Raw genomic sequence first — 144,179 nt, forward strand, 5'->3', positions numbered from 1 at the left:
CATCTGCAGTCACTCGTCCGGAACCTTCACCCAACCCCTGCCTGGTGGTCAGCGGCTGCCAAACCATTATTGGATTTACCACTGCACCCCCAACAACTCGTCCACGCCGCCCACTCTGTTTCCTGGATTATTCAGCATCACTCTTGAATCTGTTTAATAAACACTCACCTTCGTTCAACGTACCTTGTCCTGGTCTGCTTCTGGGTTCTGGCTTTGTAATCCGTGACACTAAGTTAATATTATATGCATTTCAAGCATTGAGAAATAGCTACTATATGCCCATTTAACGGACTTCAGTGCAGTAGCTCTCAAAATCCCTTCTCCGTATGTAGGGTTTTCAGCCATTACATTCGTCCACATTTGGCTCTGTGTAAACTACAATTCCTATGCTCTGTTTTAACATTGAGAAACGTCAATACTCATCACTTTCACAAACATACAGTGAGGGAAAAAAGTATTTGATCCCCTGCTGATTTTGTACGTTTGCCCACTGACAAAGAAATGATCCGTCTAATTTTAATGGTAGGTTTATTTGAACAGTGAGAGACAGAATAACAAAATAAATCCAGAAAAACGCATGTCAAAAATGTTATAAATTGGGAAATAAGTATTTGACCCCCTCTCAATCAGAAAGACTTCTGGCTCCCAGGTGTCTTTTATACAGGTAACGAGCTGAGATTAGGAGCACACTCTTAAAGGGAGTGCTCCTAATCTCAGCTTGTTACCTTTATAAAAGACACCTGTCCACAGAAGCAATCAATCAATCAGATTCCAAACTCTCCACCATGGCCAAGACCAGAGAGCTCCCCAAGGATGTCAGGGACAATATTGTAGACCTACACGAGGCGGAATGCCCACCCGGCCCCTACCCTCTTGTGTTTGTGTGGCGGAGGAGAACTGGGTGAAAGTGTTGTGGTCAGATGAGACCAAAATGGAGCTCTTTGGCATCAACTCAACTCGCCGTGTTTGGAGGAGGAGGAATGCTGCCTATGACCCCAAGAACACCATCCCCACCGTCAAACATGGAGGTGGAAACATTATGCTTTGGGGGTGTTTTTCTGCTAAGGGGACAGGACAACTTCACTGCATCAAAGGGATGATGGACGGGGCCATGTACCGTCAAATCTTGGGTGAGAACCTCCTTCCCTCAGCCAGGGCATTGAAAATGGGTCGTGGCTGGGTATTCCAGCATGGATGAAGGTCATGCTTAGGCTAATAAGCTATAAAGGGAAATAAATTGCTCCAATTTACACTTTTAGAGTTATTTCATGAAATGTTGTTTTTAGAAAAGGGCAGTTTTTTAAGTTGCGGGGTAACTGCAGGCGAATATATTGATCAAAGTCACCTTGTCCTAGAGAGATTTACATTGTTATCAAAACGTTACGCCAGGGTAAGCCTATCTACCACCCTATGTAAAGCTGGGATATATGAGATACCCCATAAGGGAGACACTCTAAAATGTGAAGTTTTGTCACACAACACAATGCCCAGTGGTGTAAAGTACTTAAGTAAAAATACTTTAAAGTACTACTTAAGTCGTTTTTTGGGGTATCTGTACTTTACTATTTATATTTTTGACAACTTTTACTCGACTACATTACAGCCTGGTTAGCACTGTTTATTGTGGGATCTTGTTCCGTAAGGTTTGTTTTGGTGTATAACCTAGGACTTCACGTATCGTTTGGTTTGTTGTTTTGTTCGTGTGTGTTAAGTACATTAATTAATAAAGATGTACGCTTACCACGCTGCGCCTTGGTCCGCTTCTCATAACGATCGTGACAGCTATCCAAAAATACAATTTAAAATAAAAAATGGTATCGTCTGGTTTACTTAATAAGGAATTTGAAATGATTAATACGTTTACTTTTACTTTTGATAGTGAAGTATATTTTAACAATTACATTTACTTTTGATAATTAAGTATATTTAAAACCAAATACTTGTAGAATTTTACTCAAGTAGTATTTTACTGGGTGACTTCCAGTTTTACTTGAGTCATTTTCTATTAAGGTATCTTTACTTTTACTCAAGTATGACAATTGGGTGCGTTTTCTACCACTGACAATGCCACAGATGTCTCAAGTTTTGAGGGAGCATGCAACTGGCATGCTGACTGCAGGAATGTCCACCAGAGCTGTTGCCAGATAATTTAATGGTAATTTCTATACCATAAGCCACCTCCAACTTTGTTTTAGTGAATTTGGCAGTATGCCCAACCACCCTCACAACTGCAGACCAAGTGTATGGTGGTGTGTGGGCGTGTGGTTTGCTGATGTCAATGTCATGAACACAGTACCCCATGTTAGTGTCAGGGTTATGGTATGGGCAGGCATAAGCTACAGAGAAGGAACAAAATTGCATTTTATCAATGGCAAATTTAATGCACAGAGATACCATGACAAGATCCTGAGGCCCATTGTCCTGCCGACATCACGTCATGTTTCAGCATGATAATGCAGGGCCCAATGTCGCAAGGATCTGTACACAATTCCAGGAAGCTGAAAATGTCCCAGTTCTTCCATGTCCTGCATACTCACAAGACATGTCAACCATTGAGCATGTTTGGGAGGGCTGGATCGACGTGTACCACAGCTTGTTCAAGTTCCCACCAATATACAGCAACTTCGCACAGCCACTGAAGAGGAATGGGACAACATTCCACAGGCCACAATCAACAGATTGATCAAATCTATGCAAAGTAGAAGTGTCCCGGAGGAGGAGGAGGCAGCGGCAGATACCCCGTTCTCATGTAATGGGGTAGGGCCCAGTGATGCCAACTTAGCAATTTTGTTGCTAGATTTAGCAACTTTTCAGACTACCCTGGCAACTTTTTTTTCAAACAGCACCTAGCAACAAATGTAGCTACTTTTAAAAACTTATTTGGAACTTTTAGCAACTTTTAAAAAGTGACTCAAACACTAAAATGCACACATTTTACCTCTAAATGACACTAAAACTATTTTATCTGTCACACACTCAGTCACAACACACATGGCTGGCTGCAAAAGTGCATTGTGAGTGACGTCAGCAGCAGGCGCTCAGCTCGTGCACAGGCAGCAGCAGGCCAGCCAAGCAGCACAACATCCTGGAGAGAGCTGGAGAGAGATGCCTAGCGCACACATCATTATTTGAGTTAAGTTGCTTGTTCAATAAGATAGCATATATACCTTGTTATTAGCTTGTACCTATAATTGTTGATCAGTTAGGTAGCATGTTTACTAACTACCAATACACTACTAGTTAATAAGAATATAAATCAAATGTAATTGTTCAAAAATGTGTAATTGTTCAATAATTCAATGTGTTGTGTTTATAAATAAAAATATCTGATCATATAAATGTTATGTGTTTATATTACTTTTACAAATACAAATATGTGATAATAAACAAAAAATCTAAACTAACAAATGTCAAATCATATTTGTCGCCGAGATGGCCAGTCAATTTGATTAACATTATTGTGCATTCTATGTAATGATGCAGTTTTACGTTATTACGTAATGACTTCATCACGCAAAGACATCACAACGTTATTGAGCAACTTTTAGCAACAAATCGACCTGCCTCTAGCAACTTCCCCTGAAAATGAGTTGGCAACACTGGTAGGGCCGTCCCAAGGATTCCGAAATGCACCGACCGTTGCACAGTAGTAGTGGGGGAACAGGAAGTTCCGGCAGGCGCGCCCATCCCACGTTCTTCACAATAAAGAAAGCGCCAGAACTGTGCAGTCAAGAAGATAACCTTTGTGTCCGTTTCTATTTATTACTACAGGTATGTAATAGCACGTTTAAACTTTCTAATGTCGAAAGAACATGTCATACCATGTTAGGTAACACATCCGTTAAGGTATTATCACGTTTGGTAAAGGTTTGGTGTGTTATTTTTGTGTCAAACCGAATAAGTGAAAGAACGTGATAAAAACTATTTTACAAGTCACATAGCTAGAGATTTTGGGTTTGTCTGAGTGAATGTACATAATTTTCTAATTTTAGTTTAATAAATAATCAATTTATTTGATATTTCTGAGTTCGTTTAGCATATTATTGCTTTTGTGTAAAATGCCCATGCTGGTAAAATGGCGGCGCCATCTCGGTCAGCGTCAACGGACTTCAGTGAGGACAGTGCGGGTGCATCAGATAGAGACAATTTCACGGTCGCACTACTGTTTTGAAGCTGAATGTAATGATTATCCGTTTTCTACATGTGTACTAATATTCAGACACATTCACTAGTTTCAGTCTTTATCAATAAATGTTGCTATGGTGTGAACAGGAAATACAATTGTTTTTTGATTGAAGTAATACAGTGAAGACAAGGTTATTCAGGAAATTAGCACACAGTGCTGTCTAAAACAAACTGTAACCTTGTACTAAATGGATTTTGAGTCATGTATGTATTTATCTACTACAGGTTAGGTATTAGCTCAAAAGTATTGTGGAGCTCCTGCACCTTAATATAAACAGTACCGGCACCCAAAATGAGTATTGGCACCTATTTCAGTCCAAGTAAAGCACTGAATTAGATAATTGAACGAGAACATTTTTATATTTTTAGAGAATAAAGATATTGCCAGAACTGTCAACACTAACTTTTGTGTCTGTGCTCTCTTTATTAATACTAGCAGATTCAGATAAGTCCAAACATACAGTCACTGGGTCCTGATTGTGACAGTGGAGCCCAGTTTGCATCGCAATATCCAGAGATGGCATCAGTGAAGCTGGAAGATTGCAGTCAAACACTGGAGCTTAATGTCAACATTAAAGATGAAGAAGAGGAGGAGAAGATTGGGAAATCTGTTTCTCAGGGTAAGAGCAGATTATATCCAATTAAGTTTGTTGGACATGATTTGGAAAGGCACACACCTGTCTAGTGCATTCGGAAAGTATTCAGACCCCTTGACTTTTTTGAGATTTTGTTACGTTACAGCCTTATTGTAAAATAGATTAAATTGTTTTTTTCCCTCATCAATCTACTCACAATACCCCATAATGATAAAGCCAAAACTGTTTTTTGTTCAATTGTTGCAAAAACAACATCTGAACGATCACATTTACAAAATGTCTTTCTACTCTGCGAGTGTCTAAACCAGGGCTCTTCAATTCTGGTCCTGGAGGGCCGAAACACCTCTGTTTTTCATCCTCTCCTTCTAATCAGGGGCTAATTAAGACCTTGGACACCAGGTGAGTGCAATTAACTACCAAGTAGAAATAAAAAACAGAAGTGTTTCGACCCTCCAGGACCGGAATTGAAGAACCCTGGTCTAAACCATGATCACCTTGATCTCATTCATCTCAGTCTCATTGCAAAAGGTGTTTATTATAATACTCATGTAAATAATATATTTTTGTAGTTTTTAATACATATGCAAAAATGTCTAAGAACTTCTTTTCACTTTTTCAGTATGGGGTATTGTGTGTAGATTGATGAGGAATTGTTTTATTTAATTCATTTTAGAAGAAAGCTGTAACGTAACAATTTGTGGAAAAATAATCAAGGGGTCTGAGTACTTTCCTAATGCACTGTACATATCCAAAAGTGGACCTAGAAGTTTGTCCTTAAATATCTATTGGGAGCCCATCTGGACCTTCCGCTTAACCTCCCTTCATATCGAAAATAGCATCAGATATTTCAACACCATCCAATTCCTTTTCCGGATCCAATTTAGTGTCTTCTGAAGTAGAGGGAAAATCAAGACCTGACTAGTTCAGTTCTCAGGAGATTCAGAGTTGTAAAGTGTGTTGTAGTGGGAAGCAAATGTTTGGTTCATTTCTACAGGATCCATTGATAATTGTCCTTGTAAATTATGAATTGCATTAAAGGCTGAATTTGACTTCTTAATGTGCCAGGCCAGCAATTTACCAGGTTTTTCACCTTGATCATAGGACTGTTTCAGCCTAGTTAAGCTGTTTTCAGCCTTAGAGTTGGGAAGTTCTTCATGCTGAGCTTTAAGACCAAATCATTCCTTGTTTACTTCGACTGAGTTATCCAAAAAAGCTTCTCTCCAATTCTCTGATTTTGCTGTCCATCGCTCTCATTTTCGGATTTATTTGATTTTAAACTGGTAAAACGTATAATTTGCCCCCAAATATGTGCTTTGAAAGCCTCCCATCTGGTATTCGCTGACGTTTGGTCAGTGTTCAATGTCAAATGAACATCTATATGCACTCCAACGTAATGTAAGAATAATAATAAATAATAATATGCCATTTAGCAGACGCTTTTATCCAAAGCGACTTACAGTCATGTGCGCATAAATTTTTACGTATGGGTGGTCCCGGGGATCGAACCCACTACCCTGGCGTTACAAGCGCCATCCTCTACCAATTGAGCTACAGAGGACCATTGAGGTCATTAAGCTGTATACTATCCTGTTTGTAATGAGTCACGCCAGTATGTCTTACAGACAAAGAAGTCTGGGTCCTGTAACCATCTGGGATGCAAACGCCTTCTAGAGGATCCTTTTACTAGTTCTGTATCCCTATAGAATAATCACACAAGGGAATGGTCATTCAAAACAATAGTATCATATCGACTTCCTGCTACATTGGGAAGTAATAAGCTAAAAAGTCGTCTACATGAGAATATTATTAAAATGTTGACGAGTAACATGAATACTCCCTTTTACTTGGGTTCTGAGTCCTCCAAGGTTCACATAGATTTAAGTCCTTAATGAAATGCTGTAATTTCTTTCTACTCTGCGAGTAGTGTCTAAACCATAGGAGCTATCTAGATGAGGATCAAGAGTACAATTAAAGTCCGCTGCCATTAGGACTTTACCAGGAATGGAGGCTATCAATGGAAAATACATTCTCAAAGAATTTGGGATTATCATCATTAGGACCATAAACATTAACCAGATTAATATGCTCATTTAAGAGAGTTCCCTGTATCAAAATGTATCTACCAGCTGTATCAGTTATAATAGTATCCACTTGAAACGGAACAGATTAGTGAATTAAAACCATAACACCATGAGAATGAGAGGAGAAACAGGATGCTACTACTTGCCCTTGCCATCTCCTGCATACTTTAAGTAGCTCATCCTTCAACAAGTGAGTTTCTTGTAGGAACACAATAGATTAATGAAGTTGTTTAAGCCTAGTAATAACCTGTTTTAAGCTTGGATAGTTTACAAACTCCACAGACATTCCACAAAGTACATTTAAGTTTAGCATTTGAAGTAATTTAACCAAAGATGTAAACATGGAATAAGCTATAGCATAAAGGCATATCTAAAATCAGTTTAGTAACCACAAGGACCGCAGGAATATTTTGTAGTGAGGAAAATATGTAAAGATCTGTTGAAAATAACATAGATATTTCCTAACAGTAAAACACTGAACTCCATTCCACTGTCTCCCTAACCGAGACAACCAACGCTTCCTCTCCCACCTCCCCCTAATCGTAGAGTGTAGCCTGGTGGACGACTGATCCATTAAAGGGAGCAGTCTAACCTAAGTGACGCTAAACAAAACAAAGTGTCTCCTGCCTTCTCTCGGCCATTACTTCTCACAAACAAAACAAAATACATATCTTGCAAGATGATATGTGAAATATCACAACAAAAGGCCTCTCTAGCAAGATGATATGTGAAATATCACGTAGTATTTGTTTGAAAAGTAGCAAAGAATAGCTCCACCTAAAACAGTAACGCTAGTTAGTGAAGCCTGAGACTAACGTTAACGTTACAGTATGGACCGTCCAAAATAGTGGTAGATGATCCACAACACAGGGTCTGCTGCTAGTAGCTACCATTTATTCACTACTAAATGTAAGCCTATGTGAGAAAAAATAAAAAGAGATCATTGAATATGTGCTACGTTACCCAAAGGCCCTTTGCACATGATGTTAGGCCTGCACCTGAGTGTCAATCATTTTAGTCCAAGGATATGATCAAAAGGCCTCCATCATTCTTAAATGGAAGAAGTTTGGAACCACCAATACTTTTTCTAGATCTGGCCGCCCGGACAAACTAAGCAATCCGGAGAGAAGGGCCTTGGTCAGGGAGGTCACCGAGAATCCGGTGGTCACTCTGACAGAGCTCCAGAGTTCCTCTGGAGATGGGAGAAACTTCCAGAAGGGCAGCCATCTCTGCAGCACTCCACCAATCAGGCCTTTATGGTAGAGTGGCCAGACGGAAGCCACTCCTCATGAAAAGGCACATGACTGCCCGCTGGGAGTTTGCCAAAAGACACCTAAAGGACTCTCAGACCATGAGAAACAAGATTCTCTGGTCTGATGAAACCAAAATGGAACTCTTTGGCCTGAATGCCAAGCGTCACGTCTGGAGGAATCCTGGCACCATCCCAACGGTGAAGCATGGTGGTGGCAGCATCATGCTGTGGGGATGTTTTTCAGTGGCAGGGACTGGGAGACTAGTCAGGATCGAGGGAAAGATGAACGGAGCAAAGTACAGAGAGAACTGAAAATAGCTGTGCGGCGACACTACCCATCTTACCTGACAAGCTTGAGAGGATCTGCAGAGAAACTCCCCAAATACAGGTATGCCAAGCTTGTAAAGTCATACCTAAGAAGACTCAAGGCTGTAATCACTGCCAAAGGAGCTTCAACAAAGTACTGAGTAAAGTCTGAATACAGTTTTTATTTATTATTTTTGCAAAAATGGTGTCATAACATCTAGCGGTCAAACAGGGAAATGGTTCCAATCATTTTTCCTTTTTATTCATTTTAGAAACACTTAAAATAATGGCTGTGTTTCGTGTAGGCTTACCCTGGCGTGACTTTTAGCAACATTCGGCTCCATTTCCTCTCAGATTATAAAAATCTAATTATCATCAAAGTAGACATCATGCAAAACAACAAATCACTGCAAGCTCCTGCACGTCATCTCTAGCTGTAACCTTTGATAACAGGTATTGTGTCAATTTAAACCGAATTAACTGTGGTGGCAGGTGCAGTGATGACCGCTGAGAAGGAGCTGAGTGTATAGGGAAGCAGTGTGGTGAGGGAGGTTATCGTCTAGTGTATAAAGAGGGATACGTCCTCCAGTAGCTCAGAGATGGAACCTGGTGAGAGTGAGGATGAATTACCTGCGGTGAGGAACTCCGAGTTCGGGCCTCGTTCCAAGGATGATAAGGATGATTCTGGCCCAGTGGGAGTGAGATTTGTAGAGAGAATGGATACATATGTGGTGTCAGGTTAGGTGGAGAAGATAACTGAGTGGACTCGTGATGATTTTTTGTTTCTCCTCTGTCCAGATTGAGTGGGCGCTGCGGATTACGTGATTAGAGACAGGAATTGTGACTTGAATTGCTCTCCGGAACAGGGTGGCATTGAAAGGAGTGATAATGGGGTTAGGTTTAAGTGTTGAGGATGTGCAGTTGAAATGGAAGATTCCAGGTGTCTGTGACACCCTCCGTTTGGTGAGACGTAGATCCGGTGTAGAGCGTGGGGAAACAGAGAATACATTATCTGTCATGCTGGATTTTGATGCATAGTCTCTGCCAGATAAGATCAAGGTAGGAAGTGTCAGTTATCCCGTGAGTGATTTTGTTCCGTAAATATTACAGTGTTTTAGGTGTGAAGTTTATGGGCCTGTTGCAGCAGTGTTTAGGTGTGAGATGCCTAGATGTGACAAGTGTGCAGGAGGGCATGAGATGAAGAAATGTGTGGTATCGGTGGAGAAAGTTCTGTGTGTTAGTTATGGGGGTGCTAACGGGCTGGAGATCTGAGGTGTCAGGTGAGAGAAAGGCAGATTGTGGTCCTCTATAGCTCAACTGTAGCTCAATTGGTAGAGCATGGCATTTGTAACGGGTAGTGGGTTCGATCCCCGGGACCACCCATACGTAAAAATGTATGCGCACATGACTGTAAGTCACTTTGGATAAAAGTGTCTGCTAAATGGCTTATTATTATTATTATTATTATTATTATTAGATTGAGGTTGCCAGGGTTACAGTAGTACAGAAAGTGTTATAGCAGAAGCAGTGAAGGGAGTGGTAGAGGAAGATGGGTACAGGGTGAGGGGTCTTGAGAGGATTCCTGTGAGTAGGCAGAGACCAAGAGAGAGCAATGGGAAGAATATGTGCTTCAGTAAGGTGGGCTTTTTTAGCATTTATAACAATGGTTTTCAATTGTACTACAGAAATGGATCAAAAAGTCCCAGAAAATAGAGGCTGTGGTGGTAGCGGCAGAGAAGTACTTGGGATTGCGAGGATTTACTGCAGCACAACTGCAGGGAGTGTTGAGTGGTAGTGGTCTGGCGTAGGACTAGATGGTGTTAAATAGTGGAATGGGGTGGTGGGTTTTTGTCGTGGAAAATCGCCACGAAGGGACTCGAAGTCAAACTTAAATGAATAATATTTTTTTATCAGCAAGCTGGAGAGGTTCCAACAAACTTAAAAGCACCATAGTACACGTCGGTCGGGAGCTCTGCCGGGGCAGTCCCGTTAGTTGTCCTATATACTGCTTACACAGACAAGTTATATTTGCATGATTTTAGCTTTATTCATAATTAATTCATCGTTAACATTTGGTTCCTGCATGTGACCGACCAATACCTCACAAGGATTCTTCTCTCCAAGCTGAGACCTTGAAACTGAGATATCCCTTTTGGATCCCAGAACAATGTTCTGGGCGTACTGCCAATTGGTCTGAGGAGGTCAGTCATCTGCACGAACCAAGAACATTTACCCTCACATTTTTTAGAGCAGGCTAATACTGCAATTTTGTATTAATTACCGTATCAATGAATTTAATGTATATAGGCTGTGAATGGCCTCGCACACCAGTACAGTAGGTGGCGGTGTATTCACCTAAAAGTTGAATGCGCTCCGCCAACCAAATCCCGAAGAAGAAGGATGGAGAATGTGAAAAAGGAGCAGCCTTCATCTTTATTATTGATGTTTGATGAAGACTATCTACCACCCTATGTAAAGCTGGGATATATAATATACCCCATAAGAGAGTTTGTGTAAAACCTGATGCAATGCAATAGATGTAAAAAGTTTGGCCACATGTCAAGTGTTTGCAGATGGAAGGAATATGTTATTGAAGAGCATGTTAATGTAAAATGTTGTAACTGTGGTGGGGGTCATATTCCTGAATTCCCAGAGTGCCCTGTTAGGGTGAAAGAGGTTGAGGTGTCAAGGATCAGGGCTTTACAGCAAATCTCCTATGTGGAGGCGGTGAAGAGAGTTATAGTAGCAAGAGGCCACAGTTCTGAAGAAGATATGGCGGTGGATGCACTGCAACCAGTTGCAAATGTTGTACGTCAATCAAGTGATCTGGATACACTTATTTTGAAGGTGGATTTTTTAGTATTTACAGCCACAGTTATTAATTTTACTGCACAAGAAGTCCAAGAAGCTAGACATAATTATATCTGCAGCTGAGAAGTTTTTGGGCCTCCAAGACTTCACGGCAGAAGCCCTGCAAGGTCTACTGTAGCCAGAAAATGTTCTGCCCTCACAGGATCCTTCTGAGCCTGTGTAGGGACCTGATTAGAACAGAAAAGCAGGCTGATTTAGTTCAATTTAAATTTTGTTATTGGTAGCTTGTTTGATTTTTTTTTTGAAATACTGTATACACTGAACAACCATATAAACGCAAAATGTCAAGTGAGGTGAATTAAAAGATCCCAGAAATGTTCCAGACAGAAACTTATTTCTAAAATGTTGTGCACAAATTTGTTTACATCCCAGTTAGTGAGCATTTCTCCTTTGCCAAGATAATCCATCCACCTGACAGGTGTGGCATATCAAGAATGCATGATCATCATTACACAGGTGCACCTTGTGCTGGGGACAAGAGTAGCTGAGTAGGTGCTTGGCAGCATCTAATGGGAATCCCTAACAAATACAAAAATGCCACTCTATTGGTAGTTTGTTGTAACCATGTATTGGTGCTAAACCGTATGTTATTGGATGCTAGCATGCTAGTTAGCTATGGCGTCATATGATACGGTGTCCTGGGCGGTTTTCACGGAAGAATACTGTACCAAGGTAGCTGAATAAACTAATTTAGTCTATTCCTGGAAACATTGAACCACTGTAGTTTACAACAATTATAATTTCTAAAGTGGAAGCTGGAAGAGTTATATTTGAGTGTTTCAGTGAAAGGTTAGTGAGGGAGGCCCCGCTCTCTCGCTTCCCCAGATGTTTAGTTAATCTCATTCCGATCTCCTTTGCATTATTGTAGCCTTTTCTGTAGCCTGTCAACTATGTATCTGTCTATCCCTGTTCTCTCCTCTCTGCACAGGCCATACAAACGCTTCACACCGCGTGGCTGCTGCCACTCTAATTTGGTGGTCCCTGCGCGCACAACCCACGTGGAGTTCCAGGTCTCCGGCAGCCTCTAGAACTGCCGTTCTGCGGCCAACAAGGCAGAGTTCATCTCAGCCTATGCTACCCTCCAGTCCCTCGACTTCTTGGCGCTGACGGAAATATGGATTACCACAGAAAACACTGCTACTCCTACTGCTCTTTCTTCGTCTGATCATGTGTTCTCGCATACCCCGAAAGCATCTGGTCAGCACGGCGGTGGCACAGGAATCCTCATCTTTCCCAAGTGGACATTCTCTCTTTTTCCCTTGACCCATCTATCTCCTCATTTGAATTACATGCTGTCACAGTCACTAGCCAATTCAAGCTTAACATCCTTATCATGTATCGCCCTCCAGGTTCCCTTGGAGAGTTCATCAATGAGCTTGACTCCTTGATAAGTTCCTTTCCTGAGGATGGCTCACCCCTCACAGTTCTGGGTGACTTTAACCTCCCTATGTCTACCTTTGACTAATTTCTCTCTGCCTCCTTCTTTCCACTCCTCTCCTCTTTTGACCTCACCCTCTCACCGTCCCCCCCTACTCACAAGGCAGGCAATACGCTTGACCTTATCTTTACTAGATGCTGTTCTTCTACTAATCTCACTGCAACTCCCCTCCAAGTCTCCGACCACTACTTTGTATCCTTTTCTCTCTCGCTCTCCTCCAACACTACTCACTCTGCCCCTAATCAGATGGTAATGCGCCGTCGCGACCTTCGCTCTCTCTCTCCCGCTACTCTCTCCTCTTCCATCCTATCATCTCTTCCCTCTGCTCAATCCTACTCCCTCCAATCTCCTGATTCTGCATCCTCAACCCTCCTCTCCTCCCTTTCTGCATCTTTTGACTCTCTATGTCCCCTATCCTCCCGGCCAGCTCGGTCCTCCCCTCCTGCTCCGAGGCTTGACAACTCATTGCGAGCTCACAGAACAGGGCTCCGGGCAGCCGAGCGGAAATGGAGGAAAACTAGACTCCCTGCCGACCTGTCATCTTTTCACTCCCTCCTCTCTACATTTTCTTCCTCTGTTTCTGCTGCTAAAGCCACTTTCTACCACTCTAAATGTCAAGCCTCTGCCTCTAACCCTAGGAAGCTCTTTGCCAACATTAACCAATTCTTAGAATATCATGCACGTTTTCACATTACGTTTTTTTAGGGGGCATGACAATTACAGAGCAATCGAAATGTCATTACTCTGATTGCTTTTATTATGATTTTTATAATGTAAACAGTGGGAATAATTTTTCTTGCTACAAGAGGGAGGCTACCTGATCCTGGCAAATGCGTTCCGGAACGAAAGACTACAAAACTGAGAGGTACCGGAGGATCCAGCTCAAATTAAGCGCCGCCCTTCTCATATAATGGGGTAGGGCCATTCCAAGGATCCCTGAACGCACGGACGGTTGCACCAAATATTTCTTATAACTAAACCAAGATAGACCACAGCTGGTCGTTTCCAATGGGAACAGATTAGTCATAGTGGGCAGAGCCAAGCACGAGCTAGCGAGATCCTATTGGTGTGTTCTAGCACACATCTGCATATTTCTGTTAGGGAACGCCGCCTCTGTGAAGCGCTCGTGTTCAATAACTCAATTCGCCTTTGTGTTCCTTCTAAATAACGTGATTTAAAAAAAAATATTTGCAAGAGGTAAGTCCACAAAACTTTGTCCACTCTGTGCATAACATATTTTAATTTTGGGAACAGAACTGTATTAAGATCAGATGTTTCACCGATTAGAACGTTTGCAGAATGTCGGCCAAAATCCATCTCGTTCCATCTTCTTCCACTGCCGGCCAGTGGGCTTCCTCTCACTACCATATTTGGTAGTGAGTGGAAACGCCAACCGGATGCTTCACAATTATACATCCAGTGAAATATCTGTCTCATTGTTCTATCTGTGGCTGCACTGTGGTAGTAGGGGAACAGGAAGTTCCGGGCAGGCACGCACCATTCTTTAGTATAAAGAAAGCTCCAGAACTGTGATGTCAAGAAGATAACCTTTGTGTCAGTTTCTATTCAGTACTAGAGGTATGTGTTATGACGAGTTTCTCTGGCATCAAGTAATTCAGTATGCAAGAGAATAGTTAAACACTTAGATGGAGAGTTGGTTCAAAGTATTTAATATTACAGTACCAGATTCACATGACAAGCGGTACGGGCGTAGCCTATTGTCATCTGAATTACTTACATAGAAAACTTCTTAATTTATATAATGCTTTTCCGAGCTAGTACCATCCAACAGTTGCCAACCATTATTGAGTGTCACTCCTCGCCACATATAGGATCACATTTACATTACATTTACGCCATTTAGCAGACGCTCTTATCCAGAGCGACTTACAAATTGGTGCATTCACCCTATAGCCAGTGGGATAACCACTTCACACATTTTTTTTTGGGGGGGGGGGTAGAAGGATTACTTTATCCTATCCCAGGTATTCCTTAAAGAGGTGGGGTTTCAAATGTCTCTGGAAGGTGGTGAGTGACTCCGCTGTCCTGGCGTCGTGAGGGAGCTTGTTCCACCATTGGGGTGCCAGAGCAGCGAACAGTTTTGACTGGGCTGAGCGGGAACTATGCTTCCGCAGAGGAAGGGGAGCCAGCAGGCCAGAGGTGGATGAACGCAATGCCCTCGTTTGGGTATAGGGACTGATCAGAGCCTGAAGGTACGGAGGTGCTGTTCTCCTCACAGCTCCATAGGCAAGCACCATGGTCTTGTAACAGATGCAAGCTTCAACTGGAAGCCAGTGGAGTGTGCGGAGGAGCGGGGTGACGTAAGAGAACTTGGGAAGGTTGAACACCAGACGGGCTGCGGCATTCTGGATGAGTTGTAGGGGTTTAATGGCACAGGCAGGGAGCCCAGCCAACAGCGAGATGCAGTAATCCAGACGGGAGATGACAAGTGCCTGGATTAGGACCTGTGCCGCTTCCTGTGTAAGGCAGGGTCGTACTCTCCAAATGTTGTAGAGCATGAACCTGCAGGATCGGGTCACCGCCTTGATGTTAGCGGAGAACGACAGGGTGTTGTCCAGGGTCACGCCAAGGCTCTTCGCACTCTGGGAGGAGGACACCAACGGAGTTGTCAACCGTGATGGCGAGATCATGGAACGGGCAGTCCTTCCCCGGGAGGAAGAGCAGCTCCGTCTTGCCAAGGTTCAGCTTGAGGTGGTGATCCGTCATCCATACTGATATGTCTGCCAGACATGCAGAGATGCGATTCACCACCTGGTTATCAGAAGGGGGAAAGGAGAAGATTAGTTGTGTATCGTCAGCGTAGCAATGATAGGAGAGGCCATGTGAGGATATGACAGAGCCAAGTGACTTGGTGTATAGGGAGAATAGGAGAGGGCCTAGAACTGAGCCCTGGGGGACACCAGTGGTGAGAGCACGTGGTGCGGAGACAGCTTCTCGCCACGCCACTTGGTAGGAGCGACCGGTCAGGTAGGACGCAATCCAGGAGTGAGCCGCGCCGGAGATGCCCAGCTCGGAGAGGGTGGAGAGGAGGATCTGATGGTTCACAGTATCAAAGGCAGCAGACAGGTCTAGAAGGACAAGAGCAGAGGAGAGAGAGTTAGCTTTATCAGTGCGGAGAGCCTCCGTGACACAGAGAAGAGCAGTCTCAGTTGAATGACCAGTCCTGAAACCTGACTGGTTTGGATCAAGAAGGTCATTCTGAGAGAGATAGCAAGAGAGTTGGCTAAAGACGGCACGCTCAATAGTTTTGGAAAGAAAAGAAAGAAGGGATACTGGTCTGTAGTTGTTGACATCAGTGGGATCGAGTGTTGGTTTTTTGAGAAGGGGTGCAACTCTCGCTCTCTTGAAGACGGAAGGGACATGGCCAGCGGTCAAGGATGAGTTGATCAGCGAGGTGAGGTAGGGGAGAAGGTCACCGGAGATGGTCTGGAGAAGAGAGGAGGGGATGGGGTCAAGCGGGCAGGTTGTTGGGTGGCCTGCAGTCACAAGTCGCAAGATTTTATCTGGAGAGAGAGGGGAGAAAGAAGTCAAAGCATAGGGTAGGGCTGTGTGAGCAGGATCAGCAGTGTCATTAGACTTTGCCACATTAGACTCCACAGAGAGGGAGGAGGAGGGGGGGGGGGGATTCAGCAGGGAGGAGAATGTGGCAAAGAGCTTCCTAGGGTTAGAGGCAGATGCTTGGAATTTAGAGTGGTAGAAAGTGGCCTTAGCAGCAGAAACAGATGAAGAAAATGTAGAGAGGAGGGAGTGAAAAGATGCCAGGTCGGCAGGGAGTTTAGTTTTCTTCCATTTCCGCTCCGCTGCCCGGAACTCTGTTCTGTGAGCTCGCAATGAGTCATCAAGCCACGGAGCTGGAGGGGAGGACCGAGCCGGCCGGGAGGATAGGGGACACAGAGAGTCAAAGGATGCAGAAAGGGAGGAGAGGAGGGTTGAGGAGGCAGAATCAGGAGATTGGAGGGAGAAGGATTGAGCAGAGGGAAGAGATGATAGGATGGAAGAGGAGAGAGTAGTGGGAGAGAGAGCGAAGGTTGCGGCGGCGCATTACCATCTGTGTAGGGGCAGAGTGAGTAGTGTTGGAGGAGAGCGAGAGAGAAAAGGATACAAAGTAGTGGTCGGAGACATGGAGGGGAGTTGCAGTGAGATTAGTAGAAGAGCAGCATCTAGTATAGATGAGGTCAAGCGTATTGCCTGCCTTGTGAGTAGGTGGGGACGGTGAGAGGGTGAGGTCAAAAGAGGAGAGGAGTGGAAAGAAGGAGGCAAAGAGAAATGAGTCAAATGTAGACGTAGGGAGGTTGAAATCCCCCAAAACTGTGAGGGATGAGCCATCCTCAGGAAAGGAGCTTATCAAGGCGTCAAGCTCATTGATGAACTCTCCAAGGGAACCTGGAGGGCGATAGATGACAAGGATATTAAGCTTAAATGGGTTAGTGACTGTGACAGCATGGAATTCAAATGAGGAGATAGACAGTTGGGTTAGGGGGAAAATTGAGAATGTCCACTTGGGAGATATGAGGATTCCTGTGCCACCACCCCGCTGACCAGATGCTCTCGGGGTATGTGAGAACACATGGTCAGACGAGGAGAGAGCAGTAGGAGTAGCAGTGTTTTCAGTGGTAATCCATGTTTCCGTCAGCGCCAAGAAGTTGAGGGATTGGAGGGTAGCATAGGCTGGGATGAAGTCTGCCTTGTTGGCAGCAGAACGGCAGTTCCAGAGGCTGCCTGAGACCTGGAACTCCAGGTGAGTGGTGCGTGCAGGGACCACCAGGTTAGAGATGCAGCAGCCACACGGTGTGAGGCGTTTGTGTAGCCTGTGCGGAGAGGAGAGAACAGGGATAAGCAGAGGCATAGTTGACAGGCTGCAGCAAATGGCTACAATAATGCAGAGGAGATCGGAATGAAATGAACTAAACATCTGGGAAAGGAGAGAGCGGGCCTCCCTCACCACAACTCCCAAATATAACTCAACCAACTTCCCCCTCAGAAACTATAATTGTTGTAAACTACAGCGGTTCAATGTTTCTATGAATAGACTAACTCAGCTAGCTAACGAGGCGCAGCACGAACGGCACGAACACACAGAGAGAGCCAAACTAACGTTAACTAGTCACCCATGTCCCGAATTCCCTGAACGACTCGGGCCATCAATATGTAAAAAACAAAACACAAATCTAGGTTATGACTTACCCCTAGCAGCTACTGTTAGCTAGCCAAGTGCAAAGCTAGCCACTGAATTGACTCAGACAGTTCGCGTCTGTTCGCTAGGTCGTTCCAGCTATTGTTTACTAGTAGCTATCCAGGTAGTAACAAGCTAGCAAAATTTAAAGCACAGTAGCCACTTGCTACCGAACGTTAACGGTTCAGACATGAGGTTAGAAAACAGCTGAATGATAGGCAATGATTGTATGTAATCATTGTAGGCAGCCAGCTGGCGTAACCACAGGCACTCCCAGGCGTGAAATAAATATACCGTTGCTAATTGCTACTCGCCAGCTAGTCCAGGTGGAGGGTTAGCCAGCTAGCTTCGTGCTACGCCCGGCGCCGCCGGTATCGTGTTGCAACCTTGTCAGGATATTCCATCACATACTCCTTCTAAGATTAGCACCAGTGGCCCCCCAGCTATCTTGGCCCGCATACCTTCTGGCACCCACCAGTGACAGAAATAAATACATGGAATGTATGTCATCCTCCAAATCCTTATGCAGCTCTCAATATTCCAAACATGAACTAATACTTTATAAAATACGTAATATCAGTATGTAATAGCACGTTTAAACTTTCTAATATCTAAAGAACATGTCAAACAATGCTAGGTAACAAATCCGTTAAGGTATTATCACGTTTGGTAAAGGTTTGATGTTTTATTTTTATGTCAAACTGAGTAAACCTGGTAACTATTTTACAAGTCACATAGCTAGATACTTTGGATTTGTCTGAATGGATATACATCATTTCCTCAAGGTGATTTCATAAAGAATCCATTTATGTTAGATTTCCGAGTTTGTTTTGGTTTTGTGTAAAATTAACATGCTGGTAAAATGGTGCCGCCCACTCGGTCAGCGTCGGCGGACTTCAGTGCAGCAGAGAGAGAATTTCACGGTTGCACTACTGTTTTGAAGCTGAATGTAATGATAATATATGTTTTCGACATGTGTAGTAATATTCAGACACATTCAGTTGTTTCTGTATTTATTGATAAGTGTTACTATGGTGTGAATGGAAAATACAATTGGTTTTTGATTGAAATAATACAGTGAAGACACGGTTATTCAGGAAAATAGTACATAGTGCTGCCTAAAACAAACAGTGACCTTGTACTAAATGGCTTTTTTCATTTATGCATTTACAGTACCAGTCAAAAGTTTGGACACACCTACTCATTCAAGGGTTTTTCTTAATTTTTACTATTTTCTACATTGTAGAATAATAGCGAAGAATCTAAACTATGAAATAACACATATGGAATCATGTAGTAACCAAAAAAGTGTTAAACAAATCAAATATATTTTAGATTCTTCAAAGTAGCCACTCTTTGCCTTGATGACAGCTTTGTAGAATCTTTGTAATCTACAATGTAGAAAATAGTAAAAATAAAGAAAAATCCTGGAAAGAGTAGGTGTTCTAAACCTTTGACTGGTACTGTATGTGAATTTGGGAAAAATCGGATATAGGTTAAGTACCGGCACCTCAAATATCTAGTGCTTGAGCTCCTGTTCCTCTTATAGAATGTTAGCTCAACAGTATTGTGGAGCTCCTGCACCTAAATATAAACAGTACCGGCACCCAAAATGAGTATTGGCACCTATTTCAGTCCAAGTCAAGCACTGAATTAGATGATTTAACAAGATTAGTATATTTTTTGAGAATAAAGAAAGTGCCAGAACTGTCAAGACAATAACTTTTTCTCTGTTTCTCATTATTACTACAGGACGACTAGAATTAAATCTGAGGCCAGTAACATCAATAGTGAGGACAAACCCAGCCAGCCTCTCTCCTTCCACACTGAGTCCAAACCTACATTCACTGGGTCCTGATTGTGACAGTGGTGCCCAGTTTGCGCTGCAGGATCCAGAGATGGCATCAGTGAAGCTGGAAGACTGCAGTCAAACACTGGAGCTGAATGTCAACACTAAAGATGAAGAAGAGGAGGAGAAGATTGGGAAATCTGTTTCTCATGGTAAGAGTAGATTCTATCTAATTAAGTTTGTGTTATTCATTCCAATTTCCCAATGTGAATGAAAAGTTGCAGTAGAACTGTTTCACGATGAACTGTTTCAATGAGAAGGTAGATATTATTTCATGCCACTGGTTTGACACCAGTATTGCCAGCATTTGTTTATTCACTGTGCTATCTGGAGTGCTCAGAGAGTAGACTAAAGAAGTGAAGTAGACAATCTTCATAAAATATATTTGATTGACATGTATAATCCACCAACTCACTGGTTCTTCTGATGTTGTTCACACAGGAGACCATGTTGAGACATTCTCTACATCCAGCGAGCAACAGCAGGAAGATCACAGAGCTAAGAGGTTTCACCACTGCCCACATTGTGAGAAGAGTTTCTCAATTCTATCAAAGTTAAAAATACACCTACAAATACACACGAGAGAATCTGTATTCCTGTACTGACTGTGGGAAGAATTTCACAACATCAAAGGCTCTGACAGTTCATCAGAGAGTGCACACAGGAGAGAAGCCTTACTCCTGCTCTGACTGTGTAAAGTGCTTAAAAACATCATTTGACCTTAAAGTTAATCAGAGATCACACACAGCAGAGAAGCCTTTCTCCTGCTCTGACTGTGGGAATAATTTCTCTCGTCTAGGCCACTTTAAAATACATGAACGTATACATACAGGAGAGAAGCCTTACTCCTGCTCTGAATGTGGGGCAAGTTTCTCTCAACTGTGCCACTTAAAAACACATGAACGTATACATACAGGAGAGAAGCCTTACTCCTGCTCTGAATGTGGGGCAAGTTTCTCTCAACTGAGCAACTTAAAAAAACATGAACGTATACATACAGGAGAGAAGCCTTTCTCCTGCTCTGACTGTGTAAGATGCTTCACAACATCAACTGAGCTAAAAGTTCACCAGAGAACACACACAGGAGAGAAGCCTTACTCCTGCTCTGACTGTATAAAGTGCTTCAAAACATCATTTGAGCTAAAAGTTCATCAGAGAACACACACAGGAGAGAAGCCTTACTCCTGCTCTGACGGTGGGAAAAGTTTCTCTTGACTGGGCCAATTTAATATACATGAACGTATACATACAGGAGAGAAGCCTTACTCCTGCACTGACTGTGTAAAGTGCTTAAAAACATCATATGAGCTAAAAGTTCACCAGAGAACACACACAGGAGAGAAGCCTTACTCCTGCTCTGACTGTATAAAGTGCTTCAAAACATCATTTGAGCTAAAAGTTCACCAGAGGACACACACAGGAGAGAAGCCTTACTCCTGCTCTGACTGTGGGAAAAGTTTCTCTCAACCTGGCAACTTAAAACAACATCAACGTATACATACAGGAGAGAAGCCGTTTTCCTGCTCTGACTCTGGAAAGATTTTCTCTCAAATTGGCCATTTAAAAAGACATCAAGGTAAAGATAAATGAGAGAAGCCTTACCACTGATCTAAAAATAACATCTGAGCTGCAAGGTCATCAGAGAACACACACAGGAGAGAAGCCTTGCTTCTGCTCTTAATATGGCAAGAGTTTCTCTTGATTGGCCAACGTAAAAACACACCAACGGTTACACACTGGAGAAAAGACCTATCACTGCACTGACTGAGACGAGATTCTACAGATTGGGCAAATTAAAAAGACACCAACGTATACATAAGAAGTGGTAGTGGATTGGATCAAATGAAGAAAGCATAGAACACTATTGTAATCCTACTGTTTCTCACTGTGAGAGAACTGTGCAGAGGAAAGGAAGCGTTCTAGAATGTTAGCATCTCTTTACTTTACTGATCAGTGTGCACCTTGTCAGTTTAGGTGTGCTTAGATAGCTTGGTAGGGAGGACTAGGGTATGGAGGAAACCACAAGTACATGCATCCATGCTGTGTGTCAGCATTGCAGGATGGTGGTGGTGGTGTGGGGTGTGTTTTCATGGCACACATTGGGCCCCTTGATAAAAGTGGAGCAATGTTTGAATGCCACAGGATATCTAAACATCATTGCCAATCAGGTGTATCCCTTCATGGTAGCAGTTATCCATCTGCAAATAGATTTTATGCCCCATGCCACAAGGCTTGTCCAGGAATGGTTCCACGAACATGACAGTGAATTCAGGTTACTGCAGTGGCCTTCCGAGGCACCAGATCTCAATCCAATTGTGCATATGTTGTAGGAGATGGAACGAGCTATTCAGAGTAGAAATACACTACCAGTCAACTTGACACAACTGTGGGAAGCATTGCAGTCAACATGGGCCAGCATCCCAGTGGAACGCTTACGACACCTTGTAGAGTCCATGCCCCGACGAATTAAGGCTGTTCTGATGACAAAGACTATCAGCTGTTCAGAAATGACAGGTCCAGAGAGGGGATGTGAGGAGGGGGCGTGGCTATGTATGTGAATCACAGTATGCAGGCAAAGAGAAGAATAACTGACCTAGAGAAAGAAGAGTTTGAGTGTCTTCAGCTCTGTCCTAAACAACACCCCAGCCCAGTTTCATCTCTGGTAGTGGAGTGCTCTAACATCCACCATGGGCACATGACAAAACACTGCAGCAGAACACTGTGGATTATCTCATAATCACTGTCTATGTGATCAGGATGTCCTCTCCCCAAATGGGTCTCATCCTGTGTGGAGACTTAAATCACCTGCCCATCAAGATGCTGACAAACTCCCATCCAGACATGAAACAAGTGGCCAAAGACAAGACCACAGAGGGGACTCCATCCTAGATCTGATCAACACAACCCACTGTACTTGCTCCTCTCGGATCCAGTGATCACAAATGTCTGCTGTTCTCTCCAAACACAACATCAGGAGGGAGAAGTGAGGTGCAGTGGAAAAAAGGACATCTGGTAACCCAGAACAGAAGGGAGACATTTGCACGATGTAAGGCCAGTACTGACTGTTCTGGTATATATGAGGTGGAGAGCATTGATGCAAAGGTGGAGACGTTCAACTCCTGCATTCAAACTGCACTTGATTTATGCATGCCAATAAGAAATGAGAAAACAACAACACTGGACAAGAACTGGATGACTGAAAGAATAAAGGCTGCCATCAGGAAAATACAGAATATTTTCAACAGATGGGGAGAAACAATGACATGGAGAAAATACAGAAACACAGTGCAAATGCTTATCAAGGAAGCAAAGACAAGCTACTACAAAACTGAAATCTAGGACCTAAAGAAGAAAAACCCTAAGGAATGGTGGGACTTTATTAACAATGAACTGGGACCAAAGAAAACATCAGGAGGGAGAATACAGGTTGAGGGAATTGAAGACGACAACGTGGCTGATGTTTTGAATGGCTTCTTTGCTGAGGCATGGACAAGCACCACACCTCTTGCCATCTTCCCCCTGCCCATGTCTACAAGACAGGTTGAGCTGTGCAGCATTGGCCAGTTAAAGCAATCTCTGACCAGACTCAGCCCACGTAAAGCATGTGGGCCTGATGGCATTCCAGCCTGGCTACTAAAAGAGCATGCAGAAGATCTAGCCCCTGTCATCAAACACATTGTTAACACCTCCTACTGGCAGGGGACAGTTTTATCTGAGTACATGAATCAGTATGACTACCTCCCAAAGTCCAGCACTACTACCGCCCTTGTGAAAGCCACACACTCCTGGCTGACAGCTACAGACTCCATAAACCCAACAATGGTGAGGGTGTTACTTGCTGATGTGTCCAAAGCCTTTGATCGAGTAGATCACGCATAGTTCCTGCAACATCTGTCTGACATTGAACTGTGTTCAAGGTTACTAGCCTGGCTCCACAGCTACACCACCGAAAGAAGGCAGAGGGTGATGGCAACTGGCACATTTAGCCCTTGGTCAGAGGACCATCCACAACCTGCACCACTAATCCTAGGAGGACAGGAAGTACCAGTGGTAACAACAACCAAGTATCTTGATTTTAATCTAGACTCTAACCTCATTGGTGACATGTGGAGCAGCCAGTGAGAAAGGCCTCGAAACGCCTTTTTGACTGTTCTGGAATACGGTGGAGTGCTGTTAGTTGGATGCAGTAAAAAGCAGCAGGCCCAACTAGACAGGGTGCAGAGGAGGGCCTTGAGGATCATCTCCAGAGGTGGAGCAGTCCAACCACAGCTCCCGTCACTGCAGAGCAGGTGAGAACAGGCTGCAGTGCACCTGGTGAAGGACATGCACACTCTTGACCATCCACTGAATGACCTGCTCCCTCCAAGAAGAGGTAACTGCACCACCAGGCTCCTGAGAAACAGCCACAAACTGTCCTGTATAACTGCCTGTACAAACCGCCCGTGAAACGCCACTCTACCCACTGCTATCAGACTGCATAACAACTCCAGCTCTTAAATGGTTTTCCCAAAAACTCTTTTTTTCCCCCAATAACATTTTAATATTTCAATTTCCATCATGAAAAATGTCCTGTAATGTTCCAAGTGTTCTGTATTCTACTTATGTCACGTATTGTGTTATGTATTTAATAGGTAGCCTAGTGGTTAAGAGTGTTGGGGCAGTAACTGAAAGGTCGCTGGTTTGAATCCCGAGCCAACTAGGTCAAAAATCTGTCATTGTGGCCTTGAGCAAGGCAATTAACCCCAATTGGTCCTATAAGTCGCTCTAGATAAGAGCATCTGCTAAATTACAAATATGTAATGAAAAATCATGTTTGTACATGAATTTGTGCTGGGCAACCTCTTCTCTTGCGCATAAATATAACAAACTGTTTAAAGTGAAATAGTCAGTGTCTATACAGTGCATTCTGAAAGTATTTAGACCCCTTGACTTTTTCAACAAAAAAATACTTTACACCCTTATTGTAAAATTGATTTTATTTTTATTTTGTATCCCTCAATCTACACACAATACCCCATAATGACAAATCGAAAACAGGTTTAGACATTTTTGCAAATGTATTAGAAATAACCAACAGATGCCGTATTTACATAAGTATTCCAGACCCTTTGCTATAAATCTCGAAACAAGATTCTCTGGTCTGATGTTACCAAGATTGAACTCTTTGGCCTGAATGCCAAGCGTCACGTCTGGAGGAAACCTGGCATCATGCCTACGGTGAAGCATGGTCGTGGCAGTATCATGCTGTGCGGATGTTTTTCAGAGGCAGGGAGACTAGTCAGGATCGAGGGAATAATGAACGGAGGAAAGTACAGAGAGATCTTTGATGAAAACCTGCTCCAGAGCACTCAGGACTTCAGACTGGGGTGAAGGTTCACCTGGCCCAGCCAGAGCCCAGACTTGAACCCGATTGAACATCTCTGGAGAGACCAAAAAATAGCTGTGCAGCAATGCTCCCCATCCAACCTGACAGATCTTGAGAGGATTTGCATAGAAGAATTGAAGAAACTCCCCAAATACAGGTGTTCCAAGCTTGTAGCGTCATACCCAAGACGACTCGATGCTGTAATCGCTGCCAAAGGTGCTTGATGAGGGTGAAAAAACAATTTAATCAGGAAACGTATGATCTCTGAAATTACAAACAAAGGTTTCTGTACCAAATATTAAGTTCTGCTTTTCTGATGTATCAAATACTTATTTCATGCAATAAAATGCAAATGAATTACTTAAAAATCATACAATGTGATTTTCTGGATTTTTGTTTTAGATTCTGTCTCTCACAGTTGAAGTGTACCTATGATAAAAATTACAGACCTCTACATGCTTTGTAAGTAGGAAAACCTGCAAAATCGGCAGTGTATCAAATACTTGTTCTCCCCACTGTATCTGGCCAAGCTATCATTGACAAGGTATTGGCACCCCATGTATATAGCCAAGCTACCATTGACTAGGTATTGGCACCCCATGTATATAGCCAAGCTACCATTGGTCATCGTGTATTGATTCCTCATGTTAGTCTTTTTTCGTATTATTATAATTTATGTTCTCCATTGTTGGTCAACATTTCACTGTTAGTCTACACCTGTTGTTTACCAAGCATGTGACAATTAAAATGAAATGACTATGTATTTGTGTAAAATGTGTTCTAAAGCTATACTGAAAACAAATATAAACTTGACATGTAACGTGTTGGTCCCATGTTTCATGAGCTGAAATAAAAGATCCCAGAAATGTTCCATACGCACAAAAAGCTTATTTCTCTCAAATTTGGTGCACAAATTTGTTTCCATCTCTGTTAGTGAGCATTTCTCCTTTGCCAAGATAATCAATCCACCTGACAGGTGTGGCATATCAAGAAGCTGATTAAACAGCATGATCATTACACAGGTGCACCTTGTGCTGGGTACAATAAAAGGCCTCTCTGAAATGTGCAGTTTTGTCACACAACACAATGCCACAGACGTCTACATGTTGAGGGAGTGCGCAATTGGCATGCTGACTGCAGGAATGTTCACCAGAGCTGTTGCCAGAGAATTGAATGTACATTTCTCTACTGAGAATTTGGCAGAACGTCCAACTGGCTTCACAGCCACAGACCACGTGTAACCATGCAAGCCCAGGACCTCCACATCTGGCTTCTTCACCTGCAGGATCATCTGAGATCAGCCACCCGGACAGCTGATGAAACTGAGGAGTATTTCTATCTGTAATAAAGCCCTTTAGTGGGGGAAATCATTCTTATTGGCTGATGGGTGGGCCTGGCTCCCAAATGGGTGGGCCCATGCCTTCCCAGGCCCACCCATGGCTACGCCCCTGCCCAGTCAGGTGAAATCCATAGATTAGGGCCTAATGAATGTATTTCAATTGACTGATTTCCTTATATGAACTTTACCCTAGTAAAAGTGTTGAATGTTGTGTTTATATTTTTGTTCAGTTAGTTAAAATCTTACAAAAAAACTGATGATGAATATGTTTGGAAAACTGCATTGATCTGCCAATGAAAAAATAACTTTTGTACATGAATTTGTACTGGTCAAACTCTCCTTCTCTTTTGTAATCAGTTCTTCCATATTAAATCTGACAGTATGAATGGTTCTTATGGTTGTATTCAGTTCTTCCATATTAGATCTGACAGTATGAATGGTTCTTATGGTTGTATTCAGTTCTTCCATATTAGATCTGACAGTATGAATGGTTCTTATGGTTGTATTCAGTTCTTCCATATTAGATCTGACAGTATGAATGGTTCTTATGGTTGTATTCAGTTCTTCCATATTAGATCTGACAGTATGAATGGTTCTTATGGTTGTATTCAATTCAGTTCTTCCATATTAGATCTGACAGTATGAATGATTCTTATGGTTGTATTCAGTTCTTCATGCCAATTGCGCACTCCCTCAATATGTAGACATCTGTGGCATTGTGTTGTGTGACAAAACTGCACAATGATTGTAAATAATGAATGTAAATAATGATTGATTGTAAAGAAATAAATAATCAGTACAACAATATGACATCATCTATCAATATGGTGGATGTCTGTTGTTCTCCAAACACTGAGGAAGGCCACCTCCATTTGTTTTGACCTCTGCTGCTAAAAAAGAAGACATTAAAACTGAAAGAATATTCCACAGAGTGTGGTTTTCATTTCTTCCAATCTGGTTTTAGACCTGGACATATCATTTTCAGCGGCTACACTAGATGAGGTGCTATATTGTTTACCAGGGGTGTCAAACTCATTCCATGGAGGGCCTTGTATCAGCAGGTTTTTGGTTTTTCCTTACAATTAAAACCTAGACAACTAGGTTTGGGAGTTCCTTACGAATTAGTGACCTTAATTGATCAATCAAGTACAAGGGAGGAGCGAAAACCCGCAGCCACTCGGTCCTCCGTGGAATGAGTTTGACACCTGTGGTTTAGACCATCAAAATCATTGCGCTGCTTTATTTATTGACCTGTCGAAGCCATTTGATACGGTTAATAATTTCTTACTTTTTGTAAGGTTGTCTGAAATAAGCCTAGATCAGGCATCTTGCAATTGGCTCAAGAACTATTATCGTATCTGAAGATTATGCCTTTGTTAAATGTTTTTCATGACGAAATGGAATGTTGGTTGTTCAGGCCAAAGGGGGGATGTTTTATGATGTTATTTGAAATGTGCCGCTTGGAGGGTGACGCCCGAGGGGAGACTGGTGATTGGCCAGAAGAAGGGAGTAGCCCCTCCCTTTGCATTGTTTATAAATAGGGGGTAAACGATTAGACGGCAGAACGACCATATCAATCTGGGGAGTCGTTCTCCAGGCAACGCGTGTCTGTAATTTATGCTGTAACCTCGTGGTATGAATAAAAACTTCTGACACGATGCAGCATAACGGACTTTTTGTTGACAGCGATAATGGCCACCATTCATCATATACGACATAATGGCGCCCAACGTGGGGCTGGTTTGCGTCTCCTCTGTGTTTCAGTCAATCGCCGGGCTAACTCTCTCTGAGGGAAAAAGGGTGAGTGTTCTTACCGCTTCGGAGGTTGTTAGATTGGATATGACTTGTGTACATTGAGGAGATGTTCCATTATAACCTGGCCTCAGGTGGCGTTATGGCTGTTAACTGGGAGTCTGAACGAAAATATTCTAAATTTGGTTGATGTGTAAACGCTGTTTACAACAATGGATTGTACCAATGGATTGGTAGAGAATAATGTTGGGAGATATCTGCATAATTAGGGCACCGGGGAATCTGGAAAAGCCCTCGAATCGAGGCGATTCATAGGAATGGGCCATAAAATCCTTGCAACGCGTTATGTGGTGTATGGTTAATTCAGGGAATTATTAAGCTGGACGGATTATATGTATGTTATATACTCATCGTATGGTTGACGAACTATAATGCTTGGGGTAACCTCTCTATGATTATCCAGAACTTACGGCAACACAAAGTTAGAAGGAGATATTATTGATAATCATGGAAAATGATTGGGCCACGGTGCGGGGTGTTCATTGGTATAGCTAGTAGGCCACAGTTGGCTAGAGGCTGAAGCTAAGGCTGGATTGTTTCAGGCCACGTGGTACATCGTTGCTCAGGCTAATCTTTGTAAGGCTAAAGTGTGAATCATGCTATGGTGTACCTTAGGCTAAGCTAAAGGCTAAGGCTACAGGCTAATTGTGTTGCGTGCTACATGCTAACGGATATCCTTAGAGATTCCATTGCGATGGATTAAAGTCTCTTAAATTTGTCACTGTCTGTAAGTCAGGTTGTATGTTTTGTGAGCGCTGTTAAATGTTGTTTGATTATAAGGGGGAAATGGGGAATTACAGCTGGACTGTTATTATGTTTGGGGAGAGAGAGTAGAGAATCTTCCTTCCACGGTGAAATTGTATTGAGGAATGGGTTTGCGCATGCGTTTAATTTTGCGACACTACACTACAGAAAGGGGGAGTTTATGACACGAGATTAGGACACGTTTTGGTTTACGGCACTAAATCTACGACATGCGGTCGACGAAACAAAATGGTGGCGTTAGTAAATGTATGGGGATGCGTTTAATTTTAAAATGATATTTGCGCATGCGTGGGATTCTGCAAAACAACACATTGGTTAAACTGCAGGGAGAGGAACACAGACGACGGAACAAATAGGCACAGGGAGAGTTTAACACGAATATTGGTTAAAGATGAAACTTGTTTTGTAGCCTATTGAATTTATAAATTAAATATAGGATAACGGATTATAATAGATTGAATTAAATAATTAAATGACGGATTGAAAGCAAAAGGTTTTTGGGCGATCTATAATTAGTCCTGAGTTAAAGTCTTACAGTGAATCATGTAGAACAAACGAATATTGAATGGTTGGAAATACTCAGTGACTGCATTAACGACTAAAATGTTATGTTGTGTCTTTGTTCTAATGTCATATGAGAGGAACGCTAAGCGAGAGGAGCGAGGAGATACAGGAAGTGATCACGTCACGTGGTAGAGGATCAAGTCAAAAAGGTTTTGGTACTGATTATGGTTACAAAATCTTTCCCTAACAGGATATGTGATGTTATGACGATTTTACAAGGGGCTTGGCAAATACTATTTCATTAAAAATTGCATTTTGGAGGCTATGTGTATCACTGGGGTTTAATTACAGATGTGTTGGGAATCCAGGATGGATTGAGGATTCTTCTGTAAATTTATGATAATTAGGGGTTAGAGCAAGGGGTTATAGGCTTTGTTTATGGGTATTGTAGTATGAAGTTTACTAACTGCATTTATTTGCATTTGATGGGTTGTGGTAAGATAGCCAACACTAATTGATATTGGTGACATAGGAATAGGAATTGGGGTTAATTATTCAGGATGGTTAATGGATTTGTTTAGGTTATATTAAGAATTTTAGGGGGGAAGTCTATATAACTTATATAAGTCTAAAATAGGATAGTTCACAATAAAGGAATATAAAGGGCTTGATATAGGGGAAAATTGATTAAAATAGTCATTTTTTAATCAAAGTAGGGTTAGAGTAGTGTTAGGAGAGACTAATGGCAGAAGTTAGTACACCTTTCTCACATATGGATTCAGCAGAAAGACACCCACCTTACGAGAAGGAAGCTTTCAGTGATTATCTAGCATGGTGATTATGGCATCAGAGATGAAGACGAATACGAGCAGAAACAACGATGAAGATGAATCCAGAAGATGGAAGAAAACCGAGATGTCTGGGAACTTAAGGAGAAGAGGATGATGATGATGAGAGGTCATGCATGGGAGATGACTCTGTGATCAGAAGGAAGTGGCAAGAGAGGAAAGAAGGATACTGGAGACTTGATCTCTGATGAAAGTTGAACGCAGAAGGAGACAAGATATTCGAGTTCTGATGAAGAAAAGTAAGAAGATGATGGAAGATGATATTTCAAGAACAGAACTTAGAAGATAACCTTTTGAAGAATACTGATAGGTCCACAACGAGAAGAAACGGACGAAGAAAACTCTATCAAATACAACTTATAACTGGTGGTGGAGAAGACGAAAAGAAGTGTTGGTTATGAAGAATCAGAGTGAATCAAATCAACAATCACTGTTACAGCTTTAACTGAACAATATCAAAGGCAATTGTACCCGCCAAGGGGGGACCAGATGTTCCATATCGACTGTCAGTTTCTGGACAGACACAGAATTGGAGAAGAAGAAACAGAGGAAGATCAACGAGCAAGTGAAGATCACCGGTGCTTCAGGTGAACACTAAATATTCTAGAGTGCCGAGAATATCCGGAAGGGGTGCATTGCTGAGAGCCTTGATTAGAGAAGAAGAGAAAATAGCTAACAGTTGAAACCACCGGCCATTAGAAGTGATAGTGAATAGGGGAAAACTTATGTGTTCAGCCTAAAGAGGTTAAACATCTCACTAATTGATAACGAATTAGGATAGGGATTTGAGGTAGTAAAACGGTTAATTACTCTTAAAGTACTAATATTAGAAGATACTGTTATTGTAGTGTTGGGAAGAGAATTGAATTGTACAATAAGATGTCCACTAGACGACTGTCAGACAGTCTGTCTGAAAAAACTTAATAGGGGTGACTGTTATGTTGGGTTACATTCTTACACTAAGAGATTTGAGGTTAGGCTAAAAGGTGTTTAGTCGGTTTTGCCAAGTCTGTGTGTAATGAGTCAGAAGCAGGTGGGGAACTTTCCCAATCACATATTCCAAACATTTGGTGGTAAGAGATTTTGTCAATAGATCAGGGGAAAAGGTTTTAAATGTTATGAGAGAAAAGATTAGATTAAAATAAGTTAGGGGTAGGCTAGGTTGAAGGGACTCTGAGACAGTAAGCTAAGTTTCAAAGTTAGTAGTAAGACAGAGAGAGAACAGTGAGGAAGGACATTTTAAAGTTTAGTGGGAAGATATGGTAGGAGTTTAAATCGGTTAGGAGCAGATGCATTGAGAAAGTATGTGTTGCTGAATGATTTGAGGGTGATTGAGTATCTATATTTACAGTTTCCAGTAGGGAGATCAAGGTCATTATAGGTGTATTTTGTTATAATCAGGAGGTTTAAAGTTTAGAGGTAGAACTGAAAGGGGGAAAAAGTGACACTAGTGGGGATGGATGGAAGTACAAGGAAGGAGTTCAAAGTCTTGGGGGAAAACTAGGAGTAAATAAGGACATTAACACTTCAGTCTATTAGAACAACAGGGATAAGCAATTTAACTCTTTCAACATTGATAGGTATTAAAGTCATAAACATATTGCATTTGATTATAAGGGAACCAATACAGCACCAATTTTAGGGGGAAAAATACTTATTAGGGTTTAGGATGGGGACGTTTCTCTCATATGGAGAGATAATTATGGAGAATAAGTATTGTTATCAGGACCAGGAGTAGAAGGAGGTATAGTTTGGAATAGGGTTAGGAGTGACTGTTCACTTATGTTGCGTAATATTATAGAGAAAGGTTAGGGAGAATATATGTGTACTTATTTAGGGCAAGCATTAGAATTTGTTTCGGTTAGGAATTATTGGTTAAAGGGCAATGTAATTCATAAAGTAACGCTTATAATGGAAGATTTGAAGTCTGTAGAAGTTTTCACAGTCATTGAGGGAGTTCAGGAGGAGTAGAACTGAATGGACAGTAGTCACTCCAACAGTAGATAATACACAGAGGATAATGGGAAATTTTGCACTAGAAGTAATTAGGGTTGATACAGCAGCTAAATCAACTACTTTAAGGGTAACTTTGGAAGGGATTAATGATACTATGGCAATAGCAAATATAGGAGTATGATACTGACAACAATTGTTCTGAAATTAAAGAGGTAGCAAGAGGGACTCAGGAGGTTATGGTACGAATGGGGTTAAAGTAGAGCAGATAGTAGTAGAGAGCAATATAGATTAATCTGAAATGGAGAATAGAGATTCATCATGGAAGCTGCAGTATGGGGTCTTTTGATTTTGATGACAGAGGGGGGGGGCATCTGATCAGTGCTGCTCGTTCCTCTGTTGTGGAAATTAGAGATAGATTAACTCATTCTGTAAGAATCAGTGAGGAATCTTGAGGGTCCATGTCTGTTGAGAATTCCATCCCGGACCTGTTAGACGGTTGCGCAGCCTCTGTCAGGTGTGGGTCAGTTTTGAGCTTTGTCATGACTGTGGAGTTGGCAACAGTCATTGACAGATAAAATAATGTCGTTGTCAAAACAGTAGGGTTTAAGTGTTCTTGGGTGAAGGGATTACCCTATGAGCATTGGTTAGAGAGAAAGTAAAATCAGGTAATTGCAAACTCTGAAGTATTCAGGTGAAATATTGAGGGCTAAAAGTTGTGTTTGTTCTAATAAAACATATGAGGTAAGGGGTATGTTTATGGGAAGATCAGGGTGATGTTGTATGATAAATTTGGATAAGCATGACCTTAAGGGTAGTAATGACAAATAATAGGTTACTTTTTATATATCAGGTAGTAAGAAGAGCAGGACTTTGATGGTTAAAAGATTAGCTTTTGACTGACAAGGTGACTATGGGAATTTTAGAGGATAAGGGGAAATTATGATAGAGTATATTCTTACCCTATGGGGGATAGGATGTTGTTACAGGTCAACGTTTAAGCTTCCATATGAGGTTTTACCATTATAAGAGGGATAGCATTGGACACAGCTAAATCTAGGGTTAAAAGGGTGACATTACATTTACATTTTAGTCATTTAGCAGACACATGGCGACATGTCATAGTCTTCAAGCCTATCATTGAAGAATAAGTTTAAGGGAGAAGGGGGGACTTCATTCATGGTATGGTGTAACATTTGGGAAGATAATATTGATAAATATTAGTGTATTACTATGAGTCCAGATAGTTCAGATAATATCACTGGGGTTATAGATGCATTATAAGGGATGCATTTGAAAGGATTTGGTTGCAAGATCAATTAGGCCAGTAGGGGCAGTGATGGGTCAGATTCTAGTTTAAGCTTTGATAACACTGTGTGATGTTTGTACTGACTTTTGAGAAAGTTATGAGATTGAGATAGGTTGGAGAAGTGGTGCCTGGAGACAACACTCAGATGCCGGTGTGGACTGTTCCTGATCTGGATAAAGATGGACAAGTGGAACTGAGGGATAAATATCATTTTGGATTATTTTATGATTTTTCAAATTGGTTTTTCAATATTAGTATGATTTTTAGTATGATTTATGAATCAAAGGGGGGAATGGATAATGTGATTCATGCATCATTTATGTATCATTTTTTAAATTCTTAGGTGAAATGGAGGTTTAATTTGAAAGTGGTTGTTTTGCAAAGGATACTGTTTGGTCGTTTATTTTCTTGTCATTCCAGAAGCATGTGGGAGAACAGGTGGAGATTGGAATACTCAAACAAAGACAATATGACTGGAGGAGATGAAACAAGGAGGGTGTGGCTGATTCCATCATCAACAAGTCCATTGGAAGAGGACATTACAGGGAGATGAAGTGTAGTGGACTACATTCCAGTGTCTGCAATGAAATATAGACATGTGTAATACATAATTGTGTCATATTCTTAGGTATTGATTTTAGTAGAATTATGTTTGATGTTATTGAATGCAGATGAGGATCGTAGATGCTTTTGTTTATTTCGATGGGGTTAGGGACAGAAGGTTTAAGCAGGGAGAGATTCCCTTTCAGGTCCTATGGGTTGACCAGCCTGAGAGTGGATATTTATGGATAGGATTTTGTTTACATGGGTATTTAATTACATCATAGTTTCAAATGCATTTACATGAGTTATGAGGTTATCTGGAGTACCGACGGTGGTTGCCTGGGGCAGAGGGACGGTGAGAGAATTTTACTGTCTTGATTGATATGGATGGATGGCTGCTGGACAGTTTTTCGCTCTCACACTCCATAGAGATTTATTCATAATTCATAGTAATGTATTCACACTTCATAAACAGGTATTTCATAGAAGGGATTTACACTCTAGAGGAGAATGTGTTTGGTTTAATGTTAAAGATACTCAAGGAGATAAATGGTTAATAGTCATAATCTTATTCTGTTTGGTTTCGAGACGTTTATTTCGTCTCGAAAGGGGGGAATATCGTATCTGAAGATTATGCCTTTGTTAAATGTTTTTCATGACGAAATGGAATGTTGGTTGTTCAGGCCAAAGGGGGGATGTTTTATGATGTTATTTGAAATGTGCCGCTTGGAGGGTGACGCCCGAGGGGAGACTGGTGATTGGCCAGAAGAAGGGAGTAGCCCCTCCCTTTGCATTGTTTATAAATAGGGGGTAAACGATTAGACGGCAGAACGACCATATCAATCTGGGGAGTCGTTCTCCAGGCAACGCGTGTCTGTAATTTATGCTGTAACCTCGTGGTATGAATAAAAACTTCTGACACGATGCAGCATAACGGACTTTTTGTTGACAGCGATAATGGCCACCATTCATCATATACGACACTATCTAACGGACACAATGTGTGCTTGCTTAATGACGTTATCAAATCTAGATTAACTAATAATATGAAAGGTGTGCTGCAGTCAATATTCCCTCTAAGCTGCGCAGCCGGGCACTTCCTCCAGGAATGCAGAAAATAAGAAATGCCATGCCGCGCAGAGACGCAAGAGATTGAATTTAACTGAGTTCGCCCCATTATTTTGCACTATATAGATCAACGTTTTTTCTGTGATCGAATCGATATTATATCAGCCCCTTTTCAATGCAACAAACCAAAACATACATAACTTTGCAAGATTGAGTCTGTGATTTTGTTGTAGGCAGAGCCAGTCCGAACCGAGTAGAATTCTATTGGCGGGAGTAGCCCACGAGCGGTCTTTCAATCACCCGCGAGTGAATGCGCAGTTCAGATCAGACCGCAGAGCCGCGCGTCTGCACATTTGTTGATATTCTTTGCTAGTTAGCGAGTTATTAGCCCAGTTATACATAAGTATAGGTCAGCAATGGGGAATTACTGCTTCCTACAAGAGAACAAAACGTGTAGGCTACATTTCAAGCTGTCTTTGAAAAGCCAGTCAGATAAAAAGCTTATGTCTTAATTAAAGAGGCAGTGTTGTATTTTGAGACAGGCTTGAATATGCAAATAAACCAATAAGCAGAGGGGTAGCCTACATAGTCTAATTCTCTGTATGGTAATAATAATTAATATTATTTTGTAAAGTGGTTTCTTGCATCATACAACCATGGGCGGTGTGTTCAATAGGGCGATATGGGCGACGCACTGCCAAACGGGAAAAGGAAGGGATTTTTTTTCGAATCAATTATATCACGGCAACAGTAGTTCAGTGTTCACGTCTGATCTGCCAGCCACTAAATGTCCAATCAGGCTAAAGTCGTGCTTCAAATGTCCCCGCCCGTTTTGGGGCGATTTCAGTCAGGTTGAAAATCGCCCAGAAGTCTCTCATAGCCTCTAATGTAAAATAAAAAAAAATCAAATTTCTGAGCTTTCAATACAATCTCTATGGGTGTCTGAGGGCTTGCACTTATGCGCTTTCGTCATACGCAACGTAACGTAACCATGAACGTAACTAAGAAACTACTCTTTCACCCTGAAGGCGGCACGGCAGACAGCAACGCTTGGACAGCGACTGGTGTAACCGACATGCACCATCTTTCAGAAAATATTAAGAAAAATGAGCTGTCAAAGACCCACATTGATAGCTGTTTGAGATTGTCTGCTTTGGGGAGAGTGAATATTGCCACTCAACTGGATGAGGGATACAGGGTAGCTGTCCGCCGCCACAACGATGAGGTTAGCAACAGCAGAGTCGTGAACACTGTCTACGAGAATCGAGACGACCTCATAGAATGTTTTGAAGCCATCCGGACGGGTTCATTGGGTTCATTTGACCAGCCCACCGTACCAAAAGCTACAGAAGAAGGACATCGATGCTGTCTTTATCAAACGTGCCCTCGACAGCTTCGCAAGCAGTGTGCAGGCCATAAGGTAAGATAAAGATTAAACAATATAATTCGATCTTTCTCAAAGCAGAGCTTTATTTGAAAATGTATGCATGAAAGGAGACTACATTTGTGTTTGAAATTACATTATTCTCATTATATATGGCCAGTGGTGTAATCTATCTTATTTTATATACTATGTGTACTGTACAGTGGTGCTCATAAGTGTATGAACACATTCTAAAGCTGACTAAAAAGAGGAATAAAAAAATAAAAAAATCATCTTTTGGAAATTGATCTTAATGACTTAATTAAAAAAGTTGGAAAATCCAACCTTTAAGGACACCAATTTTCTTTTCTTTTTTATTCCTCTTTTTAGTCAACTTTAGCATGGGATCATAAGCTTATGAGCACCACTGTATACTGTGCTGAACATCCAGGCTATGTGAGACACAAAGGCTAACTTAAACACTAAAGACTTTATGCATCCCTGCCCATTTTAAGTGGAACTGAAGTATTTGTACTATACATGGATACATTGCATATACCTGTGCATCACATAGACAACAATACTGTACAAAGCCAACAAACACATTGGTCTGTTTGCCTTCAGGGACTCCTCTCAACAGCAGCTGCAAGAAGCAACAGGAGCCAAAAGACCCAGAACAGCTTTGAGAGAAGAGGAGAAGCAGAGGCTGTCTGAAGAGGTCTGCAACACCATCCTGGATCACACCAAAGAAAGGTTCTCTTTCTCTGGCCACCTTGTGAGTGCTACCTTACTGCAAGCAGACATGTTTGAAAGGTACTGCCATTAAAAAAAATAAAAAATCTGTTCATGTTCATTTTTACAAATCTATACAATTGGCCAGAATATGGTTGTTCATATTTACAAATCTATACAATTGGCCAGAATATGGTTGTTCATTTTTACAAAGCCATACATATTGTTTATGCAGTGTTGAGGAATGTGAAAGAACACCCTTGATTATTTTTACTGTGATAACTTATTTTGCTTTTGTAAGCCAACACTTTTGAGATCAGTCAATAAATGCTTCTGGTATTGACTTATATGCCGCCCCTGTCTTCATGTTGTTGCTGGACATATCTTTTTAAAAATGTGTGTAGGTCACCTAAATCATCAGAAAAATTGCCCCCCCCGAGAATTTTTTCAGGAGCCGCCACTGCATACAACACAATACAATTTACAGTCACCTATTTGGCACATGGTGTTACAAACCAAGTTTTTAAAAAATCAAGAATTCATGTCAAGCCCTTCATAATGTAAAAACGTGTTTTAAAGTATCCTGCAATGTAGGCCTGCATTGAACACCACATATAGGCTACTGTAGGCTATATCATAGAAATAAAAAGCTATCTAAAACTGTAAGAGTACAGCCTCAGTGTTCACTGGAAACGCGCGCGGGAAGTTGCGCAAAAGTCTCACAGCCTTCAAGTTTCCGCTCATAAGACCTACAATTTGCTCAGTTGCCAAAAAAACTAGTTAGAGAAATAAATCCTGCTTCACTTTGGAAAGTAGAAGGAAGATTGTTCAAGCAACGCTTCTCCCAGTGCTTAATTATGGTGACGTAATCTACATGCATACGGCAGCTTCTGTTTTAAAACCTTTAGCACTGTGTTTTATCACTGGGGAAAATTTTCATATGAAAGTTACATTAAAAAATGCAATATAAATACAAAATATGCCTTTTGAACACAGCAACCAAATGCTTTTTTTTTACTAGAAACCTTTGAACTGAGCCAATTTCTCGTCTATATTATTTATCTAGTCAAAACCTCCTGAGTGGCGCAGTGGTCTAAGGCACTGCATCGCAGTGCTAACTGTGCCACTAGAGATCCTGGTTCGAATCCAGGCTCTATCGCCGCCGGCCGCGACCGGGAGACTCATGGGCGGCGCACAATTGGCTCAGCGTCGTCCAGGGTAGGGGAGGGAATGGCCGGCAGGGATGTAGCTCAGTTGATAGAGCATGGTGTTTGCAACGCCAGGGTTGTGGGTTCGATTCCCACGGGGGGCCAGTGTAAAAAAATATATATATATGTATTCACTAACTGTGAGTCGCTCTGGAAAAGAGCGTCTGCTAAATGACTAAAATGTAAATGTGAAACATGTCACTACACCTCTACACATCACCATTGGGACAATCCAATTTCCTAGTCCCCATTATTTTCCATAATGCATATGAATAGATTTTTTCAGTATAAAGGACTTAGACAGGTTTTCTTCTTAGGTAACAATTAAATAAAACAACAAATATATTATTGGTATTTTTTTTCTCCATTTTTAAGTGTTTCCACTTACTATTGGGGAGTGGAATTAGAGAGGAAGCTTGTGTTACCTTTCTCACACCACTACAGTATTCATTTCAACAGACCCTTTCCATCCCCCATTGTTAGAGTTCAATATATGCCCAGGACTATATTGAGGTTCAGGCTGTTGTAATGTACCATTGATTATGCAAATAGTATTGTAGAACTCTGGTATTGATGGTCCATTTGAGGGTGATTCATTGTTATGAATATTCAGAGTGAGCCCTAACCCAGATGGTCATGCTCCTCCTACTCAGCCCTAACCCAGATGGTCATGCTCCTCCCACTCAGCCCTAACCCAGATGGTCATGCTCCTCCCACTCAGCCCTAACCCAGATGTTCATGCTCCTCCCACTCAGCCCTAACCCAGATGGTCATGTTCCTCCCACTCAGCCCTAACCCAGATGGTCATGCTCCTCCCACTCAGCCCTAACCCAGATGGTCATGCTCCTCCCACTCAGCCCTAACCTAGATGGTCATGCTCCTCCCACTCAGCCCTAGCCCAGATGGTCATGCTCCTCCCACTCAGCCCTAACCCAGATGTTCATGCTCCTCCCACTCAGCCCTAACCCAGATGGTCATGCTCCTCCCACTCAGCCCTAACCCAGATGGTCATGCTCCTCCCACTCAGCCCTAACCCAGATGGTCATGCTCCTCCCACTCAGCCCTAACCCAGATGATAATGCACCGCCGCAATCTTCGCTCTCTCTCTCCCGCTTCTCTCGCCTATTTTATCCTATCCTCTCTCATGACTCTGACTTTGCCTCCTGGACCCTACTCTACTCCCTTTCTGCACCCTTTGGCTTTCACTGTCCCCTTTCCTCCCGGCTGGCCCGACCTTCCCCTCCCGCTCCGTGATTGAGTGACTCACTGCGTGCTACAGAACAGGGCTGTGGGCAGCTGAGCGGAAATGGAGGAAAACTAAACTTCCGGAGGACCTATCATCCTTCCACTCCCTGCTCTCTGCCTACTCTTCTTCTGTATCCGCTGCTAAAGACACTTTCCTCAAGAAACCAACACTACTCCTCTGACCTCAAAAACGACAGACCTGTATCCCTTCTTTCTTTTCTAAAACACTTGAGTGTGCTGTCTCTGACCAACTCTCCTGTAATCTCTCTCAGAACGATCTTCTTGACCCTAACCAGTCAGGTTTCAAGGTGGCTCATTCAACTGAGGGTGCTCTCCTCAGTGTCACAGAGGCTCTCCACTCTGCCAAAGCTGACTCTCTCCTCTGTTCTCATCCTCCTAGATGTATGCCTTCGACACCATGAACCATCAGATCCTCCATTCCACCCTCTCAGGGTTTGTCATCTCAGGCTCTGCAGTCTCCTGGATTGTATTCTACCTGGCAGGTCACTCCTACCAGGTGGTGTGGAGAGGATCTGTGTCTGCATCACGTGCTCTCACTACTGGTGTCCCCCAGGGCTCAGTTTTACATTTTTACATTTTAGTAATTTAGCAGACGCTTTTATCCAGAGCGACTTACAGTTATTGAGTGCATACATTATATATTTTTTGTTTTTTATATACATATACAGTGGGGAGAACAAGTATTTGATACACTGCCGATTTTGCAGGTTTTCCTACTTACAAAGCATGTAGACGTCTGTAATTTTTATCATAGGTACACTTCAACTGTGAGATATGGAATATAAAACAAAAATCCTGAAAATCACATTGTATGATTTTTTGTAATTAATTTGCATTTTATTGCATGACATAAGTATTTGATACATCAGAAAAGCAGAACTTAATATTTGGTACAGAAACCTTTGTTTGCAATTACAGAGATCATACGTTTCCTGTAGGTCTTGACCAGGTTTGCACACACTGCAGCAGGGATTTTGGCCCACTCCTCCATACAGACCTTCTCCAGATCCTTCAGGTTTCGAGGCTGTCGCTGGGCAATACGGACTTTCAGCTCCCTCCAAAGATTTTCTATTGGGTTCAGGTCTGGAGACTGGCTAGGCCATTCCAGGACCTTGAGATGCTTCTTACGGAGCCACTCCTTAGTTGTCCTGGCTGTGTGTTTCGGGTTGTTGTCATGCTGGAAGACCCAGCCACATACCCATCTTCAATGCTCGTACTGAGGGAAGGAGGTTGTTGGACAATATCTCGCGATACATGGCCCCATCCATCCTCCCCTCAATACGGTGCAGTCGTTCTGTCCCCTTTGCAGAAAAGCATCCCCAAAGAATGATGTTTCCACCTCCATGCTTCACGGTTGGGATGGTGTTCTTGGGGTTGTACTCATCCTTCTTCTTCTTCCAAACACGGCGAGTGGAGTTTAGACCAAAAAGCTCTATTTTTGTCTAATCAGACCACATGACCTTCTCCCATTCCTCCTCTGGATCATCCAGATGGTCATTGGCAAACTTCAGACGGGCCTGGACATGCGCTGGCTTGAGCAGGGGGACCATGCATGCGCTGCAGGATTTTAATCCATGACGGCGTAGTATGTTACTAATGGTTTTCTTTGAGACTGTGGTCCCAGCTCTCTTCAGGTCATTGACCAGGTCCTGCCGTGAGATCTTGCATGGAGCCCCAGACCGAGGGTGATTGACCGTCATCTTGAACTTCTTCCATTTTCTAATAATTGCGCCAACAGTTGTTGCCTTCTCACCAAGCTGCTTGCCTATTGTCCTGTAGCCCATCCCAGCCTTGTGGAGGTCTACAATTTTATCCCTGATGTCCTTACACAGCTCTCTGGTCTTGGCCATTGTGGAGAGGTTGGAGTCTGTTTGATTGAGTGTGTGGACAGGTGTATTTTAAACAGGTAACGAGTTCAAACAGGTGCAGTTAATACAGGTAATGAGTGGAGAACAGGAGGGCTTCTTAAAGAAAAACTAACAGGTCTGTGGGAGCCGGAATTCTTACTGGTTGGTAGGTGATCAAATACGTATGTCATGCAATAAAATGCAAATTAATTACTTAAAAATCATACAATGTGATTTTCTGGATTTTTGTTTTAGATTCCGTCTCTCACATTTGAAGTGTACCTATGATAAAAAAATTACAGACCTCTACATGCTTTGTAAGTAGGAAAACCTGCAAAATTGTTAGTGTATCAAATACTTGTTCTCCCCACTGTATATGTATATATTTTTTTCATACTGGCCACCTGTGGGAATCGAACCCACAACCCTGCCGTTGCAAACGCCATGCTCTACCAACTGAGCTACATCCTTGCCGGCCATTCCCTCCCCTACCCTGGACAAATTGTGCGCCGCCCCATGGGTCTCCCGGTCGCGGCCGGCTACGACAGAGCCTGGATGGCCCTCTCCTCACATGGTCTCTCCTATCATTGTTATGTGGATGCCACTCAACTAATCTTCAAATTCCCCCCTTCTGACACCCAGGTGGCAACACACATCTCTGCGTGCCTGGCTGACATCTCAGCTTGGATGTCGGACCACCACATCAAGCTCAACCTCAACAAAACGGAGCAACTCTTCCTTCAGGGGAAGACCTGCCCGCTCCAAGGCCTCTCCATCATGGTTGACAACTCCACGGTGTCCCACTCCCAGAGTGCAAAGAACCTTGGCATGACCCTGGACACCCTGTTGTGCTCTGCAAACATCAAAGCAGTGACTCGCTCCTGCAGGTTCATGCTCTACAACATCCGTTGAGTAAGACCTTTCCTACATCCCATGGCAAGCGCCACGTTCTGCCACCTCTGGTCTCTTGGCCCTCCCACCCCTACGGGAGGGCAGCTCCCACACATCCCAGTCAACACTCTTCTCTGTCCTGGCACCCCAATGGTGGAACAAGTTTCCCCCTAAAGTCAGGACAGCGGAGTCCCTGCCCATCTTTTAAACACGTCTGAAACCCTACCTCTTTGTAGAGTATCTTAAATCCCCCCCCCACACTTTGGTTTTCCCACGAGAACTGACTTTGCTGATGAATACTTTCTTGAGAGAAAATGTAATTGATACGATTGTGATGCGTTGTTGTCTCACCTAGCTATCTGAAGGTGAATGTACTATTGTAAGTCACTCTGGATAAGAGTGTCTGCTGAATTAGTCAAATTTAAAAACGTGAATTGATATGGAATTGACCCCAGCCCTGATGGTTACTAACCCTCGTGATAGTGAGTGGAGGATGATATGGCTCGTAACACTTTAGAATACTTTAATTCCCCTGTATTGTACAGCATACTTATATTAAGTCATTTGTTACCCAGTACAGCCAGAAGAGGACTGGCCACTGCTCAGAGCCTGGTTCCTCTCTAGGTTTCTTCCTAGGTTCCTTCCTTCTAGGGAGTTTTTCCTAGCCACTGTGCTTCTGCATTGCTTGCTCTTTGGGGTTGTAGTCTCGGTACCTGCACCCTCAGCGGAGTCAACAAACACCGGAAGCATCCGTGTTTCAGGGAAAAGGCAGAGAGGAAGGCAAAGCCTGAAAACCGGAAGCTTCTGGTTTCTGTGGGCCTAGTTTAGGCATTTCTTTTACGCCTGATACATTAGGTTAGGGTATCTGTAAAGCACTCTGTGACAACGGCTGATGTAAAATGGGCTTTATAAAATAAATGTGATTGATGTAAATCACACCAACTGACTGGTTCTTCTGATGTTGTTCACACAGGAGACCATGTTGAGACATTCTCTACATCCAGAGAGCAACAGCAGGAAGATCACAGAGCTAAGAGGTCTCACCACTGCCCACATTGTGAGGAGATTTTCCCAATTCTATCAAAGCTAAAAAATACACCTAAAAATACACACAGGAGATAATCTATTTCCCTGCTCTGATTGTGGGAAGAGCTGTAAAATATCAAGGGATCTGGTACTCCTGCTCTGACTGTTGGAAGAGTTTCTCTCAACATGGCCACATAAATGTGAGAATCCTCATCAGTTGTCTGACTAGCTAAGATTAAAATCATTCCATCACTTAATTCTCAAGAAATCATAGCACACTCTATTGTAATCCTATTGTTTCTCACTGTGAGAGAACTGTGCAGAGGAAAGGGAACGTTATAGAATGTTAGCCTCTCTTTACTTTACTGATCAGTGTTCACCTTGTCAGATTTGGTGTGTTTTGTTAGCTTCTACTGTAAAGATATTGAGATGACCTTGGATTTGCCCTTAGGGTTGAATATCCTCTGTGAGGCGTCTCACAATGGAGTCTGATGGTTGATTGGGTTGTTTTGCTTCCCTCTGCAGTTTTCTGTGGGAATGAACTAGTAGACACAACATGTATCAGACAGAGATGGTGTGATGATCAGTTTTCACCATTAGTTTGGGTGGATACTTTTTATTTATTAAATTGTATTTTAAAACTAGATGAGTTAATTCAAGCCTGTTTAATTTATCTGCCAATGAAAAATAGTATGTACAGTGGGGGAAAAAAAGTATTTAGTCAGCCACCAATTGTGCAAGTTCTCCCACTTAAAAATATGAGAGAGGCCTGTAATTTTCATCATAGGTACATGTCAACTATGACAGACAAAAGGAGGAAAAAAAATCTTCACAAGGTTTTCACACACTGTTGCTGGTATTTTGACCCATTCCTCCATGCAGATCTCCTCTAGAGCAGTGATGTTTTGGGGCTGTCGCTGGGAAACACAGACTTTCAACTCCCTCCAAAGATTTTCTATGGGGTTGAGATCTGGAGACTGGCTAGGCCACTCCAGGACCTTGAAATGCTTCTTACGAAGCCACTCCTTCGTTGCCCGGGCGGTGTGTTTGGGATCTTTGTCATGCTGAAAGACCCAGCCACGTTTCATCTTCAAGGCCCTTGCTGATGGAAGGAGGTTTTCACTCAAAATCTCATGATACATGGCCCCATTCATTCTTTCCTTTACACAGATTAGTCGTCCTGGTCCCTTTGAAGAAAAACAGCCCCAAAGCATGATGTTTCCACCCCCATGCTTCACAGTAGGTATGGTGTTCTTTGGATGAAACTCAGCATTCTTTGTCCTCCAAACACGACGAGTTGAGTTTTTACCAAAGAGTTCTATTTTGGTTTCATCTGACCATATGACATTCTCCCAATCCTCTTCTGGATCATCCAAATGCACTCTAGCAAACTTCAGACGGGCCTGGACATGTACTGGATTAAGCAGGGGGACACGTCTGGCACTGCAGGATTTGAGTCTCTGGCGGTGTAGTGTGTTACTGATGGTAGGCTTTGTTACTTTGGTCCCAGCTCTCTGCAGGTCATTCACTAGGTCCCCCCGTGTGGTTCTGGGATTTTTGCTCACCGTTCTTGTGATCATTTTGACCCCACGGGTGAGATCTTGCGTGGAGCCCCAGATCGAGGGAGATTATCAGTGGTCTTGTATGTCTTCCATTTCCTAATAATTGCTCCCACAGTTGATTTCTTCAAACCAAGCTGCTTACCTATTGCAGATTCAGTCTTCCCAGCCTGGTGCAGGTCTACAATTTTGTTTCTGGTGTCCTTTGACAGCTCTTTGGTCTTGGCCATAGTGGAGTTTGGAGTGTGACTGTTTGAGGTTGTGGACAGGTGTCTTTTATACTGATAATATGTTCAAATAGGTGCCATTAATACAGGTAACGAGTGGAGGACAGAGGAGCCTCTTAAAGAAGAAGTTACAGGTCTGTGAGAGCCAGAAATCTTGCTTGTTTGTAGGTGACCAAATACTTATTTTCCACCATAATTTGCAAATAAATTCATTAAAATCCTACAATGTGATTTTCTGGAGAAAAAAAATCTCAATTTGTCTGTCATAGTTGACGTGTACCTATGATGAAAATTACAGGCCTCTCTCATCTTTTTAAGTGGGAGAACATGCACAATTGGTGGCTGACTAAATACTTTTCCCCCCCACTGTAAATGTGAGAATCCTCATCAGTTGTCTGACTAGCTAAGATTAAAATCATTCCATCACTTAATTCTCAAGAAATCGTAGCACACTCTATTGTAATCCTATTGTTTCTCACTGTGAGAGAACTGTGCAGAGGAAAGGAACTGTTATAGAATGTTAGCCTCTCTTTACTTTACTGATCAGTGTTCACCTGGTCAGTTTTGCTGTGTTTAGATAGCTTCTACTGTAAAGATATTGAGATGACGTTGGATTTGCCCTAAGGGTTGAATATCCTCTGTGAGGCTGGTTGACTGGGTGGTACTGATTCTCTCTACAGTTTTCTGTGGGAATGAGCTAGCAGACACAACATGTATCAGATAGAGATGGTGTGATGATTAGTTTTCACCAGTTAGTTTGGGTGGATACGTTTTGTTTATTAAATTGTATTTTAAAACTAGATTAGTTATTTTAGTCATTAAGGCTTAATTCAAACCTGTTTAATTTATCTGCCAATGAAAAATAGTGTGCATATGAATTTGTACTAGTCAAGCTCTTCTCTTTTGTGTAATGAATTACCAAAAAACGATGTTTCAAGTGACATATTTACTGTTGTTCTGAAGCTGAACAAGACAGGACGTTTAAATGAGCATCACGAAGCTAAATCTGACCTATTCACTTACATGTTTTGTCAGCATAAGCAGCTGTGAGACATGCTAGAGTACTGTAACATTACTGATCTACTGAATCATTGTAGTTGTTGGGGGTTATCTTTACAGTAAATATAATGGTGGTGGATAAGCCTTCAATGCAAGCTGCAGGGGTTGCCTTTCAACAAGATGATCCTGACATTTTAAAGGTTAAAAAGGTGGACTTTGTGGCCTTTATCGCAATGGTGATTAACGGCACTGCCAAGGTGGAGAAAAGATCTAGGAAGATAGAAATCATTGTGGTTGCGGCAGAACGGTTCCTGGGGCTGAAAGATTTATTGGCAAAAGAGTTACATGGAATATTGTCAAAAGCCGTACCACCATCTCAGGTCCTAGAGACTGAGAAGGGAGATATGGAGATTTAAAGGAAGGAAGAAATGGGAGTTTTGTTTGTTTTGGCAATGTACTATTTTTATTAGGGTGGAGTAAGTTAGTATCACTATTAAGTATGGATGTATTTTTTATTTAATTTATTTTGTGGTTTCAAACCGTCCAGTTGGTGGCGGCAATACAACTTTTGGATGTAGTCTGCCATAAAACCCACAGAAGAAGAAGAAGAAGAAGAAGAAGAAGAAGATGGCGCTGTTGCATTGTGGTAGTTGGGGAACAGGAACTTCCGGGGAGGCGCGCAACATTCTTCATAACAAAGAAAACGACAGGACTGTGCTTTTCGTTTCTCTTTATTACTACAGGTATGTAATAGCACGTTTAAACTGTCTAATATCGAAATAACGTCATAACATGTTAGATAACAAATCAGTCAAGGTATTATCACATTAAGGGAAGGGTTTTGTGTATTGTTTGTGTCAGTCTGAGTGATTGAAGAACGTGATAAAATATATTTTACCAGCACACTGCGCGGCGTCCATTACACGTGTTCATTTGTGAGGCTTTCCAGGTTCGTATATAGGTCAGTGCGTTTCGCCTGGGCATGTTCAGTACAAAAACGTTTTGGAAAGTTGCAGATAGAAATACCCCGAATAGAAGTGACATGATTCATTAGAATCAGAGGCATGTTTGTTCTACATAATACATTTGTATCTGATCGTCGCCAACGTCTCCGTCCTCCTGCTGGACGCAGCCCTGGTACCGGCTTGTCCCTATGTATGTGAAGCTAGTCATAATAACGATTAGCCACAATAGTGGAATTTGCGGTTCGCCCTAAAAATACAAGGCCCTCATTGAAAGTGATGCAAACTGATACAAAATATTGGAATCATGTCAAACCTTGTTAGTTAATTTAAAATGAATTACAAAAACTAATTATTTTGAAAATAAACAGGGGGTGAAACGGTTGAAATCCCACTGTGGAGGTATTAGACCACATAATTGCATTGGGGGCGTTCTTATATGCACTTATGAAACGGGTTGGATTGTGCTCCCATGGAACGGGTGACACCCACAGAAAACAATTCTCAAGAGTTTATACAAATATTAGCGTGTTAGCTCTTATTGCAGGACTTTGACTGTGAAAAATCACCTTCCCAGTCAGTCTATTGCAGGGGTACTCCAGTACTATTTGAGATCCGGTCAAACAAATTTCCTAGGTGGCAAAGGCCTGGATGGATATTGCCATTTATTGGCCTAGTAACAAACCCCCAACTTGTGACCCCAAACTGTTCACAACCCTCTTGTTGGCGGAGAGAACATTTAGCAGTTTTAAAGCTAATATCCCGCAATTCTACACATTTTAAAACAGGGCTAAGATTTTTTGGTGTTGCTGTTTTTAAGCAATTCTACATGTTTCCATGTCTTATTTGGGTTTATATGATACCAGGGGTTGAAGCCCAACCAAAACAGTATTATTATATAATTATTTTGTGACCTGTGGTCCATATTGACCCCGTTCTTCGTCCTTACCGCGTTACGCCAGTTGAGTATGCTGTTTCTTTTGTTTGTATTGGACATTCATATTGCACTGTACAGCCCTACCTATGTATTGTTCAGCCTACTCAGTGACACCCACAGAACACAACTATGTAGACTTTACACAAATATTAGCGTCTTCACTCTATTGTAGGACTCTGAAACCACTGTTGTCTGGGAGTTTAACCCTGTCAGCTAAATTGTCATGATAATCAGTGGTTTCAAGTTTGTCTCTGTACATTTTTGACGAGATGATCATAGCAAAAAATATATATATAATTCTGCATTTCCCGCTGTGCAAATGCATTGTTTCTCATTGCAAATAGGCCCAGGATAACTCCTGATAAAGTTGGGTAGCTGATATGTCTTTTCAGAGCTTAAATAGCCAAAATGATTAGTCACAGGGCTCCCGAGTGGCGCAGCGGTCTAAGGCACTGCATCTGTCACTACAGACCCTGGTTGGATTCCAGGCTGTATCACAATCGGGCCGTGATTGGGAGTCGCATAGGGCGGTGCAAAATTTGCCCAGCGTCGGCCGGTGTAAGCCATCATTGTAAATAAGAATTTGTTCTTAACTGACTTGGCCCAAACATTAGACCGGACCAAATCTGAACCAATCACTCAGACATCATTAGGCAGGTTTCCATTGAACCAGGTGCATTCGACAAAAGCAATGTTGCTCCAAAAAAAATAATCTTTGCGACGTGTGTAATGGAAGCGGCAGATATAGGAGAAATGTTCTAAAGCTCGACAACATTTTAAATCGTTGGACAGGTGGGTTTTTCTTTTGTCAAAGTTTCTTTATTCTGTGAGGATTGAAACAGTGTTTTTTAAATAAATGATGATTGCCAAATCATTTTGACGGTACAGGGTGAGTCATTACGTCCAGCTGTTTTTATCGACACAAGATGGTTACTTGGAAACACACCCTAGAGGGCATTTGTCGTATCTATTTTCTATGCAAACTTTTTCTAAACGTCCAGAAAAAAATCAATGGACAAGTTATTGGAAACATATCTACTGTTTCACAAGATTGGAAAGTACAGTACAGCAGAGTACAGGAAATACGTTTTTAGTTCAGTACAGTGCAATAGTACAGTATAACGTAATGTACTCTGTTAGGGCGGGGTGATATGGACTACAAATCATACAGCTGTATCTTGAGTTTTTTCAAATGTATGGGTGATTCAAGATTTCTCAATTTTGTTTTTCTCTAAGTAAGTGTTGTACAATTAAATTTCAAATACACTGCATTTCAAACAGTCAGCTATAATCTAATGAATTCAGGGCTTGTGAAGTTATACCTAGGCTAAATATAAGCCATCCACAACAAATAAGACCCATTAATTATTGTATTATTTTATACAAATAGTTTAACCTGCTTTTTTTGCCATTAATCACTGATCTGGCTTTCAAGTCTGTCTATGAAAATGCAATTTCTTGTTACAAATTGACTAACTTATTGTAGCAGGCATTAGGCTATAGACAATTAACACAGGTCTCATCAACAATCTCTCAAGCCCACATGCTAGTGATTAGCCAGCTGATCTTTATATTTCAAGTTTAGCCAACTTGGATCTATTTGCTAGATAACAAAGTTGAACAGTTGAATTGTTATGAACACACCATTCTGTCTGTCTCCAACTGTTTGAAAAGCATGTTAGCCTTTCCACTTTGTTCAGATGTTGAAATCAAGTGGTCTACCTTATTTCTTAGAATGAGAACGAGTTGCCAATTTCTTACAGTGGATTCGGAAAGTATTCAGACCCCTCCCCTTTTCCATATATTCAGACACATTCAGTTGTTTGTATCTTTATCTATAATTGTTATTTTGGTGTTTTTTGATTGAAATAATACATTGAAGACAAGGTTATTCAGGAAAATATAACATAGTGCTGCCTAAAACAAACTGCAACCTTGTACTAAATGGTTTTTGAGTCATTTATGTGAATTTCTGAAATCTACTATAGGTTAAGTGCACTTACGTTGTTTAATTTAAAGTGTGCAATTTGTGTCTAATGTGAAATTAATAAATGGTTTGTTGTCAATGCTTAGCTACCTGATCTAATATATTTTTTATAGAATAACGAAAGTGCCAGAACTGTCAAGACTAACTTTTGTGTCCGTTTCTCTATATTACTACTGGACGACTCAGATTAAGTCTGAGGCCGGTAACATCAACAGTGAGGACAAACCCAGCCTGCCTCTCTCCTTCCACACTGAGTCCAAACCTACAGTCACTGGGTCCTGATTGTGACAGTGGAGCCCAGTTTACTGCAGGATCCAGAGATGGCATCAGTGAAGCTGGATGACTGCAGTCAAACACTGGAGCTGAATGTCAACATTAAAGATGAAGAAGAGGAGGAGAAGATTGGGAAATCTGTTTCTCATGGTAAGAGCAGGTTCTATCTAATTAAGTTTGTTGTTCGTTCCAACTTCCCACTGTGCATGAAAAGTTGCAAAAAATACAATTGGTTTTTGATTGAATTAATACAGTGAAGACACGGTTATTCAGGAAAATAGTACATAGTGCTGCCTAAAACAAACAGTGACCTTGTACTAAATGGCTTTTTTCATTTATGCATTTACAGTACCAGTCAAAAGTTTGGACACACCTACTCATTCAAGGGTTTTTCTTAATTTTTACTATTTTCTACATTGTAGAATAATAGTGAAGACATCTAAACTATGAAATAACACATATGGAATGTAGTAACCAAAAAAAGTGTTAAACAAATCAAAATATATTTTTGATGTTAGGTTCTTCAAAGTAGCCACCCTTTGCCTTGATGACAGCTTTGCACACTCTGGGCATTCTCTCAACCAGCTTCACCTGGAATGCTTTTCCAACAGTTTTGAAGTGTTGTGGAAAATATTCACTATACTTTATTACAAATCAAAATACTTCCAGAGTTTTTGTAGAATTAAGAATTACTTTATTATAATTTCAACAAAGCCGATGCCAGTCTGCAGAGTAGCACCTCCTCTTCCTCTCTCTCCATCTTATATAGTGCCCTCCACACACCCTAGCTTTAAAATCCCTCCCTCTTCAGTTTCCCGCTCTTTTATTGCTCTGCCCACTCCCATTGTCTATGGTGGCGGCTAAATTCGACTTTAATTCAGTTCAGAATCACATAGTACTACAATCAATCACTCCCCTGTCTTGCAAAAACACTCATGTTTAGTTTAAACTCTGTTCAACCCTGGCGCCGAGAGAGACAAAATGCCACAGGCTAGTTTCAGTCTTTGATAAGATAGGACAGCCATGGATTTAAGTAAGAGCAATCAATTAGACCCTAAGTCAGATTCCCACTTTACCCAGACACACACAGTGAAATGACCCACTTAAGTTCCTGGCCCAGCAACAAAGAATTCTAACTATGTTTGTGATTAACCCAGTTTTATCTCATAGTCCACTAAAAAATCTCCATCAGAAGCAGTTCACACACATGCTGAGCACTTGTTGGCTGCTTTTACTTCACTCTGCGGTCCAACTCATCCCAAACCATCTCAATTGGGGAGGTCGGATGATTGTAGAGGCCAGGTCATCTGATGCAGCCCTTACACAGCCTGGAGGTGTGTTGTGTCATTGTCCTGTTGAAAAACAAATGATAATCCCACTATGCCCAAACCAGATGGGATGGCGTATCGCTGCAGAGATGCTGTGGTAGCCATGCTGGGTAAGTGTGCCTTGAATTCTAAATAAATCACCAGCAAAGCACCATCACACCTCCTCCTCCATGCTTCACGGTGGGAACCAAACATGTAGAGATCATCCGTTCACCTACTCTGCGTCTCACAAAGACACTGCGGTTGGAACCAAAAATCTCAAATTTGGACACATCAGACAAAAGGACAGATTTCCACCAGTCTAATGTCCATTGCTCATGTTGTTTGGTCCAAGCAAGTCTCTTCTACTTGTTGGTGTCCTTTAGTAGTGGTTTCGTTGCAGCAATTCGACCATGAAGGCCTGATTCACGCAGTCTCCTCTGAACAGTTGATGTTGAGATGTGTCTGTTACTTGAAGTCTGTGAAGCATTTATTTGGGCTGCAATTTCTGAGGCTGGTAACTCTAATGAACTTATCCCCTGTAGCAGAGGTAACTCTGGGTCTTCCTTTCCTGTGGCGGTCCTCATGAGAGCCAGTTTCATCATAGAGCTTGATGGTTTTTGCGAATGCACTTGAAGAAACTTTCAAAGTTCTTGAAATGTTCCGTATTGACTGACCTTCATGTCTTAAAGTAATGATGGACTGTTGTTTCTCTTTGCTTATTTGAGCTGTTCTTGCAATAATATGGACTTGGTTTTTTACCAAATAGGCCTATCTTCTGGATACCACCCCTACCCTGTCACAACACAACTGATTGGCTCAAGCACATTAAGAAATTCCACAAATTAACTTTTAAAAAGGGACACCTGTTAATTGAAATGCATTCCAGGTGACTACCTCGAAGCTGGTTAAGAAAATGCCAAGAGTGTGAAAAACTGTCATCAAGGCAAAGGTTGCCTACTTTGAAGAATCTCAAATATAAAATATATTTTGATTTGTTTAACACTTTTTTGGTTACTACATGATTCCATATGTGTTATTTCATAGTTGTGATGTCTTCACTATTATTATACAATGTAGAAAATAGTAACAATAAAGAACCCCTGGAATGAGTTTGAATTTGGGAAAATCTACTATAGGTTAAGTACCGGCACCTCAAATATCTAGTGCTTAAGCTCATGTTCCTCTTATAGAATGTTAGCTCAACAGTATTGTGGAGCTCCTGCACCTAAATATAAACAGTACCGGCACCTATTTCAGTCCAAGTCAAACACTGAATTAGATAATTTAACAAGAAGAAATATAATATATTTTTAGAGAATAGAGAAAGTGCTAGAACTGTCAAGACAATAACTTTTTGTGTCTGTTTCTCATTGTTACTACAGGACGACTAGAATTAAATCTGAGGCCGGTAACATCAATAGTGAGGGCAAACCCAGCGATCCTCTCTCCTTCCACACTGAGTCCAAACATACAGTCACTGGGTCCTGATTGTGACAGTGGAGCCCAGTTTGCTAAGCAGGATCCAGAGATGGCATCAGTGAAGCTGGAAGACTGCAGTCAAACACTGGAGCTGAATGTCAAGATTAAAGATGAAGAAGAGGAGGAGAAGATTGGGAAATCTGTTTCTCATGGTAAGAGCAGGTTCTATCTAATTAAGTTTGTTGTTCGTTCCAACTTCCCACTGTGCATGAAAAGTTGCAGTAGAACTGTTTCTTGATGAACTGTTTCAATAAGATGGTATGTTATTCCATGCTACTCAGACTTGCATGGTTTGACACCAATTTTGTCAGCATTTGTTTTATTTACTGGGCTATCTGGAGTGATCAGAGAGTAGACTAAAGAAGTGAAGTAGACACACTGCCAGTGTTTTAAAGTTCTAGGAAATGAGTCTGTGTAGTGTCTAACCCCTGTTATAGTGAGTGGAGGATGTAGCTCAGTTGGTAGAGCATGGCGCTTGCAACGCCAGGGTTGTGGGTTCGTTTCCCACGGGGGGGCCAGTATGAAAATGTATGCACTCACTTAACTGTAAGTCGCTCTGGATAAGCGCGTCTGCTAAATGACTAAAATGTAAATGTAAATATATAATTTTCATGACTGATGAGCATACACTCAATTAGTATTTGGTAGCATTGCCTTTAAATTGTTTAACTTGGATCAAACATTTCGGGTAGCCTTCCACAAGCTTCCCACAATAAGTTGGGTGAATTTTGGCCCATTCCTCCTGACAGACCTGGTGTAACTGAGTCAGGTTTGTAGGCCTCCTTGCTCGCACACACACTTTCAGTTCTGCCCACACATTTTCTACAGGATTGAGGTCAGGGCTTTGTGATGGCCACTCCAATACCTTGACTTTATTGTCCTTAAGCCATTTTGCCACAACTTTGGAAGTATGCTTGGGGTCATTGTCCATTTGAAAGACCCATTTGCGACCAAGCTTTAACTTCGACTGATGTCTTGAGATGTCGCTTCAATATATCCACATAATCTTCCTTACTCATGATGCCATCTAATATGTGAAGTGCACCAGTCCCTCCTGCTGCAAATACCCCCCCTTTTTCCTCCAAACATAACGATGGTCATTATGGCCAAACAGTTCTATTTTAGTTTCATCAGACCAAGGACATTTCTGTAAAAAGTACAATCTCTGTCCCCATGTGCAGTTGCAATCCGTAGTCTGGCTTTTTTATGGCGGTTTTGGAGCAGTGGCTTCTTCCTTGCTGAGCAGCCTTTCAGGTTATGTTGATATAGGACTTGTTTTACTGTGGATATAGATACTTTTGTACCTGTTTCCTCCAGCATCTTCACAAGGTCCCTTGCTGTTTTTCTGGGATTGACTTGCACTTTACATACCAAAGTACGTTCATCTCTAGGAGACAGAACGCCACTCTCCTTCCTGAGCGATATGACTGCTGTATGGTCCCATGGTGTACTTGCGTACTATTGTTTGTACAGATGAACGTGGTACCTTCAGGCATTTGGAAATTGCTCCCAAGGATGAACCAGACTTGTGGAGGTCTGCGATTTTTTTTCTGAGGTCTTGGCTGATTTCTTTTGACTTTCCCATGATGTCAAGCAAAGAGGTACTGAGTTTGAAGGTAGGCCTTGAAATACATCCACAGGTACATCTCCAATTGACTCAAATGATGTCAATTAGCCTATCAGAAGCTTCTAAAGCCATGACATCATTTTTTGAATTTTCCGTGCTGTTTAAAAGGCACAGTCAACTTAGTGTATGTAAACTTCTGACCCACTGAAATTGTGATACAGTGAATTATGTGAAATAATCTGTATTTTGTCGAGGCACAGGATTTTGTCGAGGCACAGAACTGCGGGAGGGTACCAAAACATTTCTGCAGCATTGCAGGTCCCCAAGAACACAGTGGCCTCCAGCGTTTGTTTTTTTACACATATATTTATTAGTTCCAAGTAGGACAATCAACAATTACAGAAATACAATTGTTCTCATTATCCAATTGTATTGCAACAGTCTCAGGCGGGTGTTTTTGGTCTGTATCTGAGCTCTCGAGCATATCATACCCCAGTCCTCTGCTGAAATATTTATTGTATCCACTGAAGTCTCTTACTATCAGAGTTGTCTTCATGAGTAGCTACCATTTTCCAATATAATGATGTAATTTGACCTCTCCCATAACACACATTAACATAGAGCATTTCTAAAGTGGTCAAAGTAGGTTGTAGGGCAGATTGTTTTAGACTGGAAAAAATAAAGCTTCTCAATTGTAAGTATTTGAAAAAATTATGTTGTGGTAAGTTAAATCTTCTCTTTAGTTCTACAAATGACATTAGCCCTTTTTTAAATGTATAAGTCCATTACTTTAACAATACCTTTTCTTCTAAGTTCTTTAAACCCCAAGTCATTTTTACCAGGTATGAAATTGTCATTTCCCCAAATTGGTGTAAAACTGGATAATACAGGGGATTCACCCAGATATTGCTGTACTTCCTGCCATATAGTAGTTTTTTTTAACAAAGGGATTAGTAGTCTTCTTCTTTAGTTTCTTAAAGGGAGCAGAGTACAAATATCCATCCAAAGTGAAGCCTTTTGTGGTTTCTTGGAGAACCAAAACATTGCAGCCCAGTAATACCACTGTAGGTTTGGAAGTTGCATCCCCCCTCTGTCATGGGGCAAATAAAGAAGAGAAAGTCTAAGCCTTGGTTTTCTGTTGCTCCAGATAACATTTGAGAGTATCTTTCAGATATTTGGGGAAAATAAAGGTGGTGGTGCCAGAGGAATTGATTGAAATGGATAAAGAAATTTGGGCAGAATATTCATCTTAATGATATTTATTCTACCAGTAATAGATATAGACAATGATGTCCATCTGTTGATGGATTCTGTTACACTCGTCACCATGGGGACATCATTTGTTGAGCTCAAGGAGCTAAATTCTGGTGTGATTTTAATACCAAGATATGTGAAACCTTGTTCTGTATTCACAAATGGATGCTGTACAATTGGATTCAGTCTCTCTTGCTTGTTTAGGAAAAGGTTTTCAACTTTAATCCCAAAAAACTGACAAGTTATTAATTAAATTGGAGAGGGAAGAAAATTATTTAGATCTGTTAGGAATAAGAGGGTATCATCTGCATACAGGGCCACTCAATGTGCAAAATCTATTTTTATTTCTCTAATTGACGGGTGGGCCCTTACTGCAAAGGGTTCTATAGCTAAAAGAAGGATGTCCGGCCAGTCCAGGAAAAGCTTAAAAGGTTGTGAAATCAAGTTGTTAGTGGCAACTTCTGCAGTGGGGTTGGTATATCATATCTTAATCCATTTACAGAAGTAGTTCCCAAACTCAAATTTCACATTTTGTTGGGTATTTATCAGGCTTCAGAATAAGATGAAAGCCTCCTTAGAGAGGAGGGGAAGCAACCTTGCTAAAAGGATTCTGCATACAGCTACAGTGGGGAGAAAAAGTATTTGATACACTGCCGATTTTGCAGGTTTTCCTACTTACAAAGCATGTAGAGGTCTGTCATTTTTATCACAGGTACACTTCAACTGTGAGAGACGGAATCTTAAACAAAAATCCAGAAAATCACATTGTATGATTTTTAAGTAATTAATTTGCATTTTATTGCATGACATAAGTATTTGATCACCTACCAACCAGTAAGAATTCCGGCTCTCACAGACCTGTTAGTTTTTCTTGAAGAAGCCCTCCTGTTCTCCACTCATTACCTGTATTAACTGCACCTGTTTGAACTCGTTACCTGTATAAAAGACACCTGTCCACACACTCAATCAAACAGACTCCAACCTCTCTACAATGGCCAAGACCAGAGAGCTGTGTAAGGACATCAGGGATAAAATTGTAGACCTGCACAAGGCTGGGATGGGCTACAGGACAATAGGCAAGCAGCTTGGTGAAAAGGCAACAACTGTTGGCGCAATTATTAGAAAATGGAAGAAGTTCAAGATGACGGTCAATCACCCTCGGTCTGGGGCTCCATGCAAGATCTCACCTCGTGGGGCATCAATGATCATGAGGAAGGTGAGGGATCAGCCCAGAACTACACGGCGGGACCTGGTCAAAGACCTGAAGAGAGCTGGGACCACAGTCTCAAAGAAAACCATTAGTAACACACTACCCCGTCATGGATTAAAATCCTGCAGCGCACGCAAGGTCCCCCTGCTCAAGCCAGCACATGTCCAGACCCGTCTGAAGTTTGCCAATGACCATCTGGATGATCCAGAGGAGGAATGGGAGATGGTCATGTGGTCTGATGAGACAAAAATATAGCTTTTTGGTCTAATCTCCACTCGCCGTGTTTGGAGGAAGAAGGATGAGTACAACCCCAAGAACACCATCCCAACCGTGAAGCATGGAGGTGGAAACATCATACTTTGGGGATGCTTTTCTGCAAAGGGGACAGGACAACTGCACCGTATTGAGGGGAGGATGGATGGGGCCATGTATCGCGAGATCTTGGCCAACAACCTCCTTCCCTCAGTAAGAGCATTGAAGATGTGTCGTGGCTGGGTCTTCCAGCATGACAACGACCCGAAACACACAGCCAGGACAACTAAGGAGTGGCTCCGTAAGAAGCATCTCAAGGTCCTGGAATGGCCTAGCCAGTCTCCAGACCTGAACCCAATAGAAAATCTTTGGAGGGAGCTGAAAGTCCGTATTGCCCAGCGACAGCCCCGAAACCTGAAGGATCTGGAGAAGGTCTGTATGGAGGAGTGGGCCAAAATCCCTGCTGCAGTGTGTGCAAACCTGGTCAAGACCTACAGGAAACGTATGATCTCTGTAATTGCAAACAAAGGTTTCTGTACCAAATATTAAGTTCTGCTTTTCTGATGTATCAAATACTTATGTCATGCAATAAAATGCAAATGAATTACTTAAAAATCATACAATGTGATTTTCTGGATTTTTGTTTTAGATTCCGTCTCTCACAGTTGAAGTGTACCTATAAACAAAATTACAGACCTCTGAATGCTTTGTAAGTAGGAAACACTGCCGATTTTGCAGGTTATCAAGTACTTGTTCTCCCCACTGTATATACAGTGCATTGGGAAATTATTCAGACCCCTTGACTTTTTCCACATTTAGGTATGTTACAGCCTTATTCTAAAATAGATTAAGTTGTTTGTTTCCCTCATTAATCTACACACAATACCCCATAATGACAAAGCAAAAACTTGTTTTTATCAATTGTTGCTAACATTTTTTAACCAAATATAATAAAAAATACGAAAATATCACATTTACATAAGTATTCAGACCCTTTATTCAGTACTTTGTTTAAGCACCTTTGGCAGCGATTACAGCCTTGAGTCTTCTTTGGTATGACGCTACAAGCTTGGCACACCTGTATTTGGAGAGTTTCTCCCATTCTTCTCTGCAGATCCTCTCAAGCTCTGTCAGATTGGATGGAGAGCGTCGCTGCACAGCTATTTTCTGGTCTCTCCGGAGATGTTAGATCGGGTTGAAGTCCGGGCTCTGGCTGGGTCACTCAAGGACGTTCAGAGACTTGTCCCAAAGCCACTCCTGCGTTGTCTTGGCTGTGTGCTTAGGGTAGTTGTCCTGTTGAAAGGTGAACCTTCGCCCCAGTCTGAGGTCCTGAGTATTCTGGAGCAGGTTTCATCAAGGATCTCTCTGTACTTTGCTCCGTTCATCTTTCCCTCGATCTTGACTAGTGTCCTAGTCCCTGCCGCTGAAAAACATCCCCACAGCATGATGCTGACACCACAACGCTTCACCGTAGGGATGGTGCCAGGTTTCCTCCAGATGTGATGCTTGGGATTCAGGCCAAAGAGTTCAATATTGGTTTCATCAGACCAGAGAATCTTCCTTCTCATGGTCTGAGTCTTGAGGTGCCTTTTGGCAAACTCCAAGTGGGCTGTCATGTGCCCTTTACTATTCCAAGATGGCGTAGCAGTGCGGTCGCGTTCTTTGTTGTGTGTCTGTGTAAATAGCCTGTTTTTTGTATTTTTTGTGTTTTTCGTACATATTTTCCTATCATACTTTTCATCCTTCTACAACATATACTTTCCTGCAAGCCGCCTCACTCAATGTGGAACGGATTCTATTATTGACTTACCTTTATCTGGAATCTCCAGTTGAAACTAGCTAGCCAGCTAACTAGCTACTGGCTATTAGCCATCGTTAGCGGTTTTCACCCAGAACATCGGATTCTACTTCCGGAATAACTGATTCACTGGACATTAACACCGGATCGCAACTAGCTAGCCGCAACCGATTGGATGTTGCTGTTTGGCTGTTCACCACTGCCCCAGAAGCAAGCACCAGTTAGCCGTGAGCTAGCCTCGAGCCAGGCCCATTTCCCGGCTATCTACCGGACGGGAGTAGCCAGCTAACTAGCTACTTGCTATTAGCCACCATCAGCGGTTTTTCACCATTGTCTGTGGCCTGCACTACCTACCAGCCAGCTCTAGCCTGGACTATTATCAGCCAGTCTGCACTGTCTGCACAGCGTGTTATCGACCCAGAACATCGTTTTTTCTGCCGGAATCACTGGACTTTTAACACCAGATCATCGCAGCTAGCTGCAACCAAATGGACGTTGTTGTGGGTAATCAGCCTTGAGCTATCCTAAAGCCAGGCCCATCGCCTGGCTATCTACCTCTCTGTCAACCGGACGGGACCTCCTAGTGTTGACACAGATCCCCGCCGATCCAACACGACTGGTCTGCCGACGAAATCGTCTGATGTGGTTACAGCAGGCTTCCCGTTACGACGTCGACCACGAAGACCCATCTGCTAGCCCTGGCCCGCTAGCACACGCTAGCCATGGCCTCTTGCTCGCCAGTGCTATAGCAGCCTCCGAACTACCTCCGAACTCTCCTATTGCTGTTCACCGGACCTTATGATAACTCAGCTATACAGCTGATGCCTGCTGGACTGTTCCTTTATACGGTACCGCATCCTGTTTATGTTTAGCCTCAGCCCAAACTTTGTCGCCATTACCAGCTGTTGCCTTAGCTCTCTCGAATAACACCTGTGATTGCTTTATGCCTCTCTCCCATGTCAATATGCTTTGCTTATTGCTGTTTCGGTTATTTATTATTGTACTATTTCACTGTAGATCCCCCAGCCCAGCTCAACCTACCTTTTTAGATAGCTCCTTTGTCCCACCCCCATACACGCGGAGACCGACTCAATCGGTGCCTCCAGTGATGCTATCTCTTTCATCGTTACCCAACGTTTAGATTTACCTCCACTGTACTCATATCCTTCCATATCCCTGTCTGTACATAATGTCCTGAATCTATTCTACAACGCACGGAAATCTGCCCCTTTTTTTCCTCTGTACTCAACGCACTAGAAGACCAGTACTTAAAGCCTTTAGCCGTATTCTTATTCTACTCCTCCTCTGTTCCTCTGGTGATGTAGAGGTTAACCCAGGCCCTGTAGCCCCCAGTATCACTCCTACTCCCCAGGCGTTATCATTTGTTGACTCCTGTAACCGTAAAAGCCTTGGCTTCTTGCACGTTAACATCCAAAGCCTCCTCCCTAAGTTTGAGTTATTCACTGCGTTAGCACACTCCGCCAACCCTGATGTTCTAGCAGTGTCTGAATCCTGGCTTAGGAAGGCCACCAGAAATGTCCATCTCCAACAAAACATTTTCCGTCTCGATAGAACTGCCAAAGTGGGTGGGGTTGCAATCTACTGTAGAGAGAGCCTGCAGAGCTCTATTGTACTATCCAGGTCTGTGCCCAAACAGTTTGAGCTTTTACTTCTAAAAATCAACCTTTCCAGAAATAAGTCTCCCACTGTTGCCGCTTGCTACAGACCCCCCTCAGCCCAGAGCTGTGCCCTGGACACCATATGTGAACTGATCGCCCCCCATCTATCCTCAGAGTTCGTACTGCTTGGTGACCTAACTGGAATATGCTTAACACCCCGGCCAACCTACAATCTAAACTAGATGCCCTTAATCTCACACAAATTATCAACGAACCTACCAGGTACAACCCCAAATCTGTAAACATGGGCACCCTCATAGATATCATCCTGACAAATATACCCTCTAAATAGACCTCCGCTGTCTTCAACCAGAATCTCAGCAATTATTGCCTGCATCCGTAATGGGTCCGCGGTCAAACGACCACTCCTCATCACTGTCAAACGCTCCCTAAAACACTTCAGCGAGCAGGCCTTTCTAATTGACCTGGCCCGGGTATCCTGGATGGATATTGACCTCATTCTGTCAATAGAGGATGCCTGGTTGTTCTTTAAAAGTGCTTTCCTCTCAATCTTAATTTTTTGAATGGGGCATGCTTATTTATCCTCAGACTTGACTGCCCTTGACTAGCACAAAAACATCCTGTGGCGTACTGCATTAGCATCGAACAGCCCCCGCGATATGCAACTTTTTAGGGAAGTCAGGAACCAATATACACAATCAGTTAGGAAAGCAAAGGCTAGCTTTTTCAAACAGAAATGTGCATCCTGTAGCACTAACTCCAAAAAGTTTTGGGACACTGTAAAGTCCATGGAAAATAAGAGCATCTCCTCCCAACTGCCCACTGCACTGAGACTAGGAAACACTGTCACCACAGATAAATCTACAATAATCGAGAATTTCAACAAGCATTTTGCTACGGCTGGCCATGCTTTCCACCTGGCTACCACTACCCCGGACACCAGCTCTGCACCCTCCGCTGCAACGTGCCCATGCCCCCTCCCCCCGCTTCTCCTTCACACAAATTCAGACAGCTGATGTTCTGAAAGAGCTGAAAAATCTGGACCCCTACAAATCAGCTAGGCTAGACAATCTGGACCCTTTCTAAAATTAGCCGCCAAAATTGTCACAACCCCTATTACTAGCCTGTTCAACCTCTCTTTCGTAACGTCTGAGATCCCCAGAGATTGGACAGCTGCCGCGGTCATCCCCCTCTTCAAAGGGGGTGACACTCTAGATCCAGACTGTTAGACCTATATTCATCCTGCCCTGCCTTTCAAAAGTATTTGAAAGCCAAGTTAACAAACAGATCACCGTCCATTTCGAATCCCACCGTACCTTCTCCGCTATGCAATCCGGTTTCCGAGCTGGTCATGGGTGCACATCAGCCACGCTCAAGATCCTAAACGATATTATAACCGCGATCGATAAAAGACAGTACTGCGCAGCCATCTTCATCGACCTGGCCAAGGCTTTCGACTCTGTCAACCACCACATTCTTATTGGCAGACTAAATAGCCTTGGTTTCTCTAATGACTGCTTCGCCTGCTTCACCAACTACTTCTCAGATAGAGTTCAATGTGTCAAATCGGAGGGCCTGTTGTCTGGACCTCTGGCCGTCTCTATGGGGGGGTCACAGGGTTCAATTCTCGGGCCGACTCTATTCTCTGTGTATATCAATGATGTCGCTCTTGCTGCTGGTGACGCTCGGATCCACCTCTATGCGGACGACACCATTTTGTATACATCTGGCCCTTCATTGGACACTGTGTTAACAAACCTCCAAACGAGCTTCAACGCCATACAACACTCCTTCCGTAGCCTCCAACTGCTCTTAAACACTAGTAATACTAAATGCATGCTCTTCAACCGAATGCTGCTTGCACCCGACTAGAATCACTACTCTCGGCGGGTCTGACTTAGAGTATGTGGACAACTACAAATACCTAGGTGTCTGGTTAGACTGTAAACTCTCCTTCCAGACTCACATTAAGCATCTCCATTCAAAAGTTAGATCTAGAATCGGCTTCCTATTTCACAACAAAGCCTCCTTCACTTATGCTGCCAAACATGCCCTCGTAAAACTGACTATCCTACCGATCCTTGACTTCGGCGACGTCATTTACAAATTAGCCTCCAACACTCTACTCAGCAAATTGGATGTAGTCTATCACAGTGCCAGCCGTTTTGTCACCAAAGCCCCATATACTACCCAACATTGTGACCTGTACGCTCTTGTTGGCTTGCCCTCACTACATATTCGTCGCCAAACCCACTGGCTCCAGGTCATCTATAAATCACTGCTAGGCAAATCCCCATCTTATCTTAGCTCACTGGTCACCATAGCAACACCCACCCGTAATCTGCGCTCCAGCAGGTATATCTCACTGGTCATCCCCAAAGCCAACACCTCCTTTGGCCGCCATTCCTTCCAGTTCTCTGCTGCCAATGACTGGAACGAATTGCAAAAATCTCTGAAGCTGGAGACTCTTATCTCCCTCACTAACTTTAAGCATCAGTTGTCAGAGCAGCTTACCGATCACTGCACCTGTACACAGCCATTCTGAAATTAGCCCACCCAACTACCTCATCCCCATATTGTTATTTATTTTGCTAATTTGCACCCCAGTATCTCTATTTGCACATCATCTTTTGCACATCTATCATTCCAGTGTTAATACGGAATTGTAACTATTTTGCACTATGGCCTATTTATTGCCTTATCTCCATAACTTACTACATTTGCACACACTGTCTATATATTTTCTGTTGTATTTTTGACTTTATGTTTTGTTTACCCCATATGTAACTCTGTGTTGTTTTTATCGCACTGCTTTGCTTTATCTTGGCCAGGTCGCAGTTGTAAATGAGAACTTGTTCTCAACTGGCTTACCTGGTTAAATAAAATTACTGAGGAGTGGCTTCCGTCTGGCCACTCTACCATAATGGCCTGATTGGTGGAGTGCTGCAGAGATGGTTGTCCTTTTGGAAGTTTCTCCTATCTCTACCGAGGAACTCTGGAGCTCTGTCAGAGTGACCATCGGCTTCTTGGTCACCTTCTTGACTAACGTCCTTCACCCCCGATTGCTCACTTTGGCCAGGCGGCCAGCTCTAGGAAGAGTCTTGTGTGTGTGTGTGTGTGTGTGTGTGTATGTATGTATGTATATCTCAGTTGAAGTCGGAAGTTTAATCATTAAAACTTGTTTTTCAACCACTCCACAAAGTTCTTGTTAACAAACTATAGTTTTTTCAAGTAATGACAAGTCATTTTTCCAACAATTGTTTACAGACAGATTATTTCACTTATAATTCACTGTATCACAATTCCAGTGGGTCAGAAGTTTACATTCACTAAGTTGACTGTGCCTTTAAACAGCTTTGAAAATTCCAGAAAATGATGTCATGGCTTTAGAAGCTTCTGATATTCTAATTGACATCATTTGAGTCAATTGGAGGTGTACATTTGGATGTATTTCAAGGCCTACCTTCAAACTCAGTGCCTCTTTGCTTGACATCATGGGAAAATCAAAATAAATCAGCCAAGACCTCAGGAAAAAAATGGTAGACCTCCACAAGTCTGGTTCATTCTTGGGAGCAATTTTCAAATGCCTGAAGGTACCACGTTCATCTGTACAAACAGTAGTATGCAAGTATAAACACCATGGGACCACACAGCCGTCATACCGCTCAGGAAGGAGACGCGTTCTGTCTCCTAGAGATGAACGTACTTTGGTGCGAAAAGTGCAAATCAATCCCAGAACAACAGCAAAGAACCTTGTGAAGATGCTGGAGGAAACGGGTACAAAAGTATTTATATCCACAGTAAACCGTGTCCTATATCGACATAACCTGAAAGGCCACTCAGCAAGGAAGAAGCAACTGCTCCAAAACCGCCATAAAAAAGCCAGACTATGGTTTGCAACTGCACATGGGGACAAATATCGTACTTTTTTGAGAAATGTCCTCTGGTCTGATGAAACAAAAATATAACTGTTTGGCCATAATGACCATCGTTATGTTTGGAGGAAAAAGGGGGATGTTTGCAAGCCGAAGAACTCCATGCCAACCGCGAAGCACAGGGGTGGCAGCATCATGCTGTGGGGGTGCTTTGCTGCAGGAGAGACTGGTGCACTTCACAAAATAGATGGCATCATGAGGAAGGAAAATGATGTGGATATATTGAAGCAACATCTCAAGATATCAGTCAGGAAGATAAAGCTTGGTCGCAAATAGGTCTTCCAAATGGACAATGATCCCAAGCATACATCCAAAGTTGTGGCAAAATGGCTTAAGGACAACAAGTCAAGGTATTGGAGTGGCCATCACAAAGCCCTGACCTCAATCCTATAGAAAATGTGTGGGCAGAACTGAAAAAGCATGTGCGAGCAAGGAGGCCTACAAACCTGACTCAGTTACACCAGCTCTGTCAGGAGGAATGGGCCAAAATTCACCCAACTTAGATGGCATCAGTGAAGCTGGAAGACTGCAGTCAAACACTGGAGCTGAATGTCAACATTAAAGATGAAGAAGAGGAGAAGATTGGGAAATCTGTTTCTCATGGTAAGAGCAGGTTCTATCTAACTAAGTTTGTTTGTTCAAACTTCTCACTGTGCATGAAAAGTTGCAGTTGAACTGTTTCATGAGGGCATTGAGATGCTGCGCCACCCGGTACAGCCAGAAGAGGACTGGTTCCTCTCCATGTTTCTCCCTAGGTTCCTGCTTTATACTAAGTTTTTAGTAGCCACTGTGCTTCTACATCTGCATTGCTTGATCTTTCGTGATTTTAGGAAGTGTTTCTGTAAAGCACTTTGTGACTTTGCTGATGTAAAAAGGGCTTCAAAAAATAAATGTGATTGACATGTACATTACCAGTCAAAGGTTTGGACACACCTACTCATTCAAGGGTTTATCTTTATTTTGACTATTTCCTACATCCTACATTGTGTAATAGTAGTGAAGACATCAAAGCTATTCAACAACACATATGGAATCGTTTAGTAACCAAAAAAGTGTTAAACATATCAAAATATATTTTATACTTTAAGTTCTAAGTAGCCACCCTTTGCCTTGATTACAGCTTTGCACACTCTTGGTATTCTCTCAACCATCTTCATGAGGTAGTCACCTGGAATGCCTTATCAAAAGTTCATTTGTGCAATTTCTTTCATTATTAATGCATTTGAGCCAATTAGGTGTGTTGTGACAAGGTAGGGGTGGTATACAGAAGATAGCCCTATTTGGTAAAAGACCAAGTCCATATTATGGCAAGAACAGCTCAAATAATCAAAGAGAAACGACAGTCCATTATTACTTAAGACATGAAGGTCAGTCAATCCGTAAAATGTCAAGAACTTTTCAAGTTTATTCAAGGGCTGTCGCAAAAACCATCAAGCGCTATAATGAAACAGCCTCTCACGAGGACCGCCACAGGAAAGGAAGACCAAGTTACCTCTGCTGCAGGGGATAAGTTCATTAGAGTTACCAGCCTCAGAAATTGCAGCCCAAATAAATTATTCAGAGTTCAAGTAACAGACACATCTCAACATCAACTTTCAGAGGAGCCCGTGTGAATCAGGCCTTCAAGGTCGAATTGCTGAAATGAAACCTCTACTGAAGGACACCAATAATAAGATGATACTTACTTGGGCAAAGAAACACGAGCAATGGACATTAGACTGGTGGAAATCTGTCCATTGGTCTGATGAGTCCAAATGTCAGATTTTTGGTTCCAACAGCCGTGTCTTTGTGAGAGACAGAGTAGGTGAACGGATGATCTCTGCTTATGTAGTTCCCACAGTGAAGCATGGAGAAGGATGTGTGATGGTGTGGGGGTGCTTTGCTGGTGACACTGTCTGGGATATTTTTAGAATTCAAGGCACACTAAACCAGCATGGCTACCACATCATTCTGCAGTGATACGCCATCCCGTCTGGTTTGCGCTTAGTGGGACAATGACCCAACACACCTACAGGCTATGTAATGGCTATTTGACCAAGAAGGAGAGTGATGGAGTGCTGCATCAGATGACCTGGCCTCCACAATCATCTGACCTCAACCCAATTCAGATGATTTGGGATGAGTTGGACCACAGAGTGAAGGAAAAGCAGCCAACAAGTGCTCAGCATATGTGGGAACTCCTTCAAGACTGTAGGAAAAGCATTCCAGGTGAAGTTGATTGAGAGAATGCCAAGAGTGTGGAAAGCTGTCAAGGCAAAGGGTGGCTACTTTGAAGAATCTAAAATATAACATTTTGATTTGGTTAACACTTTTTTTGGTTACTACATGATTCCATATGTGTTATTTTATAGTTTAGATGTCTTCACTATTATTCTACAAGGTAGAAAATAGTAAAAAATAAAGAAAAACCCTTGAATTAGTAGGTGTGTCAACTTATGACTGGTACTGTATATTACACCAACTGACTGGTTCTTCTGATGTTGTTCACACAGGAGACCATGTTGAGACATTCTCTACATCCAGAGAGCAACAGCAGGAAGATCACAGAGCTAAGAGGTCTCACCACTGCCCACATTGTGAGGAGATTTTCCCAATTCTATCAAAGTTAAAAATACACCTACAAATACACACAGGAGAGAATCTGTATTCATGTACTGAATGTCGAAAGAGATTCACATCATCACAATCTCTGACAGTTCATCAGAGAGTGCACACAGGAGAAAAGCCTTTCTCCTGCTCTGACTGTGGGAAGAGTTTTGCTCAACTGGGGACTTTAAAAAAACACCACCGTATTCACACAGGAGAGAAGCCTTACTCCTGCTCTGACTGTGGGGCAAGTTTCTCTCGACTGGGCCACTTAAAAACACATGAACGTATACATACAGGAGAGAAGCCTTACTCCTGTTCTGACTGTGTAAAATGCTTCACAACATCAACTAAGCTAAGATGTCATCAGAGAACACACACAGGAGAGAAGCCTTACTTCTGCTCTGACTGTGGGGTGAGTTTCTCTCGACTGGGCCACTTAAAACGACATGAACTTATACACACAGGAGAGAAGCCTTACTCCTGCTCTGACTGTGGAAAATGTTTCTCTCAACTGGGGGTCTTAAAAATACATGAATTTATACACACAGGAGAGAAGCCTTACGCCTGCTCTGACTGTGGAAAGAGTTTCTCTCGACTGGCGAATTTAAAAATACATGAACGTATACACACAGGAGAGAAGCCTTACGCCTGCTCTGACTGTGGAAAGTGTTTCTCTCGACTGGGGGATTTAAAAATACATGAACGTATACATACAGGAGAGAAGCCTTATTTCTGCTCTGACTGTGGAAAATGTTTTAAATCATCAACTGAACTAAAAGTTCATCAGAGAACACACACAGGAGAGAAGCCTTACTCCTGCTCTGACTGTGGAAAGAGTTTCTCTCGACTGGCGGATTTAAAACGACATGAACTTATACATACAGGAGAGAAGCCTTACTCCTGCTCTGACTGTGGAAAATGTTTTATATCATCAGCTGAACTAAAAGTTCATCAGAGAACACACACAGGAGAGAAGCCTTACTCCTGCTCTTACTGTGGAAAGAGTTTCTCTCGACTGGGTGACTTAAAACAACATGAACGTATACATACAGGAGAGAAGCCTTATTTCTGCTCTGACTGTGGATGTTTTTTTAAAACAAAATATGAGCTAATACGTCATCAGAGAACACACACAGGAGAGAAGCCTTACTTCTGCTCTGACTGTGGGGTGAGTTTCTTTCGACTGGACCACTTAAAACGACATGAACGTATACACACAGGAGAGAAGCCTTACTCCTGCTCTGACTGTGTCAAATGCTTTACTACATCAACTGAGCTAAAAGTTCATCAGAGAACACACACAGGAGAGAAGCCTTACTCCTGTTCTAATTGTGTAAAATGTTTTAAATCATCAGCTGAGCTAAAAGGTCATCAGAGAACACACACAGGAGAGAAGCCTTACTCCTGTTCTAATTGTGTAAAATGTTTTAAATCATCAGCTGAGCTAAAAGGTCATCAGAGAACACACACAGGAGAGAAGCCTGACTCCTGTTCTAATTGTGTAAAATGTTTAAATCATCAGCTGAGCTAAAAGGTCATCAGAGAACACACACAAGAGAAAAGCCTCATCAGTTGTCTCAGACCAGTTAAGATTAAAGTCACTACATTCTCACCTCAGAAAGGAAGTGGTAACAGTGAATTTGATAACATTAAGAAAGAGTAACACTCTATTGTAATCCTATTGTTTCTCTCTGTGAGAGAACTGTGCAGAGGAAAGGGAACGTTATAGAATGTTAGCCTCTCCAGAACAGACGCTGGGAAACACACAGTATTAAATAAAGCCATGACTACATGGAACTCTCTGCCAGGTAACTCAAACTAGCAATAAAACCAGATTCAAAAAAACATAAAATAAAAGAAACCTTATGGCACATTACAAAAATAACAACAGGAACTTTTAGCTCAGCTGATGTTGTGAAGCATTTTACACATCTCATATGTATATACTGTATTCTATAATATTCTACTGTATCTTAGTCCATGTCGCTCTGTCATTGGTTGTCCATATATGTATATACTGTATTCTATAATATTCTACTGTATATGCCGCTCTGTCATTGCTTGTCCATATTCAGTTGAAGTCGGAAGTTTACATACACTTAGGTTGGAGTCATTAAAACTTGTTTTTCAACCACTCCACAAATTTCTTTTTAACAAACTATAGTTTTGGCAAGTCGGTTAGGACATCTACTTTGTGCATGACACAAGTCATTTTTCCAACAATTGTTTACAGCCAGATTTTTTCACTTATAATTCACTGTATCACAATTCCAGTGGATCAAAAGTTTACATACACTAAGTTGACTGTGCCTTTAAACAGCTTGGAAAATTCCAGAAAATGATGTCATGGCTTTAGAAGCTTCTGATAGGCTAATTTACATAATTTGAGTCAATAGGAGGTGTACCTGTGGATGTATTTCAAGGCCTACCTTCAAACTCAATGCCTTTTTGCTTGACATCATGGGAAAATGAAAAGGAATCAGCCAAGACCTCAGAATACATTTTGTAGACCTCGACAAGTCTGATTCATCCTTGGGAGCAATTTCCAAACACCTGAAGGTACCACGTTCATCTGTGCAAACAATAGTATGCAAGTATAAACACCATGGGACCACGCAGCCGTCATACCGCTCAGGAAGGAGATGCGTTCTGTCTCCTAGAGATGAACGTACTTTGGTGCAAATCAATCCCAGAACAATAGCAAAGGACCTTGTGAAGATGCTGGAGGAAACGGGTACAAAAGTGTCTATATCCACAGTAAAATGAGTCTTATATCGACATAACCTGAAAGGCCGCTCAGCAAGGAAGAAGCCACTGCTCCAAAACCGCCATAAAAAAGCCAGACTACGGTTTGCAATTGCACATGGGGACAAAGATTGTACTTTTTTGAGAAATGTCCTCTGGTCTGATGAAACAAAAATAGAACTGTTTGGCCATAATGACCATTGTTATGTTTGGAGTAAAATAATGTTATGTTTGCAAGCAGAAGAACACCATCCCAACCGTGAAGCACGGGGGTGGCAGCATCATGCTGTCGGGGTGCCTTGCTGCAGGAGAGACTGGTGCACTTCACAAAATAGATGGCATCATGAGGAAGGAAAATGATGTGGATATATTGAAGCAACATCTCAAGATATCAGTCAGGAAGATAAAGCTTGGTCGCAAATAGGTCTTCCAAATGGACAATGATCCCAAGCATACATCCAAAGTTGTGGCAAAATGGCTTAAGGACAACAAGTCAAGGTATTGGAGTGGCCATCACAAAGCCCAGACCTCAATCCTATAGAACATTTGTGGGCAGAATTGAAAAAGTGTTTGCGAGCAAGGAGGCCTACAAACCTGACTCAGTTACACCAACCCTGTCAGGAGGAATGGGCCACAATTCACCCAACTTATTGTGGGAAGCTTGTGGAAGGCTACCCGACACGTTTGACCCAAGTTAAACAATTTAAAGGCAATGCTACCAAATACTAATTGAGTGTATGTAAACTTCTGACCCACTGCGAATGTGATGAAATAAATAAAAGCTGAAATAAATCATTGTCTCTACTATTATTCTGACATTTCACATTCTTAAAATAAAGTGGTGATCCTAACTGACCTAAGACAGGGAAATTTTACTAGGATTAAATGTCAGGAATTGTGAAAAACTGAGTTTAAATGTGTTTGGCTAAGGTGTATGTAAACTTCTGACTTCAACTGTATGTGAATAAGGTATTATTGTTTTTAATAAATGTGAAAACATTTCTAAGAACCTGTGTTTGCTGTTGAGGATGATATGGCTCATAATTTTCACGACTTTTGCCCCTCTTTAGCTTTCGACTCGTACCAACTTTTAGAATAGTTTCCCCTCCCCATTTTGTATTGTACAGCCTACTGATATGTAAACATCACCTGATACAGCCAGAAGAGGACTGGCCACCCCTTTGAGCCTGGTTCCTCTCTATGTTTCTCCCTTTTGTATTGTACAGCCTACTGATATGTAAACATATGTCACCTGGTCCAGCCAGAAGAGGACTGGCCACCCCTTTGAGCCTGGTTCCTCTCTATGTTTCTCCCTGGGTTCCTGCTTTATAGGGAGGTTTTAGTAGCCACTATGTTGTCTCTCCTGGCTATCAGAAGATGAATGCACTAGCTGTGGGTCTCTCTGGATGGGAGCATCTGCAACATGACTAAATTGTAAATGTAGTGCATGATGATGTATTTTGTGTTTCCTGTTTGGACCCCAGGAAGAGTAGCCGCTGGGGATCCTAATAAAATACTCCATTGTACTGAATGTATCAGATAGAGATGATGTGATGATCAGTTTTCACCATTAGTCTGTTTTTGGGCCATTTATGAATGTGTTATTCAATGTGTTTCTATTGGATATAGTAGTAAAGGCCAAATTCATTTTTAAATATATATTTTTATAACTAAAGGGGTCCTAAAATTCAAAATCAAAGGGAACGTTATAGAATGTTAACCTCTCTTTACTTTACTGATCAGTGTTCACCTGGTCAGTTTTGGTGTGTTTTGTTAGCTTCTACTGTAAAGATACTGAGATGACCTTGGATTTGCCTTTAAGGTTGAATATCCTATTTGAGGCGTCTCACAATGGAGTCTGATGGTTAATTGGGTGGTAAATTACATTTAAATTTTAGTAATTTAGCAGACGCTCTTATCCAGAGCGACTTACATGAGCAATTAGGGTTAAGTGCCTTGCTCAAGGTCACATCTGCAGTTTTCTGTGGGAGTGAACTAGTAGACACAACATACACTGAGTGTACAAAACATTAAGGACACCTGCTCTTTCCATGACATAGACTGACCAGGTGAAAGCTATGATACTTAATGATGTAGTTGTGGTGTATTTATTATGGATCCCCATTAGCTTTCAGCAGAAAACAAGAAACTGCAGTTGCAGTGGGCTAAGGAATGAAAACACTGGACACTGGAGAATTTGAAAAACATTGCCTGGTCTGATGAATCCCAGTTCCTGCTGTTTCATGCTGATGGGAGGACTAAGGTATGGAGGAAACCATGAGTACATGCATCCATGCTGTGCGTCAGCATTGCAGGCTGGTGGTGGTGGTGGTGTGGGGTGTGTTTTTATGGCACATATTGGGCCCCTTAAAAGTGGAGCAACGTTTGAATGCCACAGGATATCTAAACATCGTTACCAATCAGGTGCATCCCTTCATGGCAGCAGTTATCCATCTGTAAACATATTTCTTTCAGCAGGATTATGCCCCATGCAACAAGGCTTGTCCAGGAATGGTTCCAAGAACATGCCACTGTAGTGACCAAAAGAACATGATAGTACCATGGTATTTATTTCATGGTACTACCATGTCAGGAACACACCATGGTAGTTGCACCAGTACCATGGTATTTTCCTGACATGGTAGTACCATGGTATTCTTTAGAAACATAGAGAGAAGATACGGCCAGATCTGTCATAACAGCCTGGAAGTAAAGCTGCACTGGGAGACACATTTGAAATGGAATACATTGAAAACATGCAGCAGGGTGGGAAATATCACAGGAAAACACTATTTAAATGTATTGTCGGAAGGGCTGTGGTCACCATTCATGTAATACATTAAATATATACATCAGACGGTATTGGGGAGCTATTTCATAGGGTTTTCACAGGTACATTATTTTCCCATTTCAATCTTATACCAACCAGATTGAATTTACAATATAGGGGGGTTGGCAACTATGTTTACTTTTGAAACTTAAGTATATTTAAAACCAAACTACTTGAAGACTTTTGCTCAAGTAGAATTTGACTGGGTGACTTTCACTTTTACTTGAGTCATTTTCTATTAAGGTATCTTTACTTTTAATCAAGTATGACTATTGGGTACTTTTTCCACCCCTGCCTACCTGTTCTATTAAAATATATTCATCATATTTCTCCAATGCCAAACCAGTGTGTCTTGTTTGCATCGAAACTGTGGCTGTGTATGAATCTAAGCATGGTACTTTCAGAAGTAGATTTTCCACCCAAGACCTGAGGCAGAAGTCTGACACAGAAAGGAAGGTAGGCCTAAGGAGTGAACACCCTGTGTGTTTTACAGTGGCCATTTTATTATGTACATATTTTATTATTATTGAACCTTTATTTAACTAGGCGGTTCTTATCGAATTACACAAATCCACAAGGAGTCATTAGAAACCATATTTGTTTAAGCAAGTCAGCCATATCAGCTAAGTTTTTTTAAGGCAGTAAATGAGGCTGAATAAACGTTTTCGCTGCCAGACTAAGCTCCGGTGGCTGATAGCCAGGTGTAGCAGTGGTAAGGATTCACTCCATGGTGTTGAAAGGAAAGCTCAAACTTTATGCTGGGCTAACAATAATTATGTTACAAATGGTTTAAGCGTTCTGATATTGTCACTAATCTGTATTTAGACTGTCTGCTACTTCAGGTCTAAATAGGGGTATAATCTATACCTTGTGACAGTGTAGGACTACTGAAACCATTGTAAGACAGACTTTTTGTTAGCCTTTAAGGCGTCAGCATGTTTCCCAGCCGAAACAGTTCGGAAGAGTTTGTGCATATATTATGACAACATTTTGTGAGGTTTTCGTTTTGGACTTTCGGTAAGGGTTTTTTAAAGCTTTTCGGGCAAACAACATTTTTTCCTCGAGGCAAGTCGGTAGCCGAAGTCTACGCCCGTTCGTTGGTGATTGGTCAACAGTAGGGATTCTTCATTAAAGTATTTGTTGTCATTAAACTTGAGAAGACTCGTTTTCATGCAGGTTTTTTCATTGAGAAATACTGAACCAAACATGTTAGTTAGATGTAAAATTGCACGACTAAGATTTCCTCTGCAAAAACATCAACATTAAAGACGGATTTCTTGAGTTTTCTGACTATTTTGAGGAAGTGGCTATAGACCCTTTTCCAGGACATGACACACTGACGTCACAAACAGATGCGTGCGACTCTTGGAGGCAGTAGTCTAGATTTACGTTTGTATTACTTCTAAACAAAATACATTTTTTGGGTTCTCATAGGCTTAGAATTATGTTTTGATAATTGCTTGAACAATCGCTTAAATTATATTTGGTTGTGATCTTTGCAAAATAACAATTTTGGATGCAGCAGTTGTTAGCTACAATGCTAACGATGATTGATATAGGCTATAGCAAAAGCTAGCCAAAGAGCCATTTTACTGGTTGAAGTGTTTTTTAAGTATAATGCAGTTGATTTGTGATGATGACACAAACATTATATTAAGCAGGACATTCATACAAGCCTTAAAATCCAATTATAATCCAAAGTAGTGTGAAATACACTCAAAAGCAACATGTAAATAGAGGCTTTTTTTGCTGGCGTTCTATTAGAACTCCCCCTTGTTCTATATCGTGGAGCTCCGCCCCATAGGGGAGCTCTGTTCCTAGTGGTTTACCCTCTGCCCTAAGGCAGCAGCAGCCTGAGACAAAATTATGCACACACCTACAGCCAATAGGAGTACAGGTGTCCCTATAAGAGGTGGTGCCTCCCCTCAATCAGCCTCCCTTTTTCTTCAGCGACTGGATGACTAGACTGAAGAGCCAAGAAGAGACGAAGCACGAAGACTTAGGACGAAAACGCCGTTGATATTCCAGTCATCAACGTCGTCTAAATGAGCACACCGGGAGAATTTCCACCCCCAAAAGCTATTTTCAGAGCTCAGTGCAGATGCACTTCCATGGCGGCCGGTGACCACCACGACTTATGTTTCGTGTGTTTGGGATCCCAGCATGCCAAGGAAGGCGTCTGCAGTCCCCCGAATTGCGCCTCCTGCGCCCTCCTTTCTTTAAAGGAGAGGAAGCAGCGTTGGGCGTTTTTCAGGGAGGACATCCCCCTTGAGGATGTGTTGTCGATACTAGCCTCTGCTTCAGAGGCGTCGTCCGACGGCGCAGACTCGGGGGAAGATGGGGATTTTGAGGAAGGGTCTGGCATTCCAATGGAACAGTCGGACCCCGTCCCTCATACTTTCAAGCCCCCCTTTCCTTTGGAGAGCGAGAGGGCTTGTAGTCCTTATAGCGAAGGGGATACGAGCTCTGAGAGATCAGAAGCTCTCTCTTTCGCTGCAGCCTCTCTGAGAGCGGATTATCCGGGTCTCATTGAGAGAGCTGCTCAATGGCTGGCAATAGAGCTGCCCCCTCTTCCCTCCGCACCGGAGGTTGATATGATGGAGGGTGGTCCTTATTCCAGGCCAAGGAAGGCGGCAGAGCCAGTGGCTCCTGCCATGCCTTCTTTGGCTAGGTACGTTGGAGGCTCGTGGGAGGCACCTTTAGCGGCGCGTTCGCCTGTAAAAGCTTATCTCCCATTCACGAGAGTGGAAGGAAGGCTTCAGGGTCAGGGAATCCCCAGGTTAGAGAGCGCCATGGCGGCGTATCTCGTACCGGGTTCGAGCCCTTGGCCCTCTTCCAAGAAGGCCACGTTGCCATCCCAGAAGGACCGACTCACAGCGTCGCTGTTAGAGAAGTCTTTTGGGTTGGGAGCCCAAGCTGTAGCAGCAGCTAACAACATTGCCCTCTTGGTGGCCTCTCTGTCCCGTTTAACCACGGGTAAGACAGAGATGGCACCGGAGGAGGTGGAGGAGGCGTTCAGAATTTCTGGCGCCATACTCCACCTTACACAGGCGTCCGCAGTCTGCGCGGGGAGATCCATGGCCACTTCGGTGGTCGGGGAACGACACCTCTGGTTGTCTTTGACTTCCATGAAAGAGGCAGACAGGACATCTCTCTTGAACGCCCCCCTCTCTGACGACGGCCTCTTTGGGGTCGCAGTCAAAGAGGCGACGGAGCGTTTTTCGAAGTTGGAGGAGGAGAAGAAGCAGTTGGCCAAGCACCTGCCGTTGGCAGGACGACTCGGCCCCCCTCCTCCCCAAAGGCCATCTACCTCCGCCCCTCTAAGTAGACCGGGGTCTACGACGAGGCGGCGTAATCGCCGTCATCCGGCGGCCACGAGCAGCAACGGAGCGGGCTCGGCCCTCCCAGCAGCTACGGTAGCCCCACTACAGCCGGCGAGGGAGGTGACGAGGACGCCGACCTGGCCCTCCAAGGGAGGCAAGAGGAGGCGTACGTGACGGGACGCGGGGGAGAGGATGGAGGACGCATCGATGGTGTCGAACACGCCCACTGTTCCCCCCCACCCTTCGGTTGAAGGGACGGGTGCTGATGTAAATGCTTTTGTTGATGTGTTTAATAAAGAGTTGGCTCCACCTGACTTTGTCAAAAAAGAGCCTCTTTTCCATAATACGTCCGAGAGCGTTCAAATCTCACCCTCTCTTCCTTACCACTCTAAGAGCCGTTCAGCCCACCGGGGGTGCGTTGCTGAACAGGCACTAAGAGTAGGTATCCAGAAGACCTCAATCAGGTCGTCACATCACACTTCACGTATAAGAAGTGCTTTACATAGAAGGCAGCAGTCCCGGTCAGATTCTGACATGAGGACGCAGCCGCTATTTGGGGATGGCGCACTAGCACAGACTAAGGTCTCCACTAGTACGAGCCAGACCCATGCTGCGTTCACGGAGGGCCCGATTACCGCGGTCACCAAGGTGCCCAGAGTATCGGCGCCCCCAGGCATTGTAACACAGCAGCTATCTGGGGACGGCGCATTATCGATTCAGACCCATAATGCGATTCAGACCCATGCTACGTTCACGGAGGGCAGGATTACTAGCGTTATGGGTATAACCAAAGTATCAGCTCCCCTGACAGAACGAGCCAGTACTCACCACACTGAGCGTGAATCAACCCACCAGGGGTGCAGAGTTAAACACACACAGAAGGTGAAAGTTAAGAAGGTATCAAGGCCCCGCCTTGTTTTACCTCATAGAGACCTCATACTACAGACTTCTAGGAGTACTGTAGTGAAGGGCTCTGATAGCGAATTGCAGTCACCTAAGATGACGCAATCGCTTGCTGGGGATGGTGCCCTGCCGCAGGCTGTGGCCTCGGTCAGTGCAATTCAGACCCGCGATGCGTTCAAGGAGGGCAGGAATACGACGGTTACGGGTTTAACCGACGTCCCTACTCCTCTTTCTTTCTCAGAACGCATTTCCTCTCCCTTTTACGGGAGGCCCACCTTGGGCTGTTCCACCACTTCAATGTTGGGGAACAGTGGCGGTAAGGGCCATAGAGGAATACAGGTCCTTCCTACCGGATGCACCACAGCTTCGCGCCCAGCCACTTTCTCTGCATTGCTGGCAGTGGCGAAGAAGCTGCACCCTCTCACGCTGGCTAGAACAGACGTTGCAGAAGGGTTATGCTCTCCAATTCCACCGGACCCCACCCCCGTTCAGGGGAGTGGTGGAGACGGTGATGAAAACGCCAGACAAAGTGGCCGCTCTGATGACAGAGATTACAGAACTTTTGGCGAAGGAGGCGGTGACAGTAGTTCCCCGGGAACAAAGGAACAAAGGGCTATATTCGCCTTATTTCCTAGTGCCCAAAAAGACGGGGGGAGTGAGGCCGATTTTGGATTTACGCATTCTCAACGAGAGCATAACCAAACGGCCCTTCCGAATGCTAACGACAAAACGTCTGCTGGAATGTGTCCAGAGAGGGGACTTTTGTACGAGCATAGACCTAAAGGACGCGTACTTTCATGTGCCGGTTCAGCCGCGTCACAGGAAGTTTCTGCGGTTCGCCTTTCAAGGGGTGGCGTACGAATACACGAGGATGCCATTTGGGTACGCCCTGGCACCTCGCACATTTTCCAAGTGTGTGGAGGCGGCATTGGAACCGTTGCGTCGTCAGGGAATATGGCTACTAGCCTACCTGGACGACCTACTGGTTCTCGCCCCGTCAGCAGAGCTGGCGATCACTCACACAACACAGACAGTGATGCATCTCACAAGTCTGGGGTTCGCTGTGAATTGGAAAAAGAGCGCGCCCTGGCCCACTCATCAGATTGTCTACCTGGGGATACAGCTAGACACTGTGAGGATGAGGGCTCGAATTTCGGACCCCCGAAGGGTAGCCTTGTTGCTAGCCCTAAGGAAGTGCCGTCCGAATCACACGGTGACGGCGCTGTCGATCATGTCACTTTTGGGTCTCATGTCGTCAGCGCACTCTGTGGTTCCGCTGGGACTCCTGCATATGCGCAGGACGCAGCGATGGTTCGCCCAACTAAGACTATACCCATTGCGTCAACGTCATCGGTTGGTGGTGGTTCCCCTCTCGCTCAGTGCAGACCTAAACTATTGGAGAAACTCGCGCGTTCTCACGCACGGAGTCCCGATAGGAAAGTTGTCCTCTCACATCCCAGTATTCACGGATGCGTCCCTGACGGGATGGGGAGGGACATGTCAGACACAAGCGATAGGAGGTGTGTGGCCTCAATCAGGTCGTCACATCAACCTCCTGGAGTTGGAAACGGTTTGACTGGTTCTGACCCACTTCGCGTCTACCCTTCGGGGTCGCGATGTGCTGGTCTGGTCAGACAACCGGACCACAGTAGCCCACATAAATCGCCAGGGAGGAGTCAGATCTCCTGCTCTCCATCGGGCGGCAGAGGAATTGTGGCTGTGGGCTCACGAGCACCTTTGCTCATTGAGAGCAGCACACATTCCGGGCTACTTGAAGGTAGGAGCAGACCTCATGTCAAGAGGGGGTCCTCGAGACGACGAGTGGTGTCTGCATCCAGACATTGTTCTCCAGATTTGGGAACAATTCGGGAGAGCCGAGGTGGACCTATTCGCGTCACGCGTGAACGCGCAATGTCCTCTGTGGTTCTCTCTGAGGGAACAGGACGAACCGCCACTGGGAAGGGACGCCTTTGCGCACCAACCGTGGCCGAGAGTTCTCCTGTATGCATTCTGGGAGGTAATGCCTTCTTCAGCACAATGGATTTGACGTCAGGGTATTACAACGTGCCCCTGCATGAAGAGGACAAGAAATACACTGCCTTTTCCTCCCCTTTATGTCTGCACGAGTACAATCGGTTACCTCAGGGCCTCTGCAACAGCCCGGCTACTTTTATGAGAATGATGCTGACCATCTTTGGTGACCAAAACGTTCTAAGTCTCCTTTGTTACTTGGATGATCTGATGGTTTTTGCTAAGACGGAGGAAGAGAGTCTGCAGAGACTTGAGATGGTTTTTCAGCGGTTGCAGGAGCACAACCTTAAACTGTCTCCGTCTAAGTGCAAGTTTCTGAGGAGGTCTGTAAAGTTTTTGGGCCACATCATTTCTCAGGAGGGTGTAGCCACTGACCCTGCTAAAGTTCAAACCATTTTGAATGTGACTGAGAGTGAAGCTGAGAGTGAAGCTGATGGTGTCAAACCGTCTGCTATCAAAATAGGTTATTTCCTTGGTATGGTAGTATACTATCAGCACTACATTGAGAATTGTTCCATGGTTGCTAGGCCATTGTTTCAGCTAACTACAGGTCAGAAGAAGCCTAGGAGAGGCAAGGGTAGGAAGAGTGATGTATGCACTCATAATGATGTATGCACTCACTAACTGTAAGTCGCTCTGGATAAGAGCGTCTGCTAAATGACTAAAAATGTAAAATAAAAATGATATCCAGTACATACAGTGGGGAGAACAAGTATATGATACACTGCCGATTTTGCAGGTTTTCCTACTTACAAAGCATGTAGAGGTCTGTAATTTTTATCATACGTACACTTCAACTGTGAGAGACTGAATGTAAAACAAAAATCCAGAAAATCACATTGTATGATTTTTAAGTAATTAATTTGCATTTTATTGCATGACATAAGTATTTGATACATCAGAAAAGCAGAACTTATTATTTGGTACATAAACCTTTGTTTGCAATTACAGAGATCATACGTTTCCTGTAGGTCTTGACCAGTTTTGCACACACTGCAGCAGGGATTTTGGCCCGCTCCTCCATACAGACCTTCTCCAGATCCTTCAGGTTTCGGGGCTGAGATCCCCAAAGCCTACAAGAATTCTGATAGTGAAACTCCACTCAGCTGGGATTGTGCTGTGCCTGATGTTGTTAACTTGGTTGAAGATGCTTTGTCAGTCTGGTCTGTGACAATCTACCAGGATTCTGATCAGTCGTCTGACACTACTAGTGTTGAGTCGGAAATTGAAAGTGTGCTGGCTCCGGATATGCTGATCTGTAGTACTCCCCAACCTGAGGTTAGACCTTTGAGCACGGTTGGTGCTGTCCGTGACATTCCTGCTAGGTTTTTGGGTGAGGGTGTTCGGACTAGACTAGGTAGATTTATTAATCCAGTGAATAGGCTAATCCAAACTATGTCTACACAGGAAATGAAACAATTCTTGGTTTCTCAGTCACGGTAGGATATTGCCTACCTTTTCTTTGTTGTGTGTATGTGGTAATCTAAGTGGGTCTTAGAGTGATTTGTGGGTTTGTATAATATTTTTGACAATTCATGTAACTTTGTGTGTAGTTCATCAGCATAAAATGTATTTGGCATTTTTTGTATAGGGTTGAATAAGGGATTAGCTACCTCTTATTTTTCCTAATCCTTCACGGGATAGCTTTCCAGCTGATCAACCATTTGTGGGTCAAGAATTAAGGGACTACACTGGGTTACTCTGTCGCCCTGTGGGTGTGAAATGTTTTTTTTCTTTCTTTGCTTTGTTACCTTCGAGGTAATGTGTTTTGTTTTGTGTTTATAATCTAGTGTAAAACAGTAGGGGTGAATGTAGTAGTGTGATGTTGTTCCCCTAGATTATGCACCAAGTTGCACACAAGGACAGTTCAACTAGGCCAGGTCAAGAGGGGATGTTAATAAGTTAATAATAATAATAATTCAATGTGGTTTTTATTTAATTACAGCTGCATAGCTAATGTAATTTTTTGGTGTACAAACATTTTTATATATCTATATTGTAAATACACCTAATTGTAAAAGTTTTGTATATTTTGGTTTGGTCCATCGCGGGTTATCTGTATTTATGTACCCTCTTATTGTTCTCTTTTGCCTGTCCTTCAACTAGCAAGGTATGTTGTCCTTGGCGCCGTAATTTGTCAATATAAAACTGTGGTAAAGTTACACAAAGTGCTGTTACGCAACTACAGGTTTTGTTACAATGTGGACAATATAAAGATTTATGTAAACAACTTTCACCAAGCTCGCTAATTAGGGTACCTATTGTAACTCGGGAGTATTTGGGGCAGTGTTTGAGTGAGTTTCTATGTGCTCACGCAGGTGCCCGAGAGCTGTGGCTGCACCAAGGGCTAACCTATTGTGTGTTGTCTCTTCGTGTACAGGTATGTCTTTTATTTTGTCAGAATGATGTTGTATATCATTTTACTTGTATTGTATAGTGTGTTGTTAGGCACTGAATGTGTGCATGCAGCACCTGTTCTCTTTTGCCTGACCTTCAACTAGCAAGGTGCCCGAGAGCTGTGGCTGCACCAAGGGCTAACATAATTTTTTTGTCTCTTCGTGTGCAGGTCGAATAAAAATTATCCAACCATCAGAATTCCAGTTGTGGCAGTGTCCTAATTAAAAGTACACAACGCAGAACGAACCACGCCACATATGCATAATGATGTAGTAAACAACATTGCTCTGCGTGGGAACTTTTGGTGGGGGGGAAGTAGCCTTTATGTCTCCATGGTGGGTAAAGACCATCACTTCGTTGTCTTGTTGGGAATAGTAATAATTTGTGACAGTACGCATTGTATTAGTCTAACGTTTGTTTTTAATTTAGTTTCTCACATTAAACAGACATTTGAGAAGGATTTGAGAAGCGAATTGCTTGCAGTTGTACCTATGAGACACAGACACACTAAAGCTGTACAGTGTAGTTAGAAAAGTCAATTTACATTATTTGCAGATGTGTTCCCTTTTATTTACAAATCGAAAAATGTAACATTTGAAATGAATGTGGCAGAACAGTTAAGCATAGAGTTCCTGTGGGAGTCTTCTCCTTCAGTCTTTTTGCCTCCTATGCCTCGTTTCCTATTAGATGGGATTTTCCCAATGCCAAGTTCACCTGAGACAGCCGCTATCCAGTGTCATGTGTTGCTGAATTACAGATCTCGCTATCCCAATGTCGCTGCTGTCCATGGTGCTGAAATATCCAATCTCGGCTATTTGCATACATAGGACCATCCACACTTGACACCACACACACAAGTTAATGCTAATATCACACACACTTTTGAACATTGCACAACCTGCAACAAGACACTGAAACAGCACTTAATTTCAAGTTTGTTTGTTTCTGAATAAAGATGCGAAGAATGAAATCAATGTGTGGAAGGAGATTGGACAATGTATAGGCATTCCCTATAGCTGTATTTGACTGGAGCATGATCAGATTGCTTTGTTTCAGCCAGAATGGAAATTTGGTCTGAGAAACTATGCCCATTACAGCATGACTATTTCAGACAGAATTCACTTAATATTGTCTGTAAAAATATAAATAAGGCAATGTTTATATGACCCCCTTTCAAACATTCACATATTTATCATTTTCTTGCAGATATACAGTGCATTCAGAAAGTATTCATACCCCTTAACTTATTCCACATGTTGTTTTCTTACAGCCTGAATTCAAAATGCATTCAATTATAATATTTTCTCTCACGCAGCTACATACAATACCCCATAATGACAAAGTGAAAACACGTTTTTGACATTTTTGCAAATGTATTGGAAATGAAATACAGAAATATCTCATTTATATAAGTATTCACACCCCTGAGTCGATTAAAGCTGTGTCTTTCTGGGTAAGTCTCCAAGAGCTTTGCACAACTGGATTGTAAAATATATGCAATATACATTATATAGACAGCCATTTTTTTTTTTTGCCATAAGTTTTCAAGCCGAATTAAGTCAAAACTGTAACTAAGCCACTCAGGAACATTCAATGTCATCTTGGTAAGCAACTCCAGTGAATATTTGGCCTTGTGTTTTAGGTTATTGTCCTGCTGAAGAGGGAATTTGTCTCCCAGTGTCTGTTGGAAAGCAGACTGAACCAGGTTTTCCTCTAGGATTCTGACTGTACTTAGCTCTATTCCGTTTCTTTTTATCCTAAAAAAGTCTCTAGTCCTTGCCAATGACATGCATACCCATAACATGATGCAGCCACCACCATGCTTGGAAATATGAAGAGTGGTACTCAGTGATGTGTTGTGTTGGATTTGCCCCAAACATTACACTTTGTATTCAGGACATAAAGTTAATTTCTTTGCCACATTATTTGCAGTTTTACTTTAGTGCCTTATTGCAAACACAATGCATGTACAGGTTTCCTTCTTTTACATTTACATTTTAGTCATTTAGCAGACGCTCTTATCCAGAGCGACTTACGGTTAGTGAGTGCATACTCTGTCAATTAGGTTAGTATTGTGGAGTAACTACAATGTTGATGATTCATCCTCAGTTTTCTCCTATCAAAGCCATTAAACTTTCTAACTGTTTTAAAGCCACCATTGGCCTCATGGTGAAATCCCTGATAGTTTTCCTTCCTCTCCGGCAGCTGAGTTAGAAAAGGACGCCTGTATTTTTGTAGTGACTGGGTGTATTAATACACCATCCAAAGCGTAATTAATACCTTCACCATGCTCAAAGGAATATTCAATGTCTGCTTTAATTGTACCCATCTACCAAAAGGTGCCCTACTTTGCGAGGCATTGGAAAACCTCCCTGGTCTTTGTGGTTGAATCTATGTTTCAAATTCACTGCTGGACTGAGGGACCTTATAGATAATTGTATGTGTGGGGTACAGAGATTATGTAGTCGTTTGAAAATCACTATTATTGCACACATAGTGAGTCCATCTAACTGATTATGTGACTTGTTAAGCACATTTTTACTCCTGAGATTATTTAGGCTTGCCATAACAAAGGGGTTGAAAACTAATTGATTAGATTACTAGATACTAGACTCTGTCAATATGTTTTTGGAAGTGGCTCTGCATTTCTTGCATACATATCATATTTATGTAAGGATTATGACGACCTTCTAAAAGGACAAAGCTGTTTATGTGTGTTCCCTTGTCTCCACTGTCACCACATCCCTCGATGTGTGCAAACAGAGCATCTATATCAGGGATGGGCAACTCCAGTCCTCGGGACCTGATTGGTGTTACACTTGTTCCCCAGCCCCAGCTAACACATTTGACTCTAATAATCAAGTACTCATGGGCTTCAGTTTAGAATGCAATAAGTTTAATCAGCTGTGTTTGCTAGGGATGGGGAAAAAGTGTGACACCACTCCGACCCCCAAGGACTGGAATTGTCCATGCCTGATCTATATGGTAGGACCAGTACCAGATTAATATGGAGGCGAAAGAAACGCACACCTATTTAGGCGAGGTGCTGGCTATCGGAGTAGAACACTTGAAAAAGAAAAGGAGAGCCGCACACTCTAGGAGCTCAGATGCAATAATTGAATAACTTAATAACCAACGTCAGGATACCCTGATGAAGACAGCTTGTCTGTCGAAACTTTGGTTATTAGGTTATTAAATGATTGCATCTGAGCTCCTAGAGTGTGCGGAAAAAGTGTGACACCACTCCGGCCCCCAAGGACAGGAATTGTCCATCCCTGATCTATATGGTAGGAACAGTACCAGACCTGAATGAATGTGTCTGTTTTGAATATTCACGGAGACAGAATGATGTGGTTGATAGCAGAGACGTCATGCCCAAAGGGGGCACAGGGTCACCTGCCCCCTCAGATTTGTGATGTTTAAATTTGTCTTGTTATTTTTTCTCTGTCATACTACTAACCATGAAGTTGGCTTTAGCTAGCCCAGATAGGATCCCATTCTCCCAACCTAATAACTACACTGAACAAAAATATTAACGCAATATGTAAAGTGTTGGTCCCATGTTTCATGAGCTGAAATAAAAGCGTGAAATATTTCGTTCGCACAAAAAGCTTATTTTTCTCAAATTGTGTGCACAAATTTGTTTACATCCCTGTAAGCGAGCATTTCTCCTTTGCCAAGATAATCCATCCAACTGACAAATATGGCATATCAAGAAGCTGATTAAACAGCATGATAATTACACAGGTGCACCTTGTGCTGAGGACAATAAAATGCCACTCTAAAATGTGCAGTTTTGTCACACAACACAATGCACAGATGTTTCAAGTTTTGAGGCAGCGTGCAATTGGCTTACGGACTGCAGGAATGTCCACCAGAGCTGTTAACAGATACGTTTATGTTAATTTCTCAACCATAAGCCAAGGCGGCTTTAGAGAATTTGGCAGTACTTCTAACTGGCCTCACGACTTCAGACCACTTGGAAAGCAGCGTATGGGCGAGCTGTTGGCTGATGTCAACGTTGTGAATGCTCCATGGTGGCAGTGGGGTTATGGTATGGGCAGGCATAAGCTACAGACAATGAACACAATTGCATTTATCGATGACAATTTGAATGCACAGATATACCATGGGATAGTGTACGTGCACAAAGTGAGTTTGTAACATGTATATCATTCTTACTTGTTGTTCTTTACATTTACTACCATTGCCTATTGTAAGTTGCCTCTCTGTGTTTTACTGTGTTGTGTAATACTCCGCAGGTAGCATTATGCCATTAATACAGCCCTTCCTTTGTTAATAGCGTTGTTGCTCTACTTGTGCTATCAGTTATTGTGCATATTCATTAGCCCTGTTATCTGTCCATTACAGGACCACTATCATTCCACTACCTTTCCATGTCCATTTCATCCGTGTGTGTCAATAAAGTATCCTTGAATGTAACTCTGAGGTTGCCTTATTCCCCTCTTACCGGGGGAGGTGAAAGCGCAACCTGGTCTCAGAACATTTCGTATTATTCTGTATGTACAAAGCTGTGATCAAGCAAAGGGTGGCTACTTTGAAGAATCTCAAATCTGAAATATATTTTGATATGTGTAACACGTTTTTGGTTACTACATGATGCCATATGTGTTATTTAATAGTTTTGATGTCTTCACTATTATTCTACAATGTAGAAAATACACAAGACACAGAGGAGGAGAAACTATCCAACACCCTGGGAGAGAGAACGAGTGACCTCAGTCGAACTCACAGCCAGAAAGATGGGTTAGATACAGGAGAGGAGGAGGTTACCCCGGATGCCATCACCCCTGCTCCTGTGAACAAGGAATGAGAGGGGAAGCCTTCTAATCAGGCCAACGGGCAGGCGGAGCGAGAGGTCATAGTGATAGTGATTCACACCCAGAGAGAGACAGACAACCCATACAACCTCTTGGCTGAGATTAACCACACAGAGGTAGAGGCAGAGGGCCTTCAGGGCAAGCCAGTCAGCCTGCCTGCTCTGATCCTCAAGTCAATTGTATTTAAATTCATATTCATTAAAGATTTTTAGTCAAGACTTGAAAAGTGCCATTTATTTCAAATGATAATTATTCAGTGTCTGCAACCCTCAAGAACCAGGGTGAGTCTGGGTCCCCCTTTAACTGGGCAAACACAACTTGCATATTGTCATAGACCAGGCCGAAACGTTAATCTTTTAACCTTGCTTAAATAAAACAATGCATTTTTAATAGTGAGCAAGAGTTTTCTATGATGATTAAAGTTTTTTTGTCGCGCCCTCCACTTTTTTGTCAAATAATACATCTAAAAAAAATGTAATAAGTCAATTATTAAAAGCATTAAAATTGGGATTGGGATGTTTCCCACCTATTTATACAACCTACTCCACAAAGTTTAGAGAAATGTTCTGAAATTAATTAAGAATTAAACAGAAGAAAATCAGAATTGAAGGCAACTATAATGCAAATAATTTAATGGTATATGGTTCAATCCTGTTTCTGGTCTAATGAATAATTAATATTGTTCCTCCTCTTCCTTATGGCAAGCGCAGCAGCACACTGCCCTCCAAAGCCTGCAAAAAAAACGCTGGACTGCCCCTTTCCTCGCCCTGCATGGAACATCCAGGGTCACGTCCTTGGTGACGTGTGGGGTGACGTCCAGGGTGACCACAGCAACATCCTCTGGAAAGGGACAAAAGCGGGACAGAATGTAAATAAATGCAAACCGTAGGTTCTAAACACTGGCCAGTTGAATGGGATCTTTTATTTCAGCTCATGAAACATGGGACCAACACTTTACATGTTATCATGATGAACGGCACCTGTCAGAGTGCTTTCTATAAGTCTTACTCACCTGCTTGGATGTCAGATGGCAGAGTGGCGTAGACGGCCACCATGAGAGGCTTTTCTTCAGGTGTGACGTCCACAACCTCCAAGAGTGAAGAAGCAGGGTATGCATCTGTGTTAGGGGTGAGGTCCACAAGCTCCAGGTGGGAAGAAGCAGGATCTGCCTCTGTGTTTGGGGTGATGTTCACAACCTCCAGGTGGGAAGAAGCCAGGTGTGCCTCTTTGTTAGAATTGATGTCCGCAATCTCTAGGTGGGAAGAAGCCGGGTCTGCCTCTGTGTTTGGGGTGATGTCCACAAGCTCCAGGTGGGAAGAAGCCGGGTCTGTCTCTGTGTTAGGGGTGGTTTCCACAACCTCCTGATAGGAAGAAGCCGGGTCTAACTCTGTGTTAGGGGTGATGACCACAAACTTCAGGTGGGTAGAAGCCGTCTCAGCCTCTGTGTTAGGGGTGATGTCCACAAGCTCCTTGTGGGAAGAAGCCAGGTGTGCCTCTTTGTTAGGGGTGATGTCCACAACCTCCAGGTGGGAAGAAGCAAGGTGTGCCTCTTTGTTAGGGGTGATGTCCACAACCTCCAGGTGAGAAGAAGCCGGGTCTGCCTCTGTGTTAGGGGTGATGTCCACAACCTCCAGGTGGGAAGATGCTGGGTCTGCCTCTGAGTTATGGGTGATGTCAACAACCATACGGTGGGAAGAAGCAGGGTCTGACTCTGTGTTAGGGGTGATGTCCACAAACTTCAGGTGGGTAGAAGCCGTCTCAGCCTCTGTGTTAGGGGTGACGTTCACAATCTCCAGGTGGGAAGAAGCCAGGTGTGCCTCTTTGTTAGGGTTGATGACTGCAATCTCTAGGTGGGAAGAAGCCGGGTCTGCCTCTGTGTTTGGGGTGATGTCCACAAGCTCCTGATGGGAAGAAGCCAGGTGTGCCTCTGTGTTAGGGGTGATGTCCTCAACTTCCAGGTGGGAAGATACCGGGTCTGCCTCTGTGCTACGGGTTTTGTCAGCAACCTCCAGGTGGAAAGAAGCCAGGTGTGCCTCTGTGTTAGGGGTGATGTCCAAAACCACTATGTGGGAAGAAGCCGGGTCTTCCTCTCTGCTACGGGTGATGTCAACAACATCTAGGTGGGGAGAAGCTGGGTCAAACTCTGTGTTAGGGTGAATCCCTCAACCTCCAGGTGGGCAGAAGCCGGGTCTTTCTCTGTGTTAGGGGTGATGTCCACAACCTCCGGGTGGGAAGAAGCTGGGTCTGCCTCTGTGTTATGGGGGATTTCCACAACCTCCAGGTGGGAAGAAGCCTGGTCTGCATCTGTGTTAGGGGTGACAATTAAAATCCTGATTGGCTCTACTACTACAAGGCACCAGGATGTCATGACAAAAGGCATCTGTCAGAGTGCTTTCTATGAGTGCTACTCACCTGCTTGGATATCAGCTGGTAGTGTGGCGGAGAAGGCCACCACTAGGACAGGGGGAACTCGCAGGGTGTCTGCAGTAGGCTGGAAGTAGCTTTTCACCTCGTCCGCCACAAAGGCACAGACAGAGCTCATAAAAAAAGGGGTCTTGAGGTCATCCAGGGAGAAGGACTGGCTGATTCTCCCGAGGATCGATCTCACAGAGTCAAAAGCAGCAGCCCGGGAGAAAGGGGTGTGAGGAGAAGAGGCCTTCAACGTGTTGGAGAGCTTCTCCCCTACGGCCACCACCATACTCACAGCCATCCCGCTTAGGAGGATGGGGTGATCTGAATGGCCTTCCTCTGGCTGAAGCCACAGGGCCAGGAGGATCCTGGGCACCAGCTCCACCACCACCTGGGATGGGCTGAGCAGGTTGCTACAGGGCTTATTGGACAGCTTGTCCAGAATGCTCCTCACAGCTCTCTCCACGATGATGTGGACCTTGGGGTCGCTGAAATCAACAAAAAGCAGCAGAGAAAGCTAAACGATGTGCAATGTTCACACAGAGAACACTGCCCTAGTTATTTTCTGCATAGCTCCAGATGTGTAGATGAATGGAGCAAGCTGTATGCAGGGCAGTACATGGAACTCACATGTCAGCTCCAGCTGGAGAGGTGGTGTGCATAGAGCGGCGGAGCTTGCAGACAGCCTTGTGCTCCATGTCAATCATTTTTAGGCAGGTGTTTACTTCCCAGGTCTGCCGTAGGAAACAGGAAGTCCCATTAGTGTAATTTCACAACAGATATATTCTGCTGTACTGACTAGTTGTTGAAAGGCTAGAAAGGAGCTCACTGACTGATAGTCTAAGTCTCTAACTCTCATTCTCTTACCAGCCGAGCGAGTTCGTTCCCCTCCTCCAGGGTTTCCTTCCACACCCTTCAAATAAAACACAAAGCATTTCAACTTTCCTGGCTTCCTATTTATCTGTTGTTTATTTTACCCACACCTCCTGGAGTGCTGCTGGTGACAGAGAATGGCAGTGAAGGTGAGAGCTGACGTGGTACTCACCTCTCCCTAAGGGATTTTTTGCCCTGAGACACCAGCCAGTCGCTCATGTGCTCCATGGTGACATGGGGCGAGACCTGGCCTCGACTCTGGAGCAGCAGATAGTGGACCATGAACTTCTTCTGCAAGATGAGGTAAGGTGTGAAACCGTGCCACTAAAGACCATATAATGTGCTTTCAGAAGGGCCTCTCGCAACATTTCACAACTGCTCATGTCTCACAATTTGCAAGTGATATTAAAAACTCTTATGACCATCTTCTCTAAACTGTCTTGAAATAAAACTCTTGTTTTGGGATTAAATCTATCTCTTTTTTTCTGTGGTTACTGTTTTTGTGGGATGAATCTTACCTGTTTATTGTAATATGCTTCCTCCCAGCAGGCCTGCAGAGTCTGAAAATAAAGGCTGCTTCTACAGAATTCCTTTGAAGATAATTAAAACAATTATGCTTTATTAGGTACATTATGCACAGGCATTTACAGTATGCCAAAATGAATATCTCCTAAGATTACCTTAGTGGGACCATAAGTGAACTCAGGAATGCTCCCAACCCTATCCATGGTCAGAGGGGGACGAAATGCAGCGCTATAAATATACGGGATGCTCTAGAGATAACAGGAATGACTTAAGTCGCGAATGATCAATGCCTGTGGAGTCGTCCAATATGCTGTGCTGAGAATTGAGTTGTAGGCGATATTTGGATATGTTTGGCGCAATTTACATGTTTACATTCTATTGCCATGGAGAAATTGAGTTTCTAGAACCTGTTTTCTTCTATGTCTTTATTTCGTGAAATATTAAGATCTTTATTTTGTCATAATGTGTATATGAGGACGTTGGAGCCCGTTCCGATTCATGACGCGGTTATCCAGGTGCACGTTGCATAGACCTACTAATCCAACCTTGGCTTACAAGTTAAATTAAATTAGTATATATGCCTATACAAATCTATTGACCACATCCATTTAAATCAATGATTGTCAATTGAAAATGTGGTAGTTGTGTTATCCTGTTGTGCGTGTCAGGGCTCCTCTTAAGCACGTTATTCCAATATTTCCTAGAATTGATGCAGGTTACACTTTTGCAAAACTACTAGGTTAAAAATAAGAGCATGAATGACAATAAAGGTATGACTTGAATTATACGTGTAGTAGTTGTAATATTCATATGTGTCAGCATACTGAATTGTAATTGGATGCATTCTACTGTCATATCATACTGTGCTATGATTGGTTAAGACCACCCAGGTGGTGAGGTCATTCTAAAAGATGATCATGGCCGGAGACACATGGACATGCCAGTTATAGCTAGTTAATAAAGAGCTACGTTTATAAATATCCTGTCGTCCTGCATTTTATTATTTTGTATAAAGCATACAAAACAAGACATGGTGTCAGAGTAAAAGGACTAAAAGATGGATTTTGCTGGAGTTCCTTCACCTCGAATGGATTGGGGGTCTACAAATCTACCCGATGCATGGCGTAAGTTCAAACAGCATGTGGAGCTGATGTTCACGGGTCCTCTGAAGGAAAGAGGAGAAGAGGAAAAGTGCAGCTACCTGCTCCTCTGGATCGGTGAAAAAGGGAGAGACATTTACAACACATGGACACTTACCGAGGCTGAATCAAAGGTACTGAAAACATACTACGATCGTTATGAAGCATATGTTGTGCCAAAGACCAATACAATTTTCGCTAGGTACAAATTCCATGAGAAAGTACAAGGCGCTAGCGAATCGTTTGAACAGTTTGTCACTGAGCTGCGTCTGCTTGTGAAAGACTGTGATTATGCAAACAAGGATGAGATGGTCAGGGACCGTATTGTATTTGGAATACACTCACCGCGAGTGAGAGAGAAACTTTTGAATGTTGGATCAGAGTTAACGCTGGACAAAGCTATCGACATAGCCAGATCTCACGAGCTAGCACAGGTTCAGATGAAAACCATTTCAGGCGGCAGCACGAGCGCATCACGTGAACAAGCAGTGTACGCAGTCAGGCAGACATCAAACCTCCAGTGCCCAGAGAGCATGTTTCAGAGCGGAGACAGACAGAACTCCAAAACAGAGCGACACAGACTCCAAACGCCCCAAAACATGTGGATATTGTGGATACAAAGTGCATGGCGAACAGGGGAATTGCCCAGCTAAAGGCAAACAGTGTACTAAATGTGGAAAATGGAATCACTTTGCAAAAGTGTGCAGAGTTTACCGTGGAAAAACAGTACATACAGTGAGTGAAGATGAAATGTCAATCAAAGAGTCAAATGCTGATGAACTGTTTATTGATTCAGTGACACAGAAAAGTCAGATATCAGAGACAGAGCAAGCCTTTGCTGACATTGAGATAGGAAGACAAGGCACAGAGCTCAAATTCAAACTAGACACTGGTGCACAAGTAAACATTATTCCTCTGAGTAAGTACAGAAGCTTGACATCTGAGTGTGAGCTACAGCCCACCATGCGCAGACTGTCTGGTTATGGTGGTGAACAGCTCCCAGTAAAAGGCACATGCACTCTCAAATGCAAATACAAGGAAAGGGACATGATGTTGGACTTTTACGTTGTTGACACTCGAGCACCTGCAGTGCTAGGTCTTAAAGCATGTTTAGACATGGACCTTATCAAGCTAGTTTTATCAGTGACAGCACCAGTAGAGATAGAGAATGTCATGTAGGAGTTTGCTGATGTTTTTACAGGAATAGGACTATTCCCAGGAGAATGTACCATTCACCTTGACCCAGACGCAACCCCTGTGGTCTACCCACCGAGTGGCGCAGTGGTCTAAGGCACTGCATCGCAGTGCTAATTGTGTCACTAGAGATCCTGGTTCGAATCCAGGCTCTGTCGCAGCCGGCCGCGACCGGGAGACTCATGGGCGGCGCACAATTGGCCCAGCGTCGTCCAGGGTAGGGGAGGGAATGGCCGGCAGGGATGTAGCTCAGTTGATAGAGCATGGCGTTTGCAACGCCAGGGTTGTGGGTTCGATTCCCACGGGGGGCCAGTATAAAAAAAATATGTATTCACTAACTGTAAGTCGCTCTGGATAAGAGCGTCTGCTAAATGACTAAAATGTAAATGTAAAAATGAGAAAGATTCCACTTGCTCTCCGCGCCCGTCTGAAGAAAGAGTTGGAGAGCATGGAGCAATCTGACATCGTCACCAAGGTTACAGAACCGACGGATTGGGTCAACGCGTTAGTGGTGGTGGAGAAACCACGCACAGGCAAGCTCAGAGTATGTCTCGACCCAAGAGACTTGAACAAGGCTATCAAACGCCCCCATTACCCCTTACCGACGCTAGATGGCATCACACACAAGCTAGCGGGCGCACGCTACTTCAGTGTCATGGACGCCAGATCAGGCTACTGGGCTATCAAGCTCACAGAAGAGTCATCTAAGCTCACAACGTTCAACACACCGTTTGGACGCTACAGGTTCCGTCGCCTGCCTTTTGGGGTTATCTCAGCCCAAGACGAGTTTCAGCGAAAGATCGACGAGGTGTACGAAGGCCTCGACGGAGTCGTGGCAATTGTGGACGACATCCTTGTCTATGGTCGAACCAAAGAGGAACACGACAGAAACCTCAACGCGATGCTGCAAAGGTCCCGCGAGAGAGGAGTCCGGCTCAACCCCGAGAAGAGCACAGTCGGCGCTACAGAGGTCAGCTACTTCGGACATCTTCTCACAGCGAATGGAATCAAGCCAGATCCGCAGAAGATCTCAGCCATAAAGGAAATGGAGCCACCAAAGAACCACGCAGAGCTGGAAACAGTGCTTGGCATGGTCAACTACTTAGCCAAGTTCGCACCCAGCCTCTCCAATGCTAATGCACCCCTGCGTCAGCTGCTAAAGCAGTCCAGTAAGTTCCTCTGGGACAACCAACACGACATCGCTTTCCAGAAAGTGAAAGACTTGATCACGAGAGAACCAGGACCAATCCTTGCCTACTACGACCCCAACAAAGAGCTCAGACTCCAGGTGGACGCGTCAAAGTATGGACTAGGGGCAGTGCTACTGCAAGAAGGAAAACCCATCGGCTACGCTTCCAAATCTCTCACAGACTGTGAAATCAACTACGCTCAAATCGAAAAGGAGCTGTACGCCATTCTGTTCGGATGTAAGCGTTTCCATCAGTATGTCTATGGACGACAAGTCATTGTGGAATCAGACCACAAGCCCCTCGAGTCAATCATGAGGAAACCGTTAGCCGCAGCCCCGCCAAGGCTACAGAGAATGATCCTTCAACTACAAAAATACGACTTCACAATCACTCACCGTCCAGGCAAAGACATCCCTGTTGCAGACACACTCTCCAGGAAGTTTCTTACCTACAAGGACAGCAGCCTCAGTGAAGGCATGGACATGCAGGTGCACACCGTGTACAGCAACTTATCAGTTAGTGACACAAAACTGAAGGAGATCCGAGCAGAAACAGAAAAAGACACACAACTCACACAGCTGAGGAAAGTCATACAGTCAGAATGGCCTGAGGAGAGGAGAAAATGCCCTCAGAGCGTCTCAGAGTTCTGGAACCATCGTGACGAACTATCACAGATCAACAGAATAATTTTCAAAGGAGAGAAAATCATCATTCCTACCAGTCTCAGAGAAGAGATTTTGACAAAGATCCATGCTGGACACATGGGCATGGAAAAGTGCAAACAGAGAGCACGGGACATTTTGTTTTGGCCCGGAATGTGCAAACAAATAGAGGACATGGTTGGTAAATGCCCCACCTGTCTTGAACGACGCCCCTCAAACACCAAAGAGCCAATGTTACCTCACCGTATCCCAGACCGACCCTGGCAGGTCGTGGCAACAGATCTGTTCACGTGGAACAACGAGGACTACATTATAACAGTGGACTACTACAGCAGATACTTCGAACTCGACAAGCTTCACAGCACCACATCTGCAGCTGTGATACACAAGCTGAAAGCAGCCTTTGCCAGGCATGGCATTGTAGAGACTTTAATATCTGACAATGGGCCCTGTTACAAATCAAATGAGTTTGAATCCTTCACAAAAGCATGGGAGTTCACACACGTCACCACAAGCCCACATTACCCTCAAAGTAATGGCCTTGCTGAAAAATCTGTGCAGATCGCTAAATCACTCATGGACAAAGCAAAAGCAGACAAGAGAGACCCCTACCTCAGTCTCCTTGAATACCGCAACACTCCAGTTGACAACTTCAAATCAACAGCCCAGCTGTTGATGAGCCGCAGACTTCGCTCAATCCTTCCCAGCACCAACCAGCAGCTGCAACCTGAGGTCGTCAGCTACAAGGAAGTGCATGCAAAACGTGCACAGAGACAACAACAGCAAAAGCGATACTACGACAGGTCAGCCAGACCACTGCCACCACTGAACGACGGAGAGTCAGTTAGAATCCAGGAGCATGGCTACTGGAAGCCAGCAGTCGTCATCCAACCAGCTGACACTGAACGTTCATATCTCGTTCGCACCGCAGAAGGAGCGGTGTACCGCCGCAATCGTCGTCACCTACTGAACACAAAAGAACAACACACTGACGATATGAACTGTTCCCCTGAAAGAGAACGGGGTGGACTAAACACAGACACAACACAACATACACCATACTTACCTGCAACACCACAATAACTGTTGACTGACACAGAAGCATGCTCAGCTTCATATCACACAAGGTCAGGAAGAGAGGTCAAGCCTAGAGCTGTCCTAGACCTGTGAAATGTCAAAGGGTGTAGGCGGATCGCTGCCCTAAAAGAGTTCCAGACTGTAAACTTGTTATTGAAAGTTAACTTGAAATGCTTTGGTATGGTATTTGTTTGATATGTTGAGATGTCATTGCTACAGTGAAAAGCTGAGTTGCTGAGAAATGTTTGTTCTAAAAGTAACAGTATGCTGAATCATTGTTTGTCTGTTATGTTGATGCAGTTGGTGCAGTTTAAATGGTTACTTACCTCGAGTTCAAACTACAGAGCATTTATTCAAAAGAAACGCTTTATTGTTCTACATATTTTTTCTTTTTTTAAAAGAAGGGGGATGTAATATTCATATGTGTCAGCATACTGAATTGTAATTGGATGCATTATACTGTCATATCATACTGTGCTATGATTGGTTAAGACCACCCAGGTGGTGAGGTCATTCTAAAGATGATCATGGCCAGAGACACATGGACATGCCAGTTATAGCTAGCTAATAAAGAGCTACGTTTATAAATATCCTGTCGTCCTGCATTTTATTATTTTGTACAAAGCATACAAAACAAGACAATAACCTCTATAATACTTATTAGAAACGTTATGAATGTGCCTGTAATGTCCCAAACAGGCTATGACATGCAGTACCTCTGGAAGACTTAAGGGGAATGTTACAAATGTCTCTGTCTCAGTTACGGTCCTTGTTACCTGGGTTGTTGCGATTTTTGTGGGACTGGAGAACAATTTTACATTTACATTTTATGCCAGGAAAGTAAAATAACGTTATTACCTGGATTCCATGCTTTTAAAATAACTGCTATTCCTGAAAAGTATAGAACACTTTAGTTTCCGGTTCTTTTTGACTTTCTTTTTTGGTTGAACAGGTTTCAACCCTAGATTACAACACATGTAGAAAACTGCTGGACATTACATTCAGGCAGCTTCAAAATAGTAGTGCAACCGTCAACTTCTCTCTCTCTCTAATGCATCCGCACTGTCTGCAGTGAAGTATGTTGATGTAAACGAACTCAGAAATCTCAAATAAATTGATTATTTATTAAATTATCTTAATGAAATTATGTACATTCAATCACGCAGACAAACCCAAAGTCTCTAGTTAGCTATGTGACTTGTAAAATAGGTTTTATCACGTTCTTCACTCACTCGGTTTTATCACGTTCTTCACACACTCGGTTTGACACAAAAATAACACATAGCTAAAACCTTTACCAAACTTGATAATACCTTGACGTATTTGTAACCTAGCATGATATGAAATGTTCTTTCTAAATTAGAAAGTTGAAACGTGCTATTACATAACTGTAGTAATACATTTGAAACGGACACAACAGCTATTGTCTTGACAGCACAGTTTTAGCTATTTTTTCTTTATCTGAAGAATGGTGCCGGCCTGACCGCTGAGGTATAAGAGGTAGAGACTGTCTCCAAGATGGCCGACCGTTGTTTTCAACGTAATCTACTCACGTTCGCATCAGGCCAGGGTTCTGGTTGGGAAGTAGCCATCCTATGTACCTAGAGGAGACTGGCGGTAGGGTACTAGGGGGTAACTCGCCCCCCCTAAGAACAATGTCTAATTGCTGACACAAAAAAGCAACATTTGGGGGGGGGGTGTCTTAATTATGTGGATGAAGGTCATGCTTAGGCTAATAAACTATAAAGGGAAATAAATTGCTACAGTTCACACTTTTTTAGTTATTTAATGAAATGTTGTTTTTAGAAAAGGGCAGTTTTTTAAGTTGCGGGGTAACTGCAGGCGAATATATTGATCAAAGTCACCTTGTCCTAGAGAGATTTACACTGTTATCAAAACGTTACGCCAGGGTAAGCCTAACTTCCACCCTATGTAAAGCTGGGATATAAAAGATACCCCGTTTAAATAAATAAAACACTTTAGCAATTCTGTTCAAGTCGCAGGGTAAGTGCCCCCCTTGGGGCAGAAATCTTTCTGATTGAGAGGGGGTCAAATACTTATTTCCCTCATTAAAATGCAAATCAATTTATAACCTTTTTGACATGCGTTTTTCTGGATTTTTTTGTTGTTATTCTGTCTCTCACTGTTCAAATAAACCTACCATTAAAATTATAGACTGATCATGTCTTTGTCAGTGGGCAAACGTACAAAACCAGCAGGGGATCAAATACTTTTTTCCCCTCACTGTATACCTTGTTATTAGCTTGTACCTATAATTGTTGATCAGTCAGGTAGCATGTTAACTAACTACCAATACACTGCTTGAAACTATAATTGTTCAGAATGTGTAAGTTTACTAGTTAATAAGAAAATAAATAAAATGTAATTGTTCAATAATGTGTAATGTGTAATTGTTCAATAATTCAATGTGTTGTGTTTAAAAATAAAAATATCTGATCATATAAATGTGTTGCGTTTCAAATTACTTTTACAAATAAAAATATGTGATAATAAACAAACAAATCTCAACTAACAAATGTCAAATAATATTTGTAGGCAAGATGGCCAGTCAATTTGAGTAACGTTATTGTGTATTCTACGTAATGGCACAATTTGAAGTTATAACGAAAAATGTATGCACTCACTAACTGTAAGTCGGTCTGGATAAGAGCATCTGCTAAATGACTAAAATGTAATGATGTCATCACGCAATGACATCACAACGTCTTTTAGCAACAAATCGACCTGCCTCTAACAACTTCCCCTGAAAATTAGTTGGCAACCCTGCAGGGGAGTTGCTCTTTCAACTTTCAAATTTCTCTTAGACTTTCCAACATAATAATAGCCACATGGGCACATCAGGAAATATACCACACATTTTGTTTTACAGGAAATTCTACCCAGGACATACATTTTATTTCCAGTATGAGGGCGAAGAAAGAAATCCCCCTTGGTCATCGCATTACAGTTCTCACAATGATTTGAGGGGAGGGTGGATAGGAAATGTTGAGGGGGAACATATTAATCTGCTCTTACTAGGCTGTCCTTTAGGTTTCTAGCATGTTTAAAAGAGAATCGAGAGATATTCTGAAAAGGCCGGCCCACAGAGGGATCCCAGTCCTAAATAGAAGTCAGAGATCAAACTCCTGGTTCTCCCCTGTTCCTTCCACACGCCCTCTCATTGTACTGTATGTATGAACACATTTTGAACAATGGCTGCCTAAAATGCTGTGGTGCTTACAAACACAATAGGAAAGGTTGTGGTAGACGTTGGCCATCACAGGTGAGTTCACAGCTCTTTTACTCTGAGCATTCATATCAATGACTCACCCTCAGATGGACCATCAATGCCAGAGTTCTACAAGACTGTTTACATAATCAACTGGACATTTCAACTGTCTGTCCCTCAATATAGTCCTGGGCATATATTGTTTATCTTACTATTGTTATAAATGCTAACTTTTTAGCATTTGTGGCATAAATCCACTGCAAGTCAATGGTACGTATACAGTCACAGTGAAAGTCTACACACCCCTTTACATTTTGCAAGCTTAAATCTTAATAGAGATTCAATTGTTTATCCTGCCGACCTACAAAAACTATTCCACATTCTCAGTGTAAGAAAATTGTAGAACAATTTTCCTTCTAAAGATATCCAGTAGTTTTGATTACATATATTTTCACACCCCATGAAACAGTTCTACAGCAACTTTACATGTGTGTTGTGGCTTGTAACTTGCTAGGTAGCAGTTTAAGACATGGGTTGAATCCTAATCAACCCATCCAATGTGAGTACATGTTGAAGTACAGTAGATTAATAAAGCTACAGTACTGCAGCTGGTGACAAAGCTGCGTATATTGAAAAAGCTTGTTAGTGCATAGGTCAAATGTATCTTTGTGATGCTCATTTCAAGTCTTTTTTTTCCAGCTTTAGACAAACACTAAATATTTAACTTAAAACATAGTTTTGTTGTATTTAATGATAGAGAAGAGAAGAGTTTGACCAACACCGATTCATGTCCAATCTTTGAGGACGTGTCTACATTGTTAGAGTGGTCAATTGCCAATCTGTTCCATATAATAGACAGTCTTTGGAACAGTGGAAAGCTGCATGGCCCCTTGGTCGTTGCTAAGCATGCATTCTTCTTCTATGGTGTTTATCGGTGGTGTTCAGACCAACGTTAAAGGTACATCACTGCCACCTTCTGGGCTGGAGTGAGATAGACACATGTGGTTCTGTCCTGGTGAGATCACAGGGTCAAAGTAAACTTGGTATGACTGTAGTCACTCCAGGCACTCAGCCCATGAGAACCATTCATACTGTCAGATCTAATATGGAAGAACTGAATACAACCATAAGAACCATTAATACTGTCAGATCTAATATGGAAGAACTGAATACAACCATAAGAACCATTCATACTGTCAGATCTAATATGGAAGAACTGAATACAACCATAAGAACCATTCATACTGTCAGATCTAATATGGAAGAACTGAATACAACCATAAGAACCATTCATACTGTCAGATCTAATATGGAAGAACTGAATACAACCATAAGAACCATTCATACTGTCAGATCTGATATGGAAGAACTGAATACAAAAGAGAAGGAGAGGTTGACCAGTACTAATTCATGTACTAATGTTATTTTTCATTGGCAGATCAATGCAGTTTTCCAAACATATTCATCATCAGTTTTTTTGTAAGATTTTCACTGAGCAAAAATATAAACACAACATTCAACAATTTTACTGGGATACAGTTCATATAAGGAAATCAATCAATTGAAATACATTCATTAGGCCCTAATCTATGGATTTCACATGACAGGGGCCCACCCATCAGCCAATAAGAATACATTTTCCCCACTAAAAGGGCTTTTTTACAGATAGAAATACTCCTCAGTTTCATCAGCTGTCCGGGTGGCTGGTCTCAGATGATCCTGCAGGTGAAGAAGACCGATGTGGAGGTCCTGGGCTCTTGTGAACATTCCTGCAGTCAGAATGCCAATTGCGCACTCCCTCAAAATGTAGACATCTGTGGCATTGTGTTGTGTGACAAAACTGCACATTTCAGAGTGGCCTTTTATTGTACCCAGCACAAGATGCACCTGTGTAATGATCATGCGGTTTAATCAGCTTCTTGATATGCCACAACTCGCAGGTGGATTGATAATCTTGGTCAATCAATCAATTTCAATCAATTTTATATAGCCCTTCTTACATCAGCTAATATCTCGAAGTGCTGTACAGAAACCCAGCCTAAAACCCCAAACAGCTAGTAATGCAGGTGTAGAAGCACAGTGGCTAGGAAAAACTCCCTAGAAAGGCGAAAACCTAGGAAGAAACCTAGAGAGGAACCAGGCTATGAGGGGTGGCCAGTCCTCTTCTGGCTGTGCCGGGTGGAGATTATAACAGAACCATGCCAAGATGTTCAAAAATGTTCATAAGTGACAAGCATGGTCAAATAATAATCAGGAATAAATCTCAGTTGGCTTTTCATAGCCGATCATTAAGAGTTGAAAACAGCAGGTCTGGGACAGGTAGGGGTTTCGTAGCCGCAGGCAGAACAGTTGAAACTGGAATAGCAGCAAGGCCAGGCGGACTGGGGACAGCAAGGTGTCATCATGCCCGGTAGTCCTGACGTATGGTCCTAGGGCTCAGGTTCTCAGAGAGAAAGAGAGAACGAGAGAATTAGAGAGAGCATACTTAAATTCACACAGGACACTGGATAAGACAGGAGAAGTACTCCAGGTATAACCAACTAACCCCAGCCCCCCGACACATAAACTACTGCAGCATAAATACTGGAGGCTGAGACAGGAGCGGTCCGGAGACACTGTGGCCCCATCCGAAGAAACCCCCGGACAGGGCCAAACAGGAAGGATATAACCCCACCCACTCCGCCAAAGCACAGCCCCCGCACCACTAGAGGGATATCCCCAACCACCAACTTACAATCCTGAGACAAGGCCGAGTATAGCCCACAGAGGTCTCCACCACAGCACAAACCAAGGGGGGGGGCGCCAACCCAGACAGGAAGATCACGTCAGTAACTCAACCCACTCAAGTGACGCACCCCTCCCAGGGACGGCATGAAAGAGCACCAGCAAGCCAGTGACTCAGCCCCTGCAACAGGGTTAGAGGCAGAGAACCCCAGTGGAGAGGGGAACCGGCCTGGCAGAGACAGCAAGGGCTGTTCGTTGCTCCAGCCTTTCCGTTCACCTTCACACTCCTGGGCCAGACTACACTCAATCATATGACCTACTGAAGAGATAAGTCTTCAGTAAAGACTTAAAGGTTGAGACCGAGTCTGCGTCTCTCACATGGGTAGGCAGACTGTTCCATAAAAATGGAGATCTATAGGAGAAAGCCCTGCCTCCCGCTGTTTGCTTAGAAATTCTAGGGACAATTAGGAGGCCTGCGTCTTGTGACCGTAGCGTACGTATTGGTATGTACGGCAGGACCAACTCGGAAAGATAGGTAGGAGCAAGCCCATGTAACGCTTTATAGGTTAACAGTAAAACCTTGAAATCAGCCCTTGCCTTAACAGGAAGCCAGTGTAGGGAAGCTAGCACTGGAGTAATATGATCAAATTTCTTGGTTCTAGTCAGGATTCTAGCAGCCGTATTTAGCACTAACTGAAGTTTATTTAGTGCTTTATCCGGGTAGCCGGAAAATAGAGCATTGCAGTAGTCTAACCTAGAAGTAACAAATGCATGGATTAATTTTTCTGCATCATTTTTGGACAGAAAATTTCTGATTTTTGCAATGTTACGTAGATGGAAAAAAGCTGTCCTTGAAACAGTCTTGATATGTTCGTCAAAAGAGAGATCAGGGTCAAGAGTAACGCCGAGGTCCTTCACAGTTTTATTTGAGACGACTTTACAACCATCAAGATGAATTGTCAGATTTAACAGAAGATCTCTTTGTTTCTTGGGACCTAGAACAAGCATCTCTGTTTTGTCCGAGTTTAAAAGTAAAAAGTTTTCAGCCATCCACTTCCTTATGTCTGAAACACAGGCTTCTAGCGAGGGCAATTTTGGGGCTTCACCATGTGTCATTGAAATGTACAGCTGTGTGTCATCCGCATAGCAGTGAAAGTTAACATTATGTTTTCGAATAACATCCCCAAGAGGTAAAATATATAGTGAAAACAATAGTGGTCCTAAAACGGAACCTTGAGGAACACCGAAATGTACAGTTGATTTGTCGGAGGACAGACCATTCACAGAGACAAACTGATATCTTTCCGACAGGTAGGATCTAAACCAGGCCAGAACTTGTCCGTGTAGACCAATTTGGGTTTCCAGTCTCTCCAAAAGAATGTGGTGATCGATGGTGTCAAAGGCAGCACTAAGGTCTAGTAGCACGAGGACAGATGCAGAGCCTCGGTCTGACGCCATTAAAAGGTCATTTACCACCTTCACAAGTGCAGTCTCAGTGCTATGATGGGGTCTAAAACCAGACTGAAGCATTTCGTATACATTGTTTGTCTTCAGAAAGGCAGTGAGTTGCTGCACAACAGCTTTTTCTAAAATTTTTGAGAGGAATGGAAGATTCGATATAGGCCGATAGTTTTTTATATTTTCCGGGTCAAGGTTTGGCTTTTTCAAAAGAGGCTTTATCACTGCCACTTTTAGTGAGTTTGGTACACATCCGGTGGATAGAGAGCTGTTTATTATGTTCAACATAGGAGGGCCAAGCACAGGAAGCAGCTCCTTCAGCAGTTTAGTAGGAATAGGATCCAGTATGCAGCTTGAAGGTTTAGAGGCCATGATTATTTTCATCATTGTGTCAAGAGATATAGTACTAAAACACTTAAGTGTCTCTCCCGATCCCAGGCCCTCGCAGAGCTGTGCAGATCCAGGACAGCTAAGCCCTGGAGGAATACGCAGATTCAAAGAGGAGTCCGTAATTTGCTTTCTAATGGTCATGATCTTTTCCTCAAAGAAGTTCATGAATTTATCACTGCTGAAGTGAAAGCCATCCTCTCTTGGGGAATGCTGCTTTTTAGTTAGCTTTGCAACAGTATCAAAAAGAAATTTTGGATTGTTCTTATTTTCCTCGATTAAGTTGGAAAAGTAGGATGATCGAGCAGCAGTAAGGGCTCTTCGGTACTGCACGGTACTGTCTTTCCAAGCTAGTCGGAAGACTTCCAGTTTGGTGTGGCGCCATTTCCGTTCCAATTTCCTGGAAGCTTGCTTCAAAGCTCGGGTATTTTCTGTATACCAGGGAGCTAGTTTCTTATGACAAATGTTTTTCGTTTTTAGGGGTGCAACTGCATCTAGGGTATTGCGCAAGGTTAAATTGAGTTCCTCAGTTAAGTGGTTAACTGATTTTTGTCCTCTGACGTCCTTGGGTAGGCAGAAGGAGTCTGGAAGGGCATCAATGAATTTTTGTGTTGTCTGAGAATTTATAGCACGACTTTTGATGCTCCTTGGTTGGGGTCTGAGCAGATTATTTGTTGCGATTGCAAACGTAATAAAATGGTGGTCCGATAGTCCAGGATTTTGTGGAAAAACATTAAGATCTACAACATTTATTCCATGGGACAAAACTAGGTCCAGAGTATGACTGTGGCAGTGAGTAGGTCCAGAGACATGTTGGACAAAACCCACTGAGTCGATAATGGCTCCGAAAGACTTTTGGAGTGGGTCTGTGGACTTCTCCATGTGAATATTAAAATCACCAAAAATTAGAATATGATCTGCTATGACTACAAGGTCTGATAGGAATTCAGGAAACTCAGAGAGGAACGCTGTATATGGCCCAGGAGGCCTGTAAACAGTAGCTATAAAAAGTGATTGAGTAGGCTGCATAGATTTCATGACTAGAAGCTCAAAAGATGAAAACGCCATTTTTTTTTTTGTAAATTGAAATTTGCTATCGTAAATTTTTTACATTACATTTTAGTCATTTAGCAGACGCTCTTATCCAGAGCGACTTACAGTTAGTGAATATATATATATATATATTTTTTTATACTGGCCCCCCATGGGAATCGAACCCACAACCCTGGCGTTGCAAACGCCATGCTCTATCAACTGAGCTACATCCCTGCCGGCCATTCCCTCCCATACCCTGGACGACGCTGGGCCAATTGTGCGCCGCCCATGAGTCTCCCGGTCGCGGCCGGCTGCGACAGAGCCTGGATTCGAACCAGTATCTCTAGTGGCACAGTTAGCACTGCGATGCAGTGCCTCAGACCACTGCGCCACTCAGGAGACACAATGTTAGCAACACCTCCGCCTTTGCGGGATGCACGGGGAATATGGTCACTAGTGTAACCAGGAGGTGAGGCCTCATTTAACACAGCAAATTCATCAGGCTTAAGCCATGTTTCAGTCAGGCCAATCACATCAAGATTATGATCAGTGATTAGTTCATTGACTATGACTGCCTTTGAAGTGAGGGATCTAACATTAAGTAACCCTATTTTGAGATGTGAGGTATCACGATCTCTTTCAATAATGGCAGGAATGGAGGAGGTCTTTATCCTAATAAGATTGCTAGGGTGAACACCGCCATGTTTAGTTTTGCCCAACCTAGGTCGAGGCACAGACACAGTCTCAATGGGTATGGCTGAGCTGACTACACTGACTGTGCTATTGGCAGACTCCACTAAGCTGGCAGGTTGGCTAACAGCCTGCTGCCTGGCCTGCACCCTATTTCACTGTGGGGCTAGAGGAGTTAGAGCCCTATCTATGTTGGTAGATAAGAGGAGAGCACCCCTCCAGCTAGGATGGAGTCCGTCACTCCTCAGCAGGTCAGGCTTGGTCCTGTTTGTGGGTGAGTCCCAGAAAGAGGGCCAATTATCCACAAATGTTATCTTTTGGGAGGGGCAGAAAACAGTTTTCAACCAGCGATTAAGTGCTGAGACTCTGCTGTAGAGCTCGTCACTTCCCCTAACTGGGAGGGGGCCAGAGACAATTACTCGATGCCGACACATCTTTCTAGCTGATTTACACGCTGAAGCTATGTTGCACTTGGTGACCTCTGACTGTTTCATCCTAACATCGTTGGTGCCGACGTGGATAACAATATCTCTATACTCTCTACACTCGCCAGTTTTAGCTTTAGCCAGCACCATCTTTAGATTAGCCTTAACGTCGGTAGCCCTGCCCCCTGGTAAACAGTGTATGATCGCTGGGTGATTCGTTTTAAGTCTAATACTGCGGGTAATGGAGTCGCCAATGACTAGGGTTTTCAATTTGTCAGAGCTAATGGTGGGAGCCTTCGGCATCTCAGACCCCGTAACGGGAGGAGTAGAGACAAGAGAAGACTCAGACTCAGACTCCGACTCGCTACATAATGGGGAAAACCGGTTGAAGGTTTCTGTCGGCTGAATGAGCGACACCGGTTGAGCATTCCAACAGTATTTCCCTCCAGAAGCCATGAGAAAGTTGTCCGGCTGCGGGGACTGTGCGGGGGGATTTATACTAACGTTACTGTCTGTACTTACTGGTGGCACAGACGCTGTTTCTTCCTTTCCTACACTGAGATTACCCTTGCCTAACGATTGCGTCTGAAGCTGGGCTTGTAGCACAGCTATTCTCGCCGTAAGGCGATCGTTCTCCTGTATATTATGAGTACAGCGACTGCAATTAGAAGACATCATGTTAATGTTACTACTTAGCTTCGGTTGTTGAAGATGTTGATGAACCATGTCCAGATAAAGCGTCCGGAGTGAAAAAGTTGAATAAGGGAAAAAAGTTGCGATGGAAAAAAGGAAAATAACGTAAAGTTGGCAGCTAAAACGCACAGGAAAATGACTCTTCTGTCTCGGGATAAACGTCCGGGGTGAAAAAGTTTAACGAAAAAAGATGAGTGAGGACAAAACTAAAAAGTTGGTAAATTTGTTGAACACAGAGATTGATTAAACGTTTATTAAAAGTAAAACGTGAATAGTTAGGAAAAATAAAGGAAAAGGAAAAATGCTCACTAACAGAACTGGAAACAAATTTGTGCACCAAGTTGGAGAGAAATACGCTTTTTGTGGGTATGGAAAATATCCAGTATCTTTTATTTCAGCTCATGAAACATGGGACCAACACTTTACATGTCAAGTTTATATATTTTTTCAGCATAGTTTTAGAAGACAATTCACTAAACACGTAGTCATTTCATTTTGTCACATGTTTGGTAAACAACAGGTGTAGACTAACAGTGAAATGTTGACCAACAATGGAGAACACAATACAACAATTATAATAATAGGAAAAAAGATTGAAGCACAAGGAATGAATACACGATGAGCAATGATAGCTTGGCTATATACATGGGGTGCCAATACCTAGTCAATGATAGCTTGGCTATATACATGGGGTGCCAATACCTAGTCAATGATAGCTTGGTAATATACAGTGCAATCTGAAAGTATTCAGACCCCTTGACTTTTTCCACATTTTATTACGTTACAGCCATATTCTAAAGTTGGTTAAATTGTTTTTTCCCCTCATCAATCTACACACAATACCCCATAATGTCAAAGCAAAAGACAGGTTTAGACATTTTTCCTAATTTATTAATAAAAAAACGGAAATATCTAAGTATTCAGACCCTTTACTCAGTACTTTCTTGAAGCACCTTTGGCAGCACTTACACCATCGAGTCTTCTTGGGTATGATGCTACAAGCTTGGCACACCTGTATTTGGGGAGTTTCATTCATTCTTCTCTGCAGATCCTCTCAAACTCTGTCAGGTTGGATGGGGAGCGTTGCTGCAAAGCTATTTTCTGGTCTCTCCGGAGATGTTCAATCGGGTTCAAGTCTGGGCTCTGGCTGGGCCAGGTGAACCTTCGCCCAAGTCTGAAGTCCTGAGCGCTCTGGAGCAGGTTTTCATCAAGGATCTCTCTGTACTTTGCTCCGTTCATTATTCCCTCGATCCTGACTAGTCACCCAGTCCCTGCCTCTGAAAAACATCCGCACAGCATGATACTGCCACGACCATGCTTCACCGTAGGCATGGTGCCAGGTTTCCTCCAGAAGTGACGCTTGGTATTCAGGCCAAAGAGTTCAATCTTGGTAACAACAGACCAGAGAATCTTGTTTCTCATGATCAGAGTCCTTTAGGTGCCTCTTGGCAAACTCCAAGCGGGCTGAACTCTGGAGCTCTGTCAAAGTGATCATCGGGTTCTTGGTCACCTCCCTGACCAAGGCCCTTCTCCTCCGATTGCGCAGTTGGCCGGGCGGACAGCTCTAGGAAGAATCTTGGTGATTCCAAACTTCTTCCATTTAAGAATGGAGGAGGCCACGGTGTTCTTGGGGACCTTCAATGCTGCAGACATTTTTTGGTACCCTTCCCCAGATCTGTGCCTCATCACAATCCTGTCTCGGAGCTCTACGGACAATTCCTTCAACCTCATGGCTTGGTTTTTGCTCTGACATGCAATGTCAACTGTGGGATGTTATATAGACAGGTGTGTGCCTTTTCAAACCATGTCCAATCAATTGAATTTATCTCAGGTGGACTCCAATCAAGTTGTAGAAACATCTCAAGGAATATCAATGGAAACAGGATGCACCTGAGCTAAATTTCGAGGTTCATAGCAAAGGGTCTGGAATACTAATGTAAATAAGGTTTTGCAAAAATGTCTAAACCTGTTTCCACTTTGTCATTATGGGGTATTGTGTGTAGATTGATGAGGGATTTTTGTTGTTGTTTGTAAAGAAATAAAAAACATTTTTACAATAAGGCTGTAACTTATTTTTTTGTCGAAGAAGTCAATGGGTCTGAATACTTTCAGAATGCACTGTATAGACTAACTATTTCACTTTAAACACTTTGTTATATTTATGCACAAGAGAAAAGGTTGCCCAGCACAAATTAATGTACAAACATGATTTTTCATTACATATTTGTAATTTAGCAGATGCTCTTATCCAGAGCGACTTATAGTACCAATTGGGGTTAATTGCCTTGCTCAAGGCCACAATGACAGATTTTTGACCTAGTTGGCTCTGGATTCAAACCAGCGACCTTTCAGTTACTGGCCCAACACTCTTAACCGCTAGGCTACCTGTTGAATACATAACACAATACGTGACATAAGTAGAATACAGAACACTTGAAACATTACAGGACATTTTTCATGATGGAAATTGAAATATTAAAATGTTATTTAAAAAAAGCAGTGGGTAGAGTGGCGTTTCGCAGGCGGTTTGTACGGGCAGTTATACAGGACAGTTTGTGGCTGTTTCTCAGGAGCCTGGTGGTGCAGTTACCTCTTCTTGGAGAGAGCAGGTCATTCAGTGGATGGTCAAGAGTGTGCATGTCCTTCACCAGGTGCACTGCAGCCTGTTCTCGCCTGCTCTGCAGTGACGGGAGCTGTGGTTGGACTGCTCCACCTCTGGAGATGATCCTCAAGGCCCTCCTCTGCACCCTGTCTAGTTGGGCCTGCTGCTTTTTACTGCATCCAACTAACAGCACTCCACCGTATTCCAGACAAGGCCTGGCCAGTATAGTATAGACTGTGACCAGATCTTCAGTAGGACATTACTGGCAAGAACAGTCAAAAAGGCGTATCGAGGCCATTCTCACTGGCTGCTCCAGGTGTCACCACTGAGGTTAGAGTCTAGATGAAAACCAAGATACTTGGTTGTTGTTACCACTGGTACTTCCTGTCCTCCTAGGATTAGTGGTGCAGTTTGTGGATGGTCCTCTGACCAAGGGCTAAATGTACCAGTTGCCATCACCCTCTGCCCTCTTTCGGTGGTGTAGCTGTGGAGTCAGGCTAGTAACCTTGAACACAGTTCAATGTCAGACAGATGTTGCAGGAACTATGGGTGATCTACTCGATCAAAGGCTTTGGACACATCAGCAAGTAACACCCTCACCATTGTTGGGTTTATGGAGTCTGTAGCTGTCAGCCAGGAGTATGTGGCTTTCACAAGGGCGGTAGTAGTGCTGGACATTGGGAGGTAGTCATACTGAATCGTGCACTCAGATAACACCTCCTACTGGCAGGGGACAGTTTTAACAATGTGTTTGATGACAGGGGCTAGATCTTCTGCATGCTCTTTAGTAGCCAGGCTGGAATGCCATCAGGCCCACATGCTTTACGTGCTCTGAGTCTGTTCAGAGCTTGCTTTAACTGGCCAATGCTGCACAGCTCAACCTGTCTTGTAGACATGGGCAGGGGGAAGATGGCAAGAGGTGTGGTGCTTGTCCATGCCTCAGCAAAGAAGCCATTCAAAACATCAGCCACGTTGTCGTCTTCAATTCCCTCGACCTGTATTCTCCCTCCTGATGTTTTCTTTGGTCCCAGTCCATTTTTAATGAAGTCCCACCATTCCTTAGGGTTTTTCTTCTTTAGGTCCTGTATTTCAGTTTTGTAGTAGCTTGTCTTTGCTTCCTTGATAAGCATTTGCACTGTGTTTCTGTATTTTCTCCATGTCATTGTTTCTCCCCATCTGTTGAAAATATTCTGTATTTTCCTGATGGCAGCCTTTATTCTTTCAGTCATCCAGGGCTGGTCCAGTGTTGTTGTTTTCTTATTTCTTATTGGCATGCATACATCAAGTGCAGTTTGAATGCAGGAGTTGAACGTCTCCACCTTTGCATCAATGCTCTCCACCTCATATATGGCAGAACAATCAGTACTGGCCATACATCGTGCAAAGGTCTCCTTTCTGTTCTGGGTTACCAGAAGTCCTTTTGAGTTTGTCAGCATCTTGATGGGCAGGTGATTAAAGTCTCCACACAGGATGAGAGCCATTTGGGGAGAGGACATCCTGATCACATGGTCAGTGATTATGAGATAATCCACAGTGTTCTGCTGCAGTGTTTTGTCATGTGCCCATGGTGGATGTCAGAGCACTACACTACCAGAGATTAAACTGAGCTGGGGTGTTGTTTAGGACGGAGCTGAAGACACACAAACTCTTCTTTCTCTAGGTCAGTTATTCTTCTCTTTGCCTGCATACTGTGATTCACATACATAGCCACACCCCCTCCTCGCATCCCCTCTCTGGACCTGTCATTTCTAAACAGCTGATAGTCTTTGTCATCAGAACAGCCTCAATTTGTCGGGGCATGGACTCTACAAGGTGTCGAAAGCGTTCCACTGGGATGCTGGCCCATGTTGACTGCAATGCTTCCCACAGTTGTGTAAAGTTGTCTGGCAGTGGATTTCTACTCAGAATAGCTCGTTCCATCTCCTACAACATATGCACAATTGGATTGAGATCTGGTGCCTCAGAAGGCCACTGCAGTAACCTGAATTCACTGTCATGTTCGTGGAACCTTTTCTGGACAAGCCTTGTGGCATGGGGCATAATCCAGCTGAAAGAATGTATTTGCAGATGGATAACTTCTGCCATGAAGGGATGCACCTGATTGACAATGATTTTTAGATATCCTGTGGCATTCAAACGTTGCTCCACTTTTATCAAGGGGCCCAATGTCTGCCATGAAAACACACCCCACACCACCACCACCATCCTGCAATGCTGACACACGGCATGGATGCATGTACTCGTGGTTTCCTCTATATCCTAGACATCTCATTATCTTTACAGTAGGAGCTATCTGCAAAACTGACAAGGTGCACACTGATCAGTAAAGAGATGCTAACATTCTACAACTTCCCGTACCTCTGCACAGTTCTCTCACAGTGAGAAACAATAGGATTAAAATAGAGTGTATCCAATCCACTACCACTTCTTATGTATACGTTGGTGTCTTTTTAAATTGCCAGATATGTAGAATCTCATCTCACAGACAGCTTCTCTCCTGTGTGTATACGTTCATGTATTTTCAAGTTGCCAGATTGAGAGAAACTTAACCCACAGTCAGAGCAGGAGTATGGCTTCTCTCCTGTATGTATACGTTCATGTATTTTTAAGGGGCCCAGTCGAGAGAAACTCTTCCCACAGTCAGAGCAGGAGTATGGCTTCTCTCCTGTATGTATACGTTCATGTTTTTTTAAGGGGCCCAGTCGAGAGAAACTTGTCCCACAGTCAGAGCAGGAGTAAGGCTTCTCTCCTGTGTGTGTTCTCTGATGAACTTTTAGCTCAGTTGATGTTTTGAAGCGCTTTACACAATCAGAGCAGGAGTAAGGCATCTCTCCTGTGTGTGTTCTCTGATGAAGTCTTAGCTCAGTTGATGTTTTGAAGCATTTTACACAGTCAGAGCAGGAGTAAGGCTTCTCTCCTGTGTGTATCTGTTGGTGTGATTTCAAGCTTTCCTGCTGAGAGAAACCCTTCCCACAGTCATTGCAGGAGTATGGCTTCTCTCCTGTATGTATACGTTCATGTATTTTTAAGTGGCCCAGTTGAGAGAAACTCGCCCCACAGTCAGAGCAGGAGTAAGGCTTCTCTCCTGTGTGTGTTCTCTGATTAACTTTTAGCTCAGTTGATGTTTTGAAGCGCTTTACACAATCAGAGCAGGAGTAAGGCTTCTCTCCTGTGTGTATCCGTTGGTGTGATTTAAAGCTTTCCTGATGAGAGAAACCCTTCCCTCAGTCATTGCAGGAGTATGGCTTCTCTCCTGTATGTATACGTTCATGTATTTTTAAGGGGCCCAGTCGAGAGAAACTCTTCCCACAGTCAGAGCAGGAGTACGGCTTCTCTCCTGTGTGTGTTCTCTGATGAAGTCTTAGCTTAGTTGATGTTGTGAAGCATTTTACACAGTCAGAACAGGAGTAAGGCTTCTCTCCTGTGTGAATACGGTGGTGTTGTTTTAAAGTCCCCAGTTGAGCAAAACTCTCCCCACAGTCAGAGCAGCAATAAGGCTTCTCTCCTGTGTGTATACGTTCATGTATTTTTAAGGGGCCCAGTTGAGAGGAACTCTCCCCACAGTCAGAGCAGGAGTAAGGCTTCTCTCCTGTGTGTATCCGTTGGTGTGATTTCAAGCTTTCCTGCTGAGAGAAACCCTTCCCACAGTCATTGCAGGAGTATGGCTTCTCTCCTGTATGTATACGTTCATGTATTTTTAAGGGGCCCAGTCGAGAGAAACTCTTCCCACAGTCATTGCAGGAGTATGGCTTCTCTCCTGTATGTATACGTTCATGTGTTTTTAAGTGGCCCAGTTGAGAGAAACTCGCCCCACAGTCAGAGCAGCAGTAAGGCTTCTCTCCTGTGTGTGTTCTCTGATGAACTTTTAGCTCAGTTGATGTTTTGAAGCGCTTTACACAGTCAGAGCAGGAGTAAGGCTTCTCTCCTGTGTGTATCCGTTGGTGTGATTTAAAGCTTTCCTGATGAGAGAAACCCTTCCCACAGTCATTGCAGGAGTATGGCTTCTCTCCTGTATGTATACGTTCATGTATTTTTAAGTGGCCCAGTTGAGAGAAACTCGCCCCACAGTCAGAGCAGGAGTAAGGCTTCTCTCCTGTGTGTGTTCTCTGATTAACTTTTAGCTCAGTTGATGTTTTGAAGCGCTTTACACAATCAGAGCAGGAGTAAGGCTTCTCTCCTGTGTGAATACGGTGGTGTTGTTTTAAAGTCCCCAGTTGAGCAAAACTCTCCCCACAGTCAGAGCAGCAATAAGGCTTCTCTCCTGTGTGTATACGTTCATGTATTTTTAAGGGGCCCAGTTGAGAGGAACTCTCCCCACAGTCAGAGCAGGAGTAAGGCTTCTCTCCTGTGTGTATCCGTTGGTGTGATTTCAAGCTTTCCTGCTGAGAGAAACCCTTCCCACAGTCATTGCAGGAGTATGGCTTCTCTCCTGTATGTATACGTTCATGTATTTTTAAGGGGCCCAGTCGAGAGAAACTCTTCCCACAGTCATTGCAGGAGTATGGCTTCTCTCCTGTATGTATACGTTCATGTGTTTTTAAGTGGCCCAGTTGAGAGAAACTCGCCCCACAGTCAGAGCAGCAGTAAGGCTTCTCTCCTGTGTGTGTTCTCTGATGAACTTTTAGCTCAGTTGATGTTTTGAAGCGCTTTACACAGTCAGAGCAGGAGTAAGGCTTCTCTCCTGTGTGTATCCGTTGGTGTGATTTAAAGCTTTCCTGATGAGAGAAACCCTTCCCACAGTCATTGCAGGAGTATGGCTTCTCTCCTGTATGTATACGTTCATGTATTTTTAAGGGGCCCAGTCGAGAGAAACTCTTCCCACAGTCAGAGCAGGAGTAAGCCTTCTCTCCTGTGTGTATACGGTGGTGTTTTTTTAAAGTCCCCAGTTGAGCAAAACTCTCCCCACAGTCAGAGCAGCAGTAAAGCTTCTCTCCTGTGTGTATACGTTCATGTTGTTTTAAGTTGCCCAGTTGAGAGAAACTTGTCCCACAGTTAGAGCAGGAGTAAGGCTTCTCTCCTGTGTGAATACGGTGGTGTTGTTTTAAGTTGCCCAGTTGAGAGAAACTCTTCCCACAATAAGAGCAGGAGTAAGGCTTCTCTCCTGTGTGTGTTCTCTGATGAAGTTTTAGCTCAGTTGATGTTGTGAAGCATTTTACACAGTCAGAGCAGGAGTAAGGCTTCTCTCCTGTGTGTATACGTTCATGTATTTTTAAGGGGTCCTGTCGAGAGAAACTCTTCCCACAGTCAGAGCAGGAGTAAGGCTTCTCTCCTGTGTGTATACGTTCATGTTGTTTTAAGTTGTCCAGTCGAGAGAAACTTGTCCCACAGTCAGAGCAGGAAAAGGTATTCTCTCCTGTGTGTATACGTTCATGTATTTTTAATTTGCTAGATTGAGAGAAATTTAACCCACAGTCAGAGCAGGAGTAAGGCTTCTCTCCTGTGTGTATCCGTTGGTGTGATTTCAAGCTTTCCTGCTGAGAGAAACCCTTCCCACAGTCATTGCAGGAGTATGGCTTCTCTCCTGTATGTATACGTTCATGTGTTTTTAAGTGGCCCAGTTGAGAGAAACTCGCCCCACAGTCAGAGCAGGAGTAAGGCTTCTCTCCTGTGTGTGTTCTCTGATGAACTTTTAGCTCAGTTGATGTTTTGAAGCATTTTACACAGTCAGAGCAGGAGTAAGACTTCTCTCCTATGTGCACTCTCTGATGAACTGTCAGAGCCTTTGATATTGTGAAATTCTTCCCACAGTCAGTACAGGAATTCAGATTCTCTCCTGTGTGTATTTGTAGGTGTATTTTTAACTTTGATAGAATTGAGAAACTCTCCTCACAATGTGGGCAGATGTGAGACCTCTTAGCTCTGTGATCTTCCTGTTGTTGCTCTTTGGATGTAGAGAATGTCTCAACATGGTCTCCTGTGTGAACAACATCAGAAGAACCAGTCAGTTGGTGTGATATACATGTCAATCAATTGTATTTTATGAAACCCTTTTTACATCAGAAGTTGTCACAAAGTGCTTTATAGAAACCCAGCCAAAAACCCCAAAGAGCAAGCAATGCAGATGAAGAAGCCATATCATCCTCCACTCACTATCACAAGGGTTAGTAACTACACAGACTCATTTAATAGAACTTTAAAACATTGGCAGTTTGTCTACTTCACTTTAGTCTACTCTCTGATCACTCTAGATAGCCCAGTGAATAAAACAAATGCTGGCAATACTGGTGTCAAACCATGTACAGTGAGGGAAAAAAGTATTTTATCCCCTGCTGATTTTGTACGTTTGCCCACTGACAAAGACATGATCAGTCTATAATTTTAATGGTAGGTTTATTTGAACAGTGAGAGACAGAATAACAAAAAAGAAATCCTGAAAAACGCATGTCAAAAATGTTATTAAATGATTTGCGTTTTAATGAGGGAAATAAGTATTTGACCCCTCTGCAAAACATGACTTAGTAATTGGTGGCAAAACCCTTGTTGGCAATCAGAGGTCAGACGTTTCTTGTAGTTGGCCACCAGGTTTGCACACATCTCAGGAGGGATTTTGTTCCAATCTTCTTTGCAGATCTTCTCCAAGTCATTAAGGTTGAGGCTGACGTTTGGCAACTCGAACATTCAGCTCCCTCCACAGATTTTCTATGGGATTAGGGTCTGGAGACTGGCTAGGCCACTCCAGGACCTTAATGTGCTTCTTCTTGAGCCACTCCTTTGTTGCTTTGGCCGTGTGTTTTGGGTTACTGTCATGCTGGAATACCCATCCACAACCCATTTTCAATGCCCTGGCTGAGGGAAGGAGGTTCTCACCCAAGATTTGACGGTACATGGCCCCGTCCATCGTCCCTTTGATGCGGTGAAGTTGTCCTGTCCCCTTAGCAGAAAAACACCACCAAAGCATAATGTTTCCACCTCCATGTTTGACGGTGGGGATGGTGTTCTTGGGGTCATAGGCAGCATTCCTCCTCCTCCAAACACGGCGAGTTGAGTTGATGCCAAAGAACTCCATTTTGGTCTCATCTGACCACAACACTTTCACCCAGTTCTCCTCTGAATTATTCAGATGTTCATTGGCAATCTTCAGACAGCCCTGTATATGTCCTTTCTTGAGCAGGGAGACCTTGCGGGCGCTGCAGGTTTTCAGTCCTTCACGGCGTAGTGTGTTACCAATAGTTTTCTTGGTGACTATGGTCCCAGCTGCCTTGAGATCATTGACAAGATCATCCCGTGTAGTTCTGGGCTGATTCCTCACCATTCTCATGATCATTGCAACTCCACGAGGTGAGATCTTGCATGGAGCCCCAGGCCGAGGGAGATTGAAAGTTATTTTGTGTTTCTTCCAGTTGCGAATAATCGCACCAACTGTTGTCACCTTCTCAACAAGCTGCTTGCTGATGGTCTTGTAGCCCATTTCAGCCTTGTGTAGGTCTACAATCTTGTCCCTGGTCTTGGCCATGGTGGAGAGTTTGGAATCTGATTGATTGATTGCTTCTGTGGACAGGTGTCTTTTATACAGGTAACAAACTGAGATTAGGAGCACTCCCTTTAAGAGTGTGCTTCTGATCTCAGCTTGTTACCTGTATAAAAGACACCTGGGAGCCAGAAATCTTTCTGATTGAGGGGGGGTCAAATACGTATTTCCCTCATTAAAATGCAAATCAATTTATAACATTTTTGACATGCGTTTTTCTGGATTTTGTTGTTGTTATTCTGTCTCTCACTGTTCAAATAAACCTACCATTAAAAGTATAGACTGATCATGTCTTTGTCAGTGGGCAAACATACAAAATCAGCAGGGGATCAAATACTTTCTTCCCTCACTGTACATTAAATTCATTGATACGGTAATTAATACAAAATTGCAGTATTAGCCTGCTCTAAAAAATGTGAGGGTAAATGTTCTTGGTTCGTGCAGATGACTGACCTCCTCAGACCAATTGGCAGTACGCCCAGAACATTGTTCTGGGATCCAAAAGGGATATCTCAGTTTCAAGGTCTCAGCTTGGAGAGAAGAAGCCTTGTGAGGTATTGGTCGGTCACATGCAGGAACCAAATGTTAACAATTAATTAATTATGAATAAAGCTAAAATCATGCAAATATAACTTGTCTGTGTAAGCAGTATATGGGACAACTAACGGGACTGCCCCGGCAGAGCTCCCGACCGACGTGTACTATGGTGCTTTTACGTTTGTTGGAACCTCTCCAACAAGGGACTCGTTTGACTTTGAGTCCCTTCGTGGCGATTTTCCACGACAAAAACCCACCACCCCATTCCACTATTTAACCCCATCTAGTCCTACGCCAGACCACTACCACTCAACACCCCCTGCAGCTGTTCTGCAGTAAATCCTCGCAATCCCAAGTACTTCTCTGCCGCTGCCACCACAGCCTCTATTTTCTGGGACTTTTTGATCAATTTCTGCAGTACAATTGACAACCATTGCTATAAATGCTAAAAAGCCCACCTTACTGAAGCACATATTCTTCCCATCACTCTCTCTTGGTCTCTGCCTACTCACAGGAATCCTCTCAAGATCCCTCACCCTGTACCCATCTTCCTGTACCAATCCCTTCACTGCTTCTGCTACAACACTTTATGTACTACTGTAACCCTGGCAACCTCAATCTAATAATAATAATAATAATAATAATAATAAGCCATTTAGCAGACGCTTTTATCCAAAGAGACTTACAGTCATGTGCGCATACATTTTTACGTATGGGTGGTCCCGGGGATCGAACCCACTACCCGTTACAAGTGCCATGCTCTACCAATTGAGCTACAGTTGAGCTATAGAGGACCACAATCTGCCTTTCTCTCACCTGACACCTCAGATCTCCAGCCCGTTAGCACCCCCACAACTAACACACAGATCTTTCTCCACCGATACCACACATTTCTTCATCTCATGCCCTCCTGCACACTTGTCACATCTAGGCATCTCACGCCTACACACTGCTGCAACAGGCCCATAAACTTCACACCTAAAACACTGTAATATTTACGGAACAAAATCGCTCACGGGATAACTGACACTTCCTACCTTGATCTTATCTGGCAGAGACTATGCATCAAAATCCAGCATGACAGATAATGTATTATCTGTTTCCCCACGCTCTACACCGGATCTACGTCTCACCAAACGGAGGGTGTCACAGACACCTGGAATCTTCCATTTCAACTGCACATCCTCAACACTTAAACCTAACCCCGTTATCACTCCTTTCAATGCCACCCTGTTCCGGAGAGCAATTCAAGTCACAATTCCTGTCTCTAATCACGTAATCCGCAGCGCCCGCTCCCTCTGGACAGAGGAGAAACAAAAAATCATCACGAGTCCACTCAGTTACCTTCACCAACTCAACAGTCCCCAACCTCTTCTCCACCTAACCTGACACCACATATGGATCCATTCTCTCTACAAATCTCACTCCCACTGGGCCAGAATCATCCTTATCATCCTTGGAGCAAGGCCCGAACTCGGAGTTCCTCACAGCAGGTAATTCATCCTCACTCTGACCAGGTTCTATCTCTGAGCTACTGCAGGACGTATCCCTCTTTATAGACTAGACGATAACCTCCCTCACCACACTGCTTCCCTCTACACTCAGCTCCTTCTCAGCGGTCATCACTGCACCTGCCACCACAGTTAATTAGTGTCTGAGAGGAAATAGAGCTGAATATGTTGCTAAAAGTCACGCCAGTGTAAGCCTACACGAAACACAGCCATTATTTTAAGTGTTTCTAAAATGAATAAAAAGGAAAAATGATTGGAACCATTTCCCTGTTTGACCGCTAGGTGTTATGACACAATTTTTGCAAAAATAATAATAATAAAAAAATAAAAAACTGTATTCAGACTTTACTCAGTACTTTGTTGAAGCACCTTTGGCAGTGATTACAGCCTCAAGTCTTCTTGGGTATGAAGCTACAAGCTTGGCATACCTGTATTTGGGGAGTTTCTCTGCAGATCCTCTCAAGCTTGTCAGGTAAGATGGGTAGTGTCGCCACACAGCTATTTTCAGGTCTCTCTGTACTTTGCTCCGTTCATCTTTCTCCCGATCCTGACTAGTCTTCCAGTCCCTGCCACTGAAAAACATCCCCACATTATGATGCTGCCACCACCATGCTTCGCCGTTGGGATGGTGCCAGGATTCCTCCAGACGTGACGCTTGGCATTCAGGCCAAAGAGTTCAATTTTGGTTTCATCAGACCAGATAATCTTGTTTCTCATGGTCAGAGAGTCCTTTAGGTGTCTTTTGGCAAACTCCCAGCGGGCCTTTTCATGAGGAGTGGCTTCCGTCTAGCCACTCTACCATTAAGGCCTGATCACAAATACTACGGGATATTTCACATATCATCTTGCTAGAGAGGCCTTTGTTGTTAGGATAGATTTATGTTTGTTTCTTCCAACAGATCTTTACATATTTTCCTCACTACAAAATATTCCTGCGGTCCTTGTGGTTACTAAACATATTTTAGATATGCCTTTATGCTATAGCTTATTCCATGTTTACATCTTTGGTTAAATGACTTCAAATGCAAAACTTAAATTTACTTAGTGGAATGTCTGTGGAGTTTGTAAACTATCCAAGCTTAAAAACATGTTATTACTAGGCTTAAACAACTTCATTCATCCATTGTGTTCCTACAATAAACTCACTTGTTGAAGGATGAGCTACTTAAAGTATGCAGGAGATGACAAGGGCCAGTAGTAGCATCCCGTTTCTCCTCTCATTCTCATGGTGTTATGGTTTTAATTCACTAATCTGTTCCGTTTCAAGTGGATACTATTATAACTGATACAGCTGGTAGATACATTTTGATACAGGAAACTCTTTTGAATGAGCATATTAATCTGGTTAATGTTTATGGTCCTAATGATGATCATCCCAAATTCTTTGAGAATGTATTTCTATTGATAGCCTCCATTCCTGGTAAGGTCCTAATTGCAGGGGACTTTAATTGCACTCTTGATCCTCATCTAGATTGCTCCTCTGGTTTAGACACTTCCCACTCGCAGAGTAGAAAGAAATTACAGCATTTCATTAAGGACTTAAATCTATGTGAACCTTGGAGGACTCAGAACCCGAGTAAAAGGGAGTATTCATGTTATTCGTCAACATTTAAATCATATTCTCATGTAGACTACTTTTCGCTCCTATGGTTTAGACACTTCCCTCTCACAGAGTAGAAAGTCATTTTGTAAATGTGATCGTTCAGTTGTTGTTTTTTGCAACAATTGATAAAAACCTGTTTTTGCTTTGTCATTATGGGGTAATGTGAGTAGATTGATGAGGAAAAAAACAATTTCATCAATTTTACAATAAGGCTGTAACGTAACAAAATATCTAAAAAGTCCAGGGGTCTGAATACTTTCTGAATGCACTGTATATAGACAGGTGTGTGCCTTTCCAAATCATGTCCAACAAACTTAGTTAGATAGAACCTGCTCTTACCATGAGAAACAGATTTCCCAATCTTCTCCTCCTCTTCTTCATCTTTAATGTTGACATTCAGCTCCAGTGTTTGACTGCAGTCTTCCAGCTTCACTGATGCCATCTCTGGATCCTGCTTAGCAAACTGGGCTCCACTGTCGCAATCAGGACCCAGTGACTGTAGGTTTGGACTCAGTTTGGAAGGAGAGAGGCAGGCTGGGTTTGTTCTCACTATTGATGTTACAGGCCTCAGATTTAATTCTAGTCGTCCTGTGGTAATGAGAAACAGACACAAAAAGTTATTGTCTTGACAGTTCTGGCACTTTCTTTGTTGTCTAAAAAATATATTCTCTTTCTTCTTGTTAAATCATCTAATTCAGTGCTTGACTTGGACTGAAATAGGTGCCGGTACTGTTTATATTTAGGTGCAGGAGCTCCACAATACTGTTGAGCTAACATTCTATAAGAGGAACAGGAGCTCAAGCACTAGATATTTGAGGTGCCGGTACTTAACCTATAGTATATTTTCCCAAATTCACATACAGTACCAGTCAAAGGTTTTAGGACACCTACTCATTCCAGGGGTTCTTTATTTTTACTATTTTCTACATAGGATAACAATATGAAATAACACATATGGAATCATGTAGTAACCAAAAAATTGTTAAACTAATCAAAATATATTTTATATGTGAGATTCTTCAAAGTAGGCAACCTTTGCCTTGATGACAGCTTTGCACACTCTTGGCATTTCAATCAACAGGTGTGCCTTGTTAAAAGTTAATTTGTGGAATGTCTTAATGCGCTTGAGCCAATCAGTTGTGTTGTGACAAGGTAGGGGTGGTATAGAGAAGATAGCCCTATTTGGTAAAAGACCAATTCCATATTATTGCAAGAACAGCTCAAATAAGCAAAGAGAAACAACAGTCCATCATTACTTTAAGATTCTTCAAGTGCAGTCGCAAAAACCATAAAGCGTTATGATGAAACTGGCTCTCATGAGGACCGCCACTGGAAAGGAAGACCCAGAGTTACCTCTGCTGCAGAGGATAAGTTCATTAGAGTTACCAGCCTCAGAAATTGCAGCCCAAATAAATGCTTCACATAGTTCAAGTAACAGACACATCTCAACATCAACTGTTCAGAGGAGACTGTGTGAATCAGGCCTTCATGGTCGAATTGCTGCAAGAAACCACTACTAAAGGACACCAACATGAAGAAGAGACTTGCTTGGGCCAAAAAACATGAGCAATGGACATTAGACCGGTGGAAATCTGTCCTTTGGTCTGATGTGTCCAAATTTGAGATTTTTGGTTCCAACCGCAGTGTCTTTGTGACACACAGAGTAGGTGAACCGATGATCTCTACATGTGTGGTTCCCACCGTGAAGCATGGAGGAGGAGGTGTGATGGTGCTTTGCTGGTGATTTATTTAGAATTCAAGGCACACTTAACCAGCATGGCTACCACAGCAGTCTGCAGCGATACGCCATCCCATCTGGTTTGTGCATAGTGGGATTATTTGTTTTTCAATAGGACAATGACCCAACACACCTCCAGACTGTGTAAGGGCTATTTGACCAAGAAGGAGAGTGATGGAGTGCTGCATCAGATGACCTGGCCTCCACAATCAACCGACCTCAACCCAAATGAGATGGTTTGGGATGAGTTGGACCGCAGAGTGAAGGAAAAGCAGCCAACAAGTGCTCAGCATGTGTGTGAACTTCTTCAAGACTGTTGGAAAAGCATTCCAGGTGAAGCTGGTTGAGAGAATGCCAAGAGTGTGCAAATCTGTCATCAAGGCAAAGGGTGGCTACTTTGAAGAATCTAAAATCTAAAATATATTTTGATTTGTTTAACACTTTTTTGGTTACTACATGATTCCATATGTGTTATTTTATAGTTTAGATGTCTTCACTATTATTCTACAATGTAGAAAATAGTAAAAATTAAGAAAAACCCTTGAATGAGTAGGTGTGTCCACACTTTTGACTGGTGCTGTATATTTGCCACTGCTTGACAAAAAAAATAGATAACTTATAGTTAGATAGAACCTGCTCTTACCATGAGAAACAGATTCCCCAATCTTCTCTTCCTCTTCTTCATCTTTAATGTTGACATTCAGCTCCAGTGTTTGACTGCAGTCTTCCAGCTTCACTGATGCCATCTCTGGATCCTGCTTAGCAAACTGGGCTCCACTGTCGCAATCAGGACCCAGTGACTGTAGGTTTGGACTCAGTTTGGAAGGAGAGAGGCAGGCTGGGTTTGTTCTCACTATTGATGTTACAGGCCTCAGATTTAATTCTAGTCGTCCTGTGGTAATGAGAAACAGATACAAAAAGTTATTGTCTTGACAGTTCTGGCACTTTCTTTATTGTCTAAAAATATATTAGATCAGGTAGCTAAGCATTGACAACAAACCATTTATTAATTTCACATTAGACACAAATTGCACACTTTGAATTAAACAACGTAAGTGCACTTACAGTAGATTTCAGAAATTCACATAAATGACTGAAAAACCATTTAGTACAAGGTTGCAGTTTGTTTTAGGCAGCACTATGTAATATTTTCCTGAATAACCGTCTTCACTGTATTATTTCAATCAAAAAACAATTGTATTTCCTGTTCACACCATAATAACATTTATAGATAAAGACAGAAACAACTGAATGTGTCTGAATATATGGAAAAAGGGGAGGGGTCTGAATACTTTCTGAATTCACTGTAAGGAATTGGCAACTCGTTCTCATTCTGAGAAATAAGGTAGGCTACTTGATTTCAACATCTGAACAAAGTGGACAGGCTAACATGCTTTTCAAACAGTTGGAGACAGACAGAATGGTGTGTTCATAACAGCTAAACTGTTCAACCTTGTTAGCAAACAGATCCAAGTTGGCTAAACCTGAAACAAAGATTAGCTGGTTAATCACTAGCACTTGAGAAATTGTTGATGAGACCTGTGTTAATTTTCTATAGCCAAATGCCTTCTACAATAAGTTTGTCAATTTGTAACAAAAAAATGCATTTTCATAGACCAACTTGAAAGCCAGATCAGTGATTAATGCCAATATAAGCAGGTTAAACTATTTTTATAAAATAATACAATAATTAGTGGGTCTTATTGGTTGTGGATGGCTTATATTTAGCCTAGGTTTAACTTCACAAGCCCTGAATTCATTAGATTATAGCTGACTGTTTGAAATGCAGTGTATTTGACCTTTAATTGTACAACACTTAGAGAAAAACAAAATTGAGAAATCTTGAATCACCCATACGTTTGAAAAAACTCAAGATACAGCTGTATGATTTAGTCCATATAGCCCAGCCATAACAGAGTACATTAAAGTAGAATACAATACAGTATGTTATACTGTACTATACTCTGTACTGTTGTACTGTACTGAACTAAACTTCTATTTCCTGTACTCTGCTGTACTGTACTTTCCAATCTTGTGAAACTGTAGCTATGTTTACAATAACTTGTCCATTGATTTTTTTCTGGACATTTAGAAAAGGTTTGCATAGAAAATAGATACGACAATTGCCATCTAGGCTGTGTTTCCATGTAACTATCTTGTGTCGATAAAAACAGCTGGACGTAATGACTCACCCTGTACCGTCAAAATGGTTTGGCAATCATCATTTATTTAAAACACTGTTTCAATCCTCACTTGTCAGAATAAAGAAACTTTGACAAAAGAAAAACCCACCCGTCCAATGATTAAAAATGGTTGTCGAGCTTTAGAACATTTCTCCTATATCTGCCGCTTCCATTACACACAGTGCAAAGATTTTTTTTGCAACATTGCTTTTGTCGAATGCACCTGGTTCAATGGAAACCTGCCTAATGATGTCTGAGTGATTGGTTCAGATTTGGTCCGGTCTAATGTTTGGGCCAAGTCAGTTAAGAACAAATTCTTATTTACAATAATGGCTTACCCTGGCCAAACCCGGACGACGCTGGGCCAATTTTGCACCGCCCTATGCGACTCCCAATCACGGCCGTATTGTGATACAGCCTGGAATCCAACCAGGGTCTGTAGTGACAGATGCAGTGTCTTAGACCGCTGCGCCACTCGGGAGCCCTGTAACTAATCATTTTGTCTATTTAAGCTCTGAAAAGGCCTATCAGCTACCCAACTTTATCAGGAGTTATCCTGAGCCTATTTGCAATGAGAAACAATGCATTTGCACAGCGGGAAATGCAGAAGTATTTAATTTTTTGCTATGATCATCTAGTCAAAAATGTACAGAGACAAACTTGAAACCACTGATTATCATGACAATTTAGCTGACAGGGTTAAACTCCCGGACAACAGTGGTTTCAGAGTCCTGCAATAGAGTGAAGACGCTAATATTTGTGTAAACTCTACATAGTTGTGTTCTGTGGGTGTCACTGAGTAGGCTGAACAATACATAGGTAGGGCTGTACAGTGCAATACGAATGTCCAATACAAACAAAAGAAACAGCATACTCAACTGGCGTAACGCGGTAAGGACCAAGAACGGGGTCGATATGGACCACGGGTCACAAAAAAAGTATATAATAATACTGTTTTGGTTGGGCTTCAACCCCTGGTATCATATAAACACACATAAGACATGGAAACATGTAGAATTGCTTAAAAACAGCAACAACAAAAAATCTCAGCCCTGTCGTAAAATGTGTAGAATTGCGGGATATTAGCTTTAAAACTGCTAAATGTTCTCTCCGCCAACAAGTGGGTTGTGAACAGTTTGGGGTCGCAAGTTGGGGGTTTGTTACTACGCCAATAAATGACAATATCCATCCCTAGGGAATTTGTTTGACCGGACCTTCTCAAATAGTACTGAAGTACCCCTGCAATAGACTGACTGGGAAGGTGATTTTTCACAGTCAAAGTCCTGCAATAAGAGCTAAGACGCTAACATTTGTATAAACTCTTGAGAATTGTTTTCTGTGGGTGTCACCCATTCCATGGGAGCACAATCCAACCCGTTTCATAAGTGCATATATGAACGCCCCCAATGCAATTATGTGGTCTAATACCTCCACAGTGGGATTTCAACCGGTTTCCCCCCTGTTTATTTTCAAAATAATTAGTTTTTGTAATTCATTTTAAATTAAGTAACAACGTTTGACATGATTCCAATATTTTGTATCAGTTTGCATCACTTTCAATGAGGGCCTTTTATTTTGAGGGCGAACCGCAAATTCCACTATTGTGGCTAATTATTATGACTAGCTTCACATACATAGGGACAAGCGGGTACCAGGGCTGCGTCCAGCAGGAGGACGGAGACGTTGGCGACGATCAGATACAAATGTATTATGTAGAGAAAACATGCCTCTGATTCTAATGAATCATGTCACTTCTATTCGGGGTATTTCTATCTGCAACTTTCCAAAACGTTTTTGTACTGAACATGCCCAGGCGAAACGCACTGACCTATATACGAACCTGGAAAGCCTCACAAATGAACACGTGTAATGGACCCAGCGCCATGTGCTTGTAAAATATATTTTATCACGTTCTTCAATCACTCAGACTGACACAAACATTACACAAAACCTTTCCCAAACGCGATAATACCTTGACTGATTTGTTATCTAACATGTTATGGCGTTATTTCGATATTAGGCAGTTTAAAAGTGCTATTACATACCTGTAGTAATAAAGAGAAACGGAAAGCACAGTCATGTGGTTTGCTTTGTTCTGAAGAATGTTGCGCGCCTCCCCGGAAGTTCCTGTTCCCCAACTACCACAGAGCAACGGCGACATCTTCTTCTTCTGTGGGTTTTATGGCAGACTACATCCAAAAGTTGCATTGCCGCCACCAACTGGATGGTTTGAAACCACAAAATAAATTAAATAAAAAATAAATCCAGACTTAATAGTGATACTAACTTACTCCATCCTAATAAAAATAGTACATTGCCAAAACAAACAAAACTCCAATTTCTTCCTTCTTTTAAATCTCCATATCTACCTTCTCAGTCTCTAGGACCTGAGATGGTGGTACGGCTTTTGCCAATAAATCTTTCAGCCCCAGGAACCGTTCTGCCGCAACCACAATGATTTCTATCTTCCTAGATCTTTTCTCCACCTTGGCAGTGCCGTTAATCACCATTGCGATAAAGGCCACAAAGTCCACCTTTTTAACCTTTAAAATGTCAGGATCATCTTGTTGAAAGGCAACCCCTGCAGCTTGCATTGAAGGCTTATCCACCACCATGGGACTCTTCAGGAGCACCATTCAAACCCTCAACCCTTTTAACCGCTGCTGCATAGGAAATGCTCTGTACAACCCTAACAGCGACATCTATTAGACTGATGGACTAACTACTGCTAAAGCATGTAGAATATAACAGTGAGATTGATTAGCTACACAAATAAACCTTGGTTTAAAAACAAAAACTAAAGGGTTGTCTGTTTTAGTGTCTAAGTTGTTCAACCCATTACATATGCATTGTAGATGATCTCTGTGGATGGCCAAGAAGATCATGAAGAACCTCAGCCACCCGAGCCACGGCCTGTTCACCCTGCTACCATCTCGCAGGCGGAGACATTACAGATGCATCAAAGCTGGGACCGAGAGAATGAAACCGCTTCTAACTCCAGGCTGTAAGACTGTTAAACAGCCATCACTGATTTGATTCAGAGAATATTGGTGACTAGCAAATTGGCTTGTCCCAATGTGTAGAGGTGTCGTGACATGTATTGAGTGGATAAATAAAACATAGATTACTATTCTAAAGTGTTACGAGCCATATCATCCTCCACTCACTATCACAAGGGTTAGTAACCATCAGGGTTGGGGTAAATTCCATATCAATTCACATTTTTAAATTTGACTAATTCAGCAGACACTCTTATCCAGAGTGACTTACAATAGTACATTCATCTTAAGATAGCTAGGTGAGACAACAACGCATCACAATCGTATCAATTACATTTTCTAGGGTGCAGAAAGGGAGTAGAGTAGGGTCCAGGAGGCAAAGTCAGAGTCATGAGAGAGGATAGGATAAAATAGGCGAGAGAAGCGGGAGAGAGAGAGAGTGAAGATTGCGGCGGTGCATTACCATCTGGGTTAGGGCTGAGTGGGAGGAGCATGACCATCTGGGTTAGGGCTGAGTGGGAGGAGCATGACCATCTGGGTTAGGGCTGAGTGGGAGGAGCATGACCATCTGGGTTAGGGCTGAGTGGGAGGAGCATGACCATCTGGGTTAGGGCTGAGTGGGAGGAGCATGACCATCTGGGTTAGGGCTGAGTGGGAGGAGCATGACCATCTGGGTTAGGGCTGAGTGGGAGGAGCATGACCATCTGGGTTAGGGCTGAGTGGGAGGAGCATGACCATCTGGGTTAGGGCTGAGTGGGAGGAGCATGACCATCTGGGTTAGGGCTGAGTGGGTAGGTTGGAGAAGAGATGGAGAGAAAAGGACACAAAGTAGGGGTCAGAGACTTGGAGGGGGGTTGCAGTGAGATTAGTAGGAGAACAGCCTCTAGTGAAGATGGGGTCAAGCAGTGGGAGGGGACTGGGAAAGGGTGAGGTCAAAAGAGGAAAGGTGTTTCCAGTAAACCAATTTTCCTGATTGAAAAACATTGAAGAGAATTGGAATTAGAATGACAGTGTACTTCCTGAATTGACTGGAATTTAAATGGAATTGACACCAACCCTGGCAACTACGCAGACTCATTTCATAGAACTTCAAAACACTGGCAGTATGTCTACTTCACTTCTTTAGTCTACTCTCTGATCACTCCAGATAGCCCAGTTAATGAAACAAATGCTGACAATACTGGTGTCATCCATGCAAGTCTCAGTAGAATGAAAGAACATCTATCTTATCATCGAAACAGTTCTATAACAACTTTTCATGCACAACGATAAAACAAGCTTTGTTGTGTTGAGTTCTTCAGGGGTGTCAGAATGACAGAAGGAACTTATGGAGGTCTTACTATTGGAGATAACTCCTAGATGTAGATAGTACTATAGTGGCGGGCCCAACCCCAGACTTCTCTTTTATCAACCCAAAGGTTTTACTGTCTTCTCAGGAATTCAGCCTTCTCTGTGTTGCTCCCCACACCCCCCCTATTCTGAATGATACATTATCTCACCATCCCCCATTCTGAATGATGCATTATCTCACCATCCCCCATTCTGAATGATGCATTATCTCACCATCCCCCATTCTGAATGATGCATTATATCACCATCCCCCATTCTGAATGATGCATTATCTCACCATCCCCCATTCTGAATGATGCATTATCTCACCATCCCCATTCTGAATGATGCATTATCTCACCATCCCCCATTCTGAATGATGCATTATCTCACCATCCCCCATTCTGTCACACCTCTGAGCTTCTGTTGTGATTAATAATAGATTAACATACTGTAGGTCTGATATCTGATTGGAAGTTAACTCAACAGTAATGTTATTGATCAACAACTCCGATTTTGAATCCAAATATGGTCAAATGGTTTCTAAAAGGGTCTTAGCTTCAATGTGTCTTTCTCTTTTGTTCTTGACCTGCTGTGGTGAGATATATACTGAGTGCACAAAACATTAGGAACACCTTCCTAATATTGAGTTGCACCCCCTTCTGCCCTCAGAAAAGCCTAACTTTGTCAGGGCATAGACTCTACAAGGTGTCGAAAGCCTTCCACAGGGATCCTGGCCCATGTTGACTCCAAATGCTTTCCACAGTTGTGTCAAGTTGGCTGGATGTCCTTTTGGTGGTGGACCGTTCTTGATACCCACGGGAAACTGTTGAAACTGCGGGAAACTTGCAGTTCTTCACACACTCAAACCGGTGCGTCTGGTACCTACTACCATACCCTGTTCAAAGCACTTAAATATTTTGTTTTGCCCATTCACCCTCTGAATGAAACACATACACAAAAAAACATTATTTAACCCGTCTCCCCCCCTTCATCTACACTGAAGTGGATTTAACAAGAGACATCGATAAGGGATCATAGCTTTCACCTGGTCAGTCTATGGCAGGGAAAGAAGCAGGTTTTCCAAATGTTTAATACACTCAGTGTACACTGTCTTTCTCTCTACCTCTCACCCATGGGCTATGGGTCACGGCACAAGCTATGGATTCTCTCTATCCCATGAGCTATGGGCCACGACACAAGCTATGGATTCTCTCTATCCCATGAGCTGTGGGCCACGGCACAAACTATGAATTCTGTCTTTCTCTTCCTGTTTGATCATGTTTAGATACTTAATGTTTTGTTAATGTCAGTATTGACTTGTAACTTAGGCTTTACGCCTTGGGCGGAAGGTAACTGAAAGGTTGCTGGTTCGAATCCCAGAGCCGACTAGGTGAAAAATCTGTCGATGTGCCCTTGAGCAAGCCACATAACCCAAGTTCATCTAAAAATAAAGAAATGTAAGTAAATCGTAAATTTTACAATGTCATTAAATCTATTTACCTTTAGTATTCCACTTTCAGACCAATTCTTGCTAGTCAACATCAACTCATTGCCTAATGCTTGCTTGCATATTTTATTCACCTTTATGGTGTCAGGTAAACATTTTAGTAGACTTTGTTAATACATAAATTGAAGTATTTTCATGAGTAGCAGGTGAGGTGTACTGTATATATGATCACTAAAGAACCTACTCTTACCATGATAAACAGATTTCCCAACCTTCTCTTCCTCTTCTTCATCTTTAATGTTGACATTCAGCTCCAGTGTTTGACTGCAGTCTTCCAGCTTCACTGATGCCATCTCTGGATCCTGCAGTAAACTGGGCTCCACTGTCACAATCAGGACCCAGTGACTGTAGGTTTGGACTCAGTGTGGAAGGAGAGAGGCAGGCTGGGTTTGTACTCACTGTTAATCTGTTAATTCTGGACAGATTTGAACAATTGCTGCCTAAAATGCTGTGGTGCTTACTAACACAACAGGAAATATTGTGTTAAATGTGGGCCATCATGTGAATTCTCAGCTCTTTCATTCTGAATATTCATATCAATGAATCACCCTCAAATGGACCATCAATACCAGAGTTCTACGATATTATTTACATAATCAACTGGACATTACAAGAGCCTGAACCTCAATATAGTCCTGGGCATATATTGAACTCTAACAATGAGCTCAACCCTCCTCTCCTCCCTTTCTGCATCCTTTGACTCTCTATGTCCTCAGTCCTCCCCTCCTGCTCCGTGGCTTGACGTACCAATTATTAAGTTCTGCTTTTCTGATGTATCAAATACTTATGTCATGCAATAAAATGCAAATTAATTACTTAAAAATCATACAATGTGATTTTCTGGATTTTTGTTTTAGATTCCGTCTCTCACAGTTGAAGTGTACCTATGATAAAAATTACAGACCTCTACATTCTTTGTAAGTAGGAAAACCTGCAAAATCGGTAGTGTATCAAATACTTGTTCTCCCCACTGTATAATTTGCTTAGTTCCCCCAAAAACTATTTTATATAAATAAATCCTGCTTCACTTTGGAAAGTAGAAGGAAGATTGTTCAAGCAACGCTTCTCCCAGTGCTTGATTATGGTAATGTAATCTACAGTCATACGGCAGCCTGTTTTAAAACCTTTAGCACTGTGTTTTATCACTGGGGAAAATGTTCATATAAACTGAACTGAGCAAATTATAGGTCTTGTAACCGAAAACTTAAATGCTGTGAGACTTTTGCCTCACCATCTGATGGACCATCAATGCCAGAGTTCTACAAGACTGTTTACATAATACTGGGCATTTCAACAGTCTGTCGCTCAATAAAGTCCTGGTCATATATTGTTTATCTTACTATTGTTTAAAATGCTCACTTTTTAGCATTTGTGGCACAAATCCATTGCAAGTCAATTGATTAAAGTACGTAGATTAATAAAGCTACAGTACTGCAGCTGGTGACAAAGCTGCATATATTGAAAAAGCTTGTTAGTGCATAGGTAAAATGTATCTTTGTGATGCTAATTTCAGGTATTTCTTCCAGCTTCAGACAAACACTAAATATTTCACTTAAAACATAGTTTTGTTGTATTTAATGATAGAAGAGAAGAGTTTGACCAACACAGATTCATGTCCAATCTTTGAGGACGTGTCTACATTGTTAGAGTGGTCACATGCCAATCTGTTCCATATAATAGACAGTCTTTGGAACAGTGGAAAGCTGCATGGCCCCTTGGTTGTTGCTAAGCAGGCATTCTTCTTCTATGGTGTTTATTGGTGGTGTTCTGACCAACGTTAAAGGTACATCACTGCCACCTTCTGGGATGGAGTGTGATAGAGACATGGTTCTATCGTTGTGAGACAGGGTGAGACAGGGTCAAAGAAAACTTGGTATGACTGTAGTCACTCCAGGCACTCAGCCCATGAGAACCATTCATACTGTCAGATCTAATATGGAAGAACTGAATACAACCATAATAACCATTCTTACTGTCAGATCTAATATGGAAGAACTGAATACAAAAGAGAAGGAGAGGTTGACCAGTACATATTCATGTACTAATGTTATGTTTCATTGTCAGATCAATGCAGTTTTCCAAACATATTCATCATCAGTTTTTTTGTAAGATTTTAACTAACTGAACAAAAATATAAACACAACATTCAACAATTTTACAAGGGTACAGTTCATATAAGGAAATATGTCAATTGAAATACATTCATTAGGCCCTAATCTATGGATTTCACATGACAGGGGCCCACCCATCAGCCAATAAGAATACATTTCCCCCACTAAAGGGCTTTATTATAAATATAAACACTCCTCAGTTTCATCAGCTGTCCGGGTGGCTGGTCTCAGATGATCCTGCAGGTGAAGAAGCCAGATGTGGAGGTCCTGGGCTTGCACGGTAACACGTAGTCTGTGGCTGTGAAGCCAGTTGGACGTTCTGCCAAATTCTCGGTAGAGAAATGTACATTAAATTCTCTGGCAACAGCTCTTGTGAACATTCCTGCTGTCAGCATGCCAATTTTGCACTCCCTTAAAATGTAGACATCTGTGGCATTGTATTGTGACAAATAATAATAATAATAATAATATGCCATTTAGCAGACGCTTTTATCCAAAGCGACTTACAGTCATGCGTGCATACATTTTTGTGTATGGGTGGTCCCGGGGATCGAACCCACATAATAATTTCACATTTCAGAGTGGCCGTTTATTGTACCCAGCACAAGGTGCACCTGTGTAAGGATCATGCTGTTTAATCAGCTTCTTGATATGCAACACCTGCCAGGTGGGATTGATTATCTTGGCAAAGGAGAAATGCTCACTAACAGAGATGTGAACAAATTTGTGCACCAAATTTGAGAGAAATAAGCTTTTTGTGCGTATGGAAACTTTCTGGGATCTTTTATTTCAGCTCATGAAACATGGGACCAACACTTTACATGTCAAGTTTACGTATTTTTTTTGTATAGTTTTAGAAGACAATTCACTAAACACGTAGTCATTTCATTTTAATTGTCACATGTTTGGTAAACAACAGGTGTAGACTAACAGTGGAATGTTGACCAACAATGGAGAACACAATACAACAATTATAATAATAGGAAAAAGATTGTAGCACAAGGAATTAATAAACGATGAGCAATGATAGCTTGGCTATATACATGGGGTGCCAAGACCTAGTCAATGGTAGCTTGGCTATATACAGTGGGGGAAAAAAGTATTTAGTCAGCCACCAATTGTGCAAGTTCTCCCACTTAAAAAGATGAGAGAGGCCTATAATTTTCATCATAGGTACACGTCAACTATGACAGACAAATTCATAAAGAAAAATCCAGAAAATCACATTGTAGGATTTTTTATGAATTTATTTGCAAATTATGGTGGAAAATAAGTACTTGGTCACCTACAAACAAGCAAGATTTCTGGCTCTCACAGACCTGTAACTTCTTCTTTAAGAGGCTCCTCTGTCCTCCACTCGTTACCTGTATTAATGGCACCTGTTTGAACTTGTTATCAGTATAAAAGACACCTGTCCACAACCTCAAACAGTCACACTCCAAACTCCACTATGGCCAAGACCAAAGAGCTGTCAAAGGACACCAGAAACAAAATTGTAGACCTGCACCAGGCTGGGAAGACTGAATCTGCAATAGGTAAGCAGCTTGGTTTGAAGAAATCAACTGTGGGAGCAATTATTAGGAAATGGAAGACATACAAGACCACTGATAATCTCCCTCGATCTGGGGCTCCACGCAAGATCTCACCCCATGGGGTCAAAATGATCACAAGAACGGTGAGCAAAAATCCCAGAACCACACGGGGGGACCTAGTGAATGACCTGCAGAGAGCTGGGACCAAAGTAACAAAGCCTACCATCAGTAACACACTACGCCGCCAGGGACTCAAATCCTGCAGTGCCAGACGTGTCCCCCAGCTTAAGCCAGTACATGTCCAGGCCCATCTGAAGTTTGCTAGAGTGCATTTCGATGATCCAGAAGAGGATTGGGAGAATGTCATATGGTCAGATGAAACCAAAATATAACTTTTTGGTAAAAACTAAACTCGTCGTGTTTGGAGGACAAAGAATGCTGAGTTGCATCCAAAGAACACCATACCTACTGTGAAGCATGGGGGTGGAAACATCATGCTTTGGGGCTGTTTTTCTGCAAAGGGACCAGGACGACTGATCCGTGTAAAGGAAAGAATGAATGGGGCCATGTATCGTGAGATTTTGAGTGAAAACCTCCTTCCATCAGCAAGGGCATTGAAGATGAAACGTGGCTGGGTCTTTCAGCATGACAATGATCCCAAACACACCGCCCGGGCAACGAAGGAGTGGCTTCGTAAGAAGCACTTCAAGGTCCTGGAGTGGCCTAGCCAGTCTGCAGATCTCAACCCCATAGAAAATCTTTGGAGGGAGTTGATAGTCTGTGTTGCCCAGCGACAGCCCCAAAACATCACTGCTCTAGAGATCTGCATGGAGGAATGGGCCAAAATACCAGCAAAAGTGTGTGAAAACCTTGTGAAGACTTACAGAAAACGTTTGACCTGTGTCATTGCCAACAAAGGGTATATAACAAAGTATTGAGAAACTTTTGATATTGACCAAATACTTATTTTCCACCATAATTTGCAAATACATTCATTAAAAATCCTACAATGTGATTCTCTGGATTTTTTTCCCTCATTTTGTCTGTCATAGTTGACGTGTACCTATGAAAATTACAGGCCTCTCTCATCTTTTTAAGTGGGAGAACTTGCACAACTGGTGGCTGACTAAATACTTTTTTCCCCCACTGTACATGGGGTGCCAATACCTAGTCAATGATAGCTTGGCTATATACATAGGGTGCCAATACCTAGTCAATGATAGTTATATACAGTGCATTCGGAAAGTATTCAGACCCCTTGACTTTTTCCACATATTATTATGTTACATCCATATTCTAAAATGGATTAAATAGTTTTTCCCCCCTCATCAATCTACACACAATACCCCTTTATGTCAAAGCAAAAGACAGGCTTTTAGACGTTTTTCCTAATGTATTGATAAAAAAACAGAAATCAAATTTCCATAAGTATTCAGACCCTTTACTCAGTACTTTCTTGAAGCACCTTTGGCAGCGATTACAGCATCAAGTCTTCTTGGGTAAGACGCTACAAGCTTGGAACACCTGTATTTGGGGAGTTTCATCCATTCATCTCTGCAGATCCTCGCAAGCTCTGTCAGGTTGGATGGGGAGCGTTGCTGCACAGCTATATTCTGGTCTCTCTAGAGATGTTAAATCAGGTTCAAGTCTGGGCTCTGGCTGGGCCAGGTGAACCTTCGCCCCAGTCTGAAGTCCTGAGCACTCTGGAGCAGGTTTTCATCAAGGATCTCTCTGTACTTTGCTCCGTTCATTATTCCCTCGACCCTGACTAGTCTCCCAGTCCCTGCCTCTGAAAAACATCCACACAGCATGATACTGCCACAACCATGCTTCACCGTAGGCTTGGTGCCAGGTTTCCTCCAGATGTGACGCTTGGCATTCAGGCCAAAGAGTTCAATTTTGGTAACATCAGACCAGAGAGTCTTGTTTCACATGGTCAGAGTCCTTTAGGTGCCTCTTGGCAAACTCCAAGCGGGCTGAACTCTGGAGCTCTGTCAAAGTGATCATCGGGTTCTTGGTCACCTCCCTGACCAAGGCCCTTCTCCCCCGATTGCTCAGTTTGGCCGGGCGGACAGCTCTAGGAAGAGTCTTGGTGATTCCAAACTTCTTCCATTTAAGAATGGAGGAGGCCACTGTGTTCTTGGGGACCTTCAATGCTGTAGACATTTTTTGGTATCCTTCCCCAGATCTGTGCCTAGACACAATCCTGTCTCGGAGCTCTACGGACAATTCCTTCGACCTCATGGCTTGGTTTTTGCTCTGACATGCAATGTCAACTGTGGGATGTTAGATAGACAAGTGTGTGCCTTTTCAAACCATGTCCAATCAATTGAATTTATCTCAGGTGGACTCCAATCAAGTTGCATAAACATCTCAAGGAAGATCAATGGAAACAGGATGCACCTGATCAAAATTTCGAGATTCATAGCAAAGGGTCTGGAATACTTATGTAAATAAGGTATCTGTTTTTTATTTCTAATACATTTGCAAAAATATCTAAACCGGTTTTCGCTTTGTCATTATGGGGTATTGTGTGTAGATTGATAAGGGATTTTTTTATTTAAAAAAAATCTATTTTACAATAAGGCTGTAACGTATTTTCTTGTTGAAAAAGTAAAGGGGTCTGAATACTTTCAGAATGCACTGTATAGACTTTAACTATTTCACTTTAAACACTTTGTTATATTTATACACAAGAGAAGAAGAGGTTGCCCAGCACAAATTCATGTACAAACATGATTTTTCATTACATATTTGTAATTTAGCAGATGCTCTTATCCAGAGCGACTTATAGGACTAATTGGGGTTAACTGCCTTGCTCAAGGCCACAACGACAGATTTTTGACCTAGTTGGCTCGGGATTCAAACCAGCGATCTTTCAGTTACTGGCCCAACACTCTTAACCGCTAGGCTACCTGTTAAATACATAACACAATACGTGACATAAGTAGAATACAGAACACTTGAAACATTACAGGACATTTTTCATGATGGAAATTGAAATATTAAAATGTGATAAAAAAAAAAAAGAGTTTTGGGGAAAACCATTGAAGAGCTGGAGTTATTATGCAGTCTGATAGCAGTGGGTAGAGTGGCGTTTCGCAGGCGTTTTGTACGGGCAGTTAGACAGGACAGTTTGTGGCTGTTTCTCAGGAGCCTGGTGGTGCAGTTACCTCTTTTTGGAGGGAGCAGGACATTCAGTGGACGGTCAAGAGTGTGCATGTCCTTCACCAGGTGCACTGCAGCCTGTTCTCGCCTGCTCTGCAGTGAAGGGAGCTGTAGTTGGACTGCTCCACCTCTGGAGATGATCCTCAAGGCCCTCCTCTGCACCGTGTCTAGTTGGGCCTGCTGCTTTTTAACTGCATCCAACTAACAGCACTCCACCATATTCCATACAAGGCCTGGCCAGTGTAGTATAGACTGTGACCAGATCTTCAGTAGGACATAACTGGCAAGAAATGTCAAAAAGGCGTTTTGAGGCCTTTCTCACTGGCTGCTCCACGTGTCACCACTGAGGTTAGAGTCTAGATGAAAACCAAGATACTTGGTTGTTGTTACCACTGGTACTTCCTGTCTTCCTAGGATTAGTGGTGCAGGTTGTGGATGGTCCTCTGACCAAGGGCTAAATGTGCCAGTTGCCATCACCCTCTACCCTCTTTCGGTGGTGTAGCTGTGGAGCCAGGCTAGTAACCTTGGACACAGTTCAATGTCAGACAGATGTTGCAGGAACTTTGCGTGATCGACTCGATCAACGGCTTTGGACACATCAGCAAGTAACACACTCACCATTGTTGGTTTTATAGAGTCTATAGCTGTCAGCCAGGAGTGTGTGGCTTTCACAAGGGCGGTAGTAGTGCTGGACTTAGGAGGTAGTCATACTGATTTGTGCACTCAGATAAAACTGTCCCCTGCCAGCAGGAGGTGTTAACAATGTGTTTGATGACAGGGGCTAGATCTTCTGCATGCTCTTTTAGTAGCCAGGCTGGAATGCCATCAGGCCCACATGCTTTACGTGGGCTGAGTCTGGTCAGAGCTTGCTTTAACTGGCCAATGCTGCACAGCTCAACCTGCCTTGTAGACATGGGCAGGGGGAAGATGGTAATAGGTGTGGTGCTTGTCCATGCCTCAGCAAAGAAGCCATTCAAAACATTAGCCATGTCGTCGTCTTCAATTCCCTCAACCTGTATTCTCCCTCCTGATGTTTTCTTTGGTCCCAGTCCATTGTTAATGAAGTCCCACCATTCCTTAGGGTTTTTCTTCTTTAGGTCCTGGATTTCAGTTTTGTAGAAGATTGTCTTTGCTTCCTTGATAATCATTTGCACTGTGTTTCTGTATTTTCTCCATGTCATTGTTTCTCCCCATCTGTTGAAAATATTCTGTATTTTCCTGATGGCAGCCTTTATTCTTTCAGTCATCCAGGGCTTGTCCAGTGTTGTTGTTTTCTTATTTCTTATTGGCATGTATACATCAAGTGCAGTTTGAATGCAGGAGTTGAACGTCTCCACCTTTGCATTGATGCTCTCCACCTCATATATGGCAGACCAGTCAGTACTGGCCATACATCGTGCAAAGGTCTCCTTTCTGTTCTGGGTTACCAGATGTCCTTTTTTCCACTGCACCTCACTTCTCCCTCCTGATGTTGTGTTTGGAGAGAACAGCAGACATTTGTGATCACTGGATCTGAGAAGAGCAAGCACAGTGGGTTGTGTTGATCAGATCTAGGATGGAGTCCCCTCTGTGGTCTTGTCTTTGGCCACTTGTTTCATGTCTGGATGGGAGTTTGTCAGCATCTTGATGGGCAGGTGATTAAAGTCTCCACACAGGATGAGACCCATTTGGGGAGAGGACATCCTGATCACATGGACAGTGATTATGAGATAATCCACAGTGTTCTGCTGCAGTGTTTTGTCATGTGCCCATGGTGGATGTTAGAGCACTCCACTACCAGAGATTAAACTGAGCTGGTGTGTTGTTTAGGACAGAGCTGAAGACACACAAACTCTTCTTTCTCTAGGTCAGTTATTCTTCTCTTTGCCTGCATACTGTGATTCACATAAATAGCCACGCCCCCTCCTCGCATCCCCTCTCTGGACCTGGCATTTCTGAACAGCTGAAAAAATATGTTTGCAGATGGATAACTGCTGCCATGAAGGGATGCACCTGATTGACAATGATTTTTAGATATCCTGTGGCATTCAAACGTTGCTCCACTTTTATCAAGGGGCCCAATGTCTGCCATGAAAACACACCCCACACCACCACCACCATCCTACAATGCTGACACACGGCATGGATGCATGTACTCGAGGTTTCCTCCATACCCTAGTCCTCCCATCCAAGGTCCTCTCAATATCTTTATGGTAGAAGCTATCTAAGCACAGCAAAACTGACAAGGTGCACACTGATCAGTAAAGAGATGCTAACATTCTACAACTTCCCGTTCCTCTGCACAGTTCTCTCACAGTGAGAAACAATAGGATTACAATAGAGTGTATCCAATCCACTACCACTTCTTATGTATACGTTGGTGTCTTTTTAAATTGCCAGATATGTAGAATCTCATCTCACAGTCAGCTTCTCTCCTGTGTGTGTTCTCTGATGAAGTCTTAGCTCAGTTGATGTTGTGAAGCATTTTACACAGTCAGAGCAGGAGTAAGGCTTCTCTCCTGTATGTATACGTTCATGTTGTTTTAAGGTGTCCAGTCGAGAGAAACTCTTCCCACAGTCAGAGCAGGAGTATGGCTTCTCTCCTGTGTGTATCCTTTGGTGCAATTTTAAGCTTTCCTGTTGAGAGAAATTCTTACCACAGTCAGAGCAGGAGTAAGGCTTCTCTCCTGTGTGTATACGTTCATGTATTTTTAAGGGGCCCAGTCGCGAGAACCTCTTCCCACAGTCAGAGCAGGAGTATGGCTTCTCTCCTGTGTGTATACGTTCATGTGTTTTTAAGTGGCCTAGACGAGAGAAAATCTTTCCACAGTCAGAGCAGGAGTAAGGCTTCTCTCCTGTATGTATACGTTCATGTTGTTTTAAGGTGTCCAGTCGAGAGAACCTCTTCCCACAGTCAGAGCAGGAGTAAGGCTTTTCTCCTGTGTGTAAACGTTCATGTATTTTTAAGGGGCCCAGTCGAGAGAAACTCTTCCCACAGTCAGAGCAGGAGTAAGGCTTCTCTCCTGTATGTATACGTTCATGTTGTTTTAAGGTGTCCAGTCGAGAGAAACTCTTCCCACAGTCAGAGCAGGAGTATGGCTTCTCTCCTGTGTGTATGCTTTGGTGCAATTTTAAGCTTTCCTGTTGAGAGAAATTCTTCCCACAGTCAGAGCAGGCGTAACGCTTCGCTCCTGTATGTATACGTTCATGTATTTTTAAGTTGCCAGGTTGAGAGAAACTTTCCCCACAGTCAGAGCAGGAGTAAGGCTTCTCTCCTGTATGTATACGTTCATGTATTTTTAAGGGGCCCAGTCGAGAGAAACTCTTCCCACAGTCAGAACAGGAGTAAGGCTTCTCTCCTGTATGTATACGTTCATGTATTTTTAAGTTGCCAGGTTGAGAGAAACTTAACCCACAGTCAGAGCAGGAGTAAGGCTTCTCTCCTGTATGTATCCGTTCATGTTGTTTTAAGGTGTCCAGTCGAGAGAAACCATTCCCACAGTCAGAGCAGGAGTAAGGCTTCTCTCCTGTGTGTATCCTTTGGTGCAATTTTAAGCTTTCCTGTTGAGAGAAATTCTTCCCACAGTCAGAACAGGAGTAAGGCTTCTCTCCTGTATGTATACGTTCATGTATTTTTAAGTTGCCAGGTTGAGAGAAACTCTTCCCACAGTCAGAGCAGGAGTAAGGCTTTTCTCCTGTGTGTATATGTTCATGTCGTTTTAAGTGTTCCAGTTGAGAGAAACTCTTCCCACAGTCAGAGCAGGAGTAAGGCTTCTCTCCTGTGTGTATACGTCCATGTTGTTTTAAGGGGCCCAGTCGCGAGAAACTCTTCCCACAGTCAGAGCAGGAGTATGGCTTCTCTCCTGTGTGTATCCATTGGTGTGATTTCAAGCTTTCCTGCTGAGAGAAACCCTTCCCACAGTCATTGCAGGAGTATGGCTTCTCTCCTGTGTGCGTTCTCTGATGAAGTCTTAGGTTAGTTGATGTTGTGAAGCATTTTACACAGTCAGAGCAGGAGTAAGGCTTCTCTCCTATGTGCACTCTCTGATGAACTGTCAGAGCCTTTGATATTGTGAAATTCTTCCCACAGTCAGTACAGGAATTCAGATTCTCTCCTATGTGTATTTGTAGGTGTATTTTTAACTTTGATAGAATTGAGAAACTTGCCTCACAATGTGGGCAGTGGTGAGACCTCTTAGCTCTGTGATCTTCCTGCTGTTGCTCTCTGGATGTAGAGAATGTCTCAACATGGTCTCCTGTGTGAACAACATCAGAAGAACCAGTCAGTTGGTGTGATATACATGTCAATCAAATGTATTTTATGAAGCCCTTTTTACATCAGAAGTAGTCACAAAGTCCTTTATAGAAATGCATCCAAAAAACCCAAAGAGCAAGCAATTTTTTATTTTTTTTATTTCACCTTTATTTAACCAGGTAAGCCAGTTGAGAACAGGTTCTCATTTACAACTGCGACCTGGCCAAGATAAAGCAAAGTAGTGCAATAAAAACAACACAGAGTTACATATGGGGTAAAAAAAAACATTAAGTCAGAAATACAACAGAAAATATATATACAGTGTGTGCAAATGTAGCAAGTTATGGAGGTAAGGCAATAAATAGGCTATAGTGCAGAATAATTACAATAGTATTAACACTGGAATGCTAGATGCGCAAGAGATTATGTGCAAATAGAGATACTGGGGTGCAAAAGAGCAAATTAAATAACAATATAGGGATGAGGTAGTTGGGTGGGCTAATTTCAGATGGGCTGTGTACAGGTGCAGTGATCGGTAAGGTGCTCTGACAACTGATGCTTAAAGTTATTGGGGGAGATGAAGAAGCCATATCATCCTCCACTCACTATCACAAGGGTTAGTTTCATCCTCCACTCACTATCACAAGGGTTAGTAACTACACAGACTCATTTAATAGAACTTTAAAACATTGGCAGTTTGTCTACTTCACTTATTTAGTCTACTCTCTGATCACTCTAGACAGCCCAGTGAATACAACAAATGCTGGCAATACTGGTGTCAAACCATGTACAGTGAGGGAAAAAAGTATTTGATCCCCTGCTGATTTTGTACGTTTGCCCACTGACAAAGACATGATCAGTCTATAATTTTAATGGAAGGTTTATTTGAACAGTGAGAGACAGAATAACAACAAAGAAATCCAGAAAAACGCATGTCAAAAATGTTATAAATTGATTTGCATTTTAATTAGGGAAATAAGTATTTAATGGGCCTCAGGATATTGTCATGGCATCTCTGTGCATTCAAACTGCCATCGATAAAATGCAATTGTATTAGTCGTCTGTAGCTTACGCCATGCCATACAGTGGGGGAAAAAAGTATTTAGTCAGCCACCAATTGTGCAAGTTCTCCCACTTAAAAAGATGAGAGAGGCCTGTAATTTTCATCATAGGTACACGTCAACATTTTAGGATTTTTTATGAATTTATTTGCAAATTATAGTGGAAAATAAGTATTTGATCACCTACAAACAATCAAGATTTCTGGCTCTCACAGACCTGTAACAACTTCTTTAAGAGGCTCCTCTGTCCTCCACTCGTTACCTGTATTAATGGCACCTGTTTGAACTTGTTATCAGTATAAAAGACACCTGTCCACAACCTCAAACAGTCACACTCCAAACTCCACTATGGCCAAGACCAAAGAGCTGTCAAAGGACGCTAGAAACAAAATTGTAGACCTGCACCAGGCTGGGAAGACTGAATCTGCAATAGGTAAGCAGCTTGGTTTGAAGAAGTCAACTGTGGGAGCAATTATTTGGAAATGGAAGACATACAAGACCACTGATAATCTCCCTCGATCTGGGGCTCCACGCAAGATCTCACCCCGTGGGGTCAAAATGATCACAAGAAAGGTGAGCAAAAATCCCAGAACCACACGGGGGGGACCTAGTGAATGACCTGCAGAGAGCTGGGACCAAAGTAACAAAGCTTACCATCAGTAACACACTACGCCACCAGGGACTCAAATCCTGCAGTGCCAGACGTGTCCCCCTGCTTAAGCCAGTACATGTTCAGGCCCGTCTGAAGTTTGCTAGAGTGCATTTGGATGATCCAGAAGAGGATTGGGAGAATGTCATATGGTCAGATGAAACCAAAATATAACTTTTTGGTAAAAACTAAACTCGTCGTGTTTGGAGGACAAAGAATGCTGAGTTGCATCCAAAGAACACCATACCTACTGTGAAGCATGGGGGTGGAAACATCATGCTTTCGGGCAGTTTTTCTGCAAAGGGACCAGGACGACTGATCCGTGTAAAGGAAAGAATGAATGGGGCCATGTATCGTGATATTTTGAGTGAAAACCTCCTTCCATCAGCAAGGGAAACGTGGCTGGGTCTTTCAGCATGACAATGATCCCAAACACACTGCCCGGGCAACGAAGGAGTGGCTTCGTAAGAAGCATATCAAGGTCCTGGAGTGGCCTAGCCAGTCTCCAGATCTCAACCCCATAGAAAATCTTTGAGGGAGTTGAAAGTCCGTGTTGCCCAGCGACAGCCCCAAAACATCACTGCGCTAGAGGAGATCTGCATGGAGGAATGGGCCAAAATACCAGCAACAGTGTGTGAAAACCTTGTGAAGAATTACAGAAAATGTTTGACCTGTGTCATTGCCAACAAAGGGTATATTACAAAGTATTGAGAAACTTTTGTTATTGACCAAATACTTTTTTCCCCCACTGTACCATAACCCCGATACCACCATGGGGTACTCTGTTCACAACACTGACATCAGCAAACCGCACGCCCACACAACGCCATTACACGGTGGTCAGCAGTTGTGAGGCTGGTTGGGCAAAATTCTCTAAAACAACATTGGAGGCAGCTAATGGTAGAGAAATTAACCTAACATTCTCTGGCAACAGCTCTGGTGGACATTCCTGCAGTCAGCATGCCAATTGCATGCTCCCTCAAAACTTGACACATCTGTGGCATTGTGTTGTGTGAAAAAACTGCACATTTTAGAGTGGCATTTTTGTATTTGTTAGGGTCCCCATTAGATGCTGCCAATAACCTATTCAGCTACTCTTGTCCCCAGCACAAGGTGCACCTGTGTAATGATGATCATGCTATTTAATCAGCTTCTTGATATACCACACCTGTCAGGTGGATGGATTATCTTGGCAAAAGAGAAATGCTCACTAACTGGGATGTAAACAAATGTGTGCACAACATTTTAGAAATAAGTTTGTGTCTGGAACATTTCTGGGATCTTTTATTTCACCTCATGAAACATGGGACCAACACTTTACATGTTGCGTTTATATGTTTGTTCAGTGTATACAGTATTTCTAAAAAATCATACAAACTATCAATAACTATATTAAAATTGAACTAAATCAGCCTGCTTTTCTGTTCTAATCAGGTCCCTACACAGGCTCAGAAGGATCCTGTGAGGGCGGAACATTTTCTGGCTACAGAAGACCTTGCAGGGCTTCTGCCGTGAAGTCTTGGAGGCCCAAAAACTTCTCAGCTACAGATATAATGATGTCCAGCTTCTTGGACT

Source organism: Coregonus lavaretus, assembly GCF_964263955.1.
Source record: "Coregonus lavaretus genome assembly, contig: HAP1_SCAFFOLD_109, whole genome shotgun sequence".
Taxonomy (NCBI): domain Eukaryota; kingdom Metazoa; phylum Chordata; class Actinopteri; order Salmoniformes; family Salmonidae; genus Coregonus; species Coregonus lavaretus.